The sequence below is a fragment of the Lutra lutra genome, chromosome 1 (genome assembly GCF_902655055.1).
Source record: "Lutra lutra chromosome 1, mLutLut1.2, whole genome shotgun sequence".
In the NCBI taxonomy this organism is placed as follows: domain Eukaryota; kingdom Metazoa; phylum Chordata; class Mammalia; order Carnivora; family Mustelidae; genus Lutra; species Lutra lutra.
The window spans coordinates 47,431,888-47,557,694 of NC_062278.1; the positions used below are offsets into that span (position 1 = coordinate 47,431,888).

General features: G+C 35.9%; 3 protein-coding genes, 1 long non-coding RNA gene and 4 pseudogenes across 5 annotated transcripts; 3 read left to right on the forward strand and 5 right to left on the reverse strand.

Moving 5' to 3' along the window:
* Nucleotides 1-10,794: 10,794 nt before the first annotated feature.
* Nucleotides 10,795-11,699, reverse strand: LOC125095496 (olfactory receptor 5H2-like; annotated as a pseudogene).
* A 27,088-nt stretch (nt 11,700-38,787) lies between these two features.
* Nucleotides 38,788-43,028, reverse strand: LOC125096062 (olfactory receptor 5K1-like; the record flags this gene model as incomplete). The annotated part of the gene is made up of 2 exons (XM_047722695.1): nt 42,096-43,028; nt 38,788-38,804 (listed from the first exon to the last, which is right to left on the reverse strand). Coding segments are annotated over exons 1-2 (939 nt in total), but the record flags the coding sequence as incomplete, so codon positions are not given.
* Nucleotides 43,029-49,659: 6,631 nt separating this feature from the next.
* Nucleotides 49,660-50,565, reverse strand: LOC125096071 (olfactory receptor 5H2-like; annotated as a pseudogene).
* A 2,961-nt stretch (nt 50,566-53,526) lies between these two features.
* On the reverse strand, nt 53,527-54,468 carry LOC125095580 (olfactory receptor 187-like; annotated as a pseudogene).
* An 11,635-nt stretch (nt 54,469-66,103) lies between these two features.
* Nucleotides 66,104-67,013, forward strand: LOC125096063 (olfactory receptor Olfr180-like; annotated as a pseudogene).
* An 8,817-nt stretch (nt 67,014-75,830) lies between these two features.
* On the forward strand, nt 75,831-76,760 carry LOC125096035 (olfactory receptor 5K1-like). The gene has a single exon (XM_047722669.1). It carries the CDS (start codon nt 75,831-75,833, stop codon nt 76,758-76,760), a length of 930 nt encoding a protein of 309 aa, XP_047578625.1.
* An 11,735-nt stretch (nt 76,761-88,495) lies between these two features.
* On the reverse strand, nt 88,496-102,355 carry LOC125096075 (uncharacterized). Of its 2 annotated transcripts, XR_007126051.1 has the most exons (5): nt 102,221-102,355; nt 98,020-98,101; nt 96,919-96,969; nt 95,670-95,884; nt 88,496-88,643 (listed from the first exon to the last, which is right to left on the reverse strand). It is a non-coding gene; the product is annotated as an uncharacterized LOC125096075 (long non-coding RNA). The 2 variants fall into 2 exon arrangements; XR_007126050.1 differs by lacking the exons at nt 88,496-88,643; nt 95,670-95,884 and having other exon boundaries at nt 96,676-96,969.
* Nucleotides 102,356-110,768: 8,413 nt separating this feature from the next.
* LOC125095678 (olfactory receptor 5K1) lies at nt 110,769-111,737 on the forward strand. The gene has a single exon (XM_047722112.1). The coding sequence runs from the start codon at nt 110,769-110,771 to the stop codon at nt 111,735-111,737; it is 969 nt and encodes a 322-aa protein (XP_047578068.1).
* Nucleotides 111,738-125,807: the final 14,070 nt, after the last annotated feature.

Sequence of the window (125,807 nt, forward strand, 5' to 3'; positions counted from 1 at the left end):
CTCTGCTTGACTTATTTCACTCAGCATAATCTCTTCCAGTCCCGACCATGTTGATACAAATGTTGGGTATTCATCCTTTCTGATGGAGGCATAATATTCCATTGTATATATGGACCATATCTTCTTTATCCATTCATCTTTTGAAGGGCATCTTGACTCTTTCCACAGTTTAGTGACTGTGGCCATTGCTGCTATGAACATTGGGGTACAGATGGCCCTTCTTTTCACTACATCTGTATCTTTGGGGTAAATACCCAGTAGTGCAATTGCAGTATCATAAGGTAGCTCTCCTTTTAATTTCTTAAGGAATCTCCACACTGTTTTCCAAAGTGGCTGCACCAACTTGCATTCCCACCAAGAGTGTAAGAGGGCTCTCTTTCTCCACATCCTCTCCAAAACTACTTGTTTACTGCCCCAGAAATGGACCTTCAACTCTATGGTCAAGTTGCCAACTCTTGATTTTGGCTCAGATCATGATCTCATAGATAGCCCTGGGACTGAGGCCCCTCCCTACTCAATCTCTCACTCTCTTTCTCTGGAATAAAAAAATAAAAAATAAATAAATAAATAAAAAACAGAAGTTGCTACAGCTGATGTCAAAGAAGTCATCGCCTGTGTTCTCCTCTAGGATTTTGATGGTTTCCTGTTTCACATTTGGTGCTACTACCCATTTTGATTTTTTTTTGTGTATGCTATATGAAAATGGTCCAGTTTCATTCTTCTACATGTTGCTGCCCAGTTTTCCTGAAAACTGAAAACTTTTGTTGAAGAGGCTGTCTTGTTTCCATTAGATATTCTTTCTTGCTTTGTTGAAGATTAGTTAACCGTATAGTTTTGGATCCATTTCTGGGTTCTTTATTCTGTTCCATTGATTTATGTGTCCGTTCTTGGGACAGTGCCATACTAACTTGATCACTACTGCTCTATAATATAGCTTGAAGTCCAGAATCATGATGCCTACAGCGTTGCTTTTCTTTTTCAAGACCGCTTTGGCTATTTGGGGTCTTTTTGTGGTTCCATACAAATTTTATAATTGTTTGTTTTAGTTCTGTGAAAAATGCTATTGGTACTTTCATAGGGATTGCATTAAATGAGTTGTTTTCGGTGGTAAAGACAATTTAACAATATTTGTTTATCCAATCCATGAGCATGTAATGTTTTGTTTTTTTTTTTTTCATTTCCTTACGTTATCTTCAATTTCTTTCAGAAGTGTTTTAAGGTTTTCAGAGTACATCGTATCTCTTTGGTTAGGTTTACTCTTAGGCATCCTATGGGTTTTGATGCAGTTATAAATGGCATTGATTCCTTCACTTACATTTCTGCTGCTTTATTATCAGTTTATAGAAATGCAACATATTTCTGTATGTTGATTTTGTATTCTGTGGCTTTGCTGAATTCATATATCAATTCTAGCCATATTTTTGATGGAGTCTTACAGGTTCTTCACACAGAGTATCTTGTTGAATGCAAAGAGTGAGTGTCTGACTTCTTCCCTGCTGGTTTGGAAGCCTGTTCTTTCTTTTTGTTGTCTAATCATTGACACTAGGACTTCCAATACCATGTAAAACCATAGTGGTAAGATGGGACATCCCTGTCTTGCTCTTGACCTTAGAGGAAAAGTTCTCAGTTTTTCCCCAGTAAGGATGATTTTAGCTTGGGTTGTTCATATATGGCCTTTATGATATTGAGGCATAGTCCCTACATCCCTACTTTGCTGAAGGTTTTTATTGAGAAAGGATATTGTACTTTATCAAATGCTTTTTCTGCATCTATTGAGAGGATTGTATGGTTCTTGTCCCTTCTTTTATTAATGTGGTGTATCATGTCAGTTGATTCATCAATATTGAACCACCCTTGTAACCCAGAAATAAATACCATTTGATTGTGGTGAATGATCTGTTTAATCTACTGTTGGATTCGATTTGCTATTATATTGTTGAGAATTGTTTGCATCCATATTCACTAGGGATATTGATCTGTAATTCTCCTTTTTAGTGGTGTCTTTGGTTTTGGGATCAAGGTAATGCTGTCCTTATAGAATGAGTTCCAAAGTTTTCCTGGCATTTCTATTTTCTGGAATAGCATGAGAAGAATAGGTATTAACTCTTTTTTAAATGTTTGGTAGAGTTATCCTGTAAAGCCATCTTCCCTGGACTTTTCTGTGTTGGGAGATTTTTGATTACTGATTCAATTTCTTTTTTTTTTTAAGAGTTTATTTATTTATTGAAAGACAGAGATCACAAGTAGGCAGAGCAGCAGGCAGAGAGAGAGAGATGGGAAGCAGGCTCCCTGCTGAGCAGAGCGCCCCACGCAGGGCTCAATCCCAGAACCCTGAGATCATGACCTGAGCCCAAGGCAGAGGCTTATCCAACTGAACCACTTAGGCACCCCACTGATTCAATTTCTTTGCTGTTATAGGTCTTTTCAAGTTTGCTATTTTTTCTAGTTTCAGTTTTGGTACTTATATGTTTCTAGAGATTTATCCATGTCTTCCAAATTCCCCACTTTCTTGGCATATAATTTTTCATAATATGCTCTTATAATTGTTTGTATTTCTGTAGTGTTGGTTGTGATTTCTCCTCTCTCATTAGTGATTTTATTTACTGGTCCTTTCTTTTCCTTTTTGGTAAGTCTGGCTAGAGGTTTATCAATTTTATTAATATTCCTCATAGAACCAGCTCCTGGTTTCATTGATATGTTCTACTAGGTTGTTTTATTTTTATATCATTTATTTCTGCTCACATCTTTATTACTTCCTTCTTCTGTTGGCTTTAGGCTTCATTGGTTGTTCTTTTTTCTAGAATCTTTAGTTGTACGGTTAGGTTGTATATTTGAGATTTTTCATGCTTCTTGAGGTAGGCATGTATTGCTATATACATCCCTTTTATGACTCTTTTGCTGCTTCCCAAAGGCTTTCGATCATCATGTTATCATTTTTCATTGTTTTAATCCACTTTTTAATTTCTTTTATTTCCTGGTTGATGCATTCATTCTTTAGTAGGATGTTCTTTATCCTCCACATATTTGTGGCCTTTCCAAATTTTTCTTGAGATTGACTTCAAGTTTCATAGTGCTCAATAGGCATGGTATGATCGCAGTCTTTTTGTACTTGTTGAGTCTTATATGGGACCTAGTATGTAATCTATTAAGGGGAATGCCCCATGTATACTTGAAAAGAACATGTATTCTGCTGTTTTAGAATGAAATGTCCTGAATATATCTGTTAAATCCTTCTTGTCCAGGGTGTCATTTAATGTCATTGTTTCCTTGATGATTTTCTACATAGATGATCTGCCCATTCCTGTAAGTGGGATGTTAACATCCCATACTATTATTAGTACCAATGAGTTCCTTTATGTTTGTCATTAATTGTTTTTTACACTTGGGTGCTTCCAAATTTGAGGCATAAATATTTGCATTTGTTAGATCTTCTTGTTGGATAGATCCCTTTATTATGATGCAGTCACATTCTTCATCTCTTTTTACAGACTGTTTTAAAATCTAGTTTGCCTGGTAAAGTATGGCTATTATAGCTATCTTTAGTCATCCTTTTGTGTTCTAAATATTTCTCCATCCCCTCACTGTCAATCTGCAGGTATCTTTAGGTCTAAAATGAGTCTCTTGTAGGCAACATATAGATGGGTTTTTTTAAATCCATTCTGATACCTTATGTCTACTCTTTTTGTTTTATTTAAATTCAAGTTAGTTAACATATAATATATTATTAATAGGGGGGTAGAATTTAGTGATTCATCAGTTGCATATAACACCCAGGGCTCATTACATCAAGGGCCCTTCTTAATGTCCATCACCTATTTACCCCATCCCCGTACAACACTTCCCTCCCCATGCAAACCTCTGTTTGTTATCAGTAGTTAAGAGTCTCTTATGGTCTGCTTCCTCTCTGTTTTTATCTTATTTTATTTTCCTTCCCTTCCCCTAAGTTGGAATTAGAATGTACTATGCTAACAAAATAAGTCAGTCAGAGAAAGATAAATAAAGTATGATTTCACTCATGTGGAACTTAAGAACCAAAACCTATATCTTTTGATTGGTACATTTAGTCCATTTATTACATTTGGAGTAATTATTGATAGAAATTTTCTGCCATTTTCTTACATTTTTTTGTCAATGTTTCTGGAGATTTTCTCTTTTCCTTACTAGCTTTTGTTGCTTTTGGTTTTTCTGTTCCACTCAGAGTTTCCTTTAATATTTCTTGCAGGGCTGGTGTAGTGGTCATGAGCTCCTTTAATTTTTGTCACTTTCAGTTCTGAATGATAGCCTTACTAGATAGAGCATTCTTGCCTCCATATTTTTTCCATTCTGTACACTGAATACATCCTACCACACTCTTCTGGCTGTTCAAGTTTCTGTGAAGACATCTGCTGCTAACCTTACTTCTCTTCCCTTGTAAGTTAGAGACTTCTTTTGTCTGGCTGCTTTTAGGATTTTGTTCTTTATCTCTATATTTTTCAAATTTAAGTGGTATGTGCTAATGTTGGCCTGCTTTTGTTGATTTTGTGGGAGTTCTCTGTGTACCTTGGATTTGAATGTCTGTTTTCTTCCCGAGATTAGGGAAGTTTTCAGGTGGAATTAGCTCAAATAATACTTCTGCTCTCTTTCCTCTCTTTTTTTTCTTCTGGAACCCCTGTGATATAATGTTATTATGCTTTATGTAATCACCAAAGTCTCTAAATTTATTTTTGTGGTCCAGGACTTTTCTTTTCCCCTTTTGTGAAGTTTCATGATCTTCCATAATTTTAGCTTCTATACAGTTTATTCTTCCTCTACTTCTTCCATCCATGTGGTCTTTACATTCAATCAGATTCAAAACTCAGGTATTCCATTTTTCATTTTGACCTGGTTAGTTTCTAGCTCTTCTATCTTGGTCGTGAGGGATGCCTTGATGTATTTTTTTTAATTTTTTATTTCTTTTCAGTGTAACAGTATTCATTGTTTTTGCACTGCACCCAGTGCTCCATGCAATCCATGCCCTCTCTAATACCCACCACCTGGTTCCCCCAACCTCCCACCCCCCGCCCCTTCAAAACCCTCAGATTGTTTTTCAGAGTTCATAGTCTCTCATGGTTCATCTCCCCTTCCAATTTCCCTCAACTCCCTTTTCCTCTCCATCTCCCTTTGTCCTCCATGCTATTTGTTATGCTCCACAAATAAGTGAAACCATATGATAATTGACTCTCTCTGCTTGACTTATTTCACTCAGCATAATCTCTTCCAGTCCCGTCCATGTTGCTACAAAGGTTGGGTATTCATCTTTTCTGATGGAGGCATAATACTCCATAGTGTATATGGACCACATCTTCCTTATCCATTCGTCCCTTGAAGGGCATCTTCATTCTTTCCACAGTTTGGCAACCGTGGCCATTGCTGCTATAAACATTGGGGTACAGATGGCCCTTCTTTTCACTACATCTGTATCTTTGGGGTAAATACCCAGTAGTGCAATTGCAGGGTCATAAGGAAGCTCTATTTTTAATTTCTTGAGGAATCTCCACACTGTTCTCCAAAGTGGCTGCACCAACTTGCATTCCCACCAACAGTGGAAGAGGGTTCCCCTTTTTCCACATCCTCTCCAACACATGTTGTTTCCTGTCTTGCTAATTTTGGCCATTCTACCTGGTATAAGGTGGTATCTCAGTGTGGTTTTAATTTGAGTCTCCCTGATGGCTAGTGATGATGAACATTTTTTCATGTGTCTGATAGCCATTTGTATGTATTCATTGGAGAAGTGTCTGTTCATATCTTCTGCCCATTTTTTTTTAGATGATTATCTGATTTGTGTGTGTTGAGTTTGAGGAGTTCTTTATAGATCCTGGATATCAACCTTTTGTCTGTACTGTCATTTGCAAATATCTTCTCCCATTCCATGGGTTGCCTCTTTGTTTTGTTGACTGTTTCTTTTGCTGTGCAGAAGCCTTTGATCTTGATCAAGTCCCAAAAGTTCATTTTTGCTTTTGTTTCCTTTGCCTTTGAAGACATATCTTGAAAGAAGTTGCTGTGGCTGATATCGAAGAGGTTACTGCCTTAATGTATTTTAAGCTTTTCTCAAGCACAGCTAGTATCCTTATTATGGTTGCATTAAATTCTGCATAAGGCATACTATAAGTGTTTTGATTAGATCTCTGGCTGTGACCTTCCCTTGTTATTTCTTTTGGGATGAATTCTCCCATCTTGGCATTTTGTTTAGGTTTCTGTGTTCTTCTGTATATTTATAAAGCCTGTGACATTTACTACTTCTGAGAATAATGGCTTTATGAAGAAGAGGTAATATGCTGTCCAGGGCCTGGCACTTCAGGAAGTGTCTCTGGTGTCTGCTGTGTATACTGTGCTGCTGTGTTCTTTCCCACAGCTCAGTCTTCTGCAGTTTCTCCTTGCCTGTAGTGGGGAATGTCTGGACCTTGGCCAGAGTATGGTGAGTTTTAACTAGGTGTGCTCTGGTTTGCTTGTTAAAAAAGACCTGATGCTATTTCCACTAGAGCTGAAGTTTTGCAGAACTCTATGGTCAGTAGATAGGGTATGTGCAGGGGTTTGTGTTTGTCTTTGTGGGGGAGGGTCCTGCTGCTCTGGTTCTCAGGCACACTTGCCCAAGAAAAGCAGTACTAGCAGAGCTTGGGTGGGGATGCTGTTTGGTGTAAACAGTGTAGGCCACCAGTGTTGGCACTGTACTACTTATTGAAGTTAGTTTATGCTGAACAGTGGGGGAGGGAAATGACACCAGCCATTTTTCTTGTCACCAGAGAGGGGAGTTCACACCTGCTTCTATCCAGGAAGCCCTCACAGAAAAGCATACAGCTGATCCTTATGTGTCTCAGGTACCCCTCAATTCACTGTCTTCATACTCTTTGTGTCTGGGCCATCTGCCTGCCAGGCAGTGCAGTGCACCTTGTGCTCTATCCCAGGAAGGCCCACTGAGTTTTAAACCTCCAAACTTTAAGGACCTGGCATGGCATGTTGCCCACTTTTTCTCTGTGACAGGATCATGTCATGCTGGAACTACTACAGTTTGACCCAGAGGGGCAATAGTATCAAAGCACAAGAGCATGGGTTTTGGGGTAAAGCACAGCAAAGAAACAGTATCCAGATTAACCACCCTCAGTAAGTACCTCTTCACCTGTGCTGAAGGGTGGGGGTTAGGAAATAATGCCCAGGCTCTTTTGTCCATGAAGAAGTAATGCCATCTTACCCAGGGCACTCCATGAAGGAGGAATCATCTCTCTGAATGTCCCAGGGGATCCTCAGATCATGCGTTTTGCTCCCTGGGACATCTACACACCTTCTCCACAGGAGCACTACAATGCCCCCAGGGCTCCACACCAGCCATACCACAGACCTCCACAACTCCAGTCTTTGAGCCACACTGGTTGTAAAAATTCACAGAAAGCAACCTCTTTCTTTGTTCCAGTTAATGGCTTTGGGAAAGTGTGCAACCCTTTGTGTTGCTTCTCTTTCCTTATCTCATTCTCTCTCTCTTCTTTCTTTCCCTCATCTTTCTCTGTGACAAGGGCTCCTTTCCTCCACAGCACCTATGATCCTTTTCTCCCCCAAACTGCAGCTCTGCTCTCCCACTTGCAAGATAATGTCCTCTCTTCTCCCTCTAGTTGTGTGCAATTTGTTCTGTCAATCCTCAGATAGATTTCTTGGGTATTCACAATGATTTGGTATTAATCTACATTATAATATTATTACTTTAAAGGGGTGGTTAATCCACCTTCAGCATTAGTTCAGACAACTGGATGAACCTAGCATTGTGATGTCATCCTCTCATGTAAATATTAATTAAGTAATACATATATAACTTCATAGTTTACTTTTTTAAAATTTGCAGAATAGTGGGCTTTGGGGCACCTGGGTGGCTCAGTTGGTTAAGCCTCTGCCTTCGGCTCAGGTCATGGTCTCAGGGTCATGGGATCGAGCCCTGCATCGAGCTCTCTGCTCAGCAGGGAGCCTGCTTCCCCTTCTCTCTCTGTCTGCCTCTCCACCTATGTGTGATCTCTCTGTCAAATAAATAAATAAAATCTTTTAAAATGTGGGCTTTGCAGAGATATATATTTTTGGTCTTTCCCAACATGACACTGAATTAACAAAAATGATGTACATAGATGAAAATTTCTGTAACAGAAAAAAGAATGGTAACACACAAGTGAACAGAAGATTTTAGTGAATTTCTGGAAGGCATAAATTAGTCAAAAATTTAACAAAAGAGGCATAGGGCAGTGGAATATGTAGATGAGACATGAACAAGAGAAGTCTACACAGGAAGTCTGAGTTTCTGAGACCCCCAAATCCTATTCCACACCCACCCAACCTAATGTAGGACCAGTCAGTATATACACCACACTCATATACTCATAGATTGATGTAAATTTTTTCATTCAAAGAAAAAGCCAGTTGGGGAAACAGATATTTATGGTTATAAAAGAGACACACCAGTTGTTTTTATTGCCAATACAGTCTTTGGCTTATCATATTACATGAGCAAACAAAATGCAGATAACTTAAGAAAAAAATCAGCACAATGGGAATGTTATATAGCAATAAGGATTAAACCACAGACCAATGCAATAACATAGATTCTCTAGTGAAAAGTAGTAACAATGTCTGGACTCTGATGTATTCATTCCTTTTCCCTGGACTTGAAAGTATTGCTCACAGAAACAAAAACATGACAGTTGACCTGGTCTAATCTTGTGATCAGAAACTCCAGAAATACATATTAATATTTGTTTTGAATACTTTCCTATTTTGTATCTTTAAAGAAACACCTAATTGAAGAGCTTCTCCCTGAAGCTGTGCTGTATTGTGTCCCTGGAGCAAATCCTCATGATAAGAAGAGTAAGAATAATTCACTTTAAGTGTATGATACTCGTGATTGTCCTAGAAGAAGTTCAAGAAGGTGAACTGGCGTGTTGCAGGCACTCCAGGCCTAGTAATCACCCAAGACTCATTACGGTATGAGAATGAGTGATGCATTCTCACTTCATTTGAAATATTTGTGCTGTCAGTTTCATTTTCAATTTATGTATGTTTTGTAAATAGCTATTTACTAACTCATGGGTTTGAGCCACTGTGCTAAACACTGTAAAAGATTGGAAGAGTACTAGGATTTCTAAAGTGTAATCTAAAGAAGTTTATAAGCTAAAAATAAGTATTACACAAGACCATTTGTGGCTTAAAAAAATAAATGAAATATGCAATACCTCAAACAAGTGAACATTCTTATCCTCTTTGAGGTAATCTGGAAATACATCAAGGAAGCTGTAACATTTTAGATAGATCTTGAAGAAAGGACCCATTTTAATTATAAGTGAAGGTAGGTGCAATTGAGAAAGGATTCTTTGTAGAAAGACCTGTATCAACAAAACTGTGTACCTAAGAAAAAGTCCAGAAGGATTTCAGTTACTCATTTCAGCATAACACAGAATCCATTAGGAGTATTTTTGGAGAACTCAGAGTTAAATCAAGGTTTTGGGGGGATGAATCCCACGTAATGCCAGGGAGAACAAGTGTATATGTGCACACACATACACATATATTAAAGATGTGCATAAAATGACTTTAGGACTGAAGTCACTAACACTAGGGCAATTATAACTGCAAAAATTGTTTAAAACTAGTAAACACAGGGGCACCAAAAATGACTCAGTTGGGTTTCTGACTCTTGATCTCAGCTGAGGTCTTGATCTCAGGGTCATTTGATCAGGCTCTGTGTTGGGTCTCACACTAGGCATGGAGATTACTTTAAGACAACAACAACCACAGTGACATCTGGGTGGCTCAGTTGGTTAAACTCATTTGGTTCTGCCATCGGCTCAGATCATGATCCCAGGGTCCTGGGATATAACCCTGCATTGGGCTCCCTGCTGGGTGGAGAGTCCAGTTTTCCTTCTGCCCATCTCCCCCACTCCTGTGTGCTCTCTCTTCCTCAAATAAATAAATAAAATCTTTAAAATTTACTTATAACAACAACAACATACTAATCAACACATAACAAATATATAATCTGCCAGGGATATATACAATCTGTATAATATGTATGTAGGTATCTTTGTATATCAGTCATTTTGTACATGTACATATGTGAATAAAATATGCGTATGCATATATAGAGTTCTAGATACATATCCCATATATAATAAACTGGTAGATATGACAATCCATAAAAAGTTGCTGAAGTGGGATATTATTTAGTCAATGTTTAGAAGTAAGAATATCAATAGGATGTAGAAAAAGTAACAAGATTACAGCAAATGACAGAAGTGAGCAGTCTTAGTGTGAAGACCTCAGTTATAACAGTAGAATGGTGTAAGTAATCAGCGGTGAAAGAGGAAGGGCAGAGGTGAACCTGAAATCCAATCACTCACTGTACTTTTTGGTCTCTGTTCACTCAAATACAACCCTGACTCCAATGTGGAATGAATGTAATGTGAGTCTTTGGGGTGCATAGCTGCATGGTTGTCAGATTATCATATTCAAATTCTTTTTAGAGAAATTATCCTATTTCAATGCTTAATGCACTTATGAAGCCACATTGAAACATGCAAACAAAAAAAATTTGTTTCCTTTTAAATTATTTTTATGTCATGAACACTTGATTAAAATTACCTCTATATTTTTACTTCATATACATATATTTGTTTTGTAATCTCACCTTAAGTCATTTAAACATTAGGACAATTATAACTGCAAAAACTGAACCCTAATCAACACAGAGAAAATATGTAATCTGTACAGTTTGTCATTCTAGTGAAAAGAGAACAGATAATAATGTGAATTCTAAGAATTTCTCTTCAATATTTTCCTCGATGAATCTATGACTTTCTTATTTCTCAAACTGTAGATAATTGGATTTAACGAAGGAATTATGATAGTGTAAAATAGAGAGTCCTTCATATGTTGGTCTTCTGATTATGTAGGTATGGGGCGCACATACATGAAGAAAAGAGCACCATAGTACAAGGAGACAGATAAGAGATGGGCTACACAGGTAGAGAAGGCTTTCTTTATGCCTTATAGAGAATTCTTTTTTAAGATTGTAGAGAGAACTAGTGTGTAGGAGACAAGAACTATAGGAACGGTGAACATCTGTATTGACCCAGCAAAAATAAATACTACCAGATAATTGATAGAAGGATTAGTACAAAAAATCTAGAGCAATGGTATAATGTCACAGTGAAAGTGATGTACAATGATGGAATTGCAGAAGGTTAATCTGAATAAAAAACTATGAATTATGGCATGAAGAAGGCCACCTAAGAGTGACAAAACTAACAAGTGGATGCACAGTGTCTTGGACATAATCACTGGATAATGTAATGGTTTGCAGATGGCCACATAGTGACCATATGCCATCACTGCCAGCAGAAAGTATTCCACTGTTATACTTTGCAAAGGAAAAAATTGTATCATGCATTCTGAAATAGATACCATTTTGGTCTTGGCAAAAATTTGACCAGCATCTTGGGGGATACTGTGGATGATATCTAAGCATCCACAAATGCCAAACTCCCAAGAAATAAGTACATGGGAATGTGAAGCTGAGAGTCATTCCATATGAGAGCAATTAGACCAAGGTTCCCCATAATGGTGAGAAGATAGATAACCAAAAACACTAGGAACAAGGGGATTTGCCACTCTGGTTCGTATGTGCGTCCTGTGAGAATCAAATCTGTCAGCAATGTTGCATTTCCAAGTCTTTTCCATGTTCCTTTTCCAATCTTCACTGAGTATTGCCTGAAATGAAATTTAGTAAATGGGAGAGTGTCACTCAATTTATAACATGAAAATATGGAAAGGAGAGTTGAAATAAAACTATGCACATCAGAATACCATCTCAATTTTGTGTCTTGCCTCTCTATTGATTGGAATCTATTTTAAGGGCTTGAAATAAGTGCAATTATTTCCATTTTTAAAGTGTGCAGCAATGAACACAATTAGAAAAGTGAAAGACATTGTAGTATCTCCTAAATTTATGGGATAGGATCTGCGTAATTTGGAAATTTTTATGTTTGGGATCTGGATGTAGGGTAAAGGGAAAAGGATCTTGAAGGGCCTCAGTAATAAAATGAATTAATTGTCATGTGAAGGATCATGAACATTATTCATCAGGGAATAAGCATGTACTGAAAATAAGAGAAAGAGTAGTACTGGTAGATTCTTTTTAAAATGAATAAATGGGGTGGGGGAAAGTTGGCAGAGAACCAGGAGGTACTGTTTCAACAGGTCCTGTAAAGTGAGCTGATTATCTACCAGAACACTCTGATCACCCATGAAATCAGCCTTAGATTAAGATTATACACTTCTCTCTACAGGCGCATAAGACACCAGTGGACAGGTCAAGTAGATGGGGAACATTGGACCAAAATTGGAAGATAAACAAAAGGGGGAGGAAGCCATGAGAAGCAACCCATTGGAAAGTAATACCCCAATAAGAGAGTGCCCTGTGATTGGAGAACAGCATTAACTTGGAGTCTGGTTAAAAACACGCAAGAAGAGCAAAAGATTTTAAGGGGAAATTGGTGGAATTGGGCAGTAAGGGACATGGGCTTAAGCCCACAGACCCAGGAGGACCACTCCCAGTGGGGTGCCAGAGAAGAGTGTGGCGAAGAATCCAGGCCCTGATCCCTGAGCCGCCTTGCGCTCCACACCATCCGCTGAGAGAGCTCCGTGCAGATGCTGGCCAGTGAACAATCCCAGCCCAGGCCATTGTGAAAATCTCAGAGTGCTACCTCTGGTTGGGACCTCTCCGGCCTGCACCTGCCCAGACAGTGGAGGTGGGGGCAGCCACTGCAAGCGGCTCTCTGGACTAATACTGCTCACAGTTTTGAAAGCACTGGGGTACAAGTGGGAGCTCCTGTGACCCCTGAGACTGTGGCTGGAATGTGCTCTCCTGGTGGGAGGTGGCAGAGGGGAGTTTGTGTGCTCAGGACCACGGAGAGGGGAACAGACTGAGCCTTCTCTCTGAGACAGAGGTCTGGGTGCACTTTGCTTTCCTCTAAACCTCTGAAGAACCACCTAAAGCTGCCAAGGTGAGAAAAGAATAAAACAAAACAAAACAAAACAAAACAAAAAAACCTCCAGAGAAAACAAAGCCTGAAAAACCGGTTTCCTCAGAGCCCAGCCCCTTGATAGGGGGCAGGAGCACTCAGCTCTAGCAAGACTGCCTGAAAAACCATGTGGCAGGCCCCTCCCCCAGAAAGCCAGCCAAAATAAAAACACACACACAAAAAAAAAACAAAAAACAAGAGGACAACCACCACAGGGTGCAAATAAAACTGTAAAAGCCCAATATGAGGTGAAAAGATATTAAGCTCCCGGTATTGTCCTAAAGACTGTATACTTCATAGATACAACTTTTATTTTTAATTACTTCCCACTATTTTCATTCTTTTTAATTTTTTAATAATTTTTTAACCTATTTACCATCACAATGAGAGGTTCAGTACAACAAATTCCATAATAACCTTTTTTTTTTTTTAATTTAAATTTTGGGTTTTTTTTAAACATATAGTATACTTTTATCCCCAGGGGTACAGGTCTGTGAATTGCCAGGTTTACACACTTCACAGCACTCACCATAGCATATACCCTCCCCAATGTCCATAACCCCACCCCCCCCTCTCCCAAACCCCCTCCCCCCATCAACCCTCAGTTTGTTTTGTGAGATTAAGAGTCACTTATGGTTTGTCTCCCTCCCAATCCCATCTTGTTTTATTTACTCTTCTCCTACCCCCTTAACCTCCCATGTTGCATCTCCTCTCCCTCATATCAGGGAGATCATATGATAGTTGTCTTTCTCCGATTGACTTATTTCACTAAGCATGATACCCTTTAGTTCCATCCATGTCTTCGCAAATGGCAAGATTTCATTTCTTTTGATGGCTGCATAGTATTCTATTGTGTATATATACCACATCTTCTTTATCCATTCATCTGTTGATGGACATCTAGGTTCTTTCCATAGTTTGGCTATTGTAGACATTGCTGCTATAAACATTCAGGTGCACGTGCCCCTTCAGATCACTACGTCTTCAAAGTGTAGGGATAGAGGGCACATACCTCAATATTATCAAAGCCATCTATGAAAAACCCACCGCAAATATCATTCTCAATGGAGAAAAACTGAAAGCTTTTCCGCTAAGGTCAGGAACACAGCAGGGATGTCCGTTATCACCACTGCTATTCAACATAGTACTAGAAGTCCTAGCCTCAGCAATCAGACAACAAAAGGAAATTAAAGGCATCCATATCAGCAAAGAAGAAGTCAAACTATCACTCTTCGCAGATGATATGATACTATATGTGGTAAACCCAAAAGACTCCACTCCAAAACTGCTAGAACTTGTACAGGAATTTAGTAAAGTGTCAGGATATAAAATCAATGCACAGAAATCAGTTGCATTTCTCTACACCAACAACAAGACAGAAGAAAGAGAAATTAAGGAGTCCATCCCATTTACAATTGCACCCAAAACTATAAGATACCTAGGAATAAACCTAACCAAAGAGACTAAGAATCTATACTTAGAAAACTATAAAGTACTCATGAAAGAAATTGAGGAAGACACAAAGAAATGGAAAAATGTTCCATGCTCCTGGATTGGAAGAACCATAATAACCTTTTAACTTGAACTTTTTTGATACATATACCTGTGTTTTTCTTTTGCTTTTCTATTTTTTTTTAATGTTCATATAGAGATACGCTTCAAGGTAATCCTCTTTCCCCAGTCAATACTCTCCTTATATATAAACCAGTTTTAATCCCCCTTTATCTCGGAAAAGTTGAGCCCTTTAACAAAGGCATCAAGATACACCCAGGAAGAATCAAAATAACCTTTCTCGCCCACACTGAGAATTTATAACCACTCTCCCATCTTTTTCTTCTGTCAGTGTTTCTGTGTATTTGTATTTGTTCTGCTAGTATATATGTCTTGTACTTGGGGTTCATTTTGACTGGGTTCTTTTATTTTTTGTCACTTTTTTGTCACTTTCATTGGTCTTTTTGTTTGTCTGTTTTTCTTTGTATACTTTATAAATTTTGCCTTTAGGTCCCATTCGAGCTGGGTCTTCTCTTTTCCTCTTTCTTTCTTTCTTTCTTTCTTTCTTCTTTCTTTTTTTCTCTGTCTCTCTTTCTCTCTCTCTCTCTCTCTTTCTTCTTTCTTTTTGGTGTGGACTCCAGATTGTTCAGAAGAATTCCAGGGTGCACCTTGTAGTTGATACTTTCAGCTACACATCTCTTCACCCATCTCTCACCAAAATAAATAGGAGGAGGAATGCCCAACAGAGTAAAAATTCAGATACTGTGCCATCTCCATCAGAACTATTGGATATGGACATAAACAGTATGTCAGAGAGGGAATTCAGGCTAACAATCATCCAGGCAATGGCTAGGTTGGATAAAATGATTAATAACAAAATGGATTGATTAGGGCAGAAGTGAAAGCCACCAGGGAAGATGTTATCAATGCTATCAATGAGTTCTAATCTAATCTAAATTCTCTAACAGCTAGGGTAACTGAGGCAGAAGATAGGATCAGTGATCTAGAGGACAAACTGATAGAGAAAAAGGATCAGGAGGAGGCCTGGAACAAACAACTTAGAAACCATGAAAACAGAATTAGGGAAATAAATGATGCCATGAAATGTTCCAGCATCAGAATTATTGGAATCCCTGAGGGAGAGGAGAAAGAAGGAAGACTAGAGGACATAGTTGAACAAATTCTTGATGAAAATTTTCCAAATCTGGAGAATGAAACCAGCGTTTATGTCCTAGAGGCAGAAAGATCTCTCCCAGGATCATAGAATCTAGAAAGACCTCAAGATACCTGATTGTGAAACTGATGAATCAAAATTTTAGACAGGAGCTCTTGAAAGCAACTAGGGGGAAGAGATTCCTTACATACAGAGGAAAGCCCATCAGGAACACATCAGACATGTCCACAGAAACCTGGCAAGCCAGAAAGGGTTGGCAAGAGGTATTCAGGGCACTAAATGAAAAGAACATGCAGCCAAAAATACTTTATCCAGCAAGACTGACATTCAAAATGGATGGAAAGATAAAGAGCTTCCAAGACCAGCAATGTTTAAAAGAGTATGTGACCATCAAGCTGGCACTGCAAGAAATATTAAGGGTGGTTCTATAAAAGAAGAAAAAACCCAAGAATGTCACTGAACAGAAGTTTATGGAGACAATCTATAGAAACAAGGACTTCACAGGTAACACTGTCAATAAAAACGTATCTCTCAATAATCACTCTCAATGTGAATGACATAAATATGCCCATAAAATGGCACTGGGTTGCAGATTAGATAAAACAACATCCTTATGTTGTCTACAAGAGACCCATTTTGAAACTAAGGATACATCCATACTGAAAGTGAAGGGATGGAGAAGCATCTTTTATGCCAATGTGCCTCAAAAGAAAGCTGGGGTAGCGATTCTCATATCAGATAAATTAGATTTTGAACTAAAAACTGTAGTCAGAGATACAGAAGGACACTACATCATTCTTTAAGGGTCTATCCACCATGAAGATCTAACAATTGTAAATATTTATGCCCCCAATGTGGGACCACCCAACTACATAAGACAACTGTTAATCAAGATAAAGAGTCATATTGATATGAATACATTAACAGCAGGGGATCTTAACACACCACTCTCAGTAACAGACAGATCACTGAAGCAGAAAATCAATAAAGAAACAAGAGCATTGACCACATCACTCGGCATCAGGGAAATACAAATCAAAACCACAATGAGATACCACCTCACACCAGTCAGAATGGCTAAAATTAACAAGTCAGGAAATGACAGATGCTGGTGAGGATGCCAAGAAAGGGGAACCCTCATACACTGTTGGTGGGAATGCTAGCTGGTGCAACCACTCTGGAAAACAGTATGGAGTTTCCTCAAAAAGTTGAAAATAGAGCTACCCTACAACCCAGCAATAGCACTACTGGGTATTTACCCTAAGGATACAAATGTAGTGGCCCAAAGGGGCATGTGTACCTGAATGCTTATAGAAGCAATGTCCACAATAGCCAAACTATGGAAAGAACCTAGATGTCCATCAACAGATGAGTGAATAAAGAAGAGGTGGGGTATATGTATATAATGGAATACTATGCAGCCATCAAAAGAAATGAAATCTTGCAATTTGTGATGATGTGGATGGAATTAGAGGGTATTATGCTTAGCAAAATAAGTCAATCTGAGAAAGGCAACTATCATATGATCTCCCTAATATGAGGAAGTGGAGATGCAACATGGGAGGTTTTGGAGGTAGGAAATGAATAAATGAAACAAGATGGGATCTGGAGGGAGACAAAACATAAGAGATCTTAATCTCACAAAAAAAACTGTGGATTGCTGGGGAAAGGGGTGTAGGGAGAGGGTAGTGGGGTTATGGACGTTGGGGAGGGTATGTGCTATGGTGAGTGCTGTGAAGTGTGTAAATCTGGCGATTCACAGACTTGTAACCCTGGGGCTAATAATACATTATATGTTAATAAAAAATTTAAATTCTGAAAAAAAGAAATAAGAGCGTTGAATGAGACATTGAATCAGATGGACCTCATAGATATATACAGAATATTCCACCCAAAAACAACAGAATACTCATTCTTCTCAAGTACACATAAACTTTCTCCAGAATAGACCACATACTGGGTCACAAATCAGGACTCAACTGATACCAAGAGATTGAGATTATTCCCTGCATATTGTCAGATCACAATGCTTTGAAACTGGAACTCAACCACAAGAAAAAGTTCGGAAGGAATTCAAACACTTGGAAGCTAAAGACCACCTTGCTTAAGAATGCTTGGATCAACCAGTAAATCAAAGAAGAACTTAAACAATTCATGGAAACCAATGAGAATGAAGGCACTTCAGTCCAAAACCTATGGGATAGAGCAAAGGCTGTTCTAAGAGGGAAATACATAGCCATCAAAGCCTCCCTCAAAAAAATTGAAAAATCCAGAATACACCAGCTCTCTTACACCTTAAAGAACTGGAGAATCAATAACAAATTAAACTGACCCCACACAGAAGAGTGGAAATAATCAAGATTAGAGGGGAGATCAATGAGATAGAAACTAAAGATACAGCAGAACACACCAATGAAACTAGAAGCTGGTTTTTGAAAGAATCAATAAGATCAATAAACCATTGGCCAAACTAATCCAAAAGAAAAGAGAGAAGACCCAAATTAATAAAATTATGAAACAGGAGAGATCACAACTAACACCAAGGAAATAGAAACAATCATCAGAAATTATTATCAACAATAATTGATAAATTATTATCAACATATAATTATTATTATATGCCAATAAGTTAAGCAACCTAGATGAAATGGATGCATTCCTGGAAAATTATAAATGTCCAAAACTGAATCGGGAAGAAATTGACAACCTGAGTAGACCAATATCTAGTAACAAGATTGAAGCAGTGATCAAAAACCTCCCAAAAAAAAACAAAAGATTCCAGGACCTGATGGACTCCCTGAGGAATTCTACCAAACATTCAAAGAAGAAATAATACCTATTCTCCTGAAGCTTTTTCAAAAAAATTGAAGCAGAAAGAAAACTTTCAGACTCTTTTTATGAAGCCAGCATTACCCTGATCTCCAAACCAGGCAAAGACCCCACCAAAAAGGAGAATTTCAGATGAATATCCCTGATGAATATGGATGCTAAGATTCTCAACAAGATCCTAGCAAACAGGATCCAACAGCACATTAAAAAGATTATCCACCATGACCAGGTGGGATTTATCCCTACGTTGCAAGGGTGGTTCAACATTCATAAATCAATCAATGTGATAGAACAAATCAGTAAGAGAAGAGAGAGAACCTCATGGTCCTCTCAATTGATACAGAAAAAGCATCTGACAAGATACAGCATCTGTTCCTGATTAAAATGCTTCAAATTATAGGAGTAGAGGGAACGTTCCTCAACTTCATATAATCTATCTAGGAAAGACCCACCACAAATATCATCCTCAATGGGAAAAAGCTGCCAGCCTTTCCTTTGAAATCAGGAACACGACAAGGATGCCCACTCTCACCACTCTTGTTCAACATAGTATTAGAAGTCCTAGCAACAGCAATCAGAGAACAAAGAGAAATAAAATGTATTCAAATTGGGAATGAAGAAGTCAAACTCTCTTTGCAGATGACATGATACTATATGGAAAACCCAAAAGACTCCACCCCCAAACTACTAGAACTCATACAGCAATTCGGTAATGTGGCAGGATACAAAATCAATGTACAGAAATAAGTTGCTTTCTTATAAATTAACAATGAAAATATATAAAGGGAAATTGGAGAATCAATTCCATTTACTATAGCATCAACAAACATATCTGGGAATAAACCTAACCAAAGAGGTGAAGGATCTGTACTCAAGGAACTTCAGAACACTCATGAAAGAAATTGAGGGAGACACAAAAAGATGGAAGACCATTCCATGCTCATGGATCAGAAGAATAAACATTGTTAAAATGTCTATACTACCTAGAGCAATCTGTACTTTCAATGCCATTCTGATCAAAATTCACTGGCATTTTTCAAAGAGCTGGAGCAAAAAATCCTAAAATATGTATGGAATCAGAAGAAACCCCAAATTGATAAAGAATTGTTGAAAAAGAGAAACAAAACTGGGGACATCATGTTTCCTGATTTCAAGGTATATTACAAAGCTGTGATCACTATGACAGCATAGTACTGGCACAAAAACAGACACATAGACCGGTGGAACAGAGTAGAGAACCCAGATATGGACCCTCAACTCTATGGTCAAATAATCTTTGACAAAGCAGGAAAAAAAAATACAGTGGAAAAATACAGCCTCTTCAATAAATAGTGCTGGGAAAATTGGACAGCTACGTGGAGAAGAATGAAACTTAACCATTTTCTTACAACAAACACAAAGATAAACTCAAAATGGACAAAAGACCTGAACGTGAGGCAGGAATCAATCAGAATCCTAGAGGAGAACATAGGAAGCAACCTCTTCTACATCAGCCACAGTAACTTCTTTCATCATGACTCCAAAGACAAGGGAAACAAAAGCAAAAATGAATTTTTGAGACTTCATGAAGATCAAAAGTTTCTACATGGCAAAAGAAACAGTCAAAAAAAACAAAGAAACAATGCACAGAATGGGAGAAGATATTTGCAAATGACAATACAGACAAAGGGCTGATATCCAGGATCTATAGAGAACTCCTCAAACTCAACACACACAAAACAGATAATCATGTCAAGAAATGGGCAGAAGACATGAATAGACAATTCTCCAATGAAGACATACAAATGGCTAACAGACACATGAAAAAATGGTCATCATCACTAGCCATCAGGGAGACTCAAATCAAAACCACTTTGAGATGCCACCTAAACCAGTTAGAATGGACAAAATTAACAGGAGAAGAAACAACAAGTGTTGGAGAGGATGTAGAGAAAGGGGAACTCTCTTACACTGTTGATGGGAATGCAGGTTGGTGCAGCCACTTTGGAAAACATTGTAGAGATTCCTTAAGAAATTAAAAATAGAGCTACCTTATCACCCCACAATTGCATTACTGGGTATTTGCCCCGAAGATACAAATGTAGTGAAAAGAAGGGCCATCTGTACCCCAATGTTCATAGTGGCAATCGCCAAATTGTGGAAAGTACAAAGAGGCCCTTCAGATGAATGGATAAGGAAGATGTGGTCCATATATGCCATGGAGCATTATGCCTCCATCAGAATGGATGAATACCCAACTTTTGTATCTACATGGACAGGACTGGGAGAGATTATGCTGAGTGAAATAAGTCAAACAGAGAGAGTCAATTATCATATGGTTTCATTTATTTGTGGAGTATAAGGAATAACATGGAGGACATGGGGAAATGGAGAGGAGAAGGGAGTTGGGGGAATTTGGGGGGGGAAATGAACCATGAGAAACTGTGGACCCTGAGAAACAATCTGAGGGTTTTGGAGGGGAGGGTGGTGGGAGGTTGGGTGAGCCGGGTGGTGGATATTATGGAGGGCACATATTGTATAGGGCACTGGGTGTGGTGCATAAACAATGAATTCTGGAACACTGAAAAGAAATTTTAAAAATAAACAAAAATTTTAAAAAATTTTAATGAAATAAAATGAATATATGGAGGTGTAGAAAATAAGCTGCAGAAAGTCTGAAATTAGGGTCCAGAATACTAGTAAAAATGTTACTACTATTGGATGTTCTCAAACCAGAACCTATAGTAAAACCTCAAATCTACATTTTGCTTAAAATGTCCTCCAGATTACACATTCTGGGGAAAGTTATATGCAAAATACAGATGTGAGGTTTTACTGTAGACATTGATTTAGTGAATCAATTATAAAGGCTAATAATCTGTATTCTACTTGAACTATAAGTTACCCAAATACATATGACATGGCTAAACTATATGTGAGATGACATCGAGATTGATGGGAAGATGAAGAGACAGATGCAAAGTGTTCAGAATGTAGATGCAGAGCCTCTCTGACACATTTCAGGGTTAGTCATTGAAGAATGAATTATCACTTGGCAACTCAGTAGATTCTCATCAAAATTTGATTGAGAACTTAGATGCAGTGTCCAGTTCATGGACATCCAGTGCATGTGTACTTTGTAGTTTGAGTCTACTGCAAATCATGAATTGAAAATCATTGGGGTAGACTGAAGGTAGACTGAAGACCTATCTGTTGGAGAATACATAAAGTGAGGAGAATGGTGAATAACTAAACTGACAACGTATGTTAAAGTGGAGTAAGATATATGTCACTTTTAGGTAGCCAAACTGATCCTCTTTTCTACCACATAATTTTGATGCCAGCAAACTCTACCACCCATCGTAGGTCCCAAAAGTGCTACAGTTGACTTTCCTATCTCCCTGACAACTAGGGCGAGGGGACATAATGTAGGTTTGGTAACTCTACATCACTCACACTAGAGTTGAAATTTGGAATTAGGGAGGAATAGGGACAAGGACAAAAGATAATTTGAATTGCAAAGGTAGCCAAACACAATATGAAGGTTCCAGCAAATGCACCCTGCACCCACACCAGTGACTCTGTCCATGTGAACAGTGGCATTCTCACATGCAGTGTTGACAACAGCCCTCATGGAGTCAATGTTGGAATATAATTTTTGCTATTGGCAGATGGCCATGTTTGCTTCTGTTCCTGCCCATTTTTTCTCAGCAGAATCCTTTAATTTCTCAGGATTTCTGTGTTAGATTCCATTCCAAAAAATTTCTTGTTGAAACTAATAGTTCTGACTGGCAGTGAATAAAGACAGGGAGAGAACAGGAAAGGATACTGAGCAGAGTAATCAAGATGAGTGATGAGTATCATGAACACAAAGAGAGGAAGATAGTCAAGGACAAAGAAAATTATGGTACCAACAGTAAAATAAATGCTCTATTAGGATAAGGAGTGAACAGGTGTGATTGAGCATGAAAACTAAGAGATGGTTTTAGCGAGAGCAATTTCTGGTATGTGATGCAGTGGAGGTCAGAGCGTAATGGCATTGAATGGGAAACAATTGCACAGCAGTGAGAAGGGAAGCAAGATTGAATATTCCAAGAATGTGGACAACAGTTGTTATATGTCTATTGTGGGTGGACAAATAGAACATTTTTCCTTGACATTGCTTTATTAAAAGTTTTCAAAAGAGAGAAGTGGAGAGAAATCCATAAAAAGAAGAAAGAAGACAGCAGAAGGAGAAGTTTGAGTGGGTGAAGATCACAAGATGCAGGAACAGAAATAGGCAGAGAATAATAGATATATGGCTAGATGTGTGTGGGAAAGACAAGCAGAAAAGAAGGATTAAGAATCTATCAGGGGTGACTGTGTGGCTCAGTGGGTTAAGAGGCAGACTTTCGATTTCAGTTCAGGTCATGATCTCAGAGTCCTGGATTAAGCCACACATTGGACTATGCACTCAGCCAGGCATCTGCTTGAGGATTCTCTCTCTCTCTCTCAATCTGCCCTTCTACCCACTTTCACTCTCTCTCTCTCTCTCTTTCTAAAATAAAGAAATAAATATTTAAAAGAAAAAACAAATGTATCAGAGAAAGACTATGGACAACAAAAAAGTAAAAGCCCAGGGTTTAGGGATAAATGTTTATTTTAACCCTGGGTGTTGTTTAAAGTTGTCAACAATAGGAATCTTTTCTTTCCTTATTTTATCAAATTTCCAAATTTATTTTTCTATGGGATATGTGTATGTAACAGATTTTCCAGTTAAATTTTATGTCACAAACTTTACTCATAAATATATTAACTCTGCCTGAAAGGTTTTTCATATTTAAAAGTTGCCTTACATTTGCTATAACAATGATTAGGACTTTTTTCTAGATATCCTTATGGTTTTACTTGAGAACACCTTTTCTCTACCAGTGTTTTCACAGAATAAAATTGAGGCAGAATGGAGTGGAATACAGGTGATATAAATAACAAAGCTACTAATTTCACATGATAGAGGTATTTTTATTTGAAAAGCTCCTTTCTAGGCAATTCCAAATCACTAAATAATGAAAAAATCTCAAATTCAGTTTGTGTGGGTACTTATTAAGCTATAAATGCTGGAAAGAGAAGTGAAGGAGCACCTACTGCCTATTTCCTGCTACATGTATATAAATAGTCAATGAAATGCTTGTCAGAAGTGGGAGATAGGATAGAGTTAATACACAATTGACTTACCTTAAAAGTTTGATTCAGAAAATGTGATCAGTTAAACGTAATAGAGCTTTTAATCAGAATAAGCAGAAAGATTACTTATGTAGAAATCATTATGGAATGATATTTAAATGTAGTTTAAATTGTTGAACACTCTAGTTCATGAATACTTATAAAGTCCTTAGAGATATGTTAAGAAATAATAAAACATTGTTATAGGGATTAATTCAGTCTTACAGCTATTTTGCGTACTAGAGGAGAGTCATTAAGATTTAATATGTAAGTTATTCAGTATTTGTTTTCCATTACTCACCTGGCTTTTAGGCTCTTGTAAACCCAATGAAAAATTATTAAAATTTAAGAGTATGTCAAACTTATATATAAAGAATAATGAATTTTATAGTAATCATTTCTCTCTTACCCATATCTTATAAGAAATTGAGAAAATTCTTTTGAAGTGTTAGGTTTTCTAAAGTAGATAAGAAATGCAATAGCACTGAAATGACCATAACATGTGTAGTAACTTCTCGCACACTGATTCACTTTGGAGGCTTCCTTTAACAAGCTCAGGAGAATGTTGTTTATATCAATTTGTTTCAAGCACAAGGGTCAACCAGTTGTACAACTCTGGGCTTTTTGCCAGAATAGGAAGGAATGAAGAACTAAAATTCTCCCAATAACACCTAAGGCTTCCCTTTAGGACAAAGCTAAATTGTTCTCCTGGGCAATGTAAACTTGAACATGTGTGAAAAGTCCAGGTAGCTCATAGGACATCATAGACTCTGAAATCATAAACATCAAGTCATCATATATATTATATTTTATGCCCCTGTTTTCCACTACTAATGATGCCTCTGACATATTTATGCATATTTAAATGTATAAATATTGATGCTCTGAGTGCTTTGATTAGTATGATCACATCTGAGCCAATCATACATTATTTTAATGAAGCCAAAGTGCTGCATTCCCTTCAGGGGAACCTTAACTACAGGTGTCCTTTTCATGCAATGTGCAGCTCATGTTCCAGAACTATACTGAACTTCACACTTTAATTTGTAACAGGTGAGAAAACTTACTTCACAAAGGTCAAGGGAAGATGAAAGGGAAAACAAAACAAAGGACGATAGTGGGAGGTGGCATATATCAATGCTTCTCAAACATTAATGCCTGTGAATCTCCTAGTAATTTTCTGAAAATGCAGATTCTCTTTTGATAGGTCAGGCAGGATGTCCAAAGTCTTCGTTGACAAGCTGATGACCTGGACATTTGCTACCATTAGGGCCTTCCATCCTTGGAGGGCCTAGATGATCTCAGAGCTAGATCATTAGAGAAGCACATAAAGAAGAGAAGTAAATGCAGCTGGCATCCAAAGAGAAGCAAGAGGAACCAGATGGGATGAGAAAGACCAACATGGTTGGGCTCACATAGAGTCTGGAGGGTAGGTCAGGCACTTTGTTTTTTATCCCACTTTTAAGGACAGGTAGTGAGATATTTTGAACACGGTGGTAAGGTGTTCATATTTACCTTTCAACATGAAGAGAGAAGTAACATAATGTTCTCTCAGAAAATAAGGACATTATATGTGTCAAAAGAGTACAATGAACAAATAGCAACATTTTGATTTAGTATCTAAAGAGGAGTAAAAGTGCTTAACCTCCACATGGGACTTGATGGCAGCAAGGGGGAAAGCAAAGGACCTATATTTTGATGGAGTCATTAATCAGTTATTCTGTGTTCTTTGACTTTGTTTGTGAAAGCCAAAGAAAGGGGGGAAATAAACTACATAGGTAAAAGTGAAGCCCTGTCATAACTTAGTAAAAGGGTGTGTAAGCAATATGTGCACTGGGAATTTCAACATAATCCAAACTTGAGTTAAATTTAATTCTTCTCTTCAATTTTGTGTATTTATCTCTCACCTCATATTGTGGTCCATCTACAGTACAAAAGTCTGTATTGCTGCTTCCATATTAGTAGTCTTCTCAATTTGTTATTCTCTTAAAGATATCTATTTATTTATTTAGAGAGAGAGAGAGAGAGAGAGCACAGAGGAAGCATGAGAGGGAGAAGCAGACACCCCACTGAGCAAGAGCTGGATGCAGGACTCGATCCCAGGACCCTGACATTATGACCTGAGCAGAAGGCAGATGTTTAACCAACTGAGCCACTCAGTTGCCCCTCAATTTTAGTTATTTTAAGTGGTGGGTCAATGTATCTCACTATGGTCATTTGATTTTCCCAATGATGAATTTTATTGAACATATTTTTGTGTCTCCATTTGATATCTGTGTATCTTGTTTACTGAAGTGTCTACTCAAATATTTTCTCTTTTTTAAATTGAGTTATATATTTCTTATTTTTTAGCTTTGAGATTCTTCTTATATCCTGCTTATGAAACTCTTATCAGATACATGATTTGCAAATATTTACTCAATGACCTTAATCTTCTTTCCCTTTCATAAGATATCACATTTATTCCTTATGGAGCAACTACTGTAGACCTATTGGTAGATATTTGTGTACCAGAAATTGAGAAATATATTCAACAAAATTCAAGCCCATTTATCTAGGTGAAATTCCTAGCGGTCCAGTGGTGGGTCATGGGGAGACATCTCTTCTAAGGTAAAGGATAAGTTGCTGCATCTGGCCCTCTTACAACCAAAAGAAATGTACAACACCTATTGGGAGCCTGTGGATTTTGGAGCCAATGTCATCTTCATTTGGGTGTATTATTCCAACCCACTTACCAAGTGTCCAGGAAAGCTGTTAGTTTTAAGTGTGACTCTGAACAGGAGAAGGATTTACAAAGGCGTAAACAGCTGTACAAGGTGCTCTACTCCTTGGATCACATGATCCACCAAAAATAATGGTAGTTGAAGGTATGATGGGAGATAAGGACACTTTTTGGAGACTTAGGCAGGTCTCTCTGTAGGCAAATCACAGCTCAGGCCCTTAGGTTTAGAGCTAAGCCATGCTATCACTGCAGACAATTACTCTCCATTTGAAAACCAGAAGGATAGAACTAGAAAGAACTAGAACTAGAAGGATGGAATTGTCATTAACGGAAATGGGTAAGAGGGTGGTTTGGGGAGTAGGTTTGGCAAAGAAAATCAAAGTTCCTATTTATTTAGTTCTTTGTCTTCTCCACCTTCCTAGTCTTCTTGCATATCTATTCTCATTCATTTTACTGCTCCAACTTTTCCTTCCTTCTGCCCATGACTTAGGCCTACCACTGAGAACCACTGACATTCATTGAGCATCAGTATTATTTGCTTCAGGGATACAGTTCCATGAATCATCAGTCTTACACAAATCACAGTCCTTATCATACCACTTACCCTCTCCAATGTCCATAATCCAACCACCCCATCCCTCCCCCCGACCAAACCCTCAGTTTGTTTCCTCAGATTAAGTGTGTCGTGATTTTTCTCCCTCCCCAGTCACATCTTGCTTCATTTTCCCCCTCTTCCCTCCTTGACCTCCCCACCCTATCTCTCAAATTCCCCATATCAGAGAGATCATATGATAATTGTCTTTCTCTGATTGACTTACTTCGCTTAGCATAATACCCTCTAGTTCCATTCACATCAATGCAAATGACAAGATTTTGTGGGGGTTTTTTTTTTAGATTTTATTTATTTATTTGACAGACAGATATCACAAGTAGGCAGAGAGGCAGGCAGAGAGAGTTGGGTAAGCAGGCTCCCTGCTGAGAAGAAAGCCCGATGTGGGGCTCCATGCCAGGACCCTGGGATCATGACCTGAACAGGGGCTTGATGACTGCCTATTATTCCATTGTGTATATATACCATATCTTTATCCATTCATCTGTTGATCGACATCTATGTTCTTTCCATAGTTCAGCTATTGTGGACTTTGCTGCTATAAACATTCGGGTGCACATGCCCATTCAAATCACTACAATTCTATCTTTAAGGCAAATATCCAGTAGTATGATTGCTGGGCCATGGGGTAGTTCTATTGCCAACTTTTTGAGGAACCTTCATACTGTTTTCCAAAGTGGCTGCATCAGCTTGCTTTCCCACCAACAGTATAGGAGGGTCCCCCTTTCTCTGCATCCTTGCCAACATCTGTCATTTCCTGACTTGTTAATTTTAGCCATTCTGACTGGTGTGAGGTGGTATCTCACTATGGTTTTGATTTGTATTTCCCTGATGCTGAGAGATGTTGAGCACCTTTTCATGTGTCTGTTGGCCATTTTGGATGTCTTCTTTGCAGAAATGTCTGTTCATGTTTTCTGCCCATTTCTTGATTTGTTCTTTGGGTGTTAAGTTTGGTAAGTTCTTTATGGATTTTGGATACTAGCCCTTTATCTGGTATGTCATTTGCAAATATCTTCTCCCATTCTGTCAGTTGTCTTTTGGTTTTGTTGACTGTTTCCTTTGCTGTGCAAAAGCTTTTGATCTTGATGAAGTCCCAATAGTTCATATTTTTCCTTTCTTCACTTCCTTTGGCGATGTTTCTAGGAAGAATTTGCTGTGGCTGAGGTCGAAGAGGTTGCTGCCTGTGTTCTCCTCAAGGATTTTGAAGGACTCCTGTCTCACATTGAGTTGTTCATCCATTTTTTAGTTTATTTTTGTGTGTGGTGTAAGGAAATGGCCCAGTTTCATTTTTTCTGCATGTGGCTCTCCAGTTTTCCCAACACCATTTGTTGAAGAGGCTGCATTTTTTTCCACTGGATATTCTTTCCTGCTTTGTCAAAGATTAGTTGACCATAGAGTTGAGGGTCCATTTCTGGGCTATCTATTCTGTTCAATTGATCTATATGTCTGTTTTTGTGCCAGTATCATACTTCTTGTTTATTAGAGCTTTGTAATAGAGCTTGAAGTCTGGAATTGTGATACCATCAACTTTGGTTTTCTTTTTCAACATTCCTCTGGCTATTTGGGGTCTCTTCTGGTTACATATAAATTTTAGAATTATTTGTTCAATTTCTTTGGGAAAAAAGTGGTATTTTGATACGCATTGCTTTATATGTGCAGATTGCCTTAGGTCCCATAGACCTTTTCACAATATTTGTTCTTCCAACCCATGAGCATGGAATATTTATCCATTTCTTTTGTGTCCCTCAATTTCTTTCATGAGTAATTTATAGAAATAAGGAAGGTCTCAAGTATACAACCTAACCCTACACCAGAATGAACCTTACACCAGAAAGAAAGCATAAAATCTGCAGGAGCTGGAGAAATAACAGCAAAGAAAGAATAAACCCAACAGCAAAGAAAGCCTCAACCTAAACCATAAATAATTAAGATCAGAGTAGAAATCAATGAAATAGAAACCAAAAAACAATAGAACAAATTAACAAAACTGGGAGGTGGTTCTTTGAAGGAATTAATAAGATTAATAAAACCCTGGCCAGACTTATCAAAAAGAAAAGAGAAAGGACCCAAATAAATAACATCATGAATGAAAGAGGGGAGAGAACAAATGACACCAAAGAAATACAAACAATTATAAGAACATATTGTGAGCAACTATACACCAGCAAATTTGACAATCTGGAAGAAATGGATGCATTCCTAGAAACATATAAATTACCAAAACTGAACCAGAAAGAAATAGAAAACCTGAACAGACCCATAATCAGGAAGGAGATGGAAGTAGTCAACAAAAATCTCCCAACAAACAATAGACCAAGGCCAGATGACTTCCCAGGGGAATTCTACCAGATTTAAAGAAGAATTAATGGTTATTATTCTGAATCTGTTCCAAACAATAGAAATGGAAGGAAAACTTCCAAACTCATCTTATGAGGCCAGCATTACCTTGATCCCAAAACCAGACAAAGACCCTGCCAAAAAGGAGAATTACAGACCAATATCCTTGAGGAACAAGGATGCAAAAGTTCTCACCAACATATTAGCCAATAGGATCCAACAGCACATTAAAAACATTATTCACAATGACCAAGTGGAATTTAATCCTGGACTGCAAGTTTGGTTCAACATCTGCAAATCAGTGTGATACAATATATTAATAAAAGAAAAAACAATAACCATGATACTATCAATAGATGCTGAAAAAGCATTTGACAAAGTATAGCATTCTTTCTTGATCAAAACTCTTCACAGCGTAGGGATAGAGGGTACATACCTCAATGTCATAAATCTATCTATGAAAAGCCCACAGAGAATATCATTCTCAATTGGGAAAAGCTCTTAGTTTTTCAGGAACACAGAACAGGGCTGGAACACAGAAGGGTCAGGAACACAGAAGGGCTGTCCACGATCACCCCACTATTCAACATAGTACTAGAAGTCCTAGCCTCAGCAATCAGACAACAAAAAGAAATAAAAGGCATCCAAATTGGTGAGAAGATGTCAAATTCTCACTCTTTGCAGATGATGTGATACTTCATGCGGAAAACCCAAAGGATTCCACTCCAAAACTGCTAGAACTCATACAGGAATTCAGTAAAAAGTGTCAAGATATAAAATCAATGCACAGAAATCAGTTGCATTTCTATACACCTACAACAAGACAGAAGAAAGAGAAATTAAGGAGTCAATCCCATTTACAATTGCACCCAAAACTATCGGATACCTAGGAATAAGCTTAACCAAAGAGGCAAAGAATCTTTACTCAAATAGTAAATTTAGATAAATAACAAATTCCTATATTTGAGATAAACATTTCAGTTACCTGAGTTCAGATAGGGATATCTGAAAAAAGTTGATTAAAAGCTCTATATGAGTCAAAGTTCAGGGCTATGAAAAATGTTAATCCAGTCTTATGCAGCAGTAACAAAAGTATAGATATCAAAAACAATGAATATATTTAAGAGGATTCTGTTCTTTGATGGTCAGCCTACTTAAGAAATACTGTCTTCATATTTGGACCTGATATTCAGGCTGTAGAGACTTTCTGGCACTTTTGCATAGAATGACCATGTCATGAGAGGAAGCATTGAATAAATATGGCAAGTAGACTTGACCCTTGAATAATGTAGGGGTTAGACCACTGGCCCTTTCACACAGTCAAAAATCCACGTGTAGCTTTTCACACCCCCAAAACATAACTATTATTAGCCTACTGTTGATCAGAAAGCCTTAAAAATAACATAAAACAGCCAATTGAGACATATTTTGTATGTTATATGTATTATATGCTGTATTCTTACATAATGTATGTTAGAGAAAAGAGAATGTTACCAAGAAAATCATAAGGAAGAGAATATACATTTACAGTATTATTCTAATAAAAATCTGCATGTATGTCAGTCTGTACAGTTAAACTGTGTTATTCAATGTATTCAATTTTGTATTGCAAATATATAGGAAGAAGTTTATTATTGACAGACTTTGAAGGGAAAATGGAAAAAAAGATTTGTGTAGTTCCAAAAAGTAAAACAAGCCCTAGAAAGTCAAATTGGGTTTAGAGTTGGTATTAAGACATTACTAATAATTAAAATAATGTATAAATGGGAGAGGATAGTTTGTAAAGTCATCAGCTATCTTCCCATGTTGTTGAGGAAATTTATGGTAATTAAAGGTGCCATTTGTTGAGTGCTGAGATCCTCTGCTTTATGCTTTATGTATATTCTTTCAATAGGTCTTTTATAATCACCATTCACTTACTTCTTATTCCTGCCTTGAGATCCTATAAGGATGTAGATTTGTTTGTATGTAGAGCCAGATGGTTTTGCTTCAAATGCTGGCTCTACCCATTACTGTGTTACCTTGTACAAGTTATTTGTACCTCTTGCCTCGGTGCCCTCATTTATAAAATTTTTACATCCTACATAGGGCTTAGGGAGGATTAATACACAAAGCATGTGCAGAACAGTACCTGGCACAATGAGCCTCAGTAATTGTTAACTGTTAGTGTCCTTTTGCTTTTATCAGGTAGCATCTTTTTGAACAAAGTGCTTTAAAGAAGAATCCCCAATATTAAAGTATTCCTTTCTCACTTTTAAAAAATATATATTTTAAAATTTATTTTAGAGAGAGGAGAGAGATAGCATAAGTAGAGGGAGGGGCAGAGGGAGAAAGAGAGAGAATCTTCAGCAGACTCCCCGCTGAGCATGGAACCCAGCACAGGGCTCTTTCTCAGGACCCTGAGATCCACCTGAGCAGAAACCAAGAGTGAGATGCTCAACCCACTGAACCATCCAGGGCCTCCTTTCTCACTTTTTGAGAAAAGATCTAATTAGTCCATGAAACTGTCATTGTGAAAAAAACTGTCTGAAATCATGATAACATATCCTTTTTTTCTTTTTTTTCAAAATCAGATCTTTGGCGTTGCCAGTTCCTTTTACCTTTTGTTAGTCTAGGTTTGATGTGCTTTGGGGCTGTGATTGGACTTTGTGCTTGCATTTGCTGGAGTTTGTATCCCACCATTGCCACAGGCATTCTCCTTGCAGGTGAGTCTTGTCATTATACGTAACTTTTACCTTCTTCCTGTTTCCATAGAGACAAAGAGTCATAATTCTTAAACATTCACATATTGTTGCCCTGTCGTGTTGCCTGAAAAGCTCTTACGATGCTCTTACCTAGTTATGTTTTGTTTTGTTTTCCTCCAAGGTCTCTGTATGCTGGGCTCAGTGAGTTGTTATGTTGCTGGAATTGAGCTACTCCACCAGAAGCTAGAGCTGCCTGAGAACGTGTCTGGTGAATTTGGATGTTTCTTCTGCCTGGCTTGCGTCTCAGCTCCCTTACAGTTCATGGCTTCTGCTCTCTTCAACTGGGCTGCTCATACCAACAGGAAAGAGTACACCTTAATGAAAGCATATTGTGTGGCATGGGTGGGAAGCTACCTGCTTTGCAATTGCCATTTTATTATTTCTCAATATTAACATTTCCCCTTGTTTTTAATTTAATTTTTTTTTCTTTGTGGATATTTCCTGAAAATCCATTCTATCTATTCACAGACAGTTGTTTCTTAATACCACTAAAACTTATATGGATTATTTTGAATGAGTCCATCTTTTAAACAAACTAATCTAGGTTTAGAGTCCAGACAGCAAGAAATGGATAGACACTTGCCACACATTTGTGAAAGAAAACTGATAGTGGGAAATTGATCCAAACACATCTACTGAAGTCTGTTAAAGTTTCCAGGTAAACCGATAGTAAATAACTATCTGTTGAACTAGAAACTCTTTAGTGTCTCTGAGAAACCTCTCATTGTTGTCAGAATCTGTGGTCACTTTGCCATTGTAGATAACCAGTCAACCAGAGCATTAATGCTCTTTTCAAAGACTCAAGTGATATAAAATAAGGAGATTATCTAAGATCCTTTTCCCCAAATATGGGCATACAGCTTTATTCAAGGTGAGGTATGGCAGCTGTTTAACCAAACTGTGTCTGTCTACAAGAATGGAAGTGAAAAATACAGTGTTTACTTGAAATTTTAACTTTGTAAACTGTAAGAATTCCAATTCAGCTAGACAAGAGGATTAACCTTATTTTACTTCACTTTTTTTTTTTAAGCTTTCTTTAATGTCAGTAGGATTTTCAGTACAACCAAACTATTTTGGATATTTGCTCCTTGCCTCCTCACACATCAGGCTTATTAAGAGTGCTTTCTTTCTAACACTACTTTGGGGTCACGGAGTAAAATTTTCCAACTCCTATCTTATTTATTCCAGCTCAGTATCATGAAGAAGTTTCCTCCATAATGACCCTCCAGAGCTAGGAAAACTACCACAAGACCTAAAGCTTTGGGTGGTCATTAACTTACAACTAAGATCTTTATTTCTTGTGGTGAAATGACATGCTTTTCCTTGTCTAAATCCCTTCCCAGTGTGTATCAACATTATTTAACATGTTCTAATTCAGTCATTATTTTTATTAATATGTCTATAAACACTGAACATTAAAAAATCTTATTTATTTATTCCATTACTATAGACTTGACAGATTTTTAAAAGGTAACTTAGTAAAATCTTACAGTATCCTAAATCTGTCTTTTTAAAAAAATATATTAAAAATGAGAAGAAACTCAATTGTGTATCACGTCTGAGTTGATTTAAATCTCACTATTTTAGGATAAAGAAGTACAGGATTCTGAACGAGTGTCTCTGTGGTTATTCAGAAAATGCCTTGTTTCTGGCCTATCTATTTTATCCTCCAAAAAATATGGGAAGTCCTTGTGCCCATTAGAAAATAAGAGCCTCTTTATCCATTATGTTTCAGAGTTTTAAAAACATGTTTTCAGAGTAGTTTTATGATCCTATGTGTCCTATTTAATGTGGCTAGATTTTTAAAAAGTCGTATAATGGCTGTGGGTATTTGTGTTCTATAGCACAGAAATAATCAAGTCTGCTTCTGACTTAGAGCAGAGCCAGTACTACTCTGCAGCTGATTATTACCTATGCAGTTGCTGCTTACTCACTTTTCTACCTCTTCCTCATTCTTCAAGTATCATGCCTTTCAGCACCTTCTGTGGAAGGCAGAAAACCTAAACAAAGATGAAAAGCACTTGGACATGGGGGTTTAAAATTATTGACTAACGTGGCATTTTTGTATTAGGAAGTTATTTATTTAGGACAATGTCCTTGCCTCTTGTCAGCCCAAAGCTGTCTGTGAATGTCAGTCCAACATCAGCTTTTAATATGCACTGTGGAAAGTCAGGCACTATTGGACCTTGTGAGTTACAGCCTTACTGGTAGTATCCTGAAGCATGGGATGCTGGCACCATAAGCCCTGGTGTTGAATATATGTGGTGGTTGGTATTTCAAGCATATTTCAAAATAGCTGAGGTCATCCTTTCTTGAGAAGACTTTGTTAGAACACATGGGCTGGGTTGTTTTGTTTAATGCAAAAATTAGTTTTCCAGATGTCTCTTGTTTCTAATTAGGTAGAACCATATGAAATTGCTGATATTTGACTATTTTTTATTAAAACAAATAGTAGAAAATGAGTTTCAAATAAAGTTTTGTTAATGTCTTTTCACCTAATCTTTGAAAGCAACCCCCAAAGTGAAAACATAATTTTCAGGTTTTTTTAAATATGAGTTTTAGGACAATTTAAGAAACATGTTTTAAAATCTTAATTTTATGGTTCTTAATCTCATTAAATAATGTGAATAAATATTTTTATATCCTTTTGGGAAAAGATTCATTTCTTTTTTTTAACTTTTTTTTAATTATGTTCAGTTAGCCAGCATATAGTACATAAGTTATTGTGGTAGTGTTCAAGGATTCATTAGTCATGTATAGCAACTGCCAAAGTGTCCCTCTAAGAAAGTGACTTTATTGACAAAAGATGATTAGGAAGAGATTGGTGGAACCATTATTGAAACATCCTGCTGGTTTGCCTGGAAAAATGCAGGAGGAAATAGGGAGGAGCTTACCTCAAGTTAGAAAGACCCTCAAACATTATCCTCAAAAGCCATGCTTCAAAGGGGCCCAAATTTAATTGCTTATGAATGTAGAACAACTTATTCCCTAAGGCATTTGAGAGAGAGAGAAAGAGAGAGAGAGTGCTCATGCTATTGCTAGGAGTTAATGGGGCCTAACAGCTGGATGTGATCAAAGAAAGATAAAAGAGGACCTATGATAAAACCATGGTCATCCCAAAGGACTGTGTAGATGCTGCATCCTCTGAAGAGCAACATCAGAGTCTTTACACTGCAGAGGAAATGGACTTCTCTCTCTCTCTTTCTCGCTCTCTCTCTCACACACACACACAAACATTATCCACCCAATTCCTAAACAAATCAACAAAGATATAACAAGACCCAAGGATGAATGAGTATCCAGAGTTCTACAATGTATTATCTTAAATGCCAAATTCTCAACAACAACAAAAATGTCATGAGATGGGAAAAATTGTTACCTATACACCATAAAATTAGCAGACAACATAAACTGCCTGTTAGAGTAATAACATATTGGATTTAACAGAAAAAAAACTTAAAAAGTAATCATGATAAATGTGTTCATAGATCTAAAGGAAACCAGGGTTAAATAAAAAAAAAAGGAAGATATGAATGCAAAGTTATGTGAAATAGACTATGAATGAAGAGAAAGTATAAAGAAACAATTAAGTAGAAATTCTATAATTGAAAAGTACAAACGAAACTTAAAAAATCACTGCAGAAACTCAACTGTAGATTTAAACTGATAGCAGGAAAATTGGTGAATTTGAAGTTATTTCAACAGAGAGTATGCAATCCAAAGGATGAAGGAGAAAAAGAAATGAGTAGAAATGCACAGACCCTCAGAGAAATAATGCCAGCACTAAGTGCATCAGCATGGGCTTTTGAGAGTACCAGGAAAGCATGTTTTTGATAAAAGATTTGTATAAGAAGATCCAAGTTGTTTGTTGTTTGTTGATAAACAATGATCAGAAAGCACAGAAACAATCCAATAAAAATTGGGCAAAAGGGCTGAACAAGCATTTTACCAAAAAAGAAATACAGATGGTAAATAAGCATATGAAAATCTGCTCCACATTATTTGCCATAGGGAATTACAAATTAAAGCAATAATTGTATAACATAAAAGAAATCTAAAATTTAAAAAAATTTTAAAAAGTTACCAGTTGCTGGCAAGAATATGGAATGATAGGAGCACACACACATACCCTAGCTCTGCCAGCTGACAGGACCCAGAAGCAATGACATTGCAGAAAGAATTAGCATACCTATGGCCCAGATGTTTGTTTGTAATATCATTTTCCAGTCAAAGGAATTAAATCTACGTGGAGAAATAGCTGATGTGGTGACTAGGGTAGGAAATAAATATGCAGGATGAGCCTGGAACATCTTGTAATGCCAGAAAAAAGAAGAGAGAAAAGAAAGAAAGAGAGAGAGAGAGAGAAAGGAAAAAAAAAAAGAAAGGGAGTGAGGAAGGAAGGGAGAGGGAGGGAGGGAGAAAGGGAGAAAAAATCAAAGCTAAAGAACAAACAAACACAAAACTTCCCTGCATACACAGCGTTGGATGTATGCCAAAGGGACACAAGAGCCCATGGAAACAGCTCTCTGCAGCCAAAGCTAGAATGATTTGAGCACCAAAATTAACAGAGTAGTATTAAATTTTATCCAAGTATAAAATAAATATCCATGATTCTATACTGATGTAAGTAGAAGATTGAATGTGTAAATAAGTGAGGCGAATAGACAAATCTTCCATGCAGAAGAATTCCAGTTTATATAGATACTTTGCCCCACAGAGGTGATCCATTTCTCTCTTCTCTGTAAGTGTGGGCTGTGGATAGTGACTCCTTCCTTACACAACACAGTTAGAGAAGGTGGAAAAAGAGCAACTCCACAATGGAGAAACCTGGCAAACTCTACCTCAACCAGGTGGTCAAGTTCAACATCAAAAGAGTTACAAATGATGAGGACAGTATTTGCCACCAGTAGGATGTAAAGAAAATGGTGATTTACCTCTGTGGCTTTTCTCCTAAAAAGCTATCCCCCCCAGCCTAATCATGAGAAAAACATCAGAAGGATCCCAGTTGAGGGACATTCTACAAAATGCCCAATTAGTACGTCTCAAAACTTACCAAGGACATCAAAAACAAGGAATGTTGAAAAGTTATCGCTGACACCTGATGACTAAAGGGACGTGATGAGTAAATATAAAGTGATACGCTGAATGGGATTCTGGATGCAAAGACACTAGATTAAACTATGGAAATCTGAATCAAGTATGAATTTCACTTCATCATAATGTATCAATATTGGCTCATTAATTAAAACAAATGTACCATACTAATGTAGGATATTAATGACATGGGAAAATGGATGTGTCATATATGGGAATTCTCTATACTATCTTTATTATTTTCTATAAATCAAAATTGTTGGAAGAACTTTTAAAAATTTATTAAAATCTTTGAAGTAAAGTTTTTGTTTCTCAGAATGAACCCAGAGAACACGTGGGGAAAAACAATCATCAGCCTTCTGCTCCAATGATAATAATTGATTCAAAAAATTAAAGTCATCTGATGCTAAAACTCTTGATGAAAAATTATTAGGGGGGCGCCTGGGTGGCTCAGTGGGTTAAGCCACTGCCTTCGGCTCAGGTCATGATCTCAGGGTCCTGGGATCGAGTCCCGCATCGGGCTCTCTGCTCAGCAGGGAGCCTGCTTCCTCCTCTCTCTCTCTGCCTGCCTCTCTGTCTACTTGTGTGATCTCTCTCTGTCAAATAAATAAATAAAATCTTTAAAAAAAAAAAAAAGAAAAATTATTAGGGAACAAGAAATTCACATGACCTTAATATATCACCCTAAAGATTGATTTTAATAGCAAAGAAATAAGTTATCTTTATCATAGTGCTGAGGGTACCACCTTAATGAAGTAATCAGTGAACAGTTAACAAGACAAGCTAATGTGATAGGCCTCATGATGGGAGAAGAAAACAGTACACCCATGATTGCTGAATTATTTAATTTAATCTAATCATGAGCATACATTACAAAAATAGAGATGGTGGGATACTATAAATGATGTCTGACACAAATATTTAAAAATTTTAATATGTCATGAAAGAAAAAAAAGCAAGAAGTTTATTCTACATTACAGGAGATTAAATAATGATAATAAAGCAAATAATGGCCCTTAATTGAGTTCTTGATGAAAAAATAAATTGCTAGAAAGGAGAATTTGGGGAAAATTTTAATATGAACATCATATTAGGTGATATTAAATTGCTTGGGGATTATAATGATATGATGGAGTGCCTGGATGGCTCAGTCAATTAAGTGTCTGCCTTCAGCTCACATCATGATCCTGGAGTCCTGGGATCAAACCCCAAACACCTAGAGCTCCTGCTTCTCCCCCTCCCACTCATGATCCCTCCCTCTTTCTCTCTCTCTCTCTCTCTCCCAAATAAATAAACAAAATCCTTAAAAATATGATATGACAGTGTAGGAAATCTCTTTGTTTTTTTGAGATATATGTTGAAGAATTTATGGATAAACTGTCATAATCTTATATATATGTATAGACATAAACACATACATTAAATATGTATATATATATACATTTGCAGATGTATTTTTGGGCAAAGGTGGTGCAAGGTTAACAATCATCTTGATATAAAAAAATTCATGGACATTCTCTCAACTTTTCTGTAGGTTTGAAATTTTTCAAAATAATCTGGAGGAAAATGTCATTGATTCACATTTTTCTTGACCCTCTGCCCTATTTCCCTATCCACTTAACAGCTTAGTTTCTTACAAGTTTTCCTCTCCTACTACTTTTCACTTCTCTATGTTGTCTATAATATGACTTAGTGGTTAAGAACATGGATTTTGGGTTTGATCTCTACATTTGATCCCTGAGCTCACCTTAATATTTCTGTGGACAAATTATGAAACCTATTTGTCCCCCATTTTTTCAGTGGGGTTGTAGGAAATTAAAATATAGAAATAAAAGAAAAAATGTAATAGATATGTTGAATAGTTAAATGGATACTGACAAAAAGTTATTTGCAAGTTAAAAGGGTGTCTGTGAAAAAATTTAAAATAAAGCAAAAATGACATGAGGCAAGAGACATGAATATATCTGTTAATATTTACTCAATTGTAATAAAAGCAATTTTTTCAAACAAGTTTAATGGTAAGAAGATCTACTGGATTTTGAAATGAGAAGGGATGCTTAATTCTACAGATTCTGGGTCTGCTTCTCTGTGATTCCCTCAGTTATGCCCTCATTTGTGTGTTGACTTCATCTCCAGGCTGGTTTCTCTTTTGGTGGCAAAATGGTTCTGGACTGTGCCAAATTTCATATCCACACAGCATGACATTCAAAGGAAGAAAGACTACATTTTCTTGTGGATCTCTTTTAAAATAAAGGAAACATATAACCCAGAAACTTCCACAAAATTACCTCTTGACTCACTGGGCCTAAGTAAGCCATGGACACTTCCCTTAACAGACCTCTAGGCTTCAGTGTTGCTAAGGGTTGGAAGCAGTTGGCACAGAAATACATAAACAGAATTTGTGGTACCCCTTGAAAAGGGAAAGGGACCAATGCATGTGAATCTGACAACCAAAGATATCTTCTAACATAGAAAGTGGATACAAAGGAACACATTCAATGAACTCAGGTTTCTGGATTACTTTACACTTTTAAAAAATGTGTTTAAGACCCTGTAGAGCTTTGTGTTTGTGGGTTATAGCTAAAAGTATTTGCAATATTAGAAATTAAAACCAAGAAATTAAAAATATTCACTGACTTCTTTAAAAATAAAAATAACAAATATGTCATATATTAAATTAAATGATTATATTAAAATACATTAACAGAAAAGGCTAATGAATGGCCAAATGTGTCAGGTACCTTTTCAAATATTAGTGATAGGAAATCAGTCACAACCAGGTTGGTACTCACAGGAAGAAGACAGGCCTTCATTTTATTATCGGGTAGTCACAGTTTAATATTTTTTCTTTAAAATGTTGCTTATATCTGTGCGCTCCTCCCCTTTCATCCTCCAGTGTCAGCTCTCATCATCTAATATATGAATTCTGGCAGTTAGCCTCATTGCTTCTAGCTTCCTTCCAATCAATTGCCAGATTAGTTTTCTGAAAAATAGAGTCATATTATCTGGTTCTAGGAAGAATTCAGGGTCTGATGCCTCTGAGATAAATTCAGATTTTTTAGGGTGGCATTTAAGATTCTCAGTAACCTGATTCCCTTCCACCCTTTTTTCCCATATTCCGCAACAGCTTTTAAGGACAGTTTCGTCAGCTTTCTGACTCTGTCCATGGTTCACCTCTTTCATCCCAGTTCCCAGTGTCACACTTATTTCCATAAACACTGTGGTCATACTCATTCCTTTTTTCCTCCAAACATCATTTTCTAAAAATCATTTTTAAGGCATATTTTACTTCTGATGCTGCATAGGACTAAATATCCCACGTGACAAGGCTCTCCATTTCCTTAACTTCCAAGCAGCATTGATATAAATTTTAGCTCAATCTGAATCACCTGGTTGAACTTGAGCAAGCCACTCAGTGTTTCAAAGCACGAGAATTTTTATTGAGAAAATTCATGAAAAAGTACATCTAACCAGTTGGTAGGTAATATCTATTTAAGGTGTAGCTTTGTGCCTAGCAGATAACATGTTTTCAGTAAATCATTTTTTCATTCATATTTGTATATGTAAGTGATCAATAAATATTTATGTTTAGATATTCAGAAATTTTACTATATTGTGCCTCAATTATGCTTATAGCATCTCCAACTTTTTGTTAATGCTATTAATGTATCAGTAATTTACATTGGAATAAGTACAGGTGGGTGGAATTCCTAGTAACAAACATGATAAGTAATATCAAAGAGAATAACACCTTCATTATGTATAATGTATTCAAAATTGTACTTCATTTTTGATGGACACCTAATCAAACTATATAAAAATATCCAAATCTATATGGATTTATGTATGAATACCATGTATTTCATCTAGAGATTGATAAATCACAAGTATACAGATACACTACTTCAGAAAACATGAGAATAAAATTGACACTAAAGATCAAAATAGTCTTTTTTTATTATAAATCTTTACTAGTATTCTTTTCTTGTCTTTAATACTTTTAATTGTGGCAAATGATACATAACAAAATTTCCCCTTTTAAAGGTGAAAATATTCTTTTTATTAAAAGATTTTATTTATTTATCTGACACAGAGAGATCACAAGAGGCAGAGGAGCAGGCAGAGAGAGAGGGGAATCAGACCCCCTACTGAGCAGAGAACCTGATGCTGGGCTTCATCCCAGGACCCTGAGATTATGACCCAGGATAAAGGCAGAGGCTTAACCCACTGAGCCACCCAGGCTCCACAAGAATGAAAATATTCTTTTTAAGAATAGATATTCCGTATGAAGTAATATTCAAATATTGTCTCTTGAAAAAACTCAAAGAAAATTAGGAATCAAATATATACAGTGTATTTCTGACAGATGGTATAGTTTAAGAATGGATTAATTCTTGAGAACATGGAATGTGCCAGACTTTATAAGATTATGCTTTGGAATTCCAGAAACTTGTCGGCAATATTAAATGGAAGTGACCTTTACATATACTGACTTATATTCCTAGTATTTGTTGTATTTGTTGAAAATTGTAACTCATTACTCTTTGAAACAATTAGTTAATAGTTTGGCTAATTTTTTTGTTGCACAGTTTGTGACCTCAGGAATAATGATTTAATTCATTCTTGAAGGAACCTAGTAACTAAGATTTTGGAAAACATTGTAGCAGAATCTCTCATTGCAGAACTTATTTATTTGATTCCCATACTAACATGTATTAGTAATTGAATATTTTATGGACAAAGTGGTCCTTTTCTACTTTCTCAATATTCCATGATTTTGAAAAATATTTTTTTCAAATTTAAATTAATTTTCCACAGGGGATGATATTTCTTCTAGAATGTTATGAAATTTTCTTTATAACTTTTCTCATAGCATTTATTACCTCCTTATTTCTTAGACTATAAATAAAAGGGTTTAATAAAGGGATCACTAGAGTATAAAAAACAGCACCAGGTATATCTTCATCTTCTTCTTTAAGTGACTGTGGTCGAGTGTACACAAAGAGAAGAGAACCATAGAATATTGAGACAGAGAGAAAGTGGGATGAACAAGTAGATAAGGCTTTGCCTCTTCCCTCTTTGGATTTCATTTTGAAAATCATAAAAAGAATGCAGAGATAAGAGATTAGGACTACAATAACAGAGAAGACTAAAACTGCACCTGCAAAGATAAATATCATCAATTCATTGATATAAGGGTCAACACAGGAAAGTCTGTATAATGGAAAAGCATCACAAAAAAAGTGATTAATTTGATTTGACCCACAGAAAGTTAACCTAAAGAGAAACCCTACGTGAATTATGGGATGCAGGTTTCCAGCTATGTACGCCCCTGTGATCATCTGAATGCACACTTTCTTTGACATCACGGTGTGGTACTGCAAAGGGCTACATATGGCCACATAGCGATCATAGGCCATTGCTGCCAGGACAAAGCAGTCTGTAGTTTCAGCAAGGCAGAGAAAATAAAATTGTGCCATGCATTCATGAAGGGAAATCATTCTGTCATTAGAAAAGAAGTTCTCTAACATTTTGGGGGTAATGGCACAGGAACAACAGGAATCCATCAGAGCCAGGTTGCCCAGGAAGATGTACATTGGTGTGTGAAGACGACCCTCCATAAAAATCAATGCCACCAGACCAAGATTCCCCACCATAGTGATCACATAGATAGTAAGAAACACCACAAACAGGAGGCTCTTCAACTCTGGGCGATCTGTAAATCCTATGAGGACAAATTCAGTGGTCAAGGAGTAGTTATCCTCAGTCATATCCACCTTCTCTGTTGAGATAGGAATTCTGGAAATATAAGATTCTAATTTAGAGTGTGTATAACTTTCCTTCCAACTTTTTCTTTTTACAACAAAGAGAGGAGCTTCTTCAAACTTCCCTTAGTATCTCTGGATACAGACACACAAACCTCTAGGGGATAGTCATTCCCCTAACATGTCAGTTTTATAACCTCAATTCTGAAAATCAACATTCCCATGAATATTTTTGTAATTGCAAGAAGAATGCTTACAAAGGAAAAGGTTTGTCTTCATGAATTCATGTATGAATAGTGTACAAATCTTGCATACCCATATTTGGCTCCTCGTTGACATAATTTCATTGTTGACATAATTTCAGTGTCAATTTTTGTATTAATGATCCTTAAAATAAATTTACCATCAATTTTCATATATACACATTTTTGTACTGAGCAAAAATACTTCATATACTCTCCTGGTGGAGTGAATGCCTGCAAATAGCATTCAACAAATATTAAATTTATATCTTAGGAACTGTATGAAGATCACAAAGGTTTAAGAATAAGACTTTCATTTTTAAAGAAAATTACTTTGGCTATCCAAGGAAGTAAATATCTGTATATTTTCACCTCTTTCATCACTTTCTCTGGGATTAGATCCATTTCCATTAAAACTGATTTTGTCCATCCCATTATTCCTGTTAGTTTTCCCAGATATCTAAATCCTCTTTTTCTTTATGTAAAGTAAAGTTTACGTATAATGTTACTTAAGAAAGTTTTAACTAAATGCCCCAGACCACACTGATTTTTACTTCCTGCATTCTCAAGCATATCCTATATATGCAACACAATCTAGAATTTCTTGTGTATAATCTACATGACTTTTTCCTTATATGCATGCACAGTTTCCTTATTAGAATTGTAGACATTTGAGTTTAGTTATGACTTATGAGTTGTTTATGCTATAGAAGAAAAAAGTATTGATTCCAGTCCTAGCTTCTCTCATACTACCACTGATCCCTAGTGATCTCTTCGGTTTCTGCAAATTGAGACTGCTAATTTTGAACAACAGCCTACAATGGAAATTCTTGGAAATCTATCATTAAAAAAATTTTTGTATCATTTTCTTATCTGAATTGACCCATATAATATATTCCTGCTTCCTAAAAACTTATATAAGATTTTCTGGTGTATAGCACTGTAGTTTGAAATCTAATAAAATAAGTTTGCCTGTATATTTTAGTTTTATACTACTTATAAAAAGAGAAAAAAAAATCTTAACAAGATTTTTGAGATGGGGCTCCTGGGTGGCTCAAATGGTTAAATGTGCCCCTTTGGATCAGGTTATGATCTCCAGGTCCTCCAATTAAGCCCCATGTATGGCTCCCTGGTCAGTGGGGAGTCTGCTTCTTCCTCTCCTTCCACTCTCCGCCAACTTGAGCTCTCTCTGTCTGCCTTTCTCTCTCAAATGAATAAATTTAAAAAAAAATTTTTAAATATGATTTTCAAAGACAAATTTTGTTTTGCTTCAAAGGCTATATTCTATCATTACTTTGGGATCCATTGGGGTATTTTGACCAATGTGTACAATTATGTAAATTCTCTGGTCAAAATGGGTTTATTTTTCCATAATGAAAACATCAAAATATAGGCACAGGTTGAACATTTTATTTTCTTGTTTTAAAGTACTAAATATAAGCCATTTAATTATTCAGCTGTGTTAGAAATGACTCTCAATGTACTTGTCTGAATTATTTAACAGAATTAAGCTGCATTCTTACCTGTATGTTTTGAAATTTTACCTTATAATCAGAAAAGATCAGCATGAACTGAGTTTAAATCTCATGCTAATTTGCCATAGCCCTCAGTTGTGAGAAGAACTACGAAGGTGAGAAGTTGAAATCTGAGAACAGTGTAAAAAGGCTAACTAATTCAGATAAATCAATACTTATGGATGCTAATAGCAAACGTAAAGATAAATTTGAATACTCCCTTTACCTGAGTGCTCTGAGAAGAGTCTTACAACTTCAGATTTCTTTTTTTTAATAGTGGTATGTCTTGTAGAATTTCAGAATATTAATTATGGTCTCAAAAACATTTGGGATTGAAAGAATGAAAGTCTCTGAGACTACTAAGAGGTCAGTGTCAATAATTATGTTCCTTACAATGCAAAGGTAACTTTCCCATCAAATGCTTATGGGACCTCCCTATGATGACATCAGTGTATTTCTATGGGGAGATTCAGCTCCCAAAACATATTAACTCTGTGACATAAATTAAAGATGACCTGTGAGACAATGAGGTTAAAGTAAATGACCTTTGCTAAAGTCACTAAGTCATTTGATGATCATCTTGCTGATTCTTATGTAACTGACATCATTTCTAGAATTCTGCTCATTATCCTGTGCATAAAATGTAAAATGAGCCAAAGAGAGTCTTGGGTCAGTTTGGACAGTTACTGGAGAGATTAATATGGTTTATAAAAGATGATTAGCATTGAGAGAGGAGAACAAAAGGTGTGGGAGGGTTAGCTAGGCTCATCAACTCCTTCACTCTGAGTTGAATTTGTTCCATGTATTGCAAAACCTTCATGGAAATGATAGTCTACTGCTCAGGAAATTGCCATGCTCTCTTTCTAGTGTTCTAACCAAATCCATTTTTCTTTTTTTTTTTTTTAGGAGTTTTTTTGTTTGTTTGTTTGTTTTTGTTTTTGTTTCAGATTTTACTTATTTACTTGAGAGAGAGAGTGAGTGAGTGAGAGAGAAGGAAGGAACAGAGGAAATAGAAAGAGAGAAGCTGACTCCCTGCTGAGCAGAGAGCTGGACATGGGGCTCTGGGGCTTGGTCCCAGGACTCCAGGATCATAACCTGAGTTGAAGGCAGAAGCTTAGCTGACTGAGCCACCCAGACACCTCCAAATCCATTTTTCTTATTTTGGTATTCCAGATTTTCCAAAGTCAGTCTGTGTCTTATCTATCAGTTTCCTTTCTTCCTCTTACATCAGGGCACTTGGCCATGTTCATCCCTTCACTGACCTTCTGTGCTTCAGCTAATTCACTGATAATGTTTACATCATCTAAAACTCCTTCTCTCTTTCCTTCCATCTCAATACTACTCATCCTTGAGCTCAAATCAGATCTCCTCCATGAGAACTTTCCTAGGCCTTTTAAATAAATTTGATTTTTTTTCTTTTCCTGATTTACATGATACTTAACTGCTTTTATAATGCATTCACCAATGTATCAGGTGCGACTCATACATGTCCTGATTGTAAAAGTCTTGACTAAATGTTAAGTCACCATTCATGTCATGCATCTTTTGAGAAACGATCAACACACTGAGCTAGATCCTCAATACCTGCTGCACTAACTGCTAACATTTCCATTCTGTTCAACTTTTATCAAGTACTTTCAGTATGTAGGGTATTGGAAAAGACAAGGGGGACTGTGGAACTGGATGTGAAAATGGTGGAGACAAGTTCTTAGTTTTTATATATGGCTCCTACAAGAAGCTCATCATCTAGTGGGGAGAAAGAAAGGCACTTACATTGGTAACTAGTGTGCAATTTAATAAATTTATTAAAATTTAATAAAATTTATTGAAATTTTTAATTATTTTTTTAAATTTTTTATTTTATTTTTAATTTTAAATTATTTAAATTTTTATTAAAGTTTATTAAATTTATTAAAAATTTATTTTAAAAAGTATAAACAAGTTATATGAAAATATACTGAGGGAAAGGAATGGTGACTTGGAGGAAGAAAAAAAGGTTTTCCAGTGGAAGCATAATTTCAGATAACTTTATAGGATAAGCAGGATAATAATTGGAGAAGAACATGAGGAAAACCAATAGGTTGAGGGAACCATGTATAAAAGCCTGGACTCCGAAAACAGACCTAATTTAAGAAAGGACAGTAAACTACAGTGGTTACAGTGGTTGAAGCTTACTCATATATAATACAAGGAGACCCAACAGGTAATATAAAAAGAAAAAGAAAATAGACTGGAAGTTGTCCTATTTGATTCCTTTCCATTTATCTTCTCTGCTCTGCCAGTTTACTAAAACCCTCTCCAAGGACACAACCAACTTTAAATGCCAACCCCAAAGAATATCTAATTATTTTCCTAACCAACTGTAGTGTTTGGTACTATTAAAGTCTTCTCTGGCTTCTTACGGTAACGCTCTCTGCTTCTGTCCTTGATTGATGCATCTCAGTGTGTTATACTAGCTCATGTTTCCCTCTTTGCCCTGAATGATGCTTCTTTCTGATTGTATCCTTGACCTCCCTCTTCTTTCATTCTAGACTTTTCCCCATATTAGCTCATCTGCTCTTGTGTTTTCAGCTACCTTTCATCTGCTGATGGCTTCGCTGGAGGAGATATTTCAAACCATTTTGGTGTACATTCATATTAATAAGATCATTGGTAGTATGTTCTAAATATATATATTCTTACCTACAAATTAGATAGGTGTACCACTATACTAAAATATTATGCATTATAGCGCCTGGCTAGCTCAGTCGGTAGAGCATGAGACTCTTAAAATATTATGCATTATAAAACATGAAAAGAGAAATTTAATAGCAGTTAGACTAAAGAAATGGTATTAAAATTTTTAATTTTATGTATTAATAATATTAAAACATTGTTTACTCTCCACTACCACTATTATTAATTAATCATTCTGGTCAGAAAAATGTGATATATGGCTTATTATTTAAATTGTACCTTAACATTGTGGTACAACAACTCAAGCACTTGTTTGAATTTATTTCCAAACATCTTAAAATCCTACAAAGTTGAAAAGATACTATACACTGACATATCTGCTCAAATGGGAGAAGAATACAAATTTTGAGTGGGTCTCAGAATAAGAAAGTGATCTTCAGCAGGTCCATACTGACTCAGTAGCCAATAGTATTAGAAATATCTGAGACACAGCAATAATATGGATGTTCTGGGGGGAAAGCATTTACTGTGATCCACTCCTCCCTTTCCTAGGGCTTGGGGATATCCCTCAGGAGCAGATGATCTGCTCTAATCTTGTGATGTGTACTTCCAGAGTACAGAGTAGTTAAAGGTTTTGAAGAGTTAAACATCTTTTAAACAAATACATGTTTAAACTAAACTAATTGAATAGCTTCTTCCTGCTATTTTGTCATAGCCCAACCCAGAAGCCAATCCTAGCAACAAGAACAAAAATAATTCCAAGTGTATGATATAAGCAACTGTTATATATATTATATAAATATATATTATTTTTATTATATTTATATTATTTATAAATATGTAATAAATATAAATAAATCTAGACAGACACATGAACACAAACATATACAAGTGCATATATGCAGATCTAGATATATACTGGATTTGCACATACTCTTGTAGCAATGACAATCCATTAAAAATTATGGAGAAGAGATATGGTTTAATCAGAGTCGTTTCTGAAGAATAACAAGATGGCTATGTTATGGAAGGAATAGTATCAGGATGTAAAAGATAAGTAACCAAAGTTTTGCGAAACACAGAAGCAGGGCCAAGGCTGCAGGTGTATAAGTACTAAAGAGTGTGGAGTTTCAGTGTTGAGAAAGGCAGGGCAGGAGTGGACTTGAAGATGGGTCACTCATTATACTCAGAGTATGGGGTGCAAGAAAGCTAACATTTAAGAATTCTTAGGACAGAGAACATCCAAAATCTTGCTCATTTTCATGTCTTTCCCAACCACCCACTAGGCGCTCTAACATCATATTATCGTTAACGTTATTTGAATTTTGGAAATATACTTTTAAAGCCCTCATGTCATCAACACATTTTAAAAATTACATGTTACTGTTGTATCTTACTAGCATAGTTCCTTTTTTTTTTAAAGGAAGATTGACATTTCCTTCCTATTCTGCTACTTCTCTTTTCTTCTCCATGACCATCCCACTTAAAATTCTGCAGTCTCCTCTCTTAGCTTTCTGAATTAGTGAAGTTTTACAGATTAACCTACAACATACAAACACAGCTAGAAGAGGCATGTAGAAGGCATTGTAGACAATGAGAGACAACCTTACCCTTCCCCCTGCCTCACTCCATCTCATTTCTCATACACACACACTGGGCTAAGACCATCTCTTACAATTTGGCTTGACCCTCACTGTTTTAACTCCCTGCTTATATTTTCCTAATTGCTCCCCCATTTCTTTTTGTTTCCCTCAGTGCTACAAGAGTTGTTGAATCCCCACATGAAGTGAAATTCACTATGCCACAAATAAAGTGGAAGGAGAGACCTTTCAATGGCTAGCAGAATTCTTGGTATTTGTTGCCATTTGTTCAAACATAAACCTTCCCCCACTGTGAAGTTAAATGTGTGTGGCCCTCGCTCCAGGCTATATGGCTATAAAATGATCAAAGACATCATAATCAATTCCTGTTCAGAGGAAGTAGACTCTATAGTACTGATTTTGTAAAATTACAAGGAAGAATATGTAAGCATACAAAATGTTTTTATTTGTTTCATGCTTCAGTTATTCTAGTATGATATGAACACGTAATAAATCATTAAACCCTAGGGAAATCATAACTGGAAAATCTTTACACACTTACCAAACAGAACCACATATAATCTGCATAATTTGTGATGCTTCTAATGAAAAAGAGAACAGATAATAGTGTGAGATCTAAACACTTCTCTTTAACATTTTTCTCAGTGAATCTATAATTTTTTTTATTTCTCAGGCTATAGATCATTGGATATAACAAAGGAATTATGACAGTGTAAAATAGAGTCCATCATATCTTGATCATCTGATTGTGCAGATCCAGGACACACATACCTAAAGAGAAGGCCATACTATAAAGACACAGACAAAAGATGGGCTCCATAGGTGGAAAAGGCTTTTTTTATGCCTTGCAGAGACTTCTTTCTTCAGATTGTAAAGACAGTAAGTGTATAAGAGACCAAAACAATCAGATTGGTAAATACCTGTATTGACCCAAAGAAAATAAAAACCATCAGAACATTAAGTGAAGGGTCAGTACAGGAAATTTTAAACAATGGCATGATGTCACAGTAAAAGTGATATATTATGTTAGAATTACAAAAGGTTAATCTGAATAAGAAACCTATATGAATTAAAGAATGAACAAAGCCACCTACAAATGATGAGACTAACAGCCAGGTGCAAAGTCTATAGATCTTTTTTTTTTAAGATTTTATTTATTTATTTGTCAGAGAGAGAGAGAGAGAGAGAGAGAGCGAGCACAGGCAGACAGAGTAGCAGGCGGAGGCAGAGGGAGAAGCAGGGTCCCTGCCAAGCAAGGAGCCTGATATGGGACTCAATCCCAGGATGCTGGGATCATGACCTGAGCCGAAGGCAGCCGCTTAACCAACTGAGCCACCCAGGTGTCTCTATAGATCTTAATCACTGGATAAAGTAATGGTTTTCATATGGTTACATAGCTATCACATGCCATTGTTGCCAAGAGTAAACATGATATGCTCCCACCAGTGCAAAGGAAAAAAACTGTATCATGCACTCAAAGAGAGAGATCATCTTACTCTTGGCTAGGAAGTTGACCAGCATATCGATTTGGGCAGAAAGCTCATGAGAATTGGCCGCATTGTGCAGCAATTCAGGTCCCGCGCTCTCCCGGTGTTTGCAGCCCGTTCTCCCTAGGTGCTTGTTGCAACCCTCGGGGACCATGGGATGGGCCCACGTGGCTCCCCTGAGGGCCCCGCTGAGTCAAGCTACCCGGGGGACAGAGTTGATCAAGGGGATCAGACTGAGAAACAGGCTCCAGTTTTGTGGCCTTGTGGCAGCCTATGGTGGCAGTGGCCTCAGGGGGTATGCAGGTTTCTCCCACTCTGAAGGTTCTGCACAGCTCCAAAGGGCACGGATTCCTACTGGGTAGTAGGTGGAGTCCCGGGGTATGGCTCAGTGGTCCCCAATCTGGAGGGCTTGAGGGCCAGGGCTCGGGGATGGAAACTTGAAAACCCAACTTAGATTTCGTGTTAGGGCCTAGGGACATAGCAGGCCCAATCTGCCAGTGCTGAGGCAGATTCCCAGGGGGCAAAGTGGAGGACAGAGGCAGACAGGGCTTCAAACTCTGGGTTTCTGCCCTGGGGGCAGCCAAACATGGGGTGGCCTCCAGAAGCATTCTCCAATTCTGAGGGTTTTGTGCAGCTCCAAATGGCACAGTTTCCTCCTGGGTAGCAGGCAGAATCCTAGGGTGTGGGTTAGGGGTCCCCAGTCTGGAGGGCTTGAGTACCAGGCCTCTGCGGACAGAAGCCTGAAACTCCAACCAAGGGTTAGGGTTAGGGTCTAAGTGCAGGTCAGGCCTGATCTCCCAGCGCTGAAATGGGCTCCCAAGGGGGCTGAGTAGAGGGAGGTGTTGGTCACCCTTGCACCTGGCGCTTAGTGTGCTTTCCTGCAGCGTTCTGGCCACGACCACTCAGGACCATGGGCCAGGCCTAAGCAGCTCCCCTGAAGGCCTGTACCACCTGAAGCAAGATCGCCGGGGTTTCCGGCCAATTCTCACGAGCTTTCTGCCCAAATCTATATTGATTTGGGCAGAATTGGCCCAGTGTTGAGAATTGACCCAGTGTTGTGCGGTGATTGGGGCTGCACGCAGACCTGGTGCTTAGAGCTCTTTCTCTCTAGGTGCGTGTTGTGATCATCCGCAACCATGAGCCAGGCCACATGGCTCCACTGAAGTCCCGCTCTGAGGCAAGATTTCTGGGGGCAGAATTGAGGGAGGGGCTCACCTGAGCTTCAGTCTCCAGGCTTGTGGTCCGGTGGGGATGCAAAAGGTGGGGGTGGTATCTCACTCTGGTCTTCATTGCATTTCCCCACTGATCAATTATATTGAAAATATTTGTGTGCCCTATTTGACATCTATATATAGGGTTTCCTGAAGTACCTGTTCAAGTATTTTCCTTTTAAAATTCAGTTACATATTTATTATTCAGTTTTGAGAATTCTTTACATACTCTTGGTGCAAAGTTCTCATCAGGTTTATGATTTGAAAATATTTTCTTAAGGATCTTGATCTTCTTTCCTCCCATAAGATCGGTGTCTTAGTCTGATTTGACCTAATGAGCAAGAAGTAACAATTACTGTAGACTGTAGTTTGTACCTAAGAAGAAAGAGTCCAGAAGGATTTCAGTGACTCATTTCAGCATAACACAGAATCCATTAGGAGTGTTTTAGGAGACTTCAGAGTTAAATCAAGGTTTTGGGGGGCTGAATCTCCAGTAATGCAAGGGAGAAAAAGTGTATATGTGCACACATATACACGCATATTAAAGATTTGCATAAAATGACTTCAGGACTGAAGTCATTAACTCTAGGGCAATTATAACTGAAAAAATTATTTAAAATCAGCCAACACAGGGGTGCCAGAGTGACTCAGTCAGTTGGGTGTCTGATTCTTGCTCCCAGCTGGGGTCTTGATCTCAGGGTCATTAGATCAGGCCCTGTATTGCGCCCCACACTAGGCATGGAGCCTACTTTAAGACAGCAACAACAACAGGGGAAGCTTGGTAGCTCAGTTGGTTAAGCTAAGTTGGTTCTGCCATTGGCTCAGGTCATTATCCCAGGGTCCTGGGATGTAGGTCCACATTGGGCTCCCTGCTGTTTGGGGAGTCTGCTTCTCCCTCTGCCCATCTCCTCTACACCTGTGTGCTCTCTTGCTCTCTCTCTCTCAAGTAAATAAATAAAATCTTTAAAAATTATTTATAACAACAACAAACTAATCAACACATAGCAAATATATAATCTGCCAGGGATATGTACAATCTATATAATATGGAGATATCTACTTATATCATTCATTTTGTACATATTCTATATGAATAAATATATGGATATATAGAGTTCTAGATATGTATACCATTTGTAATAATCTGGTCGATATGACAATCCATGAAAAGATGCTGAAGTGGCATATTATTTAGTCAATGTTTTGGAAGTAAGAGAATATTAACAGGATGTAGAAAAAATAACAAGATTACAACAAATGACAGAAGCGAGGAGTCTTAGTGTGAGGACCTAAGCTATAACAGTAGGATGGTGTAGGTAATCAATGGTGAGAGAGGAAGGGCAGAGGTGAACCTGAAATCTGATCACTCATTATACTTTTTGGTCTGTTCACTCAAATACAACCCTGACTCCAATGTGGGATAGATGTAATGTGAGTCTTTGGGGCACATAGCTGTATGGCAGTCAAATATACCATTTTCAAAGTCTATTTAGAGAAATTACCCTATTTCAATGCTTAATGCATTTATGAAGCCACATTAAAACATGCAAACATGTAAAATATTTTGTTTCTTTTAAATTATTTTTATGTCATGAACACCTGATTAAAATTCCCTCTGTGTTTTGACTACATATACATATATTTGTTTTGTAATCTCACCTTAAGTCATTTAAACATTAGGACAATTATAACTGTAAAAACTGAACCCTAATCAACACAGAACAAGTATATAATCTGTACAGTTTGTCATTCTAGTGAAAAGAGAACAGATATTAATGTGAATTCTAAGAATTTCTCATCAATATTTTCCTCGATGAATCTATGACTTTCTTATTTCTCAAACTGTAGATAATTGGATTTAACAAAGGAATTATGATAGTGTAAAATAGAGAGTCCTTCACATCTTGATCTTCTGATTGTGTAGATACAGGGGACACATACATGAAGATAAAAGCACCATAGTATAAGGAGACAGATAAGAGATGGGCTCCGCCAGTAAAGAAGGCTTTCTTTATGCCTTGTAGAGACTTCTTTTTTAAGATTATAAAGAGAACTAGTGTGTAGGAGACAAGAACTATCAGAGTGGTGAACATCTGTATTGACCCAGCAAAAAGAAATACTATCAGATAATTGATAGAAGAGTCAGTGCAAGAAATCTTAAGCAATGGTATAATGTCACAGTAAAAGTGATGTACTATGGGAATTGCCTAAGGTTAATCTGAATAAAAAAGAACTATGAATTGTGGCATGAAGAAGGCTACCTAAAAGTGACAACACTAACAAGTGGATGCACAGTGCATTGGTCATAATCACTGGATAATGTAATGGTTTGTATACGGCCACAAAGCAATCATATGCCATTGTTGCCAGCAGAAAGCATTCCACTGTTATACTCACTGCAAAGGAAAAAAATTATATCGTGCATTCTGAAAGAGATATCATTTTGGTCTTGGCAAAAAAGTTGACCAGCATCTTGGGGGATACTGTGGATGATATCTAAGCATCCACAAGTGCCAAACTCCCGAGGAATAAGTACATGGGAATGTGAAGCTGAGGGTCATCCCATCTGAGAGCAATTAGACCAAGGTTCCCCACAATGGTGAGAAAATAGATAACCAAGAACACCAGGAACAGGGAGATTTGCCACTGTGGTTCATATGTGAGTCCTGTGAGAATCAAATCTGTCAGCAATGTTGTATTTCCAAGTCCTTTTCCATGTTCCTTTTCCAAATCCTCACTGAGTGTTGCCTGAAATGAAATTTAGTAAATGGGAAAATGTCACTCAATTTATAACATGAAAATATGGAGAGGAGATATGAAATAGATTATGCACATCAGATTATCATCTCAATTTTGTGTATTGCCTCTCTGTTGATTGGAATCTATTTTGAGGGCTTCAAAATAGTGCAATTATTTCCATTTTTTAAATGTGCAGCTATGAAAAAAATTAGAAAAATGAAAGATATTGTAGTAAGTCCTAAATTTATGGGATAAGATTGGTGTGATTTGGAAATTGTATGTTTGGGACATGGATATAGGGTGAAGGGAAAAAGGAGCTTGAAGGGTTTCAGTAACAAAATGAGCTAAATGGCATCTGAAGGATCATGAATATTATTCATCAGGGAATAAGTATGCACTGAAACTTAAGAGAAGGGAGTATTACTGGTAGATTCTTTTTTAGATGAATATACAAAGATGTAGAAAATAGGCTGTAGAGAGTTTGAAATTAAGGTCAGGAATACCAGTTAAAAAGTTATTACTATAGGTTCTCAAACCAGAACCTATAGTAAAACTTCAAATCTACATTTTGCATAAAAGTTTCCCCAAAATGTGTAATACAGGGAACATTTTATACAAAATATGTATTTGAGGTTTTATGGTAGACACTGATTTAGTGAAGCAATTATTAAGGCTAATAATCTGTATTCTACTTGAACTCTAAGTGACCCAAATATATGTGACATGGCTGATTCATGTTTGAAATGACATTGAGATTGATGGGAAGATGAAGGGACAGATGGAAGAGTTCAGAAGGTAGATGCAGTGCCACTTCACTGAAAAAGGTACAGAAGTTAGTCCCTTCTACCCAGGTACCAGACAGGATCACAACCTCCTGAATGTCTGGTTACAAGACTGCCAGTCATGGTCCCCACTGCAGACCCAGCAGCAGCTACATAACTGGCTACAAATCAGCACTACTGTAGTTATGTGGTAATCCTATTGACATGGGAAACCAGCAAGGAAAAGAAATTTTTACCTGTTAAAATAGTCAGTAAAGACCGGAAGAGGTGTTTGCTCCCTCAAATCAACAGACACCAATGCAAGGCTCTACAGGTCATAAAGAACCATACAAACAGAACACTGCCAAGGGAAACTAATTAAGCCAGTAATTGATCAAAGAAATAGAGATCTATAGTTTGTCTGACAAAGAATTCAAAATAATTATATAAAAGAAACTCAAAGAAATACAACAGAACAGGTAACTAAATGAAATGAGGAAACAATGCACAAATAAAATTAGAAGTTAAATAGAAAAATAGAAACCATAGGGGCACCTGGGTGACTCATTCAATTGTGTCTGACTTTGCCTCAGGTAATGATCTCAGGGTCCTAGAATGAAGTCACACATCATGTTCCCCACTCAGCAGGGAATCTGCTTGTTCCTCTCCCTCTGCTCCCTTCCACACTTGTGTTCTCTCTCTCTCTCAAATGAATTAATAAAATATTTTTTAAAAATAGAAACAATATAAAAATATATAAAAATATAATAAATAAAATAAAATATATAAAAATATAAAAAATAACCAAACAAATCCTGGAGCTGAAGAATACAATGACAGAAGTAAAAAATTCAATAGAGTTTTAACAAGAAATTTAATCATTCAGAAAAAATAATCAAAACAATCAAAGAGGGTTGTATGAAATAAGCCAGTTAAAGGAACAAAAACTAAAAAAAGAGTGAAAAAGAGTGGAAAAGTCTATGTTAATTATAGTATATCACAAATTAAATGAAAATTTATTTCATTGGAGTTCCAGAAGGTGAAGAGAAAGAAAGGCGCAGAAAGCTTATTTAAAGAAATAATAGCTGAAAACTTCCCAAATCTTGGGAGATATGGATACCCAGGCACAAGAAACTCAAAGGCCTCTAAGCAAGATCTACCCAAAGAAGACTAGTCTGAGACACATTATAAACACAGTGTCAAAGTAATAGACAATAAGAGAATTTTGAAAATAGTAAAAGCAAAATGACTTGTGACCTACCAAGGAGCCCCATAAGGTTATAAGCAAAGTTCTCTGCAGAAACCTTGTACAGCAGGAGGAGGTATAATGATATAGTCAAAACACTGAAAGGGAAAAAAAAAAAAAAAAAAAACCTCTACCAACTAAGAACACCATAACGGGTAAAATTACCCTTCAGAACTGAAGGAGAAATAAAGACATTCTCAAACAAACAAAATCTAAGGGATTTCATCACCACTAGACATGCCTTACAAGAAATGTTAAATGGAGTTGTTCAGGAGGAAATGAAAGGACACCAAGAAACAACATGAAAACATATAGAAGTATAAACTCATCTTTAAGGGAAATGTGTAGCCAAATTTTGAATTCTCCAATGCTGTAATGATGATGCATAAATCATTTTTTATTTCAAGTATAAAAGTGATAAAATAATATTAAAAATATCTATAGTCACAATAATTTAATGGATACACTACAGAAAAAGATGCAAAGTGTTAACATTCCAACAGCATAAAAATGTGGGAACAAAAGAAACAAAAGTGCACTCTCATATGCATTTGAAGGTAAGTTTTATCATTTAAAATAGACTGTTAGATCTATAACATGTTTTACTTAATCCTCATGGTAACAACAACAACAACAACAACAAAAACCTATAATAGATACTTAGAAGATAAAAAAGGATCAAAGCATACCCTTACAAAAAAATAAATCACATGGGAAGACAACCAGAGAGGAAGAAAAGAATAAAGACACTAAAAAAAAAAAAAAAAATCAGAAAACAATTTACAAAATGGCAATAGTAAGCCCTTAGTTATCAATAGTTACTTTAAATGTAAATGGACTAAATTCTATAATCTAAAGACAGAGTGGCTGAGTGAATAAAAACAAAACAAAAAATAAGATCCAACAATTTGCTACCTGTAAGAAATTCACTTTAGCTTTAAAAACACACAGAGAATCATGCAAACAATAACCAAAAGGGCTACTGTGATAACAGATAGGATAGAATTTCAGAATAAGATAGAATTTCACTTAAAAGCAGTCATAGAAGAAGAGGGAGAAGGGTGAGGGGATAGGTGAGCCTGGTGGTGGGTATTAAAGAGGGCATGTATTGCATGGAGCACTGGGTGTGGTGCATAAACAATGAATCTTGGAACACTGAAAAAATAAAATTAAATTAAAAAATAAGAATAAAAATATAAAATCAGTCACAAGATAAAGTCACTATATAGTGATAATGGGTTCAATTCATCAGGAGGATACAATTGTAAATATATATGCACCTATCATTGGAGCACATGAATATGTAAAACAAATATTAACAGAAATGAAGGGAGAAATAACCCTTATGAAATAGAAGAGAACTTTAATACCTCACATTGGATATATCATCCAGACCAATAATCAATAAGTAAACAGCATACCTGAATAACACAACAGACAAAATGAATGTAAGAGCTATATACAGGACATTCCATTTAGTAGCACCAGAATATACCTGCTTCTCAAGTGCACATGGAACATCCTGCAGATCATAGGCTGGGCCACAAAGAATCCCTGGCAATTTTAAGGATATTGGAATCATTTTAAAAAGAATATAGAATCATATGAGTATCTTTTCCAACGACAACAGTAAGAAACAAGAATTAGTAATATTAATAAAACTAAAAAATTCAGAAATATGTGGAAACCAAAAACACACTATCAATCAATGGATCAAAAAAGAAATCAAAATAAAAAATCAAAAGCATCTTTAAAGAACAAAACTACAATATGCCAAAAATTACAGGATAATGCAAAAATAATTCTAAGAGGGAAGTTTATAGTAATAAAAGTATACATTAAAAAAAAATCTACCCAACATTAAATTTCAAAGAATTAGAAAAAGAAAAAAATTAACCCTAAAGTTAGGAAAAGGAAGGAAATGGTAAAGATTAGAACAGAAATAAATAAAAGACACTAAATGGCAATAGAAAAGATCAATAAGACTGAGTTTGTTTCCTGAAAGATGAACGAGATCAAAAAACCTTTAGCTCTATTAAGAAAAAGAGAAAGGACTTAAATAAAGTTCTAAATGAAAGAGGAGACATTATGGCTGACACTACAAATATACAAAGATTCATAAGAAGCTATGAGGAACAATTATAAGGAAGCAAATTGAATAACATAAACCGATGGATAAATTTCTAGAAACATACAATCTACCAAGCCTGAACCATTAAGAAACAGAAAATGTAGACAAACCAATAACAAGAAGATTGAATTAGTAATCAAAAATCTCCCAATAAAGAAAAGCTCAATAGGTGGTTTCACTAGGGAAGTCACCAAACATTTAATGAATTAATGTCAGTTCTCAAATACTTCCAAAAAGGAAAAGAATATGTTCAAACTCATATTTTAAAGAATTACCTTGATATCAAAATCAGATAATAATACTAGAAGAAAAGAAAACTACAAGATAATTTCACTAATGAATGTATATGTAAAAATATACAACAAAATTCTAGCAAACTTAACAAGATCCATTAAAAGGATCATATATCATGATCAAGTAGGATTTATCCCTTGTATACAAGGATGGTTCAACATACATAAATCAATAAATGTGATATATGAAAGATAAAGATCATATGATTATTCAATAGATGCAGAAAAAGCATTTGACAAAATTCAACATCCTTTCATGATAACAGCTCTCAACACATTGAATATAGAAGTAGCATATCTCAGCATAATAAAAGCCATATACAACAATCTCACAGCTAACATTCTATGCAACAGTGAAGAGCTGAAATTTACCTTCAAAAATCGGGAAAAACACAAAGTTGCCATTCCAACCATTTCTATTCAACATAGTACTAGAAATTAGAAATCCTTGCATAGTAATTAGATTAAAAGAAAAAAAATGAATAAATAGGAAAGGAGGAAGTAAAATTGTCCTTGTTTGCAGATAGCATAATCTTATATGTAGAAAACTCTTAAGAACTCCACCAAAACAGTTAGAAGTAATCAACAAATTAAAGTTGCAGGATAACAAAAATCAATATACAAATATCAGTTGTGTTTCTATTCACCAACAACAAAATAGCTGATAGAGAAAGAAAATAATACTATTTACAATATCATTGAAAACTAGTAAAATACTTAGGAATAAATTGAACGAAGGAGGTGAAAAATTTGTACACTGAAAAACTGTAAGACATTGACGAGAGAAACTGGAAAATATGCAGATAGATGGAATAATAGCTAGTGCTCATGGATTGGAAGAATTAATATTATTAATATGTCCATGCTACCAAGAGTCATCTAGAGATGCAATGCTTATAAAAATTCCACTGGCATTTTTCATAAAAAGAAAAAGGAACCCTAAAATTTGTATGCAACCACAAAAGAATCCAAAAGTAAAAGTAATCTTGTGAAAGAACAAAATTGGAAGGATCAGACTTTCTGATTTCAAACTAAAAATCTATAATAATCTAAACAGTATGGAACTGGCATAAAAATGGTTACATAAATCAATGAAACAGAATTGAAAGCCCAGATATAAAATCACACATAAGCAGTCAATTAATATTTGAAAAAGGAGCCAAGATCTTTTCTGTAAACAATGCTAGGAAAATTGGATATTCCCATGCAAAAGAGTAAAATTTAATCATTACCTTACACAACTCACAAAAATTGAGTCCAAATGAATTAAAGACGTAAATTTAAGACCCTAAACCATAAGACTCCTAAAAAAAAAAAAAAAAAAAAAAAAAAGGAAAAATATTCTTGATCGTGGTCTTGGCCAATGGTATTTTGAACGTAATGCCAAAAAGCACAAGCAACAAAAGCAGAAATAAACATTACTTCCAACTAAACAGCTTCTGCATAACAAAAGAAATGATCAGCAAAATGAAAAGGGAAACTATGAAAAAGAAGCTAGTAATAATAATCTGATTGAAAATGGACAGAGGTCCTGAATAGACTTTTTTCCAAAGAAAATATACAGATGGCCAACAAGTCAATGAAAAAAATGTTCATGGTTGCCTGGGTAGCTCAGTGAGTTAAGCCTCTGCCTTCAGCTCAGGTCATGATCTTGGGGTCCTGGGATTGAGCCCTAACTGGGCTCTCTGCTCAGCAGGGAACCTGCTTCTCCCTCTCTCTCTTCCTGTGTCTCCATCTACTTGTGATCTCTCTCTCAGTCAAATAAGTAAATAAAATCTTTTTTTTTTAAAGAAAAAGAAAAAGATGCTCATCATCAGGAAAAAGCAAATCAAAACCACAATTAGATATCATCTCACAACTATCAGAATGATTATTTTCTGGGGACAAGAAAGAAGTTTTGGTGAGGATAAGGAGAAAAGGAAATTTAATGCACTATTTGTAAGAATGTAAACTGGTACAGCCACTATGGAAAACAGTATAAAATTTTCTCAAAAAATTAAAAGTAGAACTACCACCTGATCCAGCAGTCCCATATCTGGGTATATATCCAAAGAAAATGAACTGACTATCCTGAAAATATATCTTCATCCCCATGTTTATTGCAACATTACTCACAATAGCCATGATATGAAAACAACCTAAGTGTTCATCAACAGATGAAATGTGGTATATGTGGGTATGTATATGTACACATACACCTTTATACATGTACAGACACATGCACACATACATACAATGGAATATTACTCAGCCATAAAAAAGAAGAGAGTCCTGCTATTTTTGACAACATAGATAGACCTTGAGGACATTATGCCAAGTGAAATAGGTCAGACAGAGAGAGACAGATCCTGTATGATCTCACTAATATGCAGAATCTTTAAAAAGTTGCACAGTGGTTCCTTCTTCGCTACATCCTCACACTTTTATTTGTCTTTTTGATCTTTATGAACTCTTAAGAATGAAATCAAGAGTGAACACATACAGTATAGATGTTCAATGAGCATCATGTTAATACTTTAAAAAGTTGCTGATTTTAGGAGTCATATATTTTTCTGCTAATAAAAGACAAGTGTTCTAAATTTGCTGTTCCATTCTCTGATGATAAGACCCTATTCAACAAATATTTTAGAAGTCATTAACATCTTTATTTTGTCCTTTGATATAAATGTGATATTTAAGCAGAAAGAAATTGTTTTTCAAAAGGAAATCAAGCACTACACATAGAATTTTGAAGACATATTTGGGATGTGTCCACATATCTTGATACGATTTTGTAGGTAAAAACTATATGAGCAGCATGGTAATTTTTTTCATGTCTGCATATATTATTTTAAAATCTTGGAAACAGAATTTTATCACCTACATGAAAATATTCCAAAGGAAAAAAAAAAAGAAAGAAAATATTCCAAAGAAGCTCAGTGAGGTTTGATTTATCTTAAACATAAAGAAAAATTGAGCACATTCTCATTAGTTTGCAAGAGCAGATGATTACAAGGGAATATGGTAACTTACTAGGTAAATATTGGGAAAATCCTTTTAAAAATTAGCAGTTGGCTTTCAAAACAGAAAGCCATCATTTTGTAAATGTATTTAAGGATGCACTCTTTACAACAAATGTGTATTTGTGAGGAAATGAGGATCTAATACAAAACATCTGGTGGCAGGGGAACAGTAATGTAGAAATAGAAAATGTTATCACAGAAGCCTGAAGAGAGAGTTTGAGTGTTGTCAACAGTTCCATATAATATAGTTAGTTAATTAAGATAATAATAATTGACAAATGTGCTTTGGATTGGATGAACAGGAAATGAGTTTGATCTTGATGAGAGATCAGTGTCATCAAAACAGAGGGGGAAGATGTAGAACCAGTTACCACCTGAACCTCCTAATTCCTCTTCTTATCCTAGCATGCACCTAGACTCTGGTTACTTGCCCTGTCTCATTCTGCATTCCTTAAATATGCCTATACATTGAAACTCCCATGATTTTACCTTTAATTATGCTCTCCTTTCAGCCTATAAATCCTTACCACACATTTTCTGCTTATTGAAATCTAATTTATCTCTCAAGAAACATAAGAAATGTCATTTCTTTGTAACGTTTTCTCTTAGTCCAAGTTATTTCCTCTTTTGTATTCCCATATACCTTGCTTATAGTTCTTTGTTTTTTTTTAATATTTAACTCAGTCTCAGCTGTTCTATATACATTTGTGTAAGTGATTTTGCTCTCTAAATTAGCATCTCCATGAGGGCAGGATTATTTCTTACTTATCTATGATGTTTCCCTTCCAATCCTACCCCTACTGTGGGTTTCTCTCTAATCAATGCTGACTCAGTGACTTGTTTATTGTAATTATCAATCAATAAATGTTGAATTTAATTTAAATTCTATAAACATTTTAATAAACATTGTTTGAAGGCCGCTATTATCTGTTATATATACTAAGATATGCATAGTGTGAAAAGTCAGAAAGAAAATTAATCCACCTAAGAATAAACAAGATTTTCATATGAAGAAGAGCTGGCCAAATATACAAGGGAAGCACAGGTAAGAACTCCTTGTGTTACAAAGACAGTAAGCATTTTGCAGATCAGTAAGTTGAAGATATCTTCATGGAGGGAATCAGACCTCCTATAAAGACAAAATAAGACTTGGGTAGAGGAATAAGTCAAAGAGGGCATTTTAGATAAGAAGTAGATTCTGAGTAAATATTCTAAGTTATGATGTAGCTCTAGTGCATCAGTGAATTTAGAAGTGATTAGTATGTTTCTGGAGATAGATTCTTAAAGGTGAATGGTAGAAAATAAAGTCATAGTTATTATAAACCCAGTGTATGAAGTCCTTGAAATACTGAGATAAGGGACAAAAATTTGGTTTGAGAGTAATGAAGAGCTAAAAACATTTTCAGTCCATAAGAGCACGTGTACAATAGAAAAAGATGTTTATAGAAAACAATTAAAAAGTTCTCTTACACTGTAAGAGGGAAATGAAACAATACAATATCAGAGTTGTTTCAGAGGATGAATCTATAGGATTGGGTCAGATTAATCAAAGGGAATGAAGAAGACTGCAACACTGGTAGATATCACATTTTTGCCTCTTTTCCATAAATCCTAATCTCTCTCCTAATCTTGGTTTAACTCCCACTTCTTCCATTATTAATCAACATGAATTTTTTTCTCCTCACTATTGTTTTCAAATAAAGAACACTTGAGAGAGAGAGGAAGAAATAGAAATTGTGCAAAAAAATCTAAAATATACTTAGGCTGACTTTAGTAAAAGCCTTTTGATCTAACTTCAGAATTCCAAAGGATATCCATCTTTAATTGACGCCTTTTGGTTTACCTCTGTTTTGGAAACCGGATCTCTCAGGCTAAGAGTCTTTACCGAAATACCCAGATGCTAGTGCCAAGGAATCCCTCTAGAATCAATGGAGAACTTTAACTTTACCCTAAGGCTAACATAATTATTGTCACTGACCTACTGGTAGAGTGTGCTAGATCATAATTTATTCCCAAATGTTTTAAAGACCAAGATATTTATTCTTAATTTCTGTAATAACAAATATCACATGGCCAGTCAGCTACTATAAAATGTTTGTCAGTGAACTCAAAATATGAGAATTGATTTCTAATTTATTTAGAATATTAAAATGCAGAAATACCCATTTCACTAAAAGACATCAGCATTTTAATTGGTAATACATTTTATCTATTTAATAACTAAATTTTTGGTTTGTCTCTAAATTGAAGATGCTATGGAAAGCCATAATGAGACACAGTACAGTGGATCATCCTGACCTATTCTGAGTTCAAAAGTACCATTGTGTTATCAATAAATATATAGGTAAGGGTATAAATGATTCTGTAATATAATCCTGAGAGATAGAATAAAATTGATTTTTATTTCAGTTGAATAATTTACATTTTAAATTAAGGGAGAGAAAATGAACTTTCATTCATTATTATTCTAATTCAGTATCTTCTATATAAAATAGTGATTATAGAAAACTAACCTAGATTCCACACATTTTTTCAGTTGATTCACCATTAGGTGTTACTAAAACAATGATAAAAAGCTGTCTTTGAATACTTTTACTGTTTTTCCAAAACATTATAATTCTGAAAGATTTTTTACAGTGTTATAGACCTAAAATATCAAAGACAAACTTATTTTATTCATTTGATAACAATCCTCTAGTGATAAAACTCCAGAAAGCCTTACCATACTATGTGAGTAAATAGAAAAAATAGTATATTAAATTCAATGTAGAGAAGGATAAGAAATAAAAAAAAGACTAACCAAAATGTGGTTTTGGAACAATATAATAAGAAGTTACAGGCTTTTCTCCAAAATTGTCTAATTGAAAAATGGTGAAGCCAAAGACTTTAAGCAATTTTTGGAAGAAAAGAAAAGTCATTTTAGCATTCTTTAAAACCAAAGTTTCTTTTTATATTGTGTTTGCTAACCTATACTAAATATAAATTTAGTGATGATTGAATTTTAATAAATCTGTAGTGGATTAGGAGTAAATAATGAGTTTATAAACACAAATAATCATATAATAAATGTAGAATCTTCATGGGATTCACAAAAACAAGAACATTGGTTTCTACAGAAGTATAAGAGAATACAAGATAGGTATTTATCATGAGGAAGATAAACATTCTGAATGGAGACTTGGTAGCCAAATCTCATAATATTAGATATGAATGTAAGACACTTAAAACTAGAAAGTATTAGGATAAATTAATAATAATTAAGAATAATAATTTATTGGTGGAGTGTGTCATAACCTCTATAGGAGTAGGATCTAGAATGTATTGAAATAAATACAAAAACAGTATCAAAATTAACTTACTAAGAAAATTTTAAAATGTTCTATATTTTTACCCCATTTTAAAGACTGAATAGGTATTAAAATATCCCTTGGTAAGCTTCTCCGTGAAGGAATACTAAGCTAGAGAAATCATTTTTAAAACCCACTGTGGGGACGCCTGGGTGGCTCAGTTGGTTAAGCAGCTGCCTTCGGCTCAGGTCATGATCCCAGCGTCCTGAGATCGAGTCCCACATCGGGCTCCTTGTTCTGTGGGGAGCCTGCTTCTCCCTCTGCCTCTGCCTGCCACTCTGTCTGCCTGTGCTCGCTCTCTCTCTCTCTGACAAATAAATAAATAAAATCTTTAAAAAATAAATAAATAAATAAATAAATGAAACCCACTGTGATTCCATGAAATTTTTAAAATAATACACTTAGACATTTAAAATGTCTAAAGTAACTTATTTCCAAACATTACATCAACCCAATAGGATAGTAGTTAAAATGTGTCTATTATTTTATTTTCTTGGAGAAAAAGACACCATAAGAAAATGTTTTCTAATTTTGGAAATGCCAAATTATATATACTGACCAGGAATTCATACATCAACATTGGATAATTCATGCAGAAAATACCTTTCTGCTATAGAAATTCACACAGTCATTTTTAGATGATCACTGTGTATACAATCTCTGATACTTTTCTTTTTGTATTCTTGACCTACTGTGCGTGTGCTAGTTTGTTAAAACAGCATAGGATGATTTAAAAACAGCTTCTTTCTTTTTGTACATGCAAAAATTAGAGGGGAGAATAAACACACTCTAATTTAGAATTTCATTTCTCTATAATTTCTATCTCAGCTGAGAAGCCAGGAATGGCTAAGGAAAATCAATCCTTGACAACAGAGTTTATCCTCAAAGGATTTACAGATCAGCCAGTGCTGAAGATTCTTCTGTTTTTGGTGTTTGTTGCCATTTATTTGATCACTATGGTGGGGAATCTTGGCCTGGTGGTATTGATTTTTATGGAGCGTCGTCTTCACACACCAATGTACATCTTCTTGGGCAACCTGGCTCTGATGGATTCCTGTTGTTCCTGTGCCATTACCCCCAAAATGTTGGAGGATTTCTTTTCGAAGGACAAAATGATTTCCCTTTATGAATGCATGGCACAGTTTTATTTTCTCTGCTTTGCTGAAACTTCAGATTGCTTTCTCCTGGCAGCAATGGCCTATGATCGCTATGTGGCCATATGCAACCCACTGCAGTACCACACCATGATGTCAAAGAAACTCTGCATTCAGATGGCTATAGGGATCTTCATAGCTAGTAATCTGCATTCCATGATCCATGTAGGGCTTTTATTAAGGTTAACTTTCTGCAGGTCTAATCAAATTGATCACTTTTTTTTTGTGATATTCTTCCACTCTATAGACTCTCCTGTACTGACCCTTATATCAATGAACTAATGATCTATATTTTTTCAATGCCAATTCAAATCTTCACCATTGCCATTGTCTTTGCATCATTTTCACCATTTTCAAAATGAAGTCCAAAGAAGGGAGAGGTAAAGCTTTTTCTACCTGTGCATCCCACTTTCTATCTGTTTAAATATTTTACATTTGTCTTCTCATGTATATTCGACCATTTGAAGAAGGGGATAAAGATATACCAGTGGCAGTTTTTTATACAATAGTAATTCCTTTATTAAACCCTTTTATTTATAGTCTAAGAAACAAGGACGTTCTAAGTGTTCTTAAAAAACTTATGAAGAATATTCTTAAAAAAAACTTCATCTTCTATGGAAAATTGATTTTAATTTATAAAAATGTTTTATAGAGAAGGGACAAATAAAAAAACAAAAAACTGTTTTTATATAAAATATTAATCTCTAAATCATTAGACTGTTTTGCTCAAAGATATATGGATATAATTTCAAAATTGTTTGGCAAATCTTACTGCAAATTCCACAATTACCAGAGCAAATCAGAACACTCAATGGTATCTTTCATTACCAACTCTTATTACCATCACTGATGGTGTCAGGCTGTTATTCCAAACCTTAATAAACCAACATAGCATCAAATTTAAATGTCTAAATGTGTAGAAAAGTCACCCTGATTTATCTTGTCTAATTAATGGAAGATATTATATCTGATCCCATTATAATGTTTGAAACATTTAAAATTTCCTGGCAGGGAAATAAAATGATAATTTTCATTTCAAAAACTGACATGGGAGACACATGTCAGTTAGTCTGGGGGGAGAGAGGTTAAAATAATGAAGTCTGATCTAGATAAGACTCCAAGAATGAGGAAAAATGGAATGAGAAGGAACACTCACATAGTCACACACACATTTTGTAGAATAATTAACAATGAATTATAACAAATTGGCTATAGTAGATTAAGATCTACTTTGATCCATAGTATGACTAAGGTTCTTTTTTTTTTAAAGGGGTCAATCATATAATGTATTACAGAATATAGAGCAGCAACATATACTCAATAAGCATTTAAAAACATTTTAATGAAGGTACTGCTGCGTTTTTTAATATGTTTGAGTAAGAGTAAAATGTATTACTATTTTATGTGTTTATTGGTCATTTTTATTTCTACAAATTATCTGATCATTTTTTCTTTAAGTCTCAATTTTCCTCATTTATTTGTACCACTCATTACAGACAAAAAATATTAAAATGTAACTATTTGTGGCTAATAATTTCTCTGTGTGTTAATATTATTTTAATATATGTGTTATTTATAAATGATAAATATAATCTTATATACTCACATTTATTAATTTTGATCTTATGTGATCCCTTACATGCTTTGCTTAGAATTTTTCTTAATCTGACATCTACTATTAACCAATATTGTTTTTCTTCTAGCTCCTACCCTTTTTCCTCTTCTTCCTCCTCATCGTTCACTTTTTTAATAGTTAAATTTTTTGCACTAGGCTCTTAATTCTTCCTGGAGTTTTTTTAGTATATAGCATGAATTGAGGATTTAACTTTATTTGACTTCTTCTTTCAAAAATAATACACAGATTAAGTTACTCAAATAAATATCCAAGGAAGACTTCTTTAGAAACCTGGCAAAATAATTCTAAAGTTTTCATAGAAAACTAATAACCAATAAACAGACTTGATGTATCATGTATTAAAATATATAATTAACTTTCAATAATTAAAACAATTTGGTTTTAAATTGAGAATCAGTGGCTAGATCAATGGAAAATGATTATCCAAAAGTAAACTTTCATGTAAAATAAGAACATCATAAATCAATCAGTAAAGAAAATTATTTAATGAATAGTCCTAGGTTAATTGATTAACCATTTATCTCTTCCATTGTGTTAACTGTATAAGTTCCATCTCACTCAGAGATATTATATAAACATAATATTTTTTTTCTTTTTTCATACCTTAAATTTTTATACATAGCTCTTTTACTCAACTGGGATTCACTTCATAATGTTGTGAAGTGAGAATTAAAGTTTTATTTTTTTATGGCTAACCAGTACTTCTAAAAGTATTTATTAACTAACTCTTCCTCACTCACTGATTTTTTTATGCCTCTTTTTTTGTTCCTACACTCACATGCACGTATATACACTAAGTCTATTTCTAGTCTACCTAGTTTGCACAACAAAAACAAGAGAGCTCTGGCCCCTATATTTATATTGCAGAAGGGAAGACAGGCTTTTTTTTTAAGAGTAATTAAACTAAATTGCAATAAGTAGGAGGATTGGGACTCTTCTGCCTCTACCCATAGTTGAAAGGATAGGATTGAAAAAGACTCAGCCATGAGATTCTTTATTCTAGTATTTCTATTATTTTTATATGATTTCATCTATTTTTATGGATTTTTTTAAAGATTTATGTATTTATTTATGTATGTATGTATTTATTTAACAGAGAGAGTCGGGGGGAGCAGCAGAGGGAGAGGGAAAAATCAGCTCCCTGCTGAGCAGGGAGCCTGATGCAGGGCTCCATCCCAGAAACCAGAGATCATGAGCCAAAGGCAGATGCTTAATCCACTGGCCCGCCCAGGTACCCCTATTTTTATGGCTTTAATTTCATTAATATGAAGGTGACCCAAAATGCATATTCCCAGCCCGACATCTTCCCTAATCTCCATACTTAGTTATTCAATTGCCAAGCAGGACATAGTAATTTGAATATTTCAAAGACATCTCAAATTTAACATGATCAAAAAGCCACTCTAATTTGCCTATAAACATGGATATCCCTGGTCTTCTCTATCTTGATGGAGCATCCTCCAACTAGTTGGGCAAAGAAGAAATTAGCAGAAATCTTGCATCTCTCTCTGCTTTCACATTTAACATCTCACACAATCTATCAGTTCTATCTCAGAAATATAACTGACATGTGTCCACATCCTTCCATTTATAGTAATTCTCACACACTATGCTTTTATCATCTCTCACTGAATAATATTAGTGGCTTCAGCTCTCACTGCTGTTAGTCCTTTTATTTCATTTTAATTTTCATTCAGGAACCAATTTAAAAAATAGTATCACAAAATGCATTCCAAAGACTACAGTCTTCTGCCCACATGACCTTGTGATTTTCTTTATTTTCTGTAGCAATGGTTTGAGATATTAAAACAAAACAAAACCCAGACTCTCAGATGGAGATGTGCATGTAGAAGTTTGTTGGAGAATGCTCTCAGGCTCCATAATTATTGATGGATTGAAGGAAGTAACATTGGACAGAAGGTTGAGTTGACTATAGTCACAACAAAGACCTTAGCCAATCTGGTGAAGAAGTGGGGATTTGGGTTCTCCCATCAAGGTTTCCACGCCTAAGGCAGGGACCTGGAATTTACACTTTCCTTGGAACAGTCATTAACAGTATTTAGCAGCAAGACATCTTGGCTTGCCCCAATATACCAAGCTAATTATCTAAGAACCAACATGGCCTTTGAGGTCGACAAGTGAGATGAGGACAAGAGGTCAGTGCAATGGTGGAGGATGACGCCGAGGTCTGGGTTACCTATTTGGGCAACCTGTTGTATTCTCAGGCTCTGTTCATGCCAGATGCTTGAATGTGCCTTTTTCATCTTCTAGTGAATTACTCCTAGGCCAGCTCAATCTTGTACTTATTTGTCTTACAAAGTCCTGCTCATGAAGGCAATTCTGGCCTCTTGGTCATGTGATATCCCAAGATTAGAATTTCTTCCTCTAGCAAGATTCACAGCACAACAGGAAGTTATTTTTTGAATATTTTATAATTCTCTCCTAAAGATAATAAAGTCTTGTTCTGAAACCAAAAGGGGTATGCTATGGTTCTCCTATCACAGTTTTCCATAAACTCTAATATTGGATATTTTATATCCAGTTTATTTCCATAAACTCCAACTCAGATATTTCTAATACTATTGGTCTGTTCAGTCAGTGTGAACCTGCTGAAGAAAGCTTTCTTGTTCTGAAACCCACTCAAAGCTTGCATTCTTCTCGCATTTGAGCAGATCTATCTGTGTATTGTAACTTTTCAACTTTGTAAGACATTAAGAGATGTTTGGAAACAAATACAAGCAAGTGTTTGAATTGCCGTATAACAGTGCTAAGCTATAATTTAAATAATCCGTAAGTCACATTTTTCTGAATAAGATTATTAATTAATAATAGTGTTAGTGGGGAGTAAACAATGTTTTAAATCTATGAATACATAAAACTAAACATTTTAATACCATTTCTTTAGTCTAATTCTTTTTGAATTCCTCTTCTCATGTTTTATAGTACATAGTAATTTAGTATATGGGTACATCTATCTAATTTGTAGGTAAGAATATATATATTTAGAACACACTAACCAGTGATCTTATTAATATGAATATACACCAAATGGTTTGAAATATTTTCTCTAGTGAAGCCATCAGCAGATGAAAGATAGGTGAAAACACAAGAAAAGATGAGATAATATGGGGAAAACTCTAAAATGAAAGAAGAGGGAGGTCAAGAATACAATCAGAAAGAAGCATCATTCAGGGCAAAGAGGGAAACATGACTGAGCGTAAACACTGAGATGGAACAATCAAGAGGACAAACGCAGAGAGGGTTACCAAAAGAAGACATAGAAGACTTCATAGTACCAAACACTATATTTGGTTAGGAATATAATTAAATATACTTCAGGGTTGACATTTAAAGTTGGTTGTAACCTTGGAGAGAGAAGGTTTTAGTGAATTGGCAGGGCAGAGAAAATAAATGGGAAGGATTCAAATAAGACAATTTCCAATCTATTTTCCTATTCTTTTTATATTACCTATTGTGTCTCCTTGTTATCATGTACGAATAAACTTCAGCAACTCTAGTTTACTGTCCTTTTTTAAAAAATTAGATCTGACTCCTCTTAAAATCCAGGCTTCTATACATGGTTCCCTCAGTCTACTGCTTTTCCTCATGTTCTTCCCCAATTCTTATCCTGCTTATCCTGTAAAGTTATCTGAAATTATACTTCCACTGGGAAGCCTTCCTTTCTTCTTCCAGGTCACCATTCATTTCCCTCACTATATTTTTACATAACATGTTTACACTTCTTTTATATTACAGCCTAAATTGCACACTGGTTAGCAATGTAAGTGCTTTTCTTTCTGCCCACTAGATGCAGAGCTTCTTGTCAGGAGTCATATATAAAAACTAAGAATTTATCTCCACCATTTTCACATCCTGTGCACATACTTCTCATAGTCTTTTCCAATACCCCTCATGCTGAAAGTACTTGATAAAAGTTACACAGAATGGAAATGTTAGCAGTTAGTGCAGCAAGATCTAGCTCAGTTTGTTTTCAGTTTCTCAAAAAGATGCATGACATGATTGGTGACTTAATATGTAGTCAAGACGTTTACAGTCAAGACACATATGAGTCACACTTGATACAGTGGTGAAACCATTATAAAAGCAGTTAAGTATCACGTAAATCAAGAAAAGAAAATATCAATTCTGTTTAAGGACCTAGGAAAGTCCTCATGAAGGAGATCTGATTTGAGCTCAAGGATGAGTAGTTTTGAGATGGAAGGAAAGAGAGAAGGAGATTTAGATGAGGGAAACATAATAAGTGAATTAGCTGAAGCACAGAAGAGCAGTGAAAGGATGCAACATGACCAAGTGCCCTGACCTAAGAGGAAGAAAAGAAGGGGTTAGATAAGACGGCTGACTGTGGAGCATCTGGAATACCAAAATAAGAAAAAATGAATTCGGTTTAAAAACTAATAAGAGACCATTGCAAATTCCTGAGCAGTAGAGTATCAATTTTAATTCATTCAACAAATATGTGTTAAGCACTACAAAGTACCACTATTGAAGGCATTAGAAATAAAGGAATGATAATTGTCTTTCTCTGACTTATCTCACTTAGCATAATACCCTCTGGTTCCATCCACATCATTGCAAATGGCAAGATTTCAGGGTTTTTAGGGCTGCATAGTATTCTATATGATCTCTCTGATATGAGGAATTGGAGAGACAGATAGGGGGTTGTGGGGGGAGGGGAGGGGAAAAAATGAGACAAGATCGGACGGGAGATGGAGACAAACCTTAAGTGACTCTTAATCTCAGGAAACAAACTGAGGGTTGCTAGAGGGTGGGGGGGGATAGGGTGAATGGGTTTTGACATTGGGGAGAATATATGCTATGGTGAGTGCTGTGAATTGTGTAAAACTGATGATTCACAGACCTGTACCCCTGAAGCAAATAATACATTATATGATAATAAAATAAAAAAATAAAAAGAAATTAAGGAATGAACATCACAGAGAAATCCCTTCCATGTTATGTCTATAGCAAATGGTGGCAGTGGGAACAATTAACTGCTTATAGACATGATCTACGTATTAAATATACAGTATATTTATATGATTAGTAGAGTGAAGGGGGAAAACAGGGTAAGAAAGATAAAGGAATTGGGTGAACTGAAAAGAACAGAGAACAACTCAGTAAATCATATGTGGGGCTAAAGGGTAACAGCAACGTTTCCATGAGGGTTTTGCAATACATGGGAAAAAATTCAGAGTGAAGGTGCTGATGAGCCAGCTAACCCTACTACAACTTTTGGTCTCCTCTCTAAATGCTCATCATCTTTCATAAACCCTATTAATCTCCAGTAACTGTCCAAACTGACCTGAGACTTTCTTTTGCTCATTTTATGTTTATATGCACAGGATAATGAACAGAATTCTAAAAATGATGTCATTTACATAAGAATCAGCAAGATAATATCAAATGACAGTGACTTTAACTAAGATCATTTATTCTAACCTCATTGTCTCACAGGTTATCTTTAATATGTCACAGAGTTAATATGTTTTGGGTACTGAATCTCCCCATAGAAATCCGCTGTCATTGTAGGGAAGTCCCATAAGCATTTGTTGGAAAGTTTAATTTTGCATTGTAAGGAACATAATTATTGACACTGAACTATTAGTAGTCTTCCAGATTTACATTCTTTTAATCCCAAATGTTTTTGAGACCGGAATTTAAATCCTGAAATTTTACAAGACTTAACACCATTAAAAAAAAAAAAAAAAGGCAATGTGATGTTATAAAACTCTTCAACATTCAGGTAAAGGAAGTATTCAAATTTATCTTTACCTTTACTATTAGCACCCATAATTATTTGTGTATCTGAATTAGGTAGCATTTTTTCATTGTTCTCAGATTTCAACTTCTCATCTTTCTAGGTCTTCCCACAACTGAAGGCTATGGTAAATTAGCATGAGATTTAAACTGAGTTCATGCTGATCTTTTCTGATTATAAGGTAAATTTTCAAAATATACAGGTAAGAATACAGCTTAATTCTGTTAAATAACCCAGAAAGTACATTGAAAGTTACTTCTAACGTAGCTGAATAATTAAATGGTTTATATGTAATATTTTAAGACAAAAAAATAAAACATTCAACCTGTACTTTCATTTTGATGTTTCAATTATGGAAAAATAAACACATTTTGACCATAGAATTTACATAATTAGATTGGTCAATATATCCTAATGGATCACTAAGTAATGATAAAAGATAATCTTTGAAAGAAAACAAAATTTGTTCTCAAAAATCATATTTTTTAACTTTTTTTTGTATATTCATTTGACAGAGAGAGAGAGACAGAGAGTGCAAGGAAGGGGAGAGGTAGTAGGAGAGGAAGAAGCAGACTCACCACAGAGATGGGAACCAGACATGAGGCTCAATCCCAGGACCTGGATGTCATGACCTGACCCAAAGGCAGATGCTTAATCATCTGAGCCACCCAGGAGCCCCATCTCAAAAATCATATTAAGATTTAAGGTTTTTCTCCTTTGCTAAGTGTTACAAAACTAAAATATACAGGCAAGCAGGCAAGCTTATTTTTTTAGCTTTTAAAGTACTGTGATATACTTCAGAAAATCTTATATAAGTTTCCTTAGGAAATAGGAAAATAGTAGACAGGTTAATTCAGATTAGAGAATGATACATAATGTTTTTAATGATAAATTTTAAAGATAAATTTTGAAATTCCTTTGTAGGCTATTCTTCAAGATAAGCAGTCTCAGTTTTCAGAAACCAAAGCTGTCACTAAGGATCAGTGGTAGTATACTGACAAGTTCACCTATCTCAGGTGTTTGAAGCTAGGACTGGAATCAATACTTTTTTCTCTATAGCATTAAATAACTCTTATAAGTATAGGTCATAGCTTAACTCAAATGTCTACAATTCTAATAAAGAAACTGTATATGCATATATGAGGGGGAAAAGCCATGTAGATTATACACAGGCAACTCTAGATTGTGTCGGGTATATAGGATATGCTTGAGAATCCGGGAAGTGAAAATCAATGTGGTCTGGAGAATTTAGTTTAAACTTTCTTAAGTAGCATTATATGTAAATATTATATGTATGCATAAACATTATATGTAAGCATTATATGTATGGTTTACATAAAGAAAGAAGGGATTTAGAAATCTGGGCAAAGATCAACAGGAATGATGTCATGGACAGAGCTAATACCAGGGAAAGGTATGAGAAGAGGTGAAAATATATAGATATTTATTTCCTTGGATATTCCAAGTAATTTTCTCTGAAGGTGAAGATCCCATTTTTAATCCTTTGTGATCTTCATACAATTCCTAAGATATAAATTAAATATCTGTTGAATGTTATTTTCAAGCATTCACTCCACTGGGAGAGTATATGAAAGCTTTTTGCTCAGTTAAAAAAATGTGTGTATATATATATATAAATGGATTGTAAATTTAAGGATCTTTAATACAAAAACTGACACTGAAATATTTTCCAACAATGAACCAAATATAGGAATGATAAATTTACACTATTCATGCATGAATTCATAAAGATAAACCTTATCCACTGTAAGCATTCTTCTTGGAATTACAAAAATATTCATGGGAATACTGATTTACAGAGTAGAGGTTATTAAGCTGACATTTTAGGGGAATGTGTGTGCCTGTATCCAGAGATACTAAGGGAAGTTTAAAGAAGCTCCTCTCTTTGTTGTAAAAGAAAAATTTGGAAGGAAATTTATGCACACTTTAAATTAGAATCTTGTATCTCCAAAATTCCTATCTCAACAGAGAAGGTGGACATGACTGAGGATAACTACTCCTTGACCACTGAATTTATCCTCATAGGATTTACAGATCACCCAGAGTTGAAGAGCCTCCTGTTTGTGGTGTTTCTCACTATCTATGTGATCACTATGGTGGGGAATCTGGGCCTGGTGGCATTGATTTTTATGGAGCGTCGTCTTCACACACCAATGTACATCTTCTTGGGCAACCTGGCTCTGATGGATTCCTGTTGTTCCTGTGCCATTACCCCCAAAATGTTAGAGAACTTCTTTTCAAAGGACAGAATGATTTCCCTTTATGAATGCATTGCACAATTTTATTTTTTCTCCCTTGCTGAAACTGTAGACTGCTTTCTCCTGGCAGCAATGGCCTATGATCGCTATGTGGCCATATGCAACCCACTGCAGTACCACACCATGATGTCAAAGAAACTCTGCATTCAGATGACTACAGGGGTCTACATAGCTGGAAACCTTCATTCCATGATTCATATAGGATTTCTCTTCAGGTTAACTTTCTGTGGGTCAAATCAAATTAATCACTTTTTTTGTGATGTTTTTCCATTATACAGACTTTCCTGTGTTGACCCTTATGTCAATGAAATGGTACTATTTATCTTTTCAGGCTCGATTCAAGTCTTCACCATTGTCAGTGTCTTAATATCTTACCTCTACATTCTCTTTACTATTTTCAAAATGAAATCCAAAGAGGGAAGAGGCAAAGCCTTATCTACTTGTACATCTCACTTTCTCTCTGTCTCAATATTCTATGGTTCTCTTCTCTTTGTGTACCTTCGCCCACATTCAGTTAAAGAAGAGGATGAAGATATACCTGGTGCTGTTTTTTATACTCTAGTGATCCCTTTATTAAATCCTCTTATTTATAGTCTAAGAAATAAGGAAGTAATAAAAGCTATGAAAAAAATTATAAAGAATATTTTATAACATTCTAGAAGAAATATCATCCTCTGTAGAAAATTAAGTTAAATTTGAAAAAATGTTTTTTAAATCATGGAATGTTGAGAAAGTAGAAGAGAGCCACTTTGTACATAAAACATTCAATTACTAAAACATGATAGTATAGGAGTCAAATTAGTAAATTCAGCAAGGAGAGATTCTGCTATAATATTTTCCAAAATCTAAGCCACTACCTTACAGTAACAATGAACTAAATAATTTTTCTTCAGGTTACAAACTGTTTCACAAAGAAATTAAACTATTAACTTTGTTTCAAAGAGTATTGAGTTACAATTTTCAATAAATATAACACTAGGAATAGAAGTCAGTGTATATAAAGATCACCTCCATATAATATTGTTGACAAATTTCTGGAATTCCAAAGCAAACTCTGGCATATCCCAGGTTCCCAAGAATTGATCCCAGATCAAGCAACACCATCTGTCAGGAGTAAACTGTATATATTTGATTCTTAATTTTCTTTGAGTTTATTCAAGAGAATATATTTGAATATTAGTTCACACAGAATATTCTCAAATCAATATTTTCATCCTTGAAAGTGGAAATTTTGTTATATATCTTTTACCACCATTAAAAAATATTAAAAACAAGAATACTAATAAAATGTGTAATAAAAAAGACTATATTCATCTTTAGTGTTAGTCAATTTTATTCTCAAGTTCTCTGAAATACCATATCTGTACACTGGTGATTTATCAATCTGTAATTAAAATAGTTGATACTTATGGATTTTATATCCACATGGATTTGGATATTTTCGTATACTTTGATGAGGTGTCATTCAAAAATGAAATGTAATCTTGAATACATTAAATTAAAAGTTTTTTTCTCTGATATTACTTATCTTGTTATCAGGAATCCCACCAACTTGTACTGACTCCAGTGTAAGTTACTGATACATTCACAACATTAACAAAAAGTTGGAGATGGTATAAAGCATAAATGAGGCACAAATTAGTGAAAATTGTAAATACCTAAACAAAAATATTTATTGATCATCTAAATATGCAAATATGAAAGAAAAAAGTAATTTACTGAGGACATGTTATCTGCTAGGAACAAAACTAGAACTTTCATATATATTACTTACCAACTGCTTAGATATGATTTTGTATGGATTTTCTCAGTAAAAACCTCATACTTTGAAACAATGATTGGCTTGGTCAAGTTCAACCCGGTGATTTAGATTGAGCTAGAATTTGTATCAATGTTGCTTGGGAGCTTAGGAAATGGAGATCCTTGTCACCTAGGGTATTTAGCCCTTATGCAGAATCAGAAGTAAGATGTGCCTTAAAAATAATTTTTAAAAAATGATGTTTGGAGAAAAAAAGATACTAGTATAACAGTCAATGTTTATGGAAATAAGTGTGACACTGGGAACTGGGACGAAGGAGGTGAACCATGGACAGAGTCAGAAAGCTGACAAAACTCTTGTTAAAAGCTGTTGTGGAATATGGGAAGTAAGGATGGAAAGGGATCAGGTTACTGAGAATCTTAAATGCCACCCTTAAGAATCAGACTTTATCTCAAGAGGCATCAGACACTGAATACTTCCTAGAACCAGGTAATATGATTGTATTTTTTAGAAAACTAATCCAGCAATTGATTGGAATGAAGCTAGAAGCAATGAGGTTAACTGCAAGAATTCATATATTAGATGATGAGAACTGACACTGGAGGATAAAAGGAGAGGAGGGCACAGATAAAAGCAACATTTTAAAGAAAAAGTAGGAAACTGTAACTACTGGATAATAAAATGAAGGCCTATCTTCTTCCTGTGAGTACCAACCTACTTATTACTAATTTCTTATCATTAATACTTAAAAAGGTATCTAACACATCTGGCCATTTACTAGCCATTTCCTTTAATATATTTTAATATAATCATTTATATTAATATACAATGGGTTTGTTATTTTTATTTTTAAACAAGTCAATAAATAATTTTAATTTCATGGTTTTAATCTCTAATATTATAAGTAGTATTAGATATAACCCACAACATAAAGCTCTACAGGGTCCTTAACACTTTTTTAAGAGTGTAAAGGAATCTGGAAACCTGAGTTCTATGAATGCTGTTCCTTTGTAGCCACTATTTTAGGGGATAATTTTAGTTGTCAAATTCACATGCTTTGATCCCTTTCCTTTTTCCAGACATATGACAAATTCTGTTTTTGTATTTTTGCACACCCACTTCTAACCCTTAGCAACACTGAAGCCTAGAGGCCTGTTAAAGGAAGAGTCCGTGACTTATTTGGGGCCAATGAGACAAAAGAGGTAGTTTTCTGGAAGTTTCTGGGATATAGGCTTCCTTTGTTTTAAAACAGATTCCCCCAAAAAGGTAGTTTTTCTTCCGCTGAATGTCATGCTGTGTGGATATGAAATCTGGCACAGTCTACAACCATTTTGCCTCCAAAAGAGAAACCAGCCTGGAGATAAAGTCAACACACAAATGAGTGCATAGCTGAGGGAATCACAGAGAGGAAGACTCAGGGTCCTTGGAATTAACCATCTCTTCTCACTTTAAAATCCAATAGATCTTCTTACTGTTAACTTTGTTTGGAAAAAATGCTTTTATTACAATTCAATAAATATTAACAGATATATTCATGTCTCTTGCCTCATCTCTCATTTTCTGCTTTATTTTAAATTAATTCTAAGACACCCATTTTGCTTGCAAATAACTTTTCATCAGTATCCATTTAACTACTCAGCTTATCTACTATATTTTTTACTTCTACTCCTATATTTTAATTTCCTATAGCCCCACTGAAAAAATGGGGAAAAAGAGGTTTCATAATTTGTCCACAGAAATATTAAGGTGGAGCTCAAGGAGATTAAATTGAGGGATCCAAACCAAAATCCATGTTCTTAACGACTAAGTCATATTGTACACAACACAGAGAAGTGAAAGTAGCAGGAAAAGAAAACTTTCAAGAAACTAAGCTGTTAAGTGGATATAGAAATAGGGCAGAGAATCAAGAAAAATGTGAATCAATGACATTTTCAGATTTATTTTGAAAAATTTCAAACCTACAGAAAAGTTGGGAAAATGCCCATGAATTTTCTTAAATTAAGGTGATTAATTGTTAACATTGCACGACATTTGCCCAATAATCCATCTGAAAATGTATATGTGACTATACATAACAATGAGATTATTACAGTTTACCCATAAATTCTTCAAAATATACCTCATAAGAACAAAGACATTTCCTACACTGTCATTTTTTTTAAAGATTTTGTTTATTAGAGAAAGAGAGCGAGATCGAGAGAGAGAGAACAAGCACTAGTGGGAGGGTGTGGGGTGAGGACAGAAGGAGAGGGAGAAGCAGGCTCCCTGCTGACCAGGGAGCCCTAGGTGAATGCTGCTTGATTCCAGGACCCCAGAATCATGACCTGAGCTAAAGGCAGACATTTAACTGACTGAGCCTTCCAGGCACCCTGTCATATCATTATTAACCCCAAGAAATTTAACATCACCTGAGAGGGTGTTCACATTAAAATTTTTCCTAGTTTTCCCCAAATTGTCCTTCTTAGCAATTTATTTTTCATCAAGAATTCAATTAAAGGCCACTATTTGTTTTATTATCATTCCCTAATCTCCTGTAATCTAGAACAAACTTCTTGCTTTTTCTTCTTTTCATGACATTTAAAACTTAAATATTTGTGTCAGACATCATGTAAAATATCCAACCATATCTATTTTTGTGATGTTTCCTCATGATAACATTAAATTAAAAAATTTATAAATCACAAGTGTGTTGCTTTTCTTATCTCATCATGAAGCCTATCACATTAGCTTGTCTTGTTAACTGAAGCTCTTCAACGATTACTTCATTAAGGTGGTATCATCAGCTCTATGATAAAGATAACATATTTCTTTGTTACAAAAATCTAATTTGTAGGGTGGTACAATGACACCATGTGAATTTCTTGTTCCCTAATAATTTTTCACCAACAGTTTTAGAATCCTATGACAATAACTTTTGAATCAATTATTGTCATTGGAAGCAGAAATCTGGTGATTGTTTTTCCCCAAGTGTTCTCTGGCTGCATTTTGAGAAACAAGAACTTTACCTCAAAGAATTTTTAGCAAATTTTAAAAAAATTTTTCAAACAGTTTTGGATTTATGGAAAATAATAAAGATAGCATAGAGAATTTCCATATCTGACACACCCATCTTCCCATGTCATTAACCTCCTACCTTAGTATAGTACTTTTGTTATAATTAAGGAATCAATATAGATACATTATGATGAAGTGAAATTCATACTTGATTCAGTTTAATCTAGTGTCCTTGCATCCAGAATCCCATTCAGCATATCACTTTATATTTAGTCATCATGTCATCATGATGTCATTTATTTAGTCATCATTTAGTCATTTAGTCATCATGCTTTAGTCATCAGGCATCTGTGATAGTTTTTCTAACATTCCTTGTTTTTGAAGTCCTTGGTAAGTTTTGAGAAATATTAATCAGGCATTTTGTAGAATATCCCTCAATTGGGATTATTCTGATAATTTTTTCTCATGATTAGGTTGGGGGGATAGCTTTTTTGGGGAAAGGCCCCGGAGGTAAATCACCATTTTCATTACATCCTATCAGTGACAAATACTGTCCTCACAACTTGTAACTCTTGATGTTGACCTTGACCACTGGTTGAGGTAGTGTTGTTGGGTTCCTCTGCAGTGAAGCTGCTTTGTCTCCACCCTCTCTTCCTGTGTTCTGTGTAAGGAAGTAACTATCCACAGTCCACACTTACAGAGAGGAAAGAAATGGACCACCTCCCTGGGGCAAAGTATCTGTATAAATTGGAATTCTTCTGCATGGAAGATTTTCTATTCACCTCACTTATTTATATATGCAAACCTCAATTTACATCAATATAGAATCACAGATATTTATTTTATACTTTGATAAAATTAAGCACTACTTTATTAATTTTGCTGCTCAAATCATGCTAGCTTTGGCCACAGGGAGCTGTTTCCATTGGCTCCTGTGTCCCTTTGACACACACCCATCATTGTGTATGCAGGGTGGGTTTGTGTTTGTTTGTTGTTTTGCTTTTATTTTTTTTTTCTATTTTCTGGCATTACAAGATGCTCCAGGTTCATCCTGCATATTTATTTCCTACCCTAGTCACCAAATCTGCTATTTCTTCAAGTAGATCTAATTTCTTTGACTGGAAAATGGTATTAAGAACCAAAATCTGGGCCATAGGTATGCTAATTGTTTCTGCAATGTCATTGCTTCTGGGCTCTGACAGTAGGCACAGTAAGGGTATATGTGTGTGTTCCTGTCATTCCCTATTCTTGCCAACAACTGATATTGTTTTTCTTAATTTTAGCTGTTCCTTTATATATGCCATTATTGCTTTAATTTGCAGATAATGGCAAATAATGTAGAGCAGCTTTTCATATCCTTATTTATCATCTGTATTTCTTCTTTGGTAAAATGCTTGTTCAGTCTTTTTACCCAATGTTTATTGGATTGTTTGTGTGCTTTTTGTTAATTTTTTATCAACAAATAACTTGAATCTTTTTATGTAAGTCTTTTATCAGAAATGTGTTTTCCTGGTCCTCCCAAAAGCACATGCTGATGCACTTAGTGCTGGCCTTATCTGTCTGAGGGCCTGTGCATTTCTTTTCATTCTTTTTTTTCCTTCTTCCTTTGGATTGCATACTCTCTGTTGATATAACTTCAAATTCACTGATCTTCCTTCTGTCAGTTTAAATCTACAGTTGAGCTTCTGTAGTGATTTTTTTGAGTTGTACTTTTCAATTACAGAATTTCCATTTGTTTTTATACTTTCTCTTTATTGATGGTCTCTGTTTCACATAATATTGCATTCACACCTTCCTTTACTTATTTAATCCTTGTTTCCTTTAGCTCTGATCTGAATATATTTATCATGATTATTTTTAAGTTTTTTCTGTTGAATCCAATGTTCTCACAGGCAATATATGTTTTCTGCTGATTTTCTGCTGGATGGGTTACATTTTTGCCTACCTCATGACTTTTTTCTTATTGTTGAGAACTAGGCATTAAAGATAATACATTGTATTAAGATAATACATTGACATTCATCCTTGAGTCTTGTTATATTTTTGTTTAGTGACTTGGAGGGTGTGTGTGTGTGTGTGTGTGTGTGTGTTTGTATGAAGTCCATTTCCTCTGCAGTGTAAAGCCTCTGATGTTGCTCTCCAGAGGATGCAGCATACACACAGTCCCTTGGGATGACCATGACTTTATCAGAGGTCCTCTTACCTCTTTCTTTGACCATATGCAGGTCTTATGCCACATTAACTCCCAGCAACAGCATAAGCATGCTCTCTCCCTCTCTTTCTTTCTTTTTAATGCCTTGGGGAATAAATTGTACCACATTCATAAGCAATTAAATTTGGGCCCCTTTGAAGCATAGTTTTTGAGGATAATGTTTGAGACTCTTTCTGACTCGAGGCAAGCTCTTCCTTATTTTCTCCCATCCTGTATTTTTCTTGGCAAACCAGCTGGATGTTTCACCAATAGTTCCACCAAACTCCTTCTAATCATCTTCTTCCAATAAAGTCACTTTCTTAGGGGACACTTTTGGAAGTCCCTGTTCTTAAGGGCTTTCTTCCCTTTTGGGTAAAATCTCTAAGACTCAAATTTCAGACTTGCGAGTAGTGATAGTGACCCACTTCTCTCCATGTGATAACCCTGCTACAGAAGTGGGTCACTGGGTAGATACAGCAAGCAGCCTCTGATCTCAGCTTGCCCCTCCCAGTCTGGAACAAGTGCCTTACAAATGAGCTGGGCTCAAGGGTGATCTGGTCCTGGTATTTATGTTGTGTCACAATCTCTACCTTATAAGTGAGGACTGGGTAGAAGGGATCCCCAAACTCTTGATCACAGTCACCCAGAATTAAACTTCCACAATACATACCTGGAAGGAGATGAGAAAAGCTGTAGGTGTGGGCCTCCTGGGAGGTAACACAGTCAACTACTAGGAGGTAGACAAGATGTTGGGGGGAATTTTTGTGTTCTTGGCTACACATGAGTGGAGTGGAACTTTAGTCACACTGAGCTGGGAAGGCACAGGTTATGACTCAAATGCTATAGATTCTCATTGTTTTTACCAAATTTTATTTTCTTGAATGAATGTTTCATTTGCTGCATACCCTTAGCACAATTTCCAGAGATTTTTTTTTCCTTTTTCTTTTTCTTTCTTTTTTTTTTTTTTAAAGAGGACATAAATACCTACAGCCAGGAACATCATCCACTTGGTGCCAAAAAAAACCTGTGGGCAGTGGGAGGGATGCTGACACCATGAGCTTACCCAGACTGCTATGGCCTCAAACCAGAGTGGCCACAGCTCCAGGTCCCAGCTCATGAGGAAGTGTGAGGTTTGTAGCAATCCCTGATCTGGGAGGGGCCCTAAGATGGAGTAGCAGAGATATGGACTCGCTGGTGCTCTCAGGTGAGTCCTGTCCTCACAACACTTCAGTTTTCACAGCTTAATGTGGGCACAGAGCCCAAAGCACAAGGTTTTCATGGCCTCTGATGAGCGTAGGTGTATAGAGCAAAGCGGCGGTGGGCGCCATATTGATCTCCATTCTCACCTTGCTGTCGATGTCAGGTAGTCCCATGTTGCCATACTGGTAGTTCTCATCATAGTGTAGGCTCAGCAGCATCTGCAGGGGGTCCAGAGGGAAAGCCAGAGGTCAGCACATACCCCCCATCCCCCCGCACTGGATACAAGCACGTTATTGAGCACGCAGAGGCACTTGCAGCTGTAGTAGCTGCTCTCTTCCTCCTCCTCGTACACGGGAGAATGCGCCCACCAGCTCACCCAGAGGAACCCCAGGCCCGTGGGGGACGCCGAGCCACTCCTCCTCACCACCCTGTGGTGCCCTGGGCCCTGTCACGCGGTCCTGTGTCAGGACCGCCTCTGTGGCCAGAACCAGCCAGAACACTAGCACAGCTGCCCCCACTTCCCAATGATTTTTAAATAATGTTTTTTACATAAAATTGTCACCATTTATGCTGTTCTGTTGGAAACTGGGCCACGGAACTTCTCATACGGCCATTCAGAAGTGGACCTACGGCTATGGCTTTTTCAGAAACATTCTTCAATGTTCTTTCAAGTTGAAAAATTTCCCCTTCTAGCCCTAGGTTACTGACAGTTGTTTGCTCTAGTTCTCCCAACCTTTCACTGCGTCTCAATCCAGATTCTGTCACTTACAAACTGTGGCATATTGGGCCAGCTCATCCTTGCTCTTAATTATAAGTATTCATTAAATATTTCATCTACTTATTCAAGATCATTTTATCCCCCTACAACTTCAAATTTTTTAGTGAAGAAATATCAATTCCCACACCACTATCCAATCTTCAACCTGTTCTTTTGTTAGACATGTTTGCATTTTTAAATCATATGCTTATGTCGCTATTTGTTGATTTTTTTAATGATTTTATTTATTTGACAGAGAGAGATCATACACAAGTAGGGAAGAGGGGCAGGGGGAGAAAGAGAAGCAGACTCTTGCTGAGCAGTGAGGCTCATGCCAGGCTCAATCCCAGGACCTTGAGATCATGACCTGAGCAAAGGCAGACACCCAACTGACTGAGTCACCCAGGCACCCCACTATTTGTTGATTTTGTAGTTTTAAAAATTATTAAATTCCTACATTGAAATATGAGAATTTCCACACTTAATTCTTCATATCCCCTCACCCTTTCAATATAGCTATATTAGAATTCTAAGTTTATCAATATTCAATGTTAACATTATGACTGTATAAATTATAAATTATACTCATAGGAAAAACACATAGAGTACTATGATGATGTTCCCTTTCTTCCACATAATTTTCCTTTCTTTAGGGTTAATAATCCCCTTGTTTTTATTTTTTTTCCTTTGAATATTTTTGTCACCAATTCAGATGTCAAATAGCCTATCAATTCTAGGTTTTTCTTGTGAATGTTTCACCCAGGGCCCCTGCCTTTCTTCCAGACTGTACTGGTGGTTCTTTAGAACTGTGATCAGTGACCATGAAACCTAAGTGAGGGGTAACAACATTGCAGTTTTGCTATATAGGTCTTTAAACTTTCATATGCTTTTCTGTGGTTGATTCAAAAAGCATAAGCAAGAAGAATAATGTCCTTTGGGTAATTAGTGTGCATACCTAAGCATTTCCAATTCTTTTAATTCTCATATTCTGTCTTAATTATACAAAATTATCCTAAGAATCATCTGGAAGAATAAATGCTTGCCACAAACTTTTAGAATATAAAGCAATATGGTAGACTGTCAAACTATATAAAGAGATATATAGAACTAAATAAAAGTACAGAAGTAAACCTAAATTGCTTTAAAATTTCAGAAGATGTTAAAGGTATAATTTTAAATCAATGGAGAAATGATGGTGATTGGAAAATGAGCCTGTCATTTAGAAATAAGGTTAGATTTCTATTCACATCTTTTATCAAAGTATGTAAGAACCAAAACTGAATACAAGTAGTACAAGAAGAAATCTTGAGAAAGAACTTTATTACCAAAACACCAAATCTAGAAATCATAAAGAGAATAACTGAAGTATGAGATTCTTCTGATCATTTGCCTGTTTGCCCTCAATTCATTTCCCAATTTTTCCTGTGTTTTGTTTCACAGTCAATGGCTTCTCCAAATTCGGTTTCCCAGATTCCCTTTCCAGTAACTTCAGGCTAGACTTGGACAATGAGAGGTACTAGTAAGAAATTCAAGAGTCCGGGAAAGAAACCCCAATATTTCTTCCATCTTGCTGTGCTATAGGCAGTGTCTCCAGTGTAAGCTGCTTCTCTTTATCAATACCAGCTCCTGAAGGAAAACTCTGCATGTCATTGGAATCATGGATTCTGTTAATACCACTCCTCCCCATAGGAACATCCCACCATTTGTCATCTCTGGGTGCCTTACTAGTCCATGTTTGACTTGTTGGTTTTGTAACTTTGAAACTGTTTACTGAATTATTTTTTTTCCCTTCTAACTAGTGGGCAAGAACACAGTTCTCCTGGGTAGACCATCTTACAGTGACTATGTAAAACTTTAGAACTTCTATACAATTAAGAAAAAAAGAGTTAACAGCTAAATAATAATATAAGAAAAATATTTAAGACCTTTACAAAAGAAAAAGATTAACACCTTTAGTACATAAGAAGCTCTTGCAATTGGTATGAAAAAGGCAAACATCTAAATAGAAAGAAGTACCAATGGACATACAAAAAAAGAAGAAATACAAATAGCCACTAAATTTAAGAAACTATGTTTAATTTATTTACATTTAAATTAAGGAAATTAAGGGGCACCTGGCTGTCTCAATTGGAAGAGCATGCGGCTTTTGATCCCAGGCTTATAAGTTTGAGCTCCTCCTTGGCTGTAGAGACTACTTAAAAATAAAATCTTAAAAAAAAAAATTAGGGTGCCTGGGTGGCTTAGTTGGTTAAGTGACTGCCTTCAGCTTGGGTCATGATCCTGGAGTCCCAGGATCGAGTCCTGCATCGGGCTTCCTGCTCAACAGGGAGTCTGCTTCTCCCTCTGACCCTCTCCCCTTTCAAGCTCTCTTTCTCACTTTCTCTCTCTCTCAAGTAAATAAATCTTTTTAAAATGTTTTAAATAAATTAAGGAAATTAAAACATCCTTGAGGTTTTGTTTATTTTACTTTTGGAGGTGAGGGGAAAGAAGAGCTATCAGTTTGGCAAAAATTAAAAGGGATGATGATAGCCAAATTGTTGGAAGTATCATGGAACAGAGACTTTTTCCAGATTGATACAATGTTTCTGGATGGCAAATAGGCAAAAAAAAAAAAGATTTAAAACTTCTGAAATATTCATGCACTTTGATCCAGACATTTTACTTTTAATGGCTCAGAGAGCAAGGATCTATTTAAATAGATGTTACTTAGTAGCCTTTTCATGATAGGTGAAAGTAGAGTTAAGCAAGATATTCATCAAAAGGGAATGAAATTAAAATGGTACCTAAAGCTTCATAGTAATCATAAAGCCAAAAACTGCAATAGGTACACTAAAGATAAAAAGAAGGGAATCAAAGCGTGCCACTACAGAAAATCATCAATTCCAAGCAAGAGAGAAAGAATGGAACAAAAAGACTACAAAACATCCAGAAAACAATAAGATGGCATTAATAATTCCTTACCTGCATTCAGTTATCCTGCATTATATAGGAGACAGAAAAACAGAAAACCCTGCAAGCCATGGATTTATAGGTCTAGGCTGCAAATCATGCATTTTCAATTACACCAATTAACTATCTAGAAGGCAACAAAGAAATCAACATGCAATCTTTATTAAAGGAATTTATCATTATTACAAAAAGCCTGGGCATTGAAAGAATGGTCTTTATATGCCTTTTGAAACTCAAAAGACATATAAAGACCAAAACACCTAAAGATAATTTTCTCTTTCAGAAAATTGGAAAACAAAAAAAAATTCCACCTTTTGTTCACATGACAGAATAGGGAGGCTTCAAAGATAAAAGAAACCTCCCCCCACTACTAACCAACACCTTAGGAGAAATAGATCTTATCATTGGAAATGAGGTACCATGAACTCTTATACACATAGGAGCAACATTATCAGTTCTTAACTCCACCAGCCTCTCTTTCCCCCTTCCTCAAAGTACAATTCAAATGGTGGGAGTTTACAATACTCTGGTTCTTTTTCAATCCTTGTTTATTCCTGTTTTATTGGGACCATTGCTGGGCACCCACTCATTCTCATTCCCACAGCTCCTGCTAATTCACTGGGATGTGATCCTCTTGAGATTTATCAGGACCATATTTCTTCTTCTCAAAAGCAAGAAATATCTCTAGAAATAAAAGATCAACAAATCATAAAAGAATCTACAACAAACGGGTCAGTACTAATACCTGTCTTTCCCATAATTCAAATTACACAGTGTCGAGTTCTTAACATTGTCCCTGAAATCCTTTGGTCTAAATGTTCTACTGACATTGGATACACACACTCTGCTCCTTCTGTAACAGTTCAGATTGACTCTTCTGAACCCCTTCCCAGTATTAAGCAATACCCATTGAATGCTATAGCCATTAAAGGGATTAAACTCACAATCAAAGAATATTAAATAAGGGTTTAATTATTCCATGCACCAGCCCTTATAACATCCCAATTCATCCCATCCAAAAACGTCAGGGAAAAGGACAGAGATTCATGCAGACCAAAGAGCAATAAATAATGGTTATACCTTGGCACTCTGTTATGCCCAATCCTCAAACTTTAAACTGTGCTATTTCCCTCACTACTAACAGTAAGGGATCTCTGTAGTATATTTTGCAGTATACCAATGGATCCCAGAAAGTCAATTTTTACTTGCTTCCACTTAGTAAAAATAATATAATACTTGGACAGTCATGCCACAGGGCTACATTGAAATCTCTATTTGTTTTTCTCAGATTTTAAAAGCCAACATAGCTGATGTAATTTTTCCAAAGACTCTACTTTGTTACAACATGAGGGTAACTTACTCCTTTGTTCTCCTTCAGAAGAAGCTTGAGAAGCCAACAATATCCATTTACTAATGAAATTGGTGACAAATAGACATAAGATATCCAAAGAAAAACCACAATTTAAGAAGCCACAAGTCACATATGGGACATGTCATTGGTAACCAAAAGCTTCTCCTAGGTGCAGAAAAAACAAACAAACAAATTTGTTCCTTCCCCATTTCCCAAACTAAAGTTACTTGGACTTTACTGGAATTGGATCCCTAATTTCTCGGCTATCCTTCAACCCTTATGTACCCCGCTTAAAGCTAATCAATCTGAGCCACTACAGTAGACTGAACTAAAGCAAAAGGGATTTGAAGAAACACAGTTTACAAAGACCCTCCAGCATTGGGGACATCCAAATTGTTAAATTACCTTTCTTTCTCTTTATGAACACGAAGGCCATGCCTTAGGCATTTTAACTCAAAGGTATAGAGGCCTTTAGGATATTATGGTCAGCAGTTAGATTCTGTGGCCAAAGGACTGTCACCTAATGCAAAAGCCATAGCAGTAACTGCTTGCCTGCTGGTAAGTGTGGAAGAATTAGTCTTGTACTTTCTTTTGACTATTGATGTTCCTCATTCTGTAGAACCTCTGTTAACTCTCACCAGGCTCAATACCTGTCTGCTGGCAGATTAATTTCCTATGAAATCCTCCTGCTTTCACCTCCAAATGTTACTATCACCAAGTGCCATCCCTGACCCCAGCTAATCTTCTCCTTCTTCCTGCTGATATGACTCTTCATGACTGTATTGCAATGACTGACCAATTACTAACCTCCAGCCTGGGTCTTCAAAAAACTCTTATCGGCAATGCTGAGTTATTTTGGTTCCCAAAGATTCTACTTCATTGCAGTATGAGGGTAGGTTATTTCCTTGTTCTTCTTCAGAAGAAGCTTGAGAAACCAACTGTATCCTTTTACTACACATTTTAAGAGATGGTTCATATTTGAAAGAGGAAATGAGGGAAGATCAGCCAGGCCATGCTCTAACTTCAACTACTGAAGTTACTGAAGCAAGCCCCATACCAGAGGCTTCTCTGGCCCAAGAGACTCAACTTTTTGCTTTAACACAGGCCTGCCTTTTGGCAAAGGATAAAATAGTTAACATGTACAGTAGACAGGTGATATGTATTTGGGACTGCACAGTATTTCAGAATGCTTCAGAAACAGAGGATATCTAACTTCTGCTGGAGAACAAATTAAAAGTAGTTCTCATGCCCTGAAATTACTTGATCATCTCAGCAACCCAAACAACTACCTATAATTAAAGTTCCTGGTCATTATGCAGCAAAAGTAAAGGAAAATTAGGACAATCACATGGATGCTACGGCAAAAATTGCAACTTTAGAAAATCATTTCACATTAAAATTAATGTCAACCTTAACTCCTTTTGAGACCTTAAATGAATTCCTTTTGGGTGATCTGAAACAATTAATTAAGGACACTCAACAGAATGTCACTACTAATGAAATAAAGTAGATAGAATCAAATTATAAATTTGATCCCAATGCCCAGCTTTGGTATAGCCCAAATAGGCAGCCTGCCCTTCATGACTGCTTACAGAAAGTGATTTTAAAATTTGTCCATGAAATGACCCACTGGAACATGGATAAAATGACAGATTAGTGAAAACAGTATTTTTGGAACCCATCTCATAAAACTGCAGCAGAAAATTACCATTGCTGTTTTATTTGCAGCACACATAATCCTGGTCATAGTTCCATGAGGCATTTCCCATTACCCTCAAGGCCCTTTGAATTTTGGCAATTGGATTTTACCTATATGCCCCCCCTCACAGGATACAAATATGCGCTGGTAATAGTATGCATGCACTCTCATTGGGGGAACCTGTCACTGCCTCAGCATTAATCCCAGTATCATTATTAGAGAAAATCATACCTAACCAGGGAATTCCATCTGAATTACATAGTGATGGAGGAATTCATTTCACAGAACAAATAATCAAGGCATTGTGTGAAATTTAATCTATTCTACAGCATTTTCACTGTACCTACCATCCTCAATCATCAGGGTCAGTAGAAGGGGAAAAAATGGCATAATTAAAACACACTTAGCTAAAATTATAGAAACTTTTGATTTACCCTACCTAAGGCTCTGCCATGTACATTATTAAACTGAAGAGACACGCCTTTTCAGAATATATACTATCTCTCTTCATCACAGGTGGAAGACCTATGAGGCTCTGGAGCCTATGAACCCAAAGGTTAAATGCTTGAATACTATAAAGAACTGGTAAAGGCATTAAAGAAAAACGCATTCTTGGTAGGAAAACCTTCTCCCAGCATACTCCCATGAAGTCCTCCTCTGCCATAATCTACAGCCTAGAGATTTTGTCTAACAAAAAAGACTTCACCACAAATTCACCCTACAACCCTGATGGAAAGGACCCAACAGGATACTGTTAACCAACCCTTGCACAGCTAAACTCAAATGCATTGACTTTTGGATTAATGTTTCTCACTTAAAGAAAGCTCCCAGCCCTTCAGTGGACATCAGAACTAACTGCAGACCTAAAATTCCTATTGACTCAGGATTGAAGCAGAGGACATCCGTGTACACAGCTGTCCCAAGACACTGCAACAAGGTCTGTTTACTTTCAAATCCTTTTTTGTTCTTTATACCAATAATTTGCTATTTTCTTCATTACCTTTTTCATAATCATCTTATTGGGGAAGCTCCTTTATCTATTTTTCTATGAAGGAATGCGACACCATCTGTAACATGTATCCTGTAGTCCTTCTTATGGACCTATTCACACAAAGTGAAGAATTCCAAGAATGGGTTTATACTTGACATTTAAACTTGGAGAGCACCCCTTAGATTCTTTGGGGAATTCATTGCAAAGGACTATTGAAACATTTGGGGTATTTGTCCTAATAAGTATTCTAATGCATTTTGCTATGTAACACAGTAGGATTTTTTTGTTGGTGGTAAGAACCCTATAGTATCAGGAAAAAGCACTATTTTCATATTGGCTATTGCCCTACAGATTTAATCTTTTGCCTATTAATCGCTCTAGCCTGCCTGGAACTCATATACTAGTCAACATATCTTTAAGTTCTCCTTACAATGGCCTCTGTTATTTGGAATAATTCTAACCCCTAGCCTAACATTTTATTTTTTTTTCTTGTGATCCTCATTGCTGATGGTCAAGCTTTACCACATTCTTTTGCTCTTACCCTGCAAAAACTTTTTTATTCTGCAAACCTGTTGGATTTATGCCAGAGCAAACCATCCTCATAATGTGCCTGAATTAATGGCTTGACTTCTATCCTTAGAGTGATGGAAACACTTCACTGATAAAAATGTAGGATTCTCTTTTTGTGTCTTGGAACATATTCATCAACTACCATCTGGAAAACATGCCCCAAATATAAATACCTTCTTTTGGATTTCCCCTGCTCGTAAGGGAATACCTCTAACTCAGATTTAGGCATTGACAAATAATCTTATGTTTTAAAAATATAAATGGTACGGGTAAAACATCAGGTTTTCTTTTACTGCATGTTTGTAACCATGCACTTTTATATGACTCAGATGACCATGAACTTGCTCAACACTGGAGTCTATACAACTACAAAACGCTTCCTTGTAATGTATCCTTGTGATGGGAAATGAGATCTATAATGGAACTGGATATTAGGAAGCAATATCCCCCTTACTGACAATGGGACAATATGGGACATTGATGAAAAATCTGGAGAATGGTAGAAACTTAATTCTTCCTATTTTTATCCCAGAAGTTCCCCATATCTTAACCTGAATCTGACTCACAATAATCAAACTCATTTATTGTTTCAAGTATATAGAAATATAAGATGTTCTTAAGATCCCTGATGGAATTCTAATAAACCAGATTGCCATGTAGTCTGTGAAGATGATTACATTTTCATCACGAGATTTCATCCTTGGAAAGTGATAAAAGAGTCAGCAAAGGGACCCACTTAGGCCTCACCCCTAGAAGGTTTTGGATGTTTTTAATCATGTGGCACCAATATTTACTCTTCCCATTAAATGGAAAGAATGTTGTATGATTGTTGTTATTGCCCCTGATACCACCATTAGAAAAATTCTTCCTTCCACTGCTCATGTAACAAATCTGAGACCTGTATCATATCAGTTAAAAAGACCTCAGTGAAACCGGGAAGGTTACAATTTTGGATTGACACAAAGCAATTAGAGACACAAAGGGCCTTAGTCATGTCTTTGCATGAGCATTCTTTCCTTGGATTAGAGTAACAGACTTGAAAAAGGCAATACGTAAGCTATCCATAGTCATGGTGACCATCACCTTCAGTGCTTGAGGTTCAAGGATTTGAGTATCAACAAACCCAAGTTGGTAGCCTTGTAGAAACTATCCTACAGATTAAAAGTTCACTTAGTATCTTAACAGCCCCAAAAGGAGGCCTTTATGCCCTATTAGAAGAATGTTGTTTTCATGTTAACTGAACTGGCAGAATAACACAAGAACTAAAATCTGTAAAGGATAATAGCCTATTAGCTGATAGGACATATGCCAGGAACTGGAGATTATACTAATTTCTTTAGTTGGTTACCATCAGGAATAATATCATGATTAAGAACGATAACACAAACTGGTTTATTAACTATTATTCTTAATAACATCCATATTATGTTGACCAAATGCTTTCTAAAAATTGTAACTTCTGCTGTAACTCACTCAACGATGCAGCTTATGTTTGCTCAGATGACCTTATTAGATGCTTTTTATCAGAATGGATTTTATGGACTGGACAAGTTGGAGTGAAATTAAACCACTCTGGCCTCAAGGGGCTAATATTACTCTATTTATTTTTTTTTTCCTCCAAGAAAGTAGGAGCACAAGGTGGGGGGAGGGAGTGAAAAGAGTTGTTAGCAATTATTACATTTTTGTACTTTGGACTTGATCTTGTTAAAATATGAAAGTATACTAGCCTATCTAACTTGCCAACAATTGATGTTAAGAGTTTACTTCCTTAGATTTGCTCTATCACACTAAATAGCTTATAGAGCCCTTAGATACCTAGTAATTTAACATTCTTAATAATTTCCTAGATTAATGTGTAGTATCCATCAGGCTTTTAAAATATTGCTAATTGCTCTTCTTATGCTCATCGCCTTGGTTAGAAAGATCCACCTAAAACTTCTACAAGAGCCTGATTATGGTTAGTCCATAGGTTGGTTATTCTGAGCCGCCTTGTGGCTTAATAAAGCCCTCAGGTGAGGAAACTAAGAACCATTTCCTGATTGCTTCCTTGTTTCTCAAAGGCTCCTTGAAATAATCATTAAAGATTAAAAACTGCCCCCCTGATATGGGACATGACTTTCTGGGTAAATCTAAGGATGAGCAGCAACACTTTCAGAAAAAGATCTGGATGGAAAGGGGAAAATATGAAAGGTGAAATTGAAACCATATTGGATGAAAGAGATTAAAACTGTTACCAGCAAGATCCCCACTGACCTCCCATTCCTCACAGGAATGTTAACTTTATCTTTTAGAGGCAAACAACAGGCCAGCCTAGGCCAGTTTGAGCTTGATCACTGAATCACACCTGCAAAGATGGACCTTGGAATATCCCACACCTACCTCTACCTCATTATAATGTCAAAATCTCTGCCCAAGGAGGAGCACAAGCTTCATAACATACACTTGGTATAGTCTCTATCTGTAACTCACCAAGGAGTGAACTCACTTGGTTATAAAATGAATTGGAGTAACTCATCTCAAGGGGTTTTAAAATGGAGTCAGTAGGTGAGTAAGGAAGTAGATGAACCATGACCGATGAACTGGGACAATGTAAAAATTCTAAGAACTCAGCCTGCAATCTGCTACAATGAGATAGTAGATGAAACAGGATCTTAGCAACCAATTTAGCCAAGATTTCTGCCATCAATACCAATCAAAATTCTTTGTAAACTACACATACGGACAAGCATTCCTTTTTGTCTTTTAGCATCTTTGACGTTTGTTCCCTCTGGGGACAGATTTGGATTGCAACCTGAATTTGTGCTCCCCAAATTGCAGTTGTGAAACCTCACATAAATGCTTTCATTTCAGCTCTCTTTTCTCAGTTGACAATACACTTGAAAATTGCTAAGAATAAATTTGAAAAGTTCTCACCATGCACACAAAAATGGTAATTATGTGAGGTGACAGAGGTGTTAACTAACCTACTGTCATACTCAGTTCACAATATATACATGTATCAAATCATCATGTTGTACAGCTTCAACTCACACAGTGCCATATGCAAACATCTCAATAAACTTGGAAACAAATAATGGTACCAATCCAATATGTATGTACCTGAGGCTGTTCTTCAGGGGAAAGTCACCAGACCAAGCACCGTGGTCTCCTGAGTCGAATTCTTAGCTTGCTGTTACCAGGAAGAATAGGCTCCAAGCATATGCCATGGGATGAGGCATTGAGGTTGCTTTGACCCTGAACCTTGGCAGACCTCATAGTGGTGTCGCCTCATGCCAGGCCAGAAGCCCACATAGCTACCCATGGCCTTCAGCCTCCTGGAAGGAAATACAGAGAGTGGCAGTCTGGTGCATGCATAGTGCACTCCCGCAAGTTCCTCTCTGGGAATCCCTCCCCTGCATAGCTTTTGGGCTAGAGCCTGGTTCACCCACACCTGGGATGGCCTCTGGATTGAGGGGCTTTTGCACTGTGACTCTGACTGGGGCTTCAGACGTGGCTTCAACAAGGATTGGGGTTTGCTTGGTAGGTGGCATGAGCCAGACGGATAACATATTAGAAAGAAGGAAGGGGCTTCTAGCACATGAGCATTCGGGTGTTTCTCATCCCAAGAGTTGAATTATGCATAGATTGTTTGTTTGGTGCTGGAAACAGGGTTCTTTTTAATCCCGTCAAGTTGGGGGCACCTGGGTGGCCCAGTCCAGTTAGGCATCCAACTCTCGGTTTCACTCAGGTCATGATCTACTGGTGGTGGGATCAAGTCCCACCTCTGGCTCAGTGTGGAGTCTGCTTCAGATTCTCTCTCCCTCTCCTGCTAACTCTCTCTGTCAAATACATAAATAAAATCTTAAAAAAAAAAAACTACTGTTAAGCTAAAATACTGTTTCCATTATGATTCCACCTTCCTAAACAAATATGAAAAATAACTCTGAAAAGATACATATAAATGGCAATAGTAGTTATTTCACATAACCACCATGTGTGTATTTTATTTTAATTTCCTTTTATATATTTCTCATTTTTTGTCTTTTTTCATTCTTTCTGAGCATAGATAAAAGTAATAATTTTATAATAAAAACTTTTCATTTTAATAAATGTAAACTCACAAAGAAATAGAGAATATTGATGTTGTTTTCTGTCCATGGAACTACCTTCACTTAATGTTTTCATGGCAGCATCATATGGACATATCGAAACAATTCGGGTTGGCTTGATTCAGCTCCTGATCCTGGGTTCAAAAAGCAGCTTGAGTCAATGTGGAGGAGTGAGTGCACTGCTCGTTCACTAAAAGAGGAGCCATCCTCTGTCTCTCAAACATGGCTTGAAGTGGCCAGTCACAATCATCCCACTTCACCTTCACTGGAAGTGTTTTGATTCTGGGTCCAGTCAGAACTCTAGCAGGAACCTAGATAGTGAGAGATGAGTTAGTGACAAGCTTTAATGAGCCTAGGAACATTCACATACACTCACACAAGTAGAAGGGAGTCTAGGTAGGAGAACAAAGGACAGAATAAAACTGTTATTTTTATTCTATTTTTAGGTAATCTCTACACCCAACGTGGAGCTCAAATTTACAACCCCGAGATCAGCAGTTGTGTACTCTACTGACTGAGCCAGCCATGTGCCCCAGACTGTTATTACTCTTACTGGGTGCTTTTGTTGTTGGAAGCTCTCATAATATTTCACAAGAGAAGAGAGCATGAAATATGTTCACTAAGTTATGTTCACTAAGTCACTGATGATGCTGGGAGAAATTCAGGCCAATAACAATTCAAAGTCCTTTACTGAAGAAGTCATTATCAGTTTAAAGCTAAAAAGTGTAGAGGTCCTTTATGAAAAAAAACTTTAATATATACTGGGGCCAGGTCCCTAGTGTGGTTTCCTGACATTGGATCATTGTCATTTTTTCTTTAATAAAAAGATTATCAGCCTTCAGGAGATATTTTCTAGATTTTTGGTTTTTTTTTTTTAATACAATGAAAGTATGATCTTTGAAAAATGAACTCAGCCCTTCTTGTTAATGATGTCTCTGGCCTAAAGGGCTGCCTCAACACAAACTCTCTTCTCATTCTGTCACACTAATGTACCTTTCCTGGAAATCCCTATCTATTTCCTAATAATGTCCATTGTGCATTGTTTGAAAACAAAGAAAAACCTATTTGCAATTATGGGACTTATCCAATTCCCAGTCTCTAAGGGCGAAACTTTTAATAAAATCTCTAGTGAGGACATTCGGGTTTACTAAAAATTTCACTGGGTACTATTAATTCATGCAAATATTCTCAGCTAACCAGTTAAAATTAAAATGAACCAATTTATATAAAGACATTAATGATTTTAGCAGCATGCTCTAAAAAATGAAAAGACACAAAAGCATTAAACCAGACAACAATAATTACAACAAAATTAGTATGCTAGTACCATAAGGTTTCCGAGAGTCAATAAAAGTACCCACTAGTAATGAAAAATTTTCCCGGTTGTCCTTCATATAGTGCTTCTATCTTGAAAGAACTGTTCACTGGAGTGGCCAAGCTCTCCTACATATTCATGAGATAAAATTTTAACATTTTTCTATAGTACCAGCTCAGTGTTACATTTCATTTCTGAACACCTATTCGCTGTAGGGAACACACTGCTTTACAATGCCACAGGACCCAATCAATTAATATCTGATGGATAGTACCAGATCATAATGTATGATCAGTTGTACAGAAAGTTAATTTTGAAAATTAATCAAAATATGAAAAAAGAATTTTATTAATATTGATTTTATTGATCTCCAGGTTGTGACCCCCTGTGCGGAGTCTGAAGCACGTGACCTGAGAAACATGGGATATAGTACTGAGTGACATAACAGACCTTTTAAGAAACCATGGAATTTGTTGGCAACTTGATGACAAATTGGATATGGGAAGTGAAGACAATAGCAGTGTCATAGATGATCCTGAAGATTTGAACCTAGGAATATTGAATGTCTCCCTTTTCCTCTTAGAATACACTTGAGAATCTTGACCCTGGACTATGAGGTCCTCTGATATCTAACCCCTGACTCCCATTCTAGCCTCATTTACCAATGTTACCCCCCCTAATTTATTGTGCTATACATGCATTGGTTTCTCAATTCCCAGAATACACCAGGACAATTTCCCAACTCAGAGCCTGCAAATGTTATCTATGGCATAAATGCCATTTGTCTCACTTCTTCCCCCATTATCTGGTTAAATCACCTTGCCAAGCCTTCAGTTTACATGCTATTTTCTCTGGGAAATTTTCCCAACTTCTACCCCAGGCTAGGGTAAGACCTCTATTAAATATAATTTTCATCATAGCACTTAGTACAGTTGTAATGACTCTTTTTCCACTATGCGATGATAAGCTCCATGAGGGCAGGGACCACGTTAGACTTGCTCAGTGTTCATCCCAAGAGACTCGCCTCAGCTTATGTGTTGTTTCCTCAGAGATATTTTTCCTCTTCTGTCTCCTTCATTCTGTGACAAACTGGGGAAGTTAACAGGGAAAGCTCTTTCTTGGTACCAGTAATTTCCCTTTCAAGTATGGCAAGTTTGAGGCATGATTAGAAATTATGGAAATATCCCATAGGCATCAGTCATGTGGAGTGATCATGGCTGTAGATGAAGATTTGGAAGCCAGCAGCATCCAGATATGAGTTACTAATTTTTGAGAGAGAAGGAAGGGTCAGAGATGGAACTTCAAAAAATGCCTCTGTGGAGATGGAAACAGCTTTAAGAACAATAGAATGGTTAAATTTTCAAGTATTTTTGAGACGTCAAAAAGAAGGAAGGTTCTGGGAATATAATTGGACTTTATGGTCCAATTGGTCACTGGGGACTGCAGTTCTTCCAAAATAATGGGAATGAGATCTGAGTTGCAGACAATTTGAGAGAGTTAATGAAAACAGCAGGTGTAGAATGCTTTTTTTTTTTAAAGATTTTATTTTATTTATTTGACAGAGAGAGATCACAAGTAGACGGAGAGGCAGGCAGAGAGAGAGAGAGAGGGAAGCAGGCTTCTTGCTGAGCAGAGAGCCCGATGTGGGACTCGATCCCAGGACCCTGAGATCATGACCTGAGCCGAAGGCAGCGGCTTAACCCACTGAGCCACCCAGGCGCCCTGTAGAATGCTTTTTAAGAAGTGTGGTGCTAAAAATTGAGAGAAATGGGACAAGAACTAAAGAGATGACACTGAGGTCAATTAAGGTTTTCCAAAATAGGGCAGAACTTTGCAGCTTTAGGGAATTTTTTTAAAAAAAATTATGATGGGGAAGTCTGGTCAGTTGAATCTTTTGATCACTCTTTTTTTTTTTTAAGGAACACTATTTCCTTGGCTTTTATTACACTACACCAACTCTCCTCCTCTCCTTTTAGCTCCCTCTTATCTCTTTTTTTTTTTCTCTCCCCACCCTAGACCCATTCTTTCCAATTGTAACTCCTCAACACATGGCTAATGAGTACTTGAAATATAGATAGTCAGAATTATGACATGCTGTAAGTGTAAAAATCACACCAGATTTTGAAGGTTTGGAAGGAAAAGAAGGTAAAATACTTTCTTAATAATTTTATATGGATTATGTGTTGAAATGATAATATTTCAGATGCATTGAATTAAATAGAATATATATTATTAAAATTAATTTCATACTATTATAATGTGGGTCCCCTCCCCACCTCTCCACCTTCTTTTGCACCATTTACCTCAACTCTCTTTGCCTCACTGAACCTCTTTCACTACCTCGAAATTGTCATGCTCCCTCCAGAAATAGGGTCTTTGTGTATGTTTTCCTTAGAACTCACCCACTCTATCTTTTCCTGGGAAATTCTCTTTAGCCTCCAGATTTCAGCTCAGTCATCACTTCTTCAAGGAAATCTTTCCATCACTTCCCCCCACTCTCCGACCCACTACAGGTAATGACAGTGCTGGTGGCACTGGTGATGAGTGACACAACATGTAACATTTAAAGAGCACTTGCTAGATCCTGGGAGCTCTCATACTGTTTTAAACATAATTCATTAAGTCTTCAAAACTACCTTCTTAGTCCCCATTTTCAGACTATGATCCATTGTAATATCCATTTTTCTGATGAGGAAATTGAGCCACAGAGAAGTTAACTAGTTTTTCTGAGATCAGTTAGAAAATGCTATAGCCAAGATTCAAAATTTGGCACTCTGATTCCAAAGCCCATGGGGTTAACTACTATGTTATACTGCCTTTTCAGAAAGGGTAGGATTCTCTATTGTGTCTCATATCAGTAATAATCTGATCTTTGCAATAGTGAAGTTGTAATTTAGAATTAATTTAGGTGATTATTTGGTTAATATATGTATCCCCTAACTTCTTTCCAATTCTTTAAGGAGAAGGGAGACAGATACCATATCTGCTTTTGTTTATTGCTTAACCATAGTGCCTAGCATTGTGGCTGACATAAAGTAGACACACATTATATTAGAATATAATTATATAAAATAAATGTGTCAATATATGAAAGAACAAAGGAAGGAAAGAAGGAAAGTAGGAGGGAAGGATGGGTGGATAGGGCAAGTGCCTCTGTATCTCCATTTATGGATTTCTCTACTGAGCACTACTTAATCCATACTTTCTATCTCTCAATTCCTACATCTCTCTAAGGAAGTCCTGACTTTGACAACAACAAATTCAGAGACCCTGTCTGGTATATACTGAATGACTTAAGAACTTCTGAACAGTTAGTTTATTATCAATAGCTGATTTGTTCAGGATTTATTTCAGGCAGAGGATGTCAAAACTGGATCAACCATTAAGTAATCTCCTATAACATAATTATGAGTACCAAGTTCTTTAATTACACCCACACTGCAGCCAGACTGGGAGCTACTTTCTATTCTTCTATTTCTATTCTATTTCTATTCTATTCCAATACTTCATGAGATTTCATGCCTCGGATACTTTGCTTAGCTTTCCCTTTCCAATCTTTCTTGCTGAGAAAATGTCTACATATCTTTCAAAGGCAGGATCAAATGGCCTCTTCTGGGTAATCTATAATAAAATACTCCCTATCATTTTTTGTTATCGATGTGTGTTTCTTATAGAGATGCCGGGCCTAACTGGAGGATATTTTAATATGATTACTCAGTTGAGGATATGTCTATATTCTTGGGGTTAGGTTTGAAGGTCCCCCTGAAGGGTTGGACACGCAGCGTCAATCACGGGGGAAAGAGTTAAGTCCTTGGATTAAGAAACTAGGAGTGGCACTCCTACTTGCTCGTTTGTCTCTCACATTTTTAGAAATAGATCTCTTGGAGATGAGCCATGTCTGAACTTCCAGGTGACTGAGAAAAGACAGATCTGCCTTTTAGATTTGGAGATAGGTAAGGAAGCCTTGTTATAGGAAACCATAAATGCAAGATGAGCAACTCACTCATCTAAACCAGATTATCAAGATCAGCAGGCTTCAAACTATCAAAACACCCTGATATGTCACAATCAGTTATGGCATGCATCACAATTAATGAGTTTCTAATAATAAAGTACCATTGTTTAATAGGATTTATATTTTTAAAACATAGCAAGCATAAATTCCAGATTACTTCAGTAATACTTTTCTCATTCCTTTGCATAACAATATACTAGCTTGAATGTGAGAAAATAAAGAGGAATCATACTTAGCCAGCTGGCAATGACTCATTACTGGAGAAAGCCCAGAGGAGTGTCAACATCATCTCCCAACCTGCTTTCTCAGTTGGGAGAGACTGTTGAGAACTGCTCTTCTAGTTGTATATTAATACACTTTGTTTCCCACTGGTTATCTCCAAATCAAGTCAAGACATGTACAACTGATCCCTCATAATTTCTGTGCTGCAGGGAATCATTTGGTGCAGAGTGAATGGGAGAATATCTTCTTGTGGCACCAACAGTTTGGCAACAGTGGTGACTAATTCCTCAGGGAGAAAATGAAAATCTGGAAAAAGGTTGGGAGGCTGTGGAGATTTGCTCCTCCCACATAAAGATTTAATCTCTAAAGTATTATTTTATTTGGAAAAAAGAGTTTTCCTACAGAAAACCTTTTTAACATGCCCAAGCAAATTAAGTCACTCCCATCTGTTCTGAATGTATGATTATACTATAGATTCTATCACTTTGCATTCTAATTATTTGTTTACATGACTGCCTCTCCAGTAAGGTAAGTCACAGCAAAGAAGAATTTGGTCTTATACTGCTGTGAATTACTATTGCTTATTAGCACTATGCTTGGCATTATAACAAGCACTACCAACTTTTGGTGATGAGTAAGACATGTCTAGAAAAGCAAAACAACATCCATCACATTAATTTGGGTCCTTTTGTTGTATTCACTGTTTTACATATAAAAATCTTAATTTAAAGTCATCTTTATTCCACAGCTGTAATCTTACATTGTACATAAGGGGCACCTTATGTACAATGATTAGGTACCTATATATCAGGTAGGTACCTGATACCAATGTACCAATACCATAGATATCAATGTGCCTATGATTAATTTATCACCCTTGCCATATCAATATTTAAAATGTAACATACAGAATAAAACAATGAGTCACACAGGGAATTGTTTTTCTGAGACTCAGATTTGGTAGTCTGTCCCTTGACAAATTTATTCAGGGCCTACTAAGTGAAATTCACACTTCCTGATTTGGCATTCTGACCTCCCTTATTTTTAGGATACTTCCTGTAATTTCTATATCACTGAATTTTACACCAACCAGGCATTTGGTATGCTGGATAATCTGGTCTAATCTAAAGCAGAAAGTACCAAAGGGCTCTTTCTTGATCACCCTTCTCTCTTCTGCTTTCCCACTCTTCCTTGTTGATCTCACTCAGTTCCAAGACTTTAAATATCCACATGCTGAGGACCCTTAATCTCCAGCCTTTTCTTTCATACTCAATTGCCTATTTGACATCTCTGCTTGAATAACTGATATGCATCTCAAACATAACATTGAGAAAATAAAACTCAGACTTTTACCTTCACTCCCCCACCAAGAAAGTATTTCTGCTCATGTCCTTCAATTGAATAAATGCTACCATCTTCCCCTTAGATTCTCAAGGCAAAATAATCTAGGCATTTTCCTTTCTACCTCTTTAACATCTTCATATCTCCCTAACAAATCCAAATCATCAACGAATCCTATTGACTCATCCCCAAAACACAATCCAAATCCATCTACATTCCTCCATGTCCATAACTACCATCCTAACTCTGAATTACTGCCATATCCTCCTAGCTGGTCTCCCACTTCCACTCTCACCCTTCATGATCCATATTCTGAGAGATTGATAGAGTCTTTGTCCCAAAGTGTAAATAAGGTAATGCCATTTCCCTGCCCGAAAAAACTTTGGTTTGGTAGGTAGAATAATGACCCACCAAAGAGGTCTTCATCCTAATCTTTGGAAATTGTGAATATGTTACACTACATGCATGGGGGAATTAAATAATCCTGCATTTCCAGGTTGGCCCAATGTAATTTTTTAAATTTGAAAAAAAATTGAAAAAGTTGAAACAAAGCAGAAGAGTCAGAATCAGAGTGATGCAATGTGAAAAAGATTTGGGTGGCGATTTCAGGCTCTGAAGGTGGAAGGGGGCCATGAACCAAGAAATGCATGGAAACTCCAGAAGCTAGAAAAGGCAAAGGAATATTTTCCCCTATATCCTCCATAAAGGAGATCGACACTAATTTTAGACCAGTGAGACTCATTTAGTACTTTTAACTTCTAGAACTGTAGGATAAATTTGTGTTCTTTTAAATTACTGAGTCTATGGCAACTCGTTACAGTAACAATAGAAAGCTAATACACTCTCCCAAGGCTTCTCAGTGCACTGAAAATGAAATGCAAACTCTGTATTCTATGTTACAATCCCTACAAAATCAATTTTTCAATCCCATTACCATCCACTTTAATCTGGCTTTTATGGGTTCTTCAAACATGTAATCTTATTTCTGCCTTAAGGAATTTTCACTATTTCCTCTCTTCCTATCATGCTCTTTTCCAGACTGCAATGGCTGGCTTCTCACTACTCAGGTCTCAGATTAACTGCTAACTTTTTCCTACAGAGCTTTTCAAACCATCTGATCTAAAGTAGCTCCTATACAGTCTTTCTCACACTATGTGATTTTACCCTCAGCATAGCACTAATTTTCGCTATTTTTCTCATTTATGTATATATCTTCTCCCCCACTGTCCTCTTAGAATGTAAGTTCCATGAAAACAGAGTCTATAATTGTGATGGCATATAGTAGGCACTATAAAGTATTTATCACATGAATGTATGAATAAATGGAGCAATAAATGGCCCCTAACATTTGTGGTACTAAACATGGAGATTTTCCAAAAGTTTTAAGCAAGCATAAAAATTTTCATAAATTTGCAAGAAAAAAGTAGAATAACAATTAATAAGTTGCACAATTCTTTTCTCTGACTCCATGAATCTTTCACTGACCCCACATTATTTCATGGGTTAAGAATGGAATAGTGGGTTGCATCGTTGGCTCAGTCTGTTAAGTGTCTGCCTTTGGCTCAACTCATGATCCCAAGATCCTGGGATTGAGCCCCACATTTGGCTCCCTGCTCAGCAGGGAGTCTGCCTGTCTCTCTGCCCCCTCCCCCACTCGTGTGCGCTCTCTCTCTCTGTCTCTCTCTCTCAAATAAATAAATTCTTAAAAAAAAAAAAGAAAGACTGGAATAGTAAGCTAGAAGCATCATTTATCATTCTTCATAGTTCCTTTGGTAGAGACTCTTCCCCATCATTTCTTACCAAGATCTTACTACAGGAGGAAGTTTCCCCATTCTGCCATACTGACACACGCTTAGTCCTACATTGTCAGAGAAATGTGGTCCTCACCTGAAACAATCACATTGCTCTAGAATTTAAATTCTGAGGGGCGGGATTTTTTTTCTTCTTTGTTCTTTGCTTTGTTCTTAGGGTATATCTCAGAAATATACATGACCTAATATTAGTGAGGTTGTAATCAAGTGGAGAGAAGCCAGAGTTAACCTATGAAATGCTAGGGGACAGTACAAGGTAAATACTGTTACCTGGTTGGTATTATATGGGTAACAAGAGCTTAGGAGGTTGGGAAGAAAACAAAGAAGTTTATCATAGGAAAGCTATATGGACATTGGTCTGAAGATTAAAAGAAGATAGGATTTTCATAGATGAAAGAAAATGGTGGACATAATACAGATGAGGCAAAAGGCACAAAATGAAGGATGAAAGTGACTTACTTTCACTAAAGAGAAGAGCTTGGCATAGGAATAGTACACAGGGAGAGTGGAATATAAAGAGAGAAAACAAGCTCAAACGATGAAAAATGAGGACAATCAAGATAAATAATTAACCAAATAAATTGAGTTTGAGGTTGATGGACAATAGGGATTCATTACACTATAAATGATAGGAGAGTCCTAAATAAGGGAGTAGTTTGAGGACAGGAGCTTTTTGAGAAGCTGCTTCTGGATTTGCAAGAAAAAACTAAAGTCTATTCTAGTACCTAAGATGGAAAATTAAACACATTATGAATATATTTTCAAAGGAAGACTCTAGAAGTTGTATATTGTTTTTTTTTAAAGGTGGGAAAGGTGTTACTTTATGACTCCTGTTCACTCCACATCTTCTCTCTGTGGCAACAAATCTTAGCTTAGCTTTCACTTCTTCTATGATCCTTTACTGACCAACCCAGTGGGAATTTTTTCTTTCCACTTAGAATTTTATTTTCAGATTGATGAAAAGGATAAATGTTATAAATGCAAGTAAGTTAAAATCAAAACACAGCCCTTAAAATTTGTTTGGAAATAGGCTTTTGATTTACTCTCTGGGTCTCAAAGGATACATTTAATTATTCCCATTCAGTGTGTCTGCAATGTTTAAAAAATTAGGTCTCTCAGGCTATACTTGATGTCAATGCCAAGTAAATCCCTTCAGAATTATTTAAATTTTTAAACCATTCTCATTCAATGACATAAATATTATCACTGACCTTTTGGTAGAAATAGTTTCCCAAACATTCAGAACAATAGAGTTTTATTTCTGGATCTACTTTAAAAATCAGCACCAGACAACCAACTAGTTTTTCTAAAACTCTTAACAGGTAAATCCAGGTGAGCGAGTATTTAAAATCTGTTTTGTTTTGTTTTTTTTTATATGGAAATAATAACCTCCAGAAACATTTCTTTAAATTCTTTAAGGTTTTTTTGGTTGCAATTCTTATTTTTCAATCTTTTAAATTCTTTTAAGTCTTTCCTTTAGTGTAGATTCTATTATGCAAGAATTATACAAATAGCTATAACTTATTTACATCACTCCTGAATTTAAGAGAAGCCTAAATTTACCAAAAATAAACAAGTAAAGGCATATATTTATAGTAATAACAGAAAACATTAACAGTATTTTTGAAACTTCTTTAATATAGTTTGCAATGTAACTTACAACTTAACAGATTAAATAGATTATTAGTCTCTATAATGAAATGGTGCTTAAACTGTTTGTGTTGGACATTCCTTATATATTAAACAAATTCTATAAGAAAGAAGTATACAGTTAACCCTTGAACAATGTAGGTGCTAAGGATGCTGACCCCATGTATAACTGAAAATTCACATATAATTTTTGACCCCTAAATCTTACCAATAATTGTAGTTAACCAGAACTATTCACTGGTAGCCTTTTTGACAACATAAACAGTAGGTTAGCACATATTTTATGTTATACTGTATTCTCACAATAAAGTTAGCTAGAGAAAAGAAAATTTTACTAGGAAAATCATAAAGAAGAGAAAATGCGTTTACAATTTGAAAAAAAAAATCCAAGTTTAAGTGGACCTGCATAGTTCAAGTCTGTGTTGTTCAAGGATCAGCTATAATTTTAAGCCATTCTTTTAATATCTTGATGTAATTTGAGGGAACTTTCTAGTTCCCCTTTTGATTCTTAGAGAAATAAAAATATCAATGTAAAACTTACTTCTGTCTGACTAATTATAATCAACCAGGAAAACTGAAGGAAATCTTATTGTTTTATGTAACTTTAAGCTGGCAAGTGTAAGGCATTAAATGAAAAAAGTTATTCAAATTATATAGATTTAAAATATTCATTTTTAGACTTCAGGTTGCCAACAGTAAGTCATTTTAATGAAAAACTAATTAAATATAAGAACTTCAAGTGTTTTATTTTTAAATATTGCTCCTAAAGGAATCAATCCAAAATAGTCTGAGATTTAAAAGTTAATAATATTTTCAGGAAGGCAAAAGGGAAAAGATCTGCTTACATCTCTCCAAAATGCCTTTCCTCAGTTCCTGGAATACAAAGTGTGGTTATGGTCAATGAATATCCAGAAAACTATCAATGTGGAAATGTCCAGAGGATCAGGTGACCCTCTAAGAAAGTATGTAGTACAAAGCAGTCGTTTAGTAAATACCAGGCCAATGAACAAATGATTCTTGAATTCACTAAAATAAGCAAAGGGAGAGTGAAAAAACATTCTTCAAAGTTTTAAAAATATACTCAAAGTTTAATAATTACAGAAGCTTAATATATCATGGAAACACTTGACACTGAAAATAGTAAAACTTGACACCAAAGAGTCATTGTTTTACACAGAGAAAAGTTTCCTTAAGAATACATTACCACAAGATGTGACTCTATTCCTGAATGACTCAAGATACATCCAAGATTGTCAGCAAATTATTATTACTTATAACCGTGAATGTCACGGTCACAGAGATGGAACAAATATTTCCTCAGTATTTCCATTGTGATGTTATCAACAATAGAACTGTAAAGTGCAGAAAACATTAATTAGATCCCTAATGATATTGCGGGGTAATAAGTTATAAAACATAGCATGTCATTGAAATTATTTAATAAAAATCTTGTATTCTGGAACCCCTTATGGCTCAGTTGGTTAAGCGACTGTCTTCAGCTTGGGTCATGATCCCAGGGTCCTGGATCGAGCCCCATATCAGGCTCACTGCTCCACAGGAAGCCTGCTTCTCCCTCTCCCTCTGCCTGCCCCTCCCCCTGCTTTGGCTCTCTCTTTCTCTCTCTCTGTCAGATAAAAAAATAAAAATTTAAAAACTTTTTATATTCTGATTATAAAATCAAAATTTATTGCAGAAAATTTGAAATAGAGGAAAACATAAAGAAAAAAGTGACCTATAATTCCCATTACACAGAGAAAACCAGTATTAACATTTTGATGTGTTTCTGTGCTGCCTTTCCTTTACATTCATAGTAAGTATTTATTTGGAAAATTAGGATTATTTTGTATATGAACATTATATTTTATTTTTCACATGTTTTATTGTGTCTCTTTTATCACTAAATGAAATATTAAATAATGATTGCACAATATACCATCACATGGATGATTCATACTTAATCATACTGAGCTAATGTTTACCATTTAGATGTTTTAAATTTTTCACTATTATAAATTACTTTACAATGGACACCATTATATGTAAGTCTTTATCTGAGGTTTTAATTATTTTTTTGTGAGATTCGTAGTTACTTGTCACAGGGTATGAACAGTTAAGAGTTTCATTAAATTATCACCAAATTATTTTCCAATGATTATACCAGTTTATACTTCTACTAGACATGCATTTGAGTTCCCATCTCACTGTATTTTAGACAACACTATAAATTGTCGTTTCTTTTTTAAAAAATTCAATTTTGATAAGCAAAGTAAATTTGTCCTCATAACTTAAAATGATGTCTCTCTGATTAGTAGTGAAAAAAAATTGTTTATTTTTTTAATTATATTTCCTTTGAGATTTTTCTGTTCCTTTCCTTTATCTTTTTTCTAGTGATTATTCCTGCTGATTTCTATAAGCTATTTCTAGAAAAAAACTATAGAAACATTATATTTATTGCAATAATTTGCCAGTTTGCATTTGACACTTGATTTTACTCATGATGTTTTTGACATATAGTTAAATAATTAAATTTATCAATTTTTAACCCTTACAATTTCTCCAATTTCTTCTGATAGCATTTAAATTTCTCGTGCATATATGAAAAACTTTACATTGCATGCATAAATAGTATTATAAATGACCTGAAATATTTTATGTACAGCCTTTTTTTTTCTTTTCTCTCTTCCTCTCTTTCCTGTATGCTTCCATCCACAATGCCTTCCCTTCCCAACCTCCACAATTTTAAATACCTCTGAAATAGCTCACTTTTACCCAAAAAGCACTTTATTTTTAAATGTATATTCTGTTATCATTGATGACAGTAAATTGCTAAGAATTTACAAGTGAAAATAGTCTTTTAAAAAATTTTTATGGTGATAAAATACACATAATAAAATTTTACTCATATTTTAGTATATAGTTTAGTGGTATTAAGTACAACTTATATTTTTTGTAACCATCATCACTGTTTCCAGAATTCTTTTATCATACCAAAATGAAACTCCATACATATTAAACAATAACCATCCATTTCCTTCCTCATGCTGACAACTATCATTCTACTTTCTGTCCCTACGAATTTTACTTTAATTCATGTAAGTAAGACTTTAATTCATGCAACATTTGTCCTTTTGTGTCTAATTTATTTCACTTAGCATGACATCTTCAAGTTTCATCCATGTTTTAACATGTGTCAGAATTTCATTTTTTCTTCAAGTTGAATAATGTTTCATTGTACATATACACCACATTTTGTTCATCCATTCACTCATCAATGGACATTTGGGTTGTTCCCAACTTTCATTATTGTGAATAATTCTCCTTTGAACATGAGTGTAGGAAATAGTTTTTTCAATATCATTGTTAATCAGTGCATATATAGTTACTGAAATTGTTTGAGAACACTGATGCTAATTGCTGGCCCTAAAATTATGAATCAGTCTTACCTAACCCATATAGAGAAGTTGTTTGTACTGAATATTCCTCTTAAGACCTCATAAGCCATCCCTGTGCATATAATCTGTTATTTTTCTTGAAAATATGCTGGAAGAATGTTAAAAGAGTAGCTACATAAGTAATAGCTTCAGGAGATTGATACTACCCCAGAACTGGGCATGTGCCATGTCCACATAAACCATGAAAGCCTTGAAAAATATGCTCCTCATCCTTCTAAACCAGTTAGTTTAGCAGTCAAATTGGACATATTATAAATTAGTACCTCATTTATCCATAATTTTTTTCTCAACAGAGAAGTCAGGAATGACTGAAGAAAATCATACCATGAAAAGTGAGTTTATCCTCACAGGATTTACAGATAATCCGGAGTTAAAGACCCTTCTGTTTGTGGTGTTCTTTGTCATCTATCTGATTACCATGGTGGGGAATCTAGGCCTGGTGATACTGATTTCAAAAGAGCATCATCTTCACACACCAATGTACATCTTTCTAGGCAACTTGGCTATTGTGGATTCTTGCTGCGCCTCTGCCATTACTCCTAAGATGTTAGGGAACTTCTTTTCTGAGAACAGAGTGGCTTCCCTCTATGAATGCATGGCACAATTTTATTTTCTTTGCACGGTTGAAACTGCAGATTGCTTTCTCCTGGCAGCAATGGCCTATGATCGCTATGTGGCCATATGCAGTCCACTGCAGTACCACACCATGATGTCAAAGAAACTCTGTGTTCAGATGACCACAGGGGCCTACATAGCTGGAAACCTGCATTCCATGATTCATGTAGGGTTTCTGTTTAGGTTAGCTTTCTGTGGATCTAATCACATTAAGCACTTTTATTGTGATATTCTTCCTTTATACAGACTCTCCTGTGTTGACCCTTATATCAATGAACTGGTACTATTTGTCTTTTCAGGCTCAATTCAAGTCTTCACCATAGGCGGTGTCTTAATATCTTACTTCTACATTCTCTTTACTATTTTCAAAATGAAATCCAAAGAAGGAAGGGTCAAAGCCTTTTCTACCTGTGCATCCCACTTTTTATCCGTTTCATTATTCTATGGATCTCTTTTTTTCATGTACATTAGACCAAATTTGCTTGAAGAAGGTGATAGGGATATTCCAGCTGCGATGTTGTTTACAATAGTAGTTCCTTTACTAAATCCTTTCATCTATAGCCTAAGAAATAAGGAAGTAATAACTGTCTTGAGAAAAATTCTGAAGAAAAAAAGATCTCATGAAAATTGGAAACAAATGACATCTACTATAACTTAATGATTTAAAGGTGGAAAATACTTCCAAGTGAAATTACAGAGAAAATGCACAAATTATATGTAAAATATTAAAATATATAATAATAAAATCAATTTAGGAAGCAATACATATGGGAGAAAATATACAGGAAAGAGAAAACTGCTAAATCTTAACTCAAAGTAACAAAAATCAAAACCAAATTTGTAATTTATTCAAGAAAGAGCTGCACATGTTGCCAAGTTCATGGGTAGTTTCAGCATCAGGGATTGGGATTATCAACCTCCAAAAGGAAAACAATATCAGTTGCACACATAAAGGAGAATTCTGTTTAACATTTACAGGCAGTTTACCTTAATAGCACGGAGTATGAGCACTCCAGTTAGGATGAAAGACCTTAGGGACATGTGAACCTTCAACCAATGAAATCACTCACAACCATGAGAGACAAAGTTGAAGCAAGTAAATTTTGAGGAAGTAGTCTTAATAGCATTGTGGAGGACACTATAGTTAGGATAAAGGTAGTAAGAAAATGAAGCTATCAAATAAAATTGAGTATTATATTTCCAAGTTAAAGTTCCAAAAGAGTTAAATAATATAAAATAAACACAGAATGTCAACTTCAGGAGTAGTTATCTTCAGAAAGAGTTATTTATTCCTATATGTACACTCATAAAGATGCCATAACACAAAGTTCATATAAGATTTGAGAGCTTCCATTCTCATTGAGCTACATTAAACTTATCTAACCTCCTTCTTGAGAGATGAGGAAAGGGTTCAATAATGAGGGCAATACTGTATCATATACAGACATGAAGCTATGATTGTTGAACTATGGGTAGGGCTTATCTACAATAATTCCTTTTTTTTTTCTTTTCACCATTGCAAAACCTGAAGTTGTGGAATGTAGGTTGAATTAAGTGATTTTATCTATTTATCTTTAAGAATTAAATGATTTTAATGTCAAAATTAAAGAACTACTTTTTGTTTATTTATTCAACATAGATTTATTGAGACCTTGCTGTGTAGAAACACTACTCTGGGATATATCAGTTACCAAAATACCAGCTTTTCCATCTTCTTAAGTAAAAAACACTGTCATGATTTTAATGACTAATTTCTGGATTAAGGAGGACCCATATCAAAAAGAAAAATTTCCCCTTCTATCTCTTCTTTTGATGCTCTGAGGTCACATCTAAATTCCCAAAAGGCAATTGATGGGTTACAGCTCTGGTCCAGGCTAGCCAGCCACTAAAGCTGACTTCACATGGAAGAGGTTAAATCCATTTAGAAAAACTTGTGGGAACATAGATGCAATATTTCCAATCCCCTAATTCATGAATACAAACTTATAATCACTTTGTTTCCATTTGTAACTTCCAAAAAAAAAAAATCTAATCTAGCTAATGCCATATAATTAGACATTTTAAGATTTGAAATTGAGACATTTCAAGATCTTTCTTGGTTGTTTCTAATTTATTTTCTTAAAATACTTTATTTAAAAAAAATTTAAAAAGGGCGCCTGGGTGGCTCAGTGGGTTAAAGCCTCTGCCTTCGGCTCGGGTCATGATCTCAGAGTCCTGGGATCGAGCCCCGCGTCGGGCTCTCTGCTCAAGCAGGGAGCCTGCTTCCTCCTCTCTCTCTCTGCCTGCCTCTCTGCCTGCTTGTGATCTCTGTCTGTCAAATAAATAAAAAACTTAAAAAAAATTTTTAAAATAAAAAAAATAAATATTTACTTATTTATTTTAGAGACAGAACACAAAAGTGAGAGGAGGAGCAGAGGCAGAGGGGGAAAGAATCTCATGCAGGCTCCACATTGATTTGGGAGCCCAACTCAGGACTCCATCTCATGACCCTGAGATCACAACCTGAGCCCAAACCAAGAGTCAGAGGCTCAACTGACTGAGACCCAGGTGTCCTTGTGGTTTCTAATTTAAACCCCATCAATTTAAGCTTTACCCAACCCTACCACCACCCTTCCTTGAGTGCATCTAAATGTATAGGTACTTGTCTGATATGTCATTAAAGACAAGTGTCATGTTACAGTTTGAGCTTTGTCCCTGCTATATCCCTTTGAGATGTTTGATCTTCTTTGACTTTTTGGTTATCTCTTGATTCCACTTTCATTTTTTATTTCTGTGTTCATATCTAGTCCCCACGCTAGACGTGGAAACATGATTTCACCTAAACCTTTACTTTTTAATTTCACAAGTCTTCTGTCAAGTCTGCTGGCTCAGTCTCTCTTGTTTTCTCCCTCTGCTAATTTCTGAGTAATTTCTCTTGACCTCCCTGTCTAGGATATTTAAGAAGATGGAAAAACTGGTATTTGGATAATTGATATACCCCAGCACCTAACTGAAGGAAAGGTCCACAAGAAGATTGAAGGGCACCATTTTTACACTTCTAATGATGCTCAGTAAGGGTTTAGTGTAAGATTTTGAAAGCTATCATGGGTCCCTCTGGAAAGTTCCTCTTCCCATATTTCTCCAAAATTCAATGGGCATTTGATTGTCTTTCCATCTAATTCCCAGAACACCCCCCAGGAATGTAAGTTACAGAATACCATCTCGGCAAACACTAAGTATTTCCTTATGACTTTCCTTTATTTTTTTTTTAAAGATTTTATTTATTTATTGACAGAGAGAAATCACAAGTAGGCAGAGAGGCAAGCAGAGAGAGAGGAGGAAGCAGGCTCCCCGCCGAGCGGAAAGCCCAATGTGGGGCTCGAACCCAGGACCTGGGATCATGACCTGAGCCGAAGGCAGCGGCTTAACCCACTGAGCCACCCAGGCGCCCCCTTATGACTTTCCTTTAATCCCCCAATTTACTACATCTACATTTCTAGGGTGATACCTAGCTCTTACCTTATCATAAATGCTTCCCAAATCTAATTTTATGAAGTAAATTTTTTTAAAAGATTTTATTTATTTATTTGACAGAGAGAGATCACAAGTAGACAGAGAGGCAGGCAGAGAGAGAGAGGGAAGCAGGCTTCTTGCTGAGCAGAGAGCCCGATGTGGGACTTGATCCCAGGACCCTGAGATCATGACCTGAGCCGAAGGCAGCGGCTTAACCCACTGAGCCACCCAGGCGCCCCTGAAGTAAATTTATACTTTGGAACAGTCCCTAAAAACAAGTTTTAAAAATTTTTAAAAAAATAAAATAAATAAATAAACAGCAACAACAACAACAACAACAAAAAACGAGGTTTTCTCAGTCTATTCCTTCTGTCTGGATTTTCAGTTATGCTTAGGAAAAAAAGCAAGTGAGATTGACATTGTTGTGCTCTGATATTTCTCTAAGCAATAAATCTGAACTGCACAAGCTACTGTCTGAAATGTCAGAAATGATTACCGGGCAGAATTGAATCACAGACTGTTTTCACATAAATACTGCTGGATATAGGAAGAAAACTTTCATAAAATTAATCCTTTTAAAATCTTGACCAATATTCCACAGTAAGTGGAGAAAAGAGATTTGTTTAGGACATTATTTTGAAAAACAAAACAAACGTATGGAAATAAGTATGCTATCTTACACTTAACCAAAATTTAGTTATAATCACAAATGTGTACAAATTTGGCAAACAATGAGTTAAGTGTCAAGTATTTTTCTTGGCCTTAATTTCCAGGAGAATAAAGTGTGATAACTAGATACAACCTTTACTTAACTTTTGAATTGAAGGAGTGATAATAATGAATACTAATAATGGGACAATTTTGTAAAATGTCCAAAGTCTCCACCAATTTTCCCAAGTGTCCCTCCTAATTCTTATTGTACAAACTCTTATCCATTGAATGTGCTTTTATTTTTCTCATTTATTATCCACTTTTTAATTGTCCTAACTCTACCAGGTCCTATTTGTCAATGGGGCTTTATATATCCTTCAAGTAGTTCTCCAAGAAGACATTCATCAACTATATTAAGTCTATTGCATCTTTCTCAAGAATGTCTCACATTGAATTTGAATAATGTTTACTATATCAGAGTATCAGTAAATAATATGATGGCATGATGGTTGAAGACAGTAGTGTTAAGCAGGGATGAATGTGTAAGGGGAAATTAATTCTGTTAAGTGGTTAATTAATTTAGGAATATTGCATGTTATGAGAAGTCTTACCTCCCCAAGGAAGCATTGTCACTTCAGAGACTTACAAATTGACACTATATTAACAAGAATCTCTGTGTTGGTTCATCAGTTAACATTGAAATGTAACCTCATTATGTATACAAAGATTAACATTTGAGCTAATTTGTAGGTATCTGTAATTCTGGCAATACTTTCTTTTCACATTTTAATTATTGGGGTTTTACCTGAATCCTAATATGCCATCTCCTGTTACCAGGCTGAATTCAACTGAGTATCCAGAGTTTGGTGACATGAAGAATATTTATTCCTTACATACGCCTCTATGCAAGTCATTTAACTCTTCCATATAGACCATTCCTTTTTAGAATTATATTAGTCCTCACTTAATACCTATTGCCAGTCCAGAAAAATTACTCTGAAGTTGGCAATGCTTGCTTGTGTAGGTCTGCTTCATCAATGAACCAATTTCACCTCTTAATTTTATTTTATTTTTTTAAAGATTTTATTTATTTATTTGAGAGAGAGAGAGAAGATGGAGAGTGAGAAGCAGACTCCCCACTAAGCAGAGAGCCTGATGTGGGACTCTATCCCAGGGCTCTGGGATCATGACCTGAGCCAAAGACAGATGCTTAACTGACTGAGCCACCCAGGCACCCAAAATGATTTTAAATATTGCTTCATAAATCATGCTGATTAAGTATCAGAGAAGGAGAATATAATATCTACTGACCATTCAACTCTAGAAATCATACTTACTGTTAAAACTTTAATTCAGTTTAATACCATAACTCTCCAGATGGGACTATTGGGACTGTGTGCATGGGAGGGGAAAAAAAAAACCCTATGTTTTGGTAGATAATCCTTCCAACATCATAGCAAATAAAATACCTCTTTGCACATTTGGATGTGCCTCCATCTTGTATGTCTTTCAGACATACTGAGATATAAACCGACTGGATGTAATCACAATGAAAATGGAAATTTGTATTTGTATACATAATATTATATATAATTTGAATTTGTATACATAATATAGAAGATAAAATTACAGAAAATAATGAAGCTGAAAAGAAGAGGGAAAGAAAACTATTAGATCATGAATATAGACTCAGGGAACTCAACAATTCCATAAACACAATATTATCTATATCATAGGGGTCCCAGAAGAAGAGCAAGAAAAGAGGGCAGAAAAATAATTTGAATGCATTGTAGCTGAAAACTTCCCTAATCTTAGGGAAGATAACAGTCATTCAACTCCAAGAGGCACAGAGAATTCCCCTCAAAATCAACAAAAACAGGTCAACACCAAGGTATATCATAATAAAATTTGCAAAATACAAAGATAAAGAGAGAATTCTAAAAGCAGCTAGGGACAAAAGGTCCTTAACAAACAAGGGTAGACACACAGAATCAGCAGACCTGTCTACAGAAACTTCACAGGTCAGAAGAAAATGACATGATATATTCAATGTGCTAAATGGGAAAAATATGCAGCTAAGCATACTTTATCCAGCAAGGCTGTCATTTAGAATAGAAGGAAAGATAGTTTCCAGGACCCTCAAAAACTAAAGGAGTTTGTGAACCTTAAACCAGCTCTGCAAGAAATATTAAAGGGAACCTTTTGAGCAAGAAAGAAATACCAAAAGCAAAAAAGACTAGAAAGGAACAGAGATGATCTACAGGAAAAGCAACTTTACAAGTAATATAATGACACTAAATTTACATCTAACAGTAGTAACTCTGAATGTAAATAGGCTGAAATACTCCAATCAAAAGACACAGAGTATCAAGATGTCTGGGTGGCTCAGTCAATTAAACATCCGACTCTTGATTTCAGTTCAGGTCATGATCTCAGGATCATGAGATCAAGCCCCCTTTCAGACTCCATGCTGAGCATGGAGTCTGCTTGAAATTGTCTCTCTCCTTCTACCCTGCTACTTCTTACCTTGTGCTCTTCCTAAAATAAATGAATAAAATCTTTAAAAAAAAAAAAAGACATCAAAATGGATTAAAAAAAAAAAAGACCCATCTATATGCTGCTTATAAGAGACTCATTTTACACCCAATGACCCCTCCAGATTGAAAGTGAGGGGATGGAGAACCATTTATTATGCTAATAAGCATCAAAGGAAAGCTGGAGTAGCCATACTTATGTCAGACGAACTACATTTTAAAACAAAGACTGGAGGTGCCTGGATGACTCCGTCAGTTAAGCTTCTGCCTTCAGCTCAGTTCATGATCCCAGGACCCTGGGATGCAGCTCCACATCAGGTTCCCTGCTCAGCAGGGAGTCTGCTTCTCTCACTCTGTTTGCCCCTCCTCCAATTTTCTCTCTCACTCCCTCTCTCTTAAAATAAATAAATAAAATCTTCTAAAAAATGTTTTAAAAAAGACTTATTTTCTAATAAGAGATGAATAAGTATCCAAAAAATAAATCTAACAATTGTAAATACTTATGCCCCTAACTTGAGAGTAGCCTAACATATAAATCAATTAATGATAATCCTAAAGAAACTCATTGATAATAATATAATAATAGTAGGGAACTTTAACACCCCACTTACAACAATGGATTGATCATATAAGCAGATCAACTAAGAAACAAGGGCTTTGAAGGACACACTGAGCCAGATGGACTTAACATATATTCATAGCATTTCATCTGAAAACAGCAGAATACACATTTTTTTTTCAAGCGCACACAGAACATTCTGCAGAATAGATCACATACTGTATCACAAATCAGGGCTCAATGGATACAAAAAGATTGAGATCATACCATGCATATTTTCTTACCACAATATTATGAGACTTGAAGTTAATGACAAGAAAAAGTTTGGAAACACCATAAATACATAGAGGTTAAAGAACATCCAACCAGGGCACCTGGGTGGCTCAGTTGGTTGAGTGACTGCCTTCTGCTTGGGTTATGATCCTGAGGTCCTGGGATCGAGTCCCACATTGGACTCTTTGCTCAGCAGGGAGTCTGCTTCTCCCTCTGACCTTCCCCTTCTCTCTTTGAGAGAGAGAGAATGAGAGAGAGAGAGAGCATGAGAAAAAAAAGAACATCCAACTAAAGAATGAATGGACTAACCAGGAAATTCAAGAAGAAATAAAAAATACATGGAAGCAAATGAAAATGAGCACACAGCAGTCCAAAACCTTTTGGATGCAGCAAAGATGGTCATAAGGGAGAAATATATAGCAATACAGTCTTCCTCAAGAAGCAAGAAAAGTCTCAAATACACAACCTAACCTTACACTTAAAAGAGATGAAAAAAAGAATAGAAAATAAAGCCTAATGCCATCAGAAGAAAGAAATAATAAAAATTAGAGCAGAAATAAATGATATAGAAATTAAAAAAGAAAAAAGAACAGATCAATGAAACAAGGAGCTGGTTCTTTGAAAGAATTAACAAAATTGATAAACATCTAGACAGACTTATCAAAAAGAAAAGAGAAAGCACTCAAATAAATAAAATCATGAATGAAGGAGGAGAGATCACAACCAGAACCTCAGAAATACAATTATAAGAGAATATTATGAGCAACTATATGACAATAAATTGGGAAATTTGGAAAAAATGGATAAATCCCTAGAGACATATAGTCTACCAAAACTGAAACAGGAAGAAATAGAAAATTTGGACAGACACATAACCAGGACAGAAATTGAATCAGTAATAAAGAACCTCTGAATGAACAAGAGTCCAGGGCTGGATGGCTTCCCAGGAGAATTCTACTGGTTATTTAAAGAATTAAAGCCTTCTTTAATTAAGCCTTCTTCAGAATACTTCTGAAACTGTTCCAGAAAATAGAAATGCAAGGAAAACTCCCATTCTCACTGAGGTCAACATTACCTTGATTCCAAAACCAGACAAAGACCCCATCAAAAAGGAGCATTACAAACCAATATCCCTGATGAACATGGATGTAAAAATTCTCAAGGAGACACTACCAAATTGAGTCCAGCAGTACATTAAAAGAATTGTTTGCCTGGATCAAGTGGGATTTATTCCTGGGCTGCAGCAGTAGTTCAATATCAGCAAATCAATCAAATTGATATATCACATTAATAGAAGAAAGGATAAGAACCATATGATCTTGTTAATAGATGCAGAAAAAGCATTTGACAAAATACAATATTCTTTCTTGATAAAAACCTCAAGAAAATAAGGATAGAAGGAATATACCTCAACACCATAAAGGCCATATATGAAATACCCACAGCTAATATTATCCTCAATGGGAAAAAACTGAGAGCTTTTCCCCCAAGGTCAGGAATGTGACTGGATGTCCACTCTCACCATTGTTGTTCAACGTAGTACTGGAAGTCCTAGCCTCAGCAACAAGACAACAAAAAGAAATAAAATGCACCCAAATTAGCAAGGAAGACGTCAAACTTTCGGTCTTTGCAGACAACATGATACTCTATGTACACAATCTGTTCCATTCCATCCAAAACCTGCTAGAAGTGGTATGTGAATTCAACAAAGTCACAGGATATAAAATCAATGTACAGAAATCTGTTGCATTTATATATACCAATACTGAAGCAGGGAAATACAAATCAACCATGATGAGATACTACCTCACACCTGTCAGGAAGGCTAAAATTAACTCAGGAAACAAAAGATCTTGATGAGGATGCAGAGAAAGGAGAAAAGGGAACACTTTTACACTGTTGATGGGAATGCAAACTGGTGCAGCCACTCTGGAAAACAGTATGGAGGTTCCTCAAAAACTTAAAAATAGGACTACCCTAAGATCCAGCAACTGCACTATTAGGTATCTATCCAAAAGATACAAAAGTACTGATTCAAAGGGTCACATGCAGCCCAATGTTAACAGTAGCACTATCAACAACAGCCAAGTCATGGAAAGAGTCCAGTGTTCATTAACTGATAAATGGATAAAGAAGTGGTATACATATATAATGGAATATTACTCAGCAATCAAAATGAATGAAATCTTGCCATTTGCAACAACATGGATGGGACTAGAATGTATTATGCTAAGTGAAGTAAGTTAATCAGAGAAAGACAAATATTGTATGATTTCACTCATAAATGTAATTTAAGACACAAAACAGATGAACATATAGGAAGTGAAGGAAAAAAATCAAAGAAGATAAAAACGAGAGGGAGGGAACCCATAAGAGACTCTTAACCATAGAGAACAAACTGAGGGATGCTAGAGGGAGGTGAGTGGAGGAATTGGCTGAGTGGGGGATAGGCATTAAGGAGGACCCTTGTGATGAGCATGGATTTTTTTTTTATTTTTTAAAGATTTTATTTATTTATTTGATAGACAGAGATCACAAGTAGGCAGAGAGGCAGGCAAGAGAGGAGGAAGCAGGCTCCCTGCTGAGCAGTGAGCCCGATGCAGGGCTTGATTCCAGGACCCTGAGATCATGACCCGAGCCAAAGACAGAGGCTTTAAACCACTGAGCCACTCAGGCGCCCTTAGAACCAAGAATTTTTAAACACAATATAAAACCTTATTCGAATTTCAGGAATAGTGTTATAAAAATCTATCCCCTTGCCATCCATTTTTCTCCTTCAAACCCTGGAACTCTACCTAAATTTTCATCCATTCTTTTTTTTTTTAATCTTTTTTTTTATTTATTTATTTTCAGCATAAGAGTATTCATTGTTTTTGCACCACACCCAGTGCTCCATGCAATCCGTGCTCTCTCCAATACCCACCACCTGGTTCCCCCAACCTCCCACCCCCCGCCCCTTCAAAACCCTCAGACTGTTTTTCAGAGTCCATAGTCTCTCATGGTTCACCTCCCCTTCCAATTTCCCTCAACTCCCTTCTCCTCTCTAACTCCCCTTGTCCTCCATGTTATTTGTTATGCTCCACAAATAAGTGAAACCATATGATAATTGACTTTCTCTGCTTGACTTATTTCACTCAGCATAATCTCTTCCAGTCCCATCCATGTTGCTACAAAAGTTGGGTATTCATCCTTTCTGATGGAGGCATAATACTCCATAGTGTATATGGACCACATCTTCCTTGTCCATTCGTCCGTTGAAGGGCATCTTGATTCTTTCCACAGTTTGGCGACCGTGGCCATTGCTGCTATAAACACTGAGGTACAGATGGCCCTTCTTTTCACTACATCTGAATCTTTGGGGTAAATACCTAGTAGTGATGAGCATGGATTTTTATATGGGTGTTATATTTAAGTGATGAATCATTAAATTCTACTCTTGAAACCAATACTATACTATCTGTTATCTAACTTAAACTTAAAAATCTTGGAAAAAAGTAGAAATCATCTGTATCTTCTAAGCAGAAATTTATTTTTAATGAAGTTCAGCTTAATAATTCTTCCTTTATGGATCATGACATTGGCATTATATCTAAAAAGTCATTGCCAACCCCAAAGTCATCCCGATTTTCTTCTATGTTTGTTTAGAAATATAAAAGTAAATCAAAAAAAAAAAAAAGTGACAAGAGTTGAAGTGACTGACAGTTGAAGAAGGCAGAAATTTCAGTGAAGTTATAGATGCCTTGTTTCATTTTAAGCCATGTAAAATAATAAGCATACAAATTATTTTGATAAAAATAAAATATAAATTTGAAAACATTGATAACAATATATTACATTCAGCTTGAACATTTTGTTCCTCACCATTTCTAATGTTTAAGGTAGAAAACTAAGTTAGCATTTTTGAGGAAAGATATGTTAGTTTCAAATGATTGAAATTCCATGCTTCTTTTGGCTTTCTGTGTCCATCAAAAACGACAGAAACTCCTTGAGAAAAGTGTTCCATGACAAGGAGCAGCAAGAGAATATGTACCATATTTGCAAGGGTAGGATCTGAAGAAAGGTGTGTATTAATTGTTCATATAGGGAGTGAAAGGATTGTTGGTAAAAGGTGAGAGATAGGCTTCAGGGATCTAAAAAGGGTAATATTTATGATGTTCATCTGAAAAATGCTAGAGCTGGTCTAGGCAGAAGGCAAACAGGGCATGATCCTGTCACAGGTCTTATAAAATATTGCAACTACAGTATATATTGGCCCCTGCGGAAAGAAAACTTCCTTTCTATTCCACTGTGACCTATGGTCCAGTTAGTTACTGCTATGAGGCTCTTAAACTCAGTAACTTCACACGATAATAATAATTATGTCCCATGGTGGGGGGTTGACTGTGCTCACCTAGGCAAGTTCTTACTCAGTATTATCACATAGTTGCAGCCATATGATGACTGAGGCTAGAATCATCTTAAAAGTTTTTCCATTTTTATGACCGGCCATGGTACTGGCTGCCAGATGAGATCCCAGTCAACATGGGGTGTCTCCTTGTGACCTCTTGTTACAGGTTGAATTGTGCCCCTAAAAAGCTTTGTTGATGTCCTAACTCCCGGTACCTGAGAATGTGACCTTACTCAGAAATGAGAACTTTACTTAGTTAATCAAGTTAAAATGAGGTCATTTGGGTGGGCCTAAAACCAATGTGACCAGTGTCTTACATAAAAGGGGAAATTTGGACACAGAGACACATATGCAGAAAGAAGACAATGCAGAGAGACAGAGGGAGAATGTCATGTGAAAATGGAGGGTTGCAGTGATATAGCTGTGAGCCAGACAATCCCCAAAAATGCCAGCAAGCCACCAGAAGCTAGGAAGAGACAGGGATGATCCTTCTGTACAGGTTTCAGAGAGACCATGGCCCTGACTAAACCTTGATTTCAAACTTCTAGGCTCCAGATGTGTGAGGTGATAAATTACAATTGTTTCTAAACCACTCGCCTTGTGATACTTTGTTATGGCAGTCCCAGGAAACAAATACATCTGAGTTTCCTTACAGCAGGACTACCGAGTTCCAAGAATGAGTATACCAAGAGAACAAGGCAGAAGTGCATGGCCCTTTGAAGGTCTGATTTTGGATGTCACATAATGGCACTTCTGCTATCTTTCATCACTGAGACAGCCACAACATTTTACTTACATTCAAGGTGAGGGGACAAAGACCCCTTAATGGGAAAAACATCAGCAACACATTGTAAGAACATGTGGTATAAAATAGAGTGTGTTGGTCATCCCAGCTTACACCAATTATAAGGACTTAGGAAGAACTGAGAAAGGTAATAGGACAGGAGTAAGGGTTGAGTTCAGATACAGAATGTTAAGGGCTGCTTGACTCACTTGTTCTTTGTAAAATTTGTTTTCCCCTGAAAAAAAATGTGAAATGGTTGTTCTGAAACAAAAAGTATAGCAGTGAACTCTGAGTTTGGCTTTTCATTTTCTGGGCTCCTCAGATCTTCCCTCACTTCTATCCCTCCAGAAAGCCAAAATACTATGAGAGAAGTACAGTTATTATCCCCATGTAGCATGCAAGAAAATAAAGCTCAGTATGGTTTAGTCACTTGAGCACTATTCCACAGTAGCATTTTTTATTTGCACTCCCGGCTAACTACAAAACCCACATTCTCACTTACCACACAGGAAGTCCCAAGGAGCTGCACAGAATTGTTTTAGTTTAGCCTAGGAAGTGCAAAACAGCATAGTACTTTTTAAAAATTAATTTCCAAGATTTAAAAACCAGGAGAACATTTAAAATTTTAACCTCTCTTGAAAGGTTGGGAGATCTGGCAATAATTAGAACTTTTTATGCTACTTACCTGTCCCCCTAGAACATTTGAATGTGTAATTTTGCATTACAAAATACTGCCTCTCATCATACTTAAGTATTTCAATATTTATTACACTAAAAACATTTGCTAACTTACTATTATAAATTATAAAATATGTTGTTTGAATAATTTCCTGGCTTTTGGTGTGTGAGAATAATAATAATAATAATAATAATAATAATACAATATTATTATAATAATAATATAATAATAATAATAATCTGAAACCATGAACTGTTTCAGATCACTTTTTTATAGTGAAAACATTAAAAAGGAGAGAAATAACCAAAAAGGCCCAGAAGGGAGAATTTATTAACTCACTGATTAATTCATATGTAGTCAGATATATAGTAGGTGATTAAAAAAGCAAAAATAACTAATGCTAAGTAAATAAGCTAACTATGTTTATTTTTCAAAAAGAAAATCTTACATAGTAGATGACTGTTAAACAATACCTTTTTTTTGTAATTGTTTCAGTTTTATAGGGCAGGAGGTATAGGTATGAAGTTGACACCTAATATAATTCACTTTAAGCAAATATGTGTTTTCCTTTTATTAACTAGAACTTATTATTTTATTTAGTTTAAATTATCTTCAATTCTTTGCATTATACTTATGTTTGTTTTTGTTGCTGAGTCAATACCAATACCAGACAGGCACAAGACTAGTTAGTCTTGCTTAGCATGTTCACAAAGCAATTCTCCTTCATAAAGGAATGAAAGCCAAGTGCAAATATGGGAAAGAGTCCATTATCAAATTAGTATGTTAACTTTGGAGAAATGAATCATTATATGATGATATTACTTAAAGACACACTTTCTTTAATACTTTAGAAAGTAAGGATAAAAAACTACCTGTGAAATAAAGGAAAACTGACTGAGATAAAAGCCCAAACCTTTCTGTGAAGAGAAAGAAACCACTGGGAATTTTTTTTTTAATACAGAAATATGTATCTGTGCGGAACTAATTCTTCATAAAAGCAAAGAAGGAACATGAGAAAAGAACCATCTTTGGGCTGTGACCCTGATGGGTAGACTAGGCAGGCACCTAGGCTTCCAGGTATGTCCTCTTAAAGGAGATTGTGGGACATACGTTTAACATATTTGACATAAATCTGAGCATAGACTAAAAGAGTTACTTGAGATGACCACAACTGGGAACAACTGGGCAGGGAAAATTGATTTATTCAACCCTGGAAGAGAACTCCTAAAGTAGTTCTATGAGTGTCAAAGTAATGTAATTTGAGGGGTTCCAAACTATTCTCCTAGTCAAAATATCTCTCTCTCTTTATAGCAGTGACATATTCCACCATTAGAATATTGAGACAAATATGGTGAATAAACTTTGTATT

What these genes read in the sequence shown, in the direction of transcription:
- LOC125096035 (XM_047722669.1), top strand. Translation starts at nt 75,831, where the DNA reads ATGACTGAGGATAACTACTCCTTGACCACTGAATTTATCCTCATAGGA.
- LOC125095678 (XM_047722112.1), top strand. Translation starts at nt 110,769, where the DNA reads ATGACTGAAGAAAATCATACCATGAAAAGTGAGTTTATCCTCACAGGA.